The sequence below is a fragment of the Scleropages formosus genome, chromosome 11 (assembly GCF_900964775.1).
Source record: "Scleropages formosus chromosome 11, fSclFor1.1, whole genome shotgun sequence".
NCBI lineage: Eukaryota > Metazoa > Chordata > Actinopteri > Osteoglossiformes > Osteoglossidae > Scleropages > Scleropages formosus.
In genome coordinates this window covers 15,563,971-15,665,677 of record NC_041816.1, presented here as the reverse complement: position 1 = coordinate 15,665,677, position 101,707 = coordinate 15,563,971, and the positions used below count along the sequence as shown (strand labels likewise).

Genomic DNA, 101,707 nt, shown 5'->3' with positions numbered 1-101,707 from the left:
TGTCAGGAGTACGAATCATTGTTTACAGAAGAGTGCTTTTTAAAAATTCTTTAAAAACAGTGTTTCCCGTTTGAAGGTTTTTTGAACGTTTTTATTGTAATTTATACAGTCAGTGTAACTTCATGAATTAGTTAGTATTTCATGAGTAGTGTTATAGACTACAGTCACACACACAGTGCATGATTCTGAAAGTATGGGAACCCTGGGATGCATATTCTTGTGTATATTATTAAGCTATATAATCCAAAATCTTACATTTTAAAGTAAACTTATAAAATGAGTAACGGATTTTGATTTACACACTTGGTTAACCAATGCAGCCTACTTGGGCTTCACTTATTTTTGCACCTGCACTACTTCTTCTGTTTGTCTAGTACACACATGATTTCTTCCAAAGCAGCATAAGGAACTTGTCATTACACATCTAGCGAGGCGAGGAAGACACACACGCACACTGATTAAACAACCATTCTGGGGTAAAACTAAGGGACACAAGGGATTCACATACTCTCGAGCAGCACTGTAGCCGATGTGAATTGAGGATAACTACCCCGATCGAGACTCTACAGCATGTGTGAGATTCAATCCAGGAATCATCTGGCTGAAGATTAATACTCCTATCCCTTACGCTACTCACTGTCTCATTTTTATGCTAAAAAACAACACATAAATCAATCCCCCAAAAGTATTACTGGAATTATCAACTTTAAATGTGTATCAGTTATTCTGTTTTGGAATGAAAAGTGTTTGATAATACAGCAAATTTACATTTATCTAATGCTTTTATCCAAAGCAACTTACAATGTTAAGATTACAATTATTTACCCATTTATACAGCTGGGTAATTTTTTACTGGAGCAATTCAGGGTAACTACTTTGCTCAAGGGTACCACAGCCAGAGGCAAGGCTCCATCCTGCAACCTTTGGGTGCAAAGGCAGTAGCTCGAACCACTACGCTACCAGCTGTCCCCCATCATTGTCTGATCTGCACATCAATTAACCTGAGTAGTAGCACAAAAAGTAAAACCCAAAGCTATTTTTTCAGATGTGGAGCGAAAACCATTCGGGTTTTTAAAAGTTTTTATTTGCAGCTTTTTAAGTATCAGCTGGGCAAGTTTTGTCATAGTGCAATGATAATGTGTCTTAAGTTTTTCCTCTTTGTTTAACAAAGTAAATATGTGATGCAGGTTTCCTTTGAGGTTGAAATCTATTTGCCTGATCCTTACTGAGGACATTTCCTGACAGCATGAACACCCATTTCTCTGAACTGTACACACACTAGTCAAACAAAGGGCAGAATTTCCCAAGACACATATCCCGAAACAGCGGTCACTGCTCACATATAAAGGTCATCGCAAAGCTCACAGCTGTCATCAAGGTGTGATTCGTGCTATCACACTCAAGTGATGTTGTCTGCCAGAAACTGGGAAGCTTCTTTCCGTTTGGGAAAGGGCTCACAAAGACAACTTTATCGCTCTGAATACCACATGCATAAGGTTGTTGAAGACAATTATGTTCCTAAACAAAATCCAGCTATAGATACACCTTACAATGGCTTTAAATAGCACATTTTCAGTGTCAGTGAAATACCTAGTTGTATAAATGAGTAAATTAGAAGCTGCTTTAAATAAAAGACAAGGTTAATGTTACATAAGCACGCGCACACACACATTTTCAGAACCACTTGTCCCATATGGGGTCACGGAGCCAACCCGGTAACACAGGGTGTAAGGCCGGAGCGGGAGGGGACACACCCAGGACAGGACACCAGTCTGTCACAAGGCACCCCAAGCGGGACCCGAACCCCAGACCCACTGGAGAGCAGGACTGTGGTCCAACCCACTGCGCCACTGCACCCCCTTGTCACACACACACACACACACACACACACACACACACACACACACACACACACACACACACACACACACACACACACACACACACACACACACACACACACACACACACACACACACTTTCTGAACCGCTTGTCCCATACAGGGTCACGGGGAACCGGAGCCTAACCCGGCAACACAGGGCGTAAGGCTGGAGGGGGAGGGGACACACCCAGGACGGGACGCCAGTCCATCGCAAGGCACCCCAAGTGGGACTCGAACCCCAGACCCACCGGAGAGCAGGACTGTGGTTCAACCCACTGCGCCACCACACCCCCGTTACATAAGCATTTAATTGAAAATATAGTAGCTGAAGGATTCTGAATTTCAAGAAATATTCAGGGTCACTATATTAATCTTCTTAGATTTAATGCTTTAATACTTAAAACATGTTTTATAAATGCATTGTGAACTGAGCACAAATATGGCGCATGTACCCCTAGTAATTTAGTGTTTTCTCAGATCTTGATGATGTGACAGTCTGCTATTTTTGTTCATTGTCCCTGTTTGATTTGATTGGATTTTCCATTTTATATTAGGAATACTATTACCTTTGCATAGTGGACTTTAGATGTTTAAATTCTTTTTTTGACTGTACATGTGAAGTCATCTTGAGTAGAAACAATAAATGAAACAAGCTATTATTGTTCAACAAGCCCCCCACAAAATATTTGTAACTTCTCTGAGTACTATTGCTAATATTCCTTTGTTCGTCCCATACCTTTTTCAAAAAGACAGCAAAACAGAGTTTTTGTTTAATAAAGTTTTAATACAGAAAATGTCTTAATACATTATAAATATATAAATAAATAAGTATACAAATTAAGTAATAAGGTAAGTCATACATTTGTGACACACACATTGGCTGAAGCCGCTTGTCCCAAGTGGGGTCGCGGTGAGCCGGAGCCTAACCTGGCAACGCAGGGCTCAGGGCTGGAGGGGGAGGGGACACAACCAGGACGGGACACCAGTCCACCGCAAGGCACCCCAGGCAGGACTCAAACCCCAGACCCACCGGAGAGCAGGCCCTGTCCGAACCTGCTGCGCCGCTGCGCCATCGCACCCCCCGCACGTTTGTGACATTACAGACTTAATATAGATGCCAGAGGTACATCACAGTCTCCCAAGGTGTAATCTCTCTTCATTGTTGGCATTTTATTAACAACTTTAAAGCGCACAGACCAGTGGTAAAGATCACCCTCAGAAATTGCATCAAAAAAGAAGTCCTCATTAAAAATAGGATTGCGGCTTTTCCGTATGATGGAGCTTCGTTGCTTCTGAACTTTGCCAGGTAGGAGTGAAATAGTGACGCTGCAGCCGATGGTTTTGGGGTCCACTGACAATGCATACAGCCCATCTGCACTGATCAGGCGCAGCCGCAAACGGTGGTTCTCTGGGCTGTACTCTGCAGAGAGCCTCAAGCTGCCGCCCGTCCCCAAGGGGATAAGGCTCTCCTTTACTACCCTGTCTCTGTAGATTACCAACTCCATTGGGAAGATAGTGGGGGGTGCCAGACCAACGTTACTTGACTGCAACTCCCAGGAACCGTCAGATGACCTCCTAATGACACTGGGGCTGTTGTCCGTAGAACTTCCTTCATCTGTGGATAAGGAGTTGTTCCTGGACAGGCCGGTTCTCTTTACATTCCTGGAGAACAGCTTCTCTCGACTCAGTGCCTTGAACAGAGAAGATTTTGGTGGGGACCTCTGGAGAAGTGGGGAGCCAAAGGGCGAGGAATCTGTGGACGAGGTATTGTCGCCACCAAGCTTGCCGAGCCTATTGAAAGGGCTTTTCCTCGAGGACAGTCCAGAGGTCAGTGTGTTGAGGCTGAAGGCAGAAGGTGAAGACTCAACTCCTGGGTTGGAGATTCTGGTGCTCATTGTATTGAGGCTAAAGGTAGAGGGTGAAGACCCAACTCTGGGGTAGGAGCTGGACCTACTTCTGGGGAAAGCCAAGGGAATGCTGCAAGAGCTGGGATCACTGTGAAACAAAGACTCCTTTCTCCTAGTATGAGGGCTCTCCAGCAAGGTGCAGAAGCCATAGGAGGTCTGAGCTTTGGCAAGGTGAGGCAGTGAGAGTGCAGCCTGACTCTGAGGGTCAGCGTTGGTGCTTTCTTCATCACTATGCCTACTGTCTAAGAGTACCTCGTCCACATTCTCCACCTGGATGACATGAGCCCTGAGCAGGTCGCGTGCTGAGGCGTCCCTCCTTGGGTGGAATATCTCCAAGGGGGGTGCGGTGGGTTTGCTCGCGTTTGTGCTTCTCAGCTCCTGCTGGTATGGGATCTTTGGCGGGATGCAGAACTCCGGGATGGTGTCTGGGGTGATGACGTTTGGACACGGGGAGCTTTTCCTGGTTTTCTCCAGGGACACCTTATCTCTGAACATGATGTCACCAATTCTGAAACTGTAGTCCACTGCAGGGAGTGGGAAGCTGGCGCTTTCGGCAGAGGTGCGAATTTTTTCAATCACCCACATTGAGGCTGGACCAGAGAAAAATCCACATTAGATCACGTAAAGAAAATGACAGTATCAAAACAGAGAGGTGCAGGTGATTACAAAGATGTAATATTCAGATTACAATATTACACAGTCTACAACTGTAAATCTACTGAAAGCGAATAAAAGAACAAAAGTTATAGTTTCTGCTTCACATGTTGCTTACCTGGAGAGCCTTAAACAAATCCACCACTAGATACTTGAAGAAAGGACTCCACAGTAAGGTCAGCTTCCGTAAGGATGATGGGGCTTCCAGCTGATGCTCGCTTTTCAGCAGGTTTAGACTCCTTTACCAGGTCCGACGGATCTGGGAGGCAGTGCAGGAGCTGGCGGCTGTATAAATAGGGCTTGGGATCAGGGCGTGGGCACAGCCTTCGACCGTGCTAAGATCCTCCCCCTCATCTCAGTAGCCTGTTCACATGGAGACGAGCAAACCTCAACAATACGCTGTGAGGCCACAGAGTGGAAACATGGAAAAGGCCAGCATGATAAGCAGGTACGAGGGCAAACTCCCAGGAAGAGGGGACTCAGACAAAGCCATTTGATACAAGGAGATTATTTTCACTCCACTTATTTGTTTTTCCATTCCTGCTCAATTTAAGAAACACGCTGGTCCAGATCAGCAATAATAGAAGGGAACGGTACGAGTGGCACTGGTGGCACGGAGGCATGTACTGGGTCTCCCCAAGGAAGATTCTGAGAGTCAGCATAGAAGGAATTTTGGAATACGTACCAAGAATATACCTCAGTTGCTTGAAATGTTTTGCTGTGTATGCCTAATAAACACAGAGAAATGAAGAAATGTTACTATGCATAAAAATTTCACTGTTTAACATGTTTTTTGCCTGCAGCGGCACCTACAATCGGGCAGGCGCTTGTAGGACTGCAGATGGAGCTGGGTGAATAGAGCTCTCCTCCAAACATCTTACGTCACCAATGAAGCCTGTAGCCCATAAAATCAAAAGAAACAGGTGATTCACAATGCGCACGCACGCACACACACACACACTCACACACACACACACACACTGAAGGAGCTGTCTTCCGGGAGGTGTCCTGTTTCAACGGAGGGATTTAGCAACTGAGCAATCAGACTACATTTTCAGAAAACGAGTAAAACGCAAGAACGTATATTATGCAATTGTTAACATACATTAGCATAAATATTAAGATATTTGCATGGTGTATCCCCCGAGGAAGCTATCTTTGCTGTTCACGTTGTTAATATTAAAATGGAGGTGGACAATGGAAACTGATATCTTGTACAGTCATGAACAAATACTGATGCTGAACGGAGAAGCTGTTCAGTTCTGGTTCTTCACACGTTCATCATTCCTTGACATGCCTCTAAATAAATATTTTCTAAATTAATAGGAAATTAGGTATAAAAGGTACCAGTTGCAAGAGTTGTCAGTCAGAACTGTACCATAATGACAGTCCAGCCAGTTGATCTACAGTACATTGCTTTTAACACATAGTGGATAACACACAGTTATCTGGTGCTTCAGTTTATCGCGGTCACGTTCACAACTGCTGATTTCTGCAATGTTATGCTCACAAATGCACCGTGTTTGGGATCAGTGTTGTAGACCAAAAAAAGAGCCGGCTGATCTGTCCAGGAAAGCACTGTTGGTGCAAAAGTTCAAGAGCTCTGAGGCCACAATCCTGAGTGATGGAGGAATGGAGGTGGAGATCATGGGCTGGCGGAAACGACGAGGCTGTAGCGCCGATCCTGGTGCCCTACCAGTCTTTGACGGTGAAGCAAGGGCTCTGGGACAAAGATCATGGTTTGTAGGACAGTCTACTTTCCTGTCTACACCTGCAGCCACAAGCTGTGAGTAATGGGTGAAAAGATTAGATTAGAGAAAAAGCAGGTGCTTTTGGGCAAAGGCAGCAGGTGCTGTTAGCAGTTAAGGACACTTATTTGTAACCAGAAGGGTGATGGTAAAAGTACCAGGAAAAATTCAGAGAAAGTTACTCTGAACTGTGGGGGTAGCATATGCAGCTGTATACCTTTAAAAGTATTAGTTCAGCAACATAATAATAATAATAATAAGAAGAAGAAGAAGAAGAAAGCTTAAATTGACATCAACCGTAAGTATTGTCCACAGAAAATACTCAGTGAATGCAGGTTTCTCAGACCAGTCTTGCAATGTACAGGTCAGTGTATGTTGCTGTCCTTACCTATGGACACCTGTGGACCTGGACTTTAAACAATGACCGAAAAGGAGGAAGATGAGGGTACGAGACACCAGTGAAGAAAGATAACATTCCCTCAGATCATCCAAGCTTCCTCTCTAACAGACGGGGACAGTGTGATCAGTAGAAGGAAAATACGTCAATGGAAGTTTTTTTTTTTTTTTTTTTTTTAACTTTTTTGTTTGTTTAAAATGTAATTGTTAGTCTTCCCACCGACACACCCACCCTGGCTTAGGGTTAACACAGGAACAGCACAACTCTCACCTTCCTGCTAGTTGGGCATCACACTTCAAATGACAGTATGACTTGTCTTGGTGCTATTTGGTGCATCAGTCTTGCCTTTTTTAAAAGCTTATGGGGCGGCTCTACGATACAGACCTTAAGAATAATACTCGCCCTACATTGCCCCAATCCAGGTGAATCGAATGCTGAAATGATAAATGTCTTCTTAAAAAAAAAAAAAAAAAAAAAGTGATGGCTATCCAAATACCTCCTCGGACCAAAAAGGCACCTATCTTACACTCTACCTTGTTTGTGAGCATAATGCATTTTTCATATCCAATTGTCAAACTGGGATGTAAAAACCATTCAGTTAAATAGGGAAAATAACACGATCTTGAGATCAGTGTCACCTTCTTATCTAAATTTTCCAAATTATAGTCTGATCATGTGACCAAAGATGACACTTCACTGCTTTAGGTGTGTAGGGGGCGCGGTGGCGCAGTGGGTTGGACCACAGTCCTGCTCTCCGGTGGGTCTGTGGTTTGAGTCCCGCTTGGGGTGCCTTGCGACGGACTGGCGTCCCGTCCTGGGTGTGTCCCCTCCCCCTCCGGCCTTACGCCCTGTGTTGCCGGGTAGGCTCCGGTTCCCCGTGACCCCGTATGGGACAAGCGGTTCTGAAAATGTGTGTGTGTGTGTGTGTGTGTGTGTGTTAGTCTTCCCAAAAGCGTTACCATTCATTTAGAACAGACGCACCTCTGCGCACCACTGACGCGCCGCTGTCTCTCATTCCAACAGCGCCCCCGTGTGGCCAGAAATCACAGTTCAGGACATTTTTCTTTCCCGATTACGTTTCTCCTGAAGCAATTCGGGGTGAGAATCGTGGTGTGAGACTCTTGATCAAGGGATCTTCAGTGGCTCTGGGCAGTAGGACTGCAAGGAGCACCCGCAGTTTATGAGTCCATCTTCTTAACCACTAAATTACCTTTAGCAACTGCAACTTCTGCCATGGATCAGCAACTCAGCATATTGTGTTTCTGACTGTCATTTTTGCCTATTGAAAAGCCTTCCTGTAACCATTGATAACTAGGAACCTGAAGATAAAACGTAAGAAGTGACTGAAGAACAAGGGAGGTGCGGTGGCGCGGTGGGTTGGACCGGGTTCAAATCCCGCTTGGGGTGCCTTGCAACAGACTGGCGTCCCGCCCTGGGTGCGTCCCCTCCCTCTCCAGCCTTACGCCTTGTGTTGCTGGGTTAGGCTCCGGCTCCCCACGACAAGCAGTTCAGGCGGTGGGTGGGTGGGTGTGTGTGTGTGTGTGTGTGTGTGTGTGTGTGACTGAAGAACATGTAATACAGGACCAATCTTCAGTTTGGGAAGGAGGAGGGTTGGGCGCCGGGCTAGCGACCCATCCCCATAAAACCCATACTGCTAAAGAAACAACAAATATCTCCTCAGCTACTATTCTTGCGAGCGAATCAGGTCCTTGCCAGATGACGGCGTTGGAGCAAATCAGCGATGGGGTCCAACGCCTGAAGAAGGATGCCATTTTCACAGCAAAAACGACTACTAGACTTGGCACCTGGAACGTTCGCACACTTTACCAAGCCGGCCGGCTTGCCCAACTCCTTCCGGAATTCGACAATTATCATCTCGATGCATTGGGAATTAGCGAGGTACGGTGGATCGGCAGTGGACAATTGGTCAGTGATGATAAGATCATCCTGTTCTCTGGTCCTAAAGAGTGCCATGAACCAGGTGTCGGCATCGTTCTGAGCAAACAAGCGGCTAAATCCCTCATCGGATGGAAACCTGTGAGTGACAGGGTAATCATCGCACGCCTCCAGACCAAGAACATCCGAATTACGATCGTTCAAATCTATGCACTGACTGACAGCGCCAATGATGCTGAAAAGGATGAGTTTTACGGCCAACTACAAGATACTCTCGACGCAATACCTTGTCGTGACTTGAAGATCGTCCTTGGTGATTTCAACACACAGCTGGGTGGTGATTGAAACAGATTTGAGTCTATCGTTGGTCTTTTTGTATCACTGGAACGTCTGAGTGACAACGGCGAGCAGCTGATCTCATTCTGCAACCATAACGACCTTTGTATCGGTAACAGCTTCTTTCAACATTGTCTTATTCACAAGAAGACATGGCGTGCGCCGGACAGCATCACCTTTAATGAGATCGATCACATCCGCATCAGTTGACGATGGCGGACATCTCTCCACGATGCGCGGGTCTATAGGGCGGTGGATGTTGGCTCTGGTCATTATCTAGTCTGGGTGAATCTCAAGCTCAAACTCAAACACCAAAGACAAATTGTGGTCAAGCGTCCGTTTGCCTTAGAAAAGCTTAAAGATCAAGATACCACCAAAGGGTTTGCACTTGACCTCCGAAATCGGTTCGGGACCCTTTCTGATATTGCCGACATCGAAGACAGCTGGACGATGATGAAAACCATCATCCGGAGTTGTGCAGACGAGAAGATTGGGCGCCGACGGGGAAAGATTAAAGAACAATGGATCCAAGACAGGACATGGCAACTGATCGATGAAAGACGAAGAGCAAAACAGCGTAGGGATCAGGCTGACGCTGGGAATGAACGAGCACTCGCAACTACACTATACGCCAACCTCAACCATCGAGTCAAACGATCATGTCGTTGAGACAAGAAAGACTAGCTAATACGAAAGGGGGCAGAGGCCCAGGACGCAGAGGCCCAGGACGCAGAGGCCCAGGACGCGGCGGATCGCGGTGACTCCGGAACGCTTTACCGAATCGTTAGCAAGCTCACGAGATCGCAGAGCTATTCAAACATCCCAATTAAAGATAAACATGGAAAGCTTCTCCTGACCAAAGGCGAACAGGTCAAAAGGTGGATGGAACATTTTCGAGACATCCTCAACCAGCCTGACCCACCTGCCACGTACGATTGCACCGTAGAAGAGGTGCATAACAACCTAGACGTCAACATGGGCGATATTTCGATCGAAGAGACGAAGATGGCCATCAAAGGGCTCAGGAACAGTAAGGCGGCTGGACTCGATGAGATCAACCCAGAGCTCCTGAAAGCGGGTGGTCAGCCCATGGCTGTGCAGCTGACCTGCCTATTCATCATCTGCTGGCACCAGGGGAAAGTCCCTGAGGATTGGAGAAAAGGCATCATCGTTTGGCTCCCCAAGAAAGGCAATGTCACTGACTGCGCAAATTGGCGAGGCATCACGCTCCTTTCGGTTCCAAGGAAGGCTTTCTGCGCTGTTCTTTTATGTCATCTGCGCCGCGCCATCGACCAATGGCTGCGAGAAGAGCAGGCGGGTTTCTGTAATGACCGCTCCTGCTGCGAGCAGATCTTCACCCTACGAAATATCATCGAGCAATGTGTCGAATATCGCCATGCAATTTATATCAACTTTATCGACTTCAAGAAGGTGTTCGACAGTATCCATCGAGACTCGTTGTGGGCGATCCTCTGGGTCTATGGTGTCCCAGAAGCCTTCATCACCGTCTTTAAGGATCTGTATCGTAACTCCTCATGCTGTGTAAGGACCGACGCAGGGCACAGAGCTTTTTTCGAGATCACTACTGGCGTCCATCAGGGCTGCATCCTTTCACGATCCTCTTTCTCGTTGCCCTTGACATCATCATGAAAAAGGCAACTGCGTATGTTGAAGTATGCATCCCTTGGACGGATCAAGATCGCTTGACAAATCTAGATTTTGCCAACGACGTGGCCCTGCTCGCCGAAGACGAAACCCAGCTCCAAAACGCAACCGAGAGACTCAGCCACGAAGCCAGCAAGATTGGCCTGCGTATCAGCTCAGAAAAATCGAAGATCATGAAGACCAGACCCGTAGGCGTGCCAGCCAACATCACTGTTGACGCAACACGACTGGAGACAGTGGAAAAATTCACCTACTTGGGAAGCATTGTTTGTCATGATGGTGACGCCGAGACCGATGTCCGGTGCCGGATTGGGAAAGCTTCGGCCGTGTTCCGTCGCCTCCAGCACATCTGGACGTCAGCTTCAATCTCCCTCAAGATTAAGTTATGACTACACGCCTTGATTGTCATCCCGACCGCAATCTACGCATGCGAAACTTGGAAGCTAACAGCGAACACTGTTCGCAGGATAAACGCATTCCACCAACGATGTCTCCGGCGGATTCTCAAGATCCAGTACATCGACCGCGTTACCAACGAAGAAGTCTTGCGCCGGGGAAATTCCAGCAGCCTTCAAGTTACAATCACGCAATGACGACTCCGGCTAGCTGGGCATATTCTACGAATGCAACGACATCGCATTCCCCGAGTGGCAATGCACTGGTGCCCCCAGGGGGCCAGGCGTGGCCGGGGCCGTCCCCACACCACCTGGTGTTGAACCTTCATCAACGATCTTAAGTTCACTGGCGTATCCTGGAACGAAGCTGAAGCGCTGGCAGAGGACCGACAGCGGTGGAGAGACCTCATTGCCCGATGTGCCCAACAGCACGGGAGCATCTAAGACTAAGAAAAGAATGTGTGAAAATCAAGCCAGTTAAGTGCCTTCCTGAATTAACATGTATGCATTTGGCAAATGCAACAGAGAATTTGAAATACAGAACAACTAAAGACTTGACTGCTCTGATGCAGATGTGGCACAGAAGAAAACAGATACATTTGAAATGAGCAAGGATATGACCTCTATATTTTCTTTGCTTCCAGCTAGGTTGCACTTATTAAAATGTATCATAATTAGTTGTTTCTTAGAAAGCTTGGTCCAGTTACACAGGCCCTAGTTGATACATCACAGTTTATGCAGAACACATCGAGAATCATAAGTGACCACAATACAATGTCACAGCTAGAGGGATTGCACCTAAAGGCCCCATATGAATAAAAGTAAAAAAATTTTTCTGAGACACTGCTTTTCCTCTTGATTTCTTGCATAAATTATTCATTTTCAGTTGGAGATGTTTACATTTACAATGTAAGAGACTATGCAAGGACAGAAACATATAATAGAAACCATACAAAAAAAGAGCACGGTAAAAGTGAAGACTGCAGTCTAGCGGATAAGACTTCAGCTTCAGTTTGTCAAACGCTATTATGCTGCTTGAAAATTGTATACCTTAACATGCCAAGGGAAGTCCAGTCACTTAAGAACTTATTTTGGTCTTATTGGACTATATATTCATAATAAAAGTTAAGTTATTCAAGTTATAATTGAAATAAAAGCTCAGTAACAGGACACAAATTAAACTTTAGTCTAATTGTCTGATTTTGTATAATCACACACACAAAATTAGACCAAGGGAAAAAAGTAAGACAGGTATTTTAATGTAATGTGGTGTTTATAATATGACTATGACATGAGATTCCAGTGATGTCAGGCGGTGCCAATCTGAATGGATACAGTAAATACAGTAATTGATTTGGGTGTCATTACTATTGACACCACAAGAGGGCGCAAGAGAGCAGCCCTTCCAAACCCGTTTCTACATCGATCTTACGTATTGTGCGATTAATAAGAGCTGGAATTCTAAATCAGGTATCAAAATTATACCAGTCTGGACCGAGTTTACAGTCCTTTGCTGTTCACTCGGTTCACTCCGTCCGGCGTGGCCTGTACGTCCACATGCGACAAATACAAGGTTTCTGTCTGACAAATTACAAATATCGGCCACTTCAAAGTTAAGAAAAGAACCATTTTCCTTACAGCTCACATATATTAGCACAGATTGCAGCACGTAAACCCCTAGGCAAGTGTGTGCTCAGCAAGCAACCGTAGCACTTGTCCACGCTCAATAGCCGCACACCACTGAACTACAGGCAGCGCCATGGCGCCTACTTATGACGTATTTCCGGTTTCTCCTGCCCAAGAACCCGCCCCCTTTCCCCTCCCTCAATGGGAGAGTGTGTGGATCTGTCCGATGGGAGGGGTCGGCAACGCTGCAGCTTGCGTTACATCCAACTCCACGGGCTTGCAATGAAGCGCTAGCACGCTCACAGGTAGGATTTACAGCATTTTCTTTTTTATTGTGGGTTTATTCCCCGTGAAACCTCTGCTTTGACGGTTCCTCTAAGACTGTGACACAGACGACGCTTTAGGGGTGCGCGTTGCACGCGTGAAAGCCCGAGGTTGGCGGCCGCCGTATGAATGAAGACCGCCTGGCTCGGAGAGCTCGCCTCGAGACTACTAGTCAGTGAGTGCGCGAGACAACTGTTAGCGGCTCCGCTGGTGGCCCGCACGTTCTCCCTCTTCTTTGAATGGAACCATGCTCGATGGCTGAGTTATCCATTCTCTGAGAAAGAAAAATAACTACAAATATGCATGATTAGATTACTGTGTAACACTGTGTGCTGTGATATATATTCAATATTGCTGTGTGCGCGCGCGAGAAGAGTGCATCATCTGCATGCCATGTCCTCACACGTCCGTGGGAGCCGCGACTCCGATGAAGCCGAATTAACTCCGCTGGAGGCTGGCTGGTACCGAGGGTTGCGGTAGCTCCTGCTGGGGACGGACGGACGGACGGTCGGTCGGTCACTGCTCCTCACCAGCCGGCCGGGCGCTCAAACCACGGAGCAGCCCGCAGCGCGCCTCGGAAACGCATCGCTTTCTATGAATCATGCATTTTTATGAGTTCACATCATGTATACAGATGTAGTGCGAGTCCCGAGCCCCTGTAACGAACTGCTGGAAAGGGGGCGAAATTGGAAGCCGCCATATTTTAATGATACTTCCATCAGTGGTGGGAATGGTGGCCAAGCCGCATATTCCCCCAAAACTTTGTCCTTTTCGCTGAATATTCGCACATTTTGTGAATGCATGCTCTTCCTGGCATCTTCTTTTGCGAGCACGAGGCAGTTGAATAATGTGAGTGTTGTGCGAGGTGCGCTCGTGCCGTTTGTGTGCAACGCAGGGTGTCTTGGCAAAAAAGAGCAAATCGCACAGCAAATATGTAATATCACCGAAATAAAGATGTAGTTAACAAATAATGATCTCAGCAGGATGCACTGCCGCGCTCCGCGCGGACGAGCTGACTGGCGATAATGAATAAATGGTGCGTGTAGCGATGAGTGAGACCTGCTGCTGCCAGTGAGTTGGGCTCGTCGTTGGTTGGTGTGACCGGAACGGTGAGATACTTTGGACCGACACGGACACACAACCGCTCTGGAAGCATCCACAACTTTTCTGTCTCGGATGCCGCTTTGCAACCTTTGCATGCACGAGATCCTACTCGTTTTACCCCAGATTTGCACCGGGTTTACTTGTGCTCCATGGCGTTGGCGTGTAGGGATTGGAGAGGAGCAGGCGGCCGCTGCTGGACATCGCTGGAGAACCCAGAGACCTCGAGCCCTGCTGTTTGATAGTAGGAAGCGCGGTGTGGGAAAAGTAAGGAGTCCAGTAGTGACGAGACCCTGAACGGTTCAGTGCACCGTTAGTACTGGCTGCGTTCACTTCATTTACCGTATTTTCTCCCAGCTGAGCTTTCCATCATCGCCACACCCCTCGCTCGGCACACGGATCGTGTGCGGCGGAGTAAGACGGTTTTGCACCGCTGAGGCGCTCGCTCGCCTTCCTTCAGGGCTGAGACCAAACACAGGTTCCCGACCTCCGCCGCGTCCATCTTTCATTTCTCATTCGACTTAATGATATTCGTTGTGAAAACTCGGCGAGACGCCCGTTGAACCCGCTGACCTGTAGAGAGGTTCAAACGCGAAATGAGCTCGAGCCCGGCCGCTGGAGACAAAATTGACCGGGCCGAGACCGCGTCTCCAATCTGTGACACGCACACCAGCATGGTGTCCGTATTATTTCACCAAGAAATGACTGGTCGATGTGCATAATTCCATATAAACTTCACGTGAAGTATTGCTGTGTGTTTGGGAAGACGGCGGGGGGATTGCTCTCCGGCCCCATGTGGACATGTTAATGTGAAGGAGCTGTGACCTGTGTGAGGGAGGACGGAAAGATGGCGAGTTAGATGGACAGTCCAGCTCTCACTTTGATCACGGAATACATTAGGCTTGTTTTTAATAGTAAGTTTTCGTTCCAAAATGACTGTGCTAGACAGGAAAGTTTGTAGCACTTCAGTGGGTAAGGTAAATTTTAGTAAATATTACACTGTAATTTACAGCGTTTCCCGCAGCTGTGATAGATACAGGCTCTGTGCTAGTGAGCCGTACATCTTTCCAACATTAGTCAGCATTACTTTTTAGCGCGAGTCATTAGTCTAAAACGTCTTGAGTTACACCGTGTCGCTTTTTTTTCTCTCTCCATGGCTCGCTTTTATTTCATTGAGTGGTGCCCTTGTCACAATACACTCGTCTTGGGGAGACGTTCACTGTGTTTGGCGAATTCAGTTCAGCTTTAGTTGAAACGCTTCATGTGAAAATGCCTGGTACTGGTATGAAGGTCGAAGTCTGTTTCCCTCGCGCAGAAATACAGAATTGGCGCGCAATTATTGCTGACGGGACGTGGTGGATTTGGCGGGATCACGGTCAGTAATCGGGGGCGCGTTTCCCCAGAGAGCCGGTGCTCCCGTGGCCCGTCTCGCGCCTCGAACCGCCGAGTAACACCGCAATTGAGCTCGTATCATAGCGCGGAGCCTCCGAGCCCCGGGCTGTCCTGCTGTATTTTTCCTTCTACTTTCCCCAAAGTAGTCCCTGCTTCTCCTGCACGTGTTACTTCCTTACGCAGACGACGCGGTAAATGTGTATGCCGATACTTTTTGTATAATTGAAGGCCTTGTAATAACCTTTGCTTGGCTGATGTAAACAGGCTGCGTATAGAAAGGACGCCTCCTAAAGGATGAATAGTTTTACTTTTGACATATGCTGTAGTGTTAGTCAGTGTAATTTCACGTGATTTGTAGAGAAATGAAACAAACTCCTAACAGGCCTTCTGATACTTTCCCCACCTCATAGTCAAGTGTTAATTTTTCTCCGTTGTATGTTATTGCTGCAAGTTTATGGTATTAATTCAGTCAGATCTTCAAAACCCTTCTTTGACGGTGTATCTTTGGTGCTCCAAAGCCAGCTAGGCCAGCAACACTTGGATAGTCGTGTCTGCTGGGCTAATTTATGGAAGCGGCCTACTGCCAGGAGCATCCTCTGCTGTCCTCAAAGCTCGTCGTGAGGAGACTATGGGCGGGTGAGGCTGGCCGTGGGGTCAACGTAATTGCGGGAGGCACCGTGTAAACACGTAGAGCTGTAGGACGGCGGCGCACACGCCGTTGTCACGTGTCCCCTCGCCTGCGCTAATGGAGCTCAGTCACTGCCGGTGGCCGTTGAAATGACTCCCCACGGGCTGGCCCGTTGAGCGCCGACAAAGAGCGGCTTTGAAATGGGATGGGGCTCTGGGAAGGGAAATTGCACAAGAAGAATGGATAATGAATCTATAAAAGGGAGGCTAATTGCTGGATAAATCAGTGGGGTTTATGTAAAAGTTCCTTAATTTGTCTTTTTCTTCGCTAGACAAACTATTGCAGACACTCTGAAAAGTGAAATTTAACATTTTGGATCAGTACTTAAAAATGAAAGGTTCTTGATTCTTAGGGGGGAAAAAATTACAATTATTCTTTGAAATGTGTTTGGTGATGTTCCTTTCAAGCCTGTGCATGTTTGTTTTTTTGGGGTTTTCCACCGTTATATTTTAATTTCATCAACTGGGTGCTCGAACATATCCGATAGGAAGAAACAGAGAAAAAGCAAAACAATATTAGTCTTTATTCCTTGGAGCATGTCTGAATTTAGCACTATTATTGAATTATCATGCCGTTCTTACAGTAGGTATAACAATGAACGCATACTTGGTATAAAGGTCTTCTGAAAGATTTCAGATATGACATCCTGTTGCTACTACTTTGTGGGCAGCAATAAATTGCCAAATAGTCAGGTCAACTCAAGCACTTCCTGCCCCATACAACAGTCCATTATATTGCAAGGACGATGAAGGGAATGGCAATAGCTTGGTTCTTGACTGCCAAACTTGTGTTCAAAAATAGCTGTCAGAGCAGATGACCAATTTGTTTAAATATATCTTAACATTCTGCTTACACCGTAATAAAAGGCAGTGTCTTAATTTGTGGCTTGAGGGGTATCGTGTTCATAAACATACGTTTACAAACTTGTGCATTTTAAGTTTTTAAGACCAGTCTGATTTGGATTGGGGCGAAATGTGCCGAATGTATCAGAAGCGTAAGTTTGAAGCTCAAATTAAGTCCGTTGCACGTGGTCACCTGTCTGAGAGCAATATCTGCGTGTATCAAAGGACTGTGTGACTCAACCTGGATAATTTGAAACCACAGAGCAGAGATGCTAATGGCATACAGGTGCTTTACTGTAGCAGTCCTGCTGTGCAGAGTGAGCTCAAAACCTTGCCATGAACCTGTGATCTGGATTGAGAAAGTGTGACCTCGGGGCCCCATCCGCTCCTGCGTTCCGCGCAGAATCTCATATGTGCGGTTATAATTAGCAGCAGGCAGCGCACAGCATGCAATTTCCACAGGATTACTTGGAGTCGGTGCTTGCCAACAGCAACTGCAAAAACACTACACCTCAGAAACGGAGAGTATCTCAGAACATGCACGGGATTCCTGCGTGTTTTATCTCACAAAGTAAAAAGCCTGCAAAATGGGGCCTTGCATAGTGACTCCACAAGTGGAGGTGGAATGATGAAGGCGTCCTCTTTCACTGCACGTCAACAAATGGCCTGTTGCCACAGGGTCTTATACTCCTCCTTGGCCAGCTTTTGTAAACTGTTTGTTCAAATGTGCAAGGCGAGGGTCTTGAGCACTCAAGGAAAGCGTACATTATTCTTTTCTCTTCATGTGCCGTAACTAATGAGTGGTGCTTTGGAAATGAACATTCGTGAGTTTTTTTTTTAAATATATTTAAACATCCTAGTTTCAGCTCTGAACAACATGTTCACTGTGAGACAGAAGCTTCTCTTGCATAATTCACAGCTTTCACTGGATTTCAGCTTCGAGCCAGCACTGACTGAAAATTGTACTCATTATAAAATGTGATAAGACGGCTGGATTGAAAGTTGGTTTTCTTCTGGCTTTATTGTAACGCTAAAGCTGTAGGTTCATTTCTTACATGCATGAGAAATTTCAGACAACTTCAGTTCATGGATGTTTGAATTCAGTATAGCTATGATATGCCAATTTGAACAAATACCCTGTTAAATTGTTGTATTGAACACAGTCATATTTTGTATTGTAGTACAAATTGTTTGTTTTCTGGCAAGATCAAATTTTTTTTTTTTTTTTTTTTAATACGCATTAACCTTAAGGTATTTTTTGTTGGTGGCTTTAAAAAGTGCGTTATGGGTATCACTGTGTATTTGTATCCATTTAGGGATTTTTAACAAGTGAAATTCATTAGAATGCCTATGATGCTCTCTTATTGTTGGGCTGATATAGAACAGAGTCAAGGTTATTGTGTTACTATTTCCAGGAATAGAATAGATTTATTTTAAGCAGTTCTTGCATCAAGCTGTGGTAGTCCAAGTGTGCACAGTGTATATGTGCTTGGATGAGTCTTGATTAGGATATAGGGTGGCATTTTTAGACATGACCCCTGCTTTAAAGGCTCCCAAGTGTTTATGGATGTGTCTTGTCAGCATGAAGATGAGAAGCACACTTTTCTTCAAGGGTTAGCCTATGGTCCGGCCCGGCACAGCCCGGCCACTGTTACCCCCTCATCCAGGCTGAAAGGTGAGAGCGTCTGCGGCAGACCGGGGAAGGGTGCCCTGCACTAATAGTTGTGCCCTCCACTGGCACAGGCTCCTGTCTCCCATCAAGCTGCACAGTCACAAGGACACAGATGCTGGCAGGTGTTGTGATGCCAACACAGTGTCAGAGCAGATTCTATAAAATGAGGATGAGACTGGAATACAAAGAATATAGGAGAGCACGTTTTAATATTCGATGGCAACAAGCATTTTCGTGTAGAATCTGGTTTAGTTCCATCAGTTCACCTAAAAGGGAAACTTGTGTGTTTTACTCTGACATTTCGCTCTTGTCCCTCTCATACAAAGTTCCCTGGAAAACTGGTAAAGTAGTGGGTCTGTGCCATGACTTCCTGTGCTCTTCTGTGTATTTATTGGGTTGAACTGTTTGGCACCATGGGGGGTGCGGTGGCGCAGTGGGTTGGACCGCAGTCCTGCTCTCCGGTGGGTCTGGGGTTCAAGTCCCGCTTGGGGTGCCTTGCGGCGGACTGGCGTCCCGTCCTGGGTGTGTCCCCTCCCCCTCCGGCCTTACGCCCTGTGTTACCGGGTAGGCTCCGGTTCCCCGTGACCCCGTAAGGGACAAGCGGTTCTGAAAATGTATGTGTGTGTGTTTGGCACCATTTGTGAACAGGGTATCGCCTAAGAAAGCAAATGTTTTGTCCGTTACCTTGACCGTTAATAACTTTTGGTCTGTGTTTTGAATTTTAATAAGTTTTATGTACTTCCACATCAGGGAGAATGTTTAGAAGCTGAGGTATTTGCTTTCTTCGGTTTCTGACACTTTATAACAAACACCTGGTTTAGAAGAATTGTAAAGAACAGATGCTTTGGTTAATCTAGGATTTTGCCATCTGACGCAGGCATTCATTCATTTTTAACCTGCCAAATATTTGTGAAGTAAAAAGTGATTTGATATGTGATAACATTATCATACTTGTCAACTTAAGTGATTGTTCAAAATGACCATCTCCTGTACTTCTACTCTGTTAGTTTCAGATCAGTTTTTTTGGTGTTGTGATGTCACCTTTGAGTTTATTCTGCTCCATTCATACCTGTTGTGACTGCCTCAGTGGATCTTATATTTGCTTTAAAGGCAGAAAGTTCCCTGTTAGGTAGTGGATATGTACTCTAGTCTATACCAGACTATTAATGGGTACTGCCACTCAGTTCCCAGGTGGACAGTTTGATGTGCATCACGGTATTAGATCTGTGGTTGTGTAGTAAACATTGATTAGTGGTAGCAGTCTGACCAGTGTAAGACTCCATCCCCTGCCAGCCGGCTGCCTAATGAGCTTGTCACCTGCTGCCTTATGAACATGCATTCATAACAAGATTCTTATGGTTGTGTGAACACCGAGGTCATATTCATCAGCTCCTTTAGCTACCTGAGATTAGAGTGGAATTAATGAAACTGTTACTCATTACAGGATGATTGTCTTTTTGCTGTTCCACTTATTAGTAGATCAAGAACAACATGCCTAATGGGAGTTCTCTCATGAATGTTTAGTTGAAAAGACCAGAATCTGTTTTTCCAGGATACAGTGTATCATGTGGGATTATGTGGGTGCTGGGAATAGACCCCACCCTGTGTGCTCAGCTTCTCATTTTGTGTTCCTCACTTAAGAAACTTCTATTCTTGTTTTTCCCTATGGGGTATGTGTATTTTTTTTTTTATGTTCCATGTGTTGCTGTAGCCTTATGAGATCACTGTTCCGCTGGCCAGCTAGCTCTACTCCTCCGTCTGCTCCGAGCAGGGCGAGGTAGGCGGGACAAAATAGCGCAGATTCCTTGCTCAGGGCTGACCGGAGCTCTAGAAGGACGTGGGATATGCAGCGTCAAGTCATCTCTGCCTCTGTGCTCATCTGCTATAGCTGTTGCCTTTAGACTCTGTAGAGAGGAGCATCTGCAAGATTTAAAAACTACATTTTTAATGGCTTAAACATTCTCTGTGGAATGGGGGTGTGGTTAAAATTTATTGAACAGTTCAGGTGTTATTGGTGGCTCTTTCAGGAATTTGCCTTCTCTCTGGATCAGCTTCCTTCAGTTGCTGGTCACCTGCAAGGAAAGCAATCTCTTGCGTTGAGTGATTTGTACATTTTGCCATCACGTCATACTGCATTTTTACCCGGTTCTTCGTACAGGCAATCAGATGAGAGGCTCTTTGATTCTGCTTTAAGAAACAGATGTTTCTAACAAACTTCCAGAGAGGAAGGACCTGAAAGGTGTTTTTCACTAGCAGGCCAGTAATGTGTCAGTCATTAACCAGATTAATAAGGTTTCTTCTGTTGTTCGCAGTTCCATTTTTGGCAAGTTGTCTGCTGGAGCCTGAAGTGAGCATGAAAAATGGCTCTTTGGGGGTGAGGAGTCTCTTAGACCCTGTAAGCCTCCCTTGCCTGGGGCCTCTCCGGTGGAACTTAGATGGCACCCTCCCCTTGTGTCCAAATACACTGATCTCTGATCATAGAACTTGTGCTCCTGTCAGCTGTTTGATCCCTTACCTAACCGTGAGGAACAGGCATTCTTTCTACACCCCACACCTTCGGTTTTGGAGCATATGAAGCAGCTGGTAGTTAACATCTGTCACACTTTGTCGGTCCCCCTCCCCCATTTTTTGGTGTTCTAACTTTTTTTTTTTTTGGTTTCCATTATCCGTTCAGAGAATCGTTCAATATTTCATACTGAATTTCTGTTTCTATCTATCGTAGAATGCCGTGATATGAGAAGCATACATGCATAACCTGCTATTTTCAGCACACGGGTATGTTTTCTTTATATAAATGCTTTTTATGTCTTTAACATACAACAGTGACCAGCTGACCAACACACACGACACAGTAGGCGCTCAGCACCAGAACTGGCCGTCCGAGTGAGTTTGTTCCACCGTTGCGCAACGATGCTCTAAATGCCCACTTGCATCAGCCTGAACTCCTGCATCTGCAGCTTTATCGGAGTCGGTGTCAAGTTCTCCTTGGCAAGCCGTTTTTGATGTCGCCTGTACATCCGTGACAGAGCTATATAAGGGAAAGGCTCTTTGTTTATTGTAGAGGGACAGTGGGTGGGAGAGTGGCCAGGACTTTGAGAAATGGGACCAGCACGGTGGTGAGCTTGCAAACATTCACCGCACACAGACTGAAAAGGGTTTAAAGTGGCTTCATGAGGCCAGCAGCTGGCTTGCATTACGTGTCGACAGGCTGGCGTTAATCAAATGTCCGAAAATAACCTTTTCGTTTGCGCGGCATGCAGCAGCAGATCAGCTCGTGCGGGGGGCTACATGGATACAGCAGCTAAGATTAGTGCTTCTCCACTTGTGTCTAAGTAGCACCGGGGCGCCCTGATAAAGGAATGGGGCACGTGGATGGGGGTTCACTTCCTTGGTATTTGTATTACCACCTTAAATAATGAATGACTGCTAGAAGGCATATTAGAGAAGGCTTGGAGGCCATACTAGAAATGGATGGCAAACAGTCCAGACCACCTGAACATGGCAATGAGCACCAGAGCACTAGGGCCTGGTCATAGGTTAAATGGGATGCTAGGCTGGGCCAGCAGTCACCCTGTGCTATAACCTCATTACATAAACCCGCATTGGGATGCTGCCAAGAGAGTGAGCTAGCTTTTGGGCATCTTTATTTTTTTATATGTGTATCTGGGGTTTGTACTACAGTGTATACTCTGTATCCAATGACCACTTGCTCCTGAGACCTGGCTGTCAGATAACACACCCGTTGGGTAATGTCATATACTGTATTGTTGGTGAGCATGTGTTCCAGATCAACAGGTTTACTCGGTGCCATGGTTTTTGAAGTGTTGGTTGGCATTGATCGGGTAGCTGGTAGCATTGTGGTTAGAGCTGCTACCTTTGTACTCAAAGTTTGCAGGTTTAAGCCTCACTTCCAGGTGTAGTACCCTTGAGCAAGGTACTTACCCCAAAATTGCTCCAGAAAAATTATCCAGCTGTATAAATGGGTAAATAGTTGTAGGTAGATTAACATTGTAAGTTGCTTTGGAGAAAAGTGTCAGCTAAATTTAATAAATGTAAATGGTTGTCATTACCACAAGTGTTTTTTCTTTTTTTTTTTTTTTTTTTTTTTTTTTAAAAAGTGACAAATGTCAAAGGCAGACACGTTTACAAAACTGGAGTTGGTGCTCACACTGCCTGATGCTGCTTTGCACTTTCAGCTCTTTTCAGTTGCTTTTGGGAGTTTCTTGAGTGTCAGAAAAGGAATCTGACAGATAACTGTTGTTTATGGAAGGGCCACTGGATAAAGGGGACCAGCTGTACTTGAAAAATAAGAGGCAAAACAAGGGACACCCCCGTAATTGAGACTGAGGCTTTCCAATGTTTTGTGACCTGTTAATCTGAAGGCTCTAAATGATCGTCTTATTGTTCTTCCTGTTACTGTACTATGGATAACTAGGTTTTACATCACTCCCCTGTAAAGATGAAATCTAGGTGCGTATTCAGATATTTGGGCTGCATCCTTTTGCTCTTGACAGAATCCCGTTGTAGTGTGGAGTTGCTTAAAATTGTAGCAGTTTGCACAGTATCCATCAGTGGTCTTCTGACAAGTGGGATGTTCTTGATAGTAATTACATTAAATGGTATTCAGTGGTAAGTGTTGCACAGGAATCTTGGACATTATACAGCTGCAGAGATACTCTGTATGTAGTGATTCTAACTGGATGTAGCTGGTGCCTCGAAGACCGTTATTTAAATGAAGCAACCCAAACAAATGGTTTCCTAGTAATAGATAACATTTCACTCTTGCATCGTTTCTTTCCCACGCATTTGGGCCGAGTGGGTTGGGATGCCAGCTGGGAGCTGTCCAGCGGGACCATCGCAACCAAGCACACAACTCGCGGCTGCTTTGCCTGCACTCTTTCCCATTGTAATCTTCTGTGTGTGTCATTGGGAATCCATGTGAGCGTGAGTGTAAATTAATATTTCTAACAAAATCGATTTCCAGAAATCAGCAGGGAAAAAAACCTAACATTTTTGACTGAACTTGGGCACAGATATGTAAAATATGACCACTGGATGCACATTACTGGCACTTAAAATCCCAGGCAATCAACTTGCTTGAACAATGTTTATTTTGTGAGCAGTTATTTTTAACTTTTTACAAATTAAATCTGCAATTTTTGCATCATGTTTTACTTCTCAGTGTTTAGTTGTGTAAATGATTCTTAGTGACCTGCTGTGCTGGCCTAGCTGCTCTCCTCATTGCAGTACAGTGCTGATTTCTGGAGCAGGGTGGGGTTTTGGTGTGGGACTGAGATCTGGAGGGCATTGCTGTGCCCCCCCCCTCCCCCCATCTGGAGTCAGTTAGTGGTGATATAGGCTGCTCCTGGGGGCCTGATAGGATTGCCTGTTCAAGCTATTTGGATTATTTGTTGGGTTCTGTCTCCCTCAGCCACAGGAGTTAAGTGGTGGTTGGTGCTGCCATGGTGCACCGCACAGTTCAATATATGGTAGTCCAGGGGTCACGGGCCAATAATAAATAAGTGACAGTATCATGATAGGTCCAAGGCTGCTGTTTTGGGGGGGAGGGATCAGAACTTGTTAATGAATAAATGCATGAAATGTGTGTATTTTTTAAGTTGTATTTTGCTATCGTTGTGTGTTCCTGCAGAAATTAGGATTGATTTTTGAAAGGCCTTTGTTTTGTGGTAAAGGGACATTGATATGGCTTTCAGTTGAGGGCCGTGTTCACTGCCTAGTGTGGAGGTGATTCTGCTCTAAGATAAGCCGCACCGTGCTGACCCAGCAGGAGCCGGGCTGGCCGTGCTGCTCAGCCTCTCAGCGGTGGGGTCAACAATTTGGCTCCAGCATTACAGACAGGAAAAGATACACAGGCTGCCCTGGCTGGCAGTGAATCCTGTAACTTGTGGGAGATATGGTACACCCCTGGCTGAGCGTGGGAGGATGTTCCATTTGTGCTTCCTCACCGTTTCTCTGCCTGGCTCTCTTTCGCAGAGTGTTAAGAATTTTGTATGTGATGTCATCCATTTGGATGTGCCCTGCACCGAAGCCCTCGTGGATCAGACCTTTGTGCTGAATGTCTGGTGCCAGTCGTCCTCTCTCGTCCAGCTGTAGAATTCCCTCACTGAGGTTGGACATGCAGCGAAGATGAGCCTGATGCTCTGGACCTCTGTATTCTGTTAGCTACCCCCGTAAACCGCCCCCTCCTCCCCCCCCCCCCGCTTTTTTTTTTTTTTTTGTCTGCTGTCATCTGTAATTTTATTTCTTAACTTGTTTATGTATAATGCAACTGCTGAGTGTCTCAGTCCGCAATGCACTTGAAGAACATTGCAACGAATTTTAAAATGCTTAGTGATGTAGAGTGTTGGCTGGTGACATTGAAATCATCCTCAAGGCCCCTTCCCTGTGGATCCTTTAAGCATGTTCCAGATTCCTGGGAGGACCAGCAGTCTTCTCAGCACAATGTCTGGGGCAAGTGTTGCAGGGGTTTGTTGCTGATATGTTGCATTGCTTGGTCCATTACACACACAATTCTGCTTCATACCTCCCCGCTTGTAAATAATCAGCATTGTTCCATGTTCATATTTAGTTCTGGTTTTGGTAAAACCTGGAGCTTTTGGCTACTGTCACGTCCACATTTCACAGCACAGCTGTGGTTGGCGTGTCTCTTCTCAATTTCTTGGATGTCCGTGTTGTCAGATAGTGGGTGTAAATGATAAAACGTAGCACTGGCACTTTAACATACTCTCATTGCAGTGTAACATAGTTTATGATAGCAAAACACTGTAGCATGAAGCACCCTTTGAAACAGAGCCCTCATTCTCTGCTTTCTGTTTTCTGAGAGAGAGTGCTGACAGCAGGATGTTCCCCTGGGATAGATTTGGTAGGGCTGTGCATTAGAGGAATTATTTTCTTTGTAACTCATCATAAGAGCATGCCTTCAGTTATGGAAGACTGCCATTACCTACTGCCTGCCACAGTTTTCTCAGTTGTGCTATGTTAGGGATGCATTCTTCCAGAATATCTTTCTTCACCGCTGCCTGGCTTCATGCACTTTTTTTCCCCTTCTTGTGAGTGAGGCAGCCATGCGTTCTTCAAACATGCTTCCAGAATTTGGCATCATGTGATGCTGCCAGTATGTTTCTATGCCTTATAAGCAGAATTTGCAGCACAGGTTTTTTGTTCAGTGCGACTATTGGCATAGAAGAGATGGATCATACAATTGGTGGGTCATCGACATGGTTTTGAGAAGGCATTTGCTTGGCGGATGACAGCTGGAGGGGGTGGTATGCTGCAGACGTGATCGGAGAGGCAGGAAGAGTGGGCACCGTCTGTCACCCCTGCTGCTGGCTGTGGCTTTGTGTTGACAGCCTTTCCTGCATTTCACCTGAACCATTGAAGGTTTTGTCTCTCAGGTACTCTCTCAAGCAAGTCTGTTTTAGACAGTGAGGTTTTCACATCCTTTCAGTTGAATCCACGAGGAAGTGTGTGCATTCTACTTAAAGCATTATCTGTGACACTTGGAAACTGTTTTTATCTAAATGTTAGCTGAACCGTGTGGTGCTGAATGGCCCTCTAAATGCAGCTTTGTCCAGCGTCACTTACCGTGTTATATGAGCAACTTTCCAACTGTTTATACATTTATAAAGCAGAGTATTGTTACTGCATGTATTCAGTTTTAATGCCTTGAACCCAGGTCCTTGGAGTGTGGGGTGGCAGCTCTGACCATACTACCTCCTGTCTCTGGGAGTTACTGTAATACCCCGTATTGAGGTATTGGAAAGCAGAAATGTCTAGGTACTAATGTGTGTATGCAAATAAAGTATATGTACTGTGTGTGTGTGTATATGTATGTACATATTTGATTTCATAGCCTGATCAACCTCCTTAGTATGAGTTCAGAGGTTGTTTTGCTGTGTCAGTGTCCATGAAGGCCAGGCTCTCTTGTATGTGTAGAGAGGGCCAGGTTTAGAAAGGTATTTGACAGTGCTGGTCTCTGCTGGGCCATCCTCATACACCATGGAGTGGCAAATGCCTGCCTGCAAGGGCCTGTATTTGTGTACAATGACCATCTGGCGTATGTCTGTTTTCCTATGGCCCGATTTTTCTGCTGAGCATGTTTTTTTTCTTTCCCCTTCTTTTCCTCCCCAGTTTCCTTTAGGTCTCCCTGCCGGGTAGTCACTTTGACGGCGTTTTAGCGGGTCATATAAAATATGGCCAGACTTGATATTTGTACTTAGCCTCTGAATTTGCATTAATCAAATCATATTTAGTTTCTTCTATATGGAAATGGTGACATAGATGGCGGTAGACAGCGTGCGTCAAGACAGTTTGTTTCCACAGGCACTGTGGGGTGGCCATGTCCTGCAGAGCCACGGAAAGACGTAACAAGATGTGGAAGTCACGTTATCCCAAATGGAAGTCAGAAATGCAATAATACTGGTTTACGGACTTGATTTGTTACAGATTGGTGTATAACTTCAAGACTCTGAATTTAGGATGCTTATGCCTTAAAGATGTGTAATCATGAATATTACTGAAGCAAACTTAATGGCTGTTAAAATTAAACATCAGTGGGCTGTTGATGCTGGACACCTTTATGTGAACAGTTGCAGCTTAACTGATGGCATACTATTTTACTGGTCAGCTAGTTTTTCAACTTAAGCTCGTTGGTTCAAATTTAATTTAAACTTTCCTGACTAGCCAGTGATGTAACAGTAGCATTTATCTTGAACGTGGCTTGAGGAGATCCACCTAGTCCTGAATATGTATAACTTCTTCTTCTCTTTGGCAGCTTTCTGGAATGTGTGTGTGTGTGTGTGTGTGTGTGTGTGTGTGTATATGTTTTTTTTAAATGCTAAGATTTGCATTTCTATTTAATTAACATTTTGTTTTTGTTTTAATTTTTTAAAACATACATAATACAAGAAATCACATTTAATATTTTCTACCGTCAGAAATGCCACAAATGCTGACTCACTGTGTAGGTTTCCCATTGATTTCTGTGTAAGCGCTTTATCCTGTGCGGAAGTAGCTCCCCCCAAGTGCAGCCTCCCGCCTCGTTATTAACGCTCTCCTGCCATGGCTCACAGTGCACATCGCTAGCAAGAGAGCCTCGCCGTGTCAGTGCCCTGGGGCAGTGTGCAAGGTGGAGCCATGCTGTGATGGATGTGACAGGGTTCTGGCCAGGCCCCTGGACGCAGACAAGGAAAGGATGACCGCTGGTCCTGGGAGCCGGGCAGGTGCTTACCAGCTGGAGATGGGGCAGCTAATCGTGTTTACCGCTGCTTATACCTTTCAGCCAATACGATCCTAAATCAATTTACTCCTCCTTACTAGATTAAGATATGAAGGCAGAGGGTGAATGTGTGTGACACTGCAAACAAAAGATTATACTGTTGACCTCTTTCCTCTAGGTGTTCCTCCTCAAGGAGGGATGCACAAACCTGTGTCGGTTTCCTTTGCTCAGAGGGCAAAGCTTCACGTATCTGTTCGGCTGCTTCGCTTCTACAAATGTATGACAATTTTGAACATAAGGAAACATGTCTTCCTTGAAGATAACTTTTGATGTGGGTATTAGGTAGTAATTCTTCCAGGTAACAGCTGTGTGACTGCTGTAAAGTACTTATGGGCTTCTTGGTTATGCTCTTTAAATAACTTAATGTTAATTGCTTACTGAAATATATTGAAGACAGGAGGGGTATGCGTTCTGGTGATTTAATGTGACGGGAAAATGCTGGAGAGTACAACGTTCCACAGAGGCAATCGGATCCCGGCCCTGCGAAGGCATCCGTTCGGAAGTATAACAGGTGTGGGAGCCGGCGTACGAAACGCAAAGTCTGGGGTCTGCTCTCAGTTGCCGTGTGACAACAGATCGTACACAGGCCATCTGCACGCAGCATGTCTGCTTACTGTGCGCTCATACTTGCCCCATTTGGCTGTTCCACAGTCCAGGCAAACACATGCTTCTTTTAGCGCTTTCGATGTGTCTTTGCCCCTTGAAGCTTTATCACCCTGATGGTATGGGTGAGTGAAATTCCTCTTGCTTTTTCCATTCTAAAATATTTATTTCCTATTTATTTTTTTCATTCTTTTTTATTCATTTTATGAAAAAGACACACTTGCCTTAAGATATCTAAATACTCTGAAGGTTTAAAAGTTTTCCAGTAGGTCTTTAAAATGTTAAGTGACCTGTCTCTCTGAGCAATGACACATTTAACAAGCTAAAATATAAAAATCATTTAGACATTTAGCAGTTCATTAAAACACAAATCAGTGAAAATGGAGACTTTGTAGGATAGAGCCAAAAATGAAAATATTAAAAAGAAATTGGAGAATGGAACAAAGGAGTGCCTGTAATAAGACAACGTCTTGTGACTGATTAATTTTACGTGGAAGATGAGCTCTTGGCTCCTGGCTTAGCTCAGGAATGAAGTAAGTGTGATTTTTACAATTAATTTGTGGAAGGTCATAACATGTTGAAATAGCTAGTTTATTTCTCATTCTTCTCAGTTAAATTGACTTACAGGGAGTTACTTGCTGGCATAGTAATTAGGGCTGTTGTGCTCTTAAAGTTGTGGGTTCAAATCCCCATCCTGTTGTAGGTCCCTTGATCAAGGTGTTAACACTGAATGATAGAGTAAGAATATTCTACTGTTTAAATGGGTAAATCACTATAAAAATATTTAACATTGTATGTTGGACAAAATTGTCAAATGATCTTTTCTCAAACTTTTTATGCTCTAACAAGTTAAATAAAAATGCCTACTGCTACTGAACAATAATTTGAAAGATTACTGTTTAAGTCCTGAAGTACTTCTCTGCTGTGAGATCCTGGTTTCCCTGTGCTGTGAGATTGGCACAGATGTGTGTTGATGAGCCTTCTCTAAATCTCTCTGCCACCAGCTCCTTGCCAAGCCTGTGTGCGCGGCATGGATAGACTCGGAGACCCGTGCCGCCTATGTACGGGGACCCCCGCTCCTGCTTGCGGCCCTAATATCCTGAGGGCAGTTGGCAGTCCAATAGGGGGAACTGAGGCAGGGGAATGTTGTTTTAGGCACAGCCCAGAGTATGCTCTTCCACTTATGCTGAGAGCAGGGTGGTAATTCAGCTTGTTTCTTATTGGCTTTGTTCCATCGTGCTTTGGTATTTAGTTTCTTTCAGGGTTGATCCACATTTTATTACCCCTTCTTCTTACCTTTTATAACCTTTTTTCTGAAGAAATTTTTTGTTAGCAACTGTTAAACATGCATGGATTATGTGTGGCATTACAAAAATAATATTATGGATGGGGTAGTGCTTAAAAGCTTGGTGAACAATTAAGTGTTGGAGGCCAATAGGTAGCATAACTTAAGCATGTAGACTTGCGACCTGATGGTTACCAGTTCAATTTCTGTTGCCCTGTACTGCTTTAGGACTATTTAACAAAGCACTAACTTGGAATTCGTGCAGTAAGAATACCCTGCGGTGTAAATGGATAAATTATTGTCATTTTGTATACGTGTCAGCTAAGCAACAAATTCATATTCACTTAAGCTGAGTGAAAACTATGCTGCGCCTATTTTTTCCCCCGTATTCATTTGGGCTGTGCCTAATTTCACACTAAATGAAAGATGTGGTGTGTCTGTGGCCCAGAAATAAATGGTAATAGTAATAAATTAAAATGACAATGTGTGGAGGTGTACTGCTGCACATTTGAGTTCCTCAGAGGACCTCTGTGAGAGACAGAACCACCAGGTCCTCAGAGGGGGGTCTGTGCTGCCAGAATGTCTTTTACTGTGGATTTATGAAGGGGCTTCTTTGACAAGCTTGTCTCCAGATGTATGCAGGTAGAACTATAATCTTCACGACTGTAGTTTTTCTGCTTTCAGGTGATCTTGTAGATCTTATGATGTTTGGAAGCTCAGTTTGTTCTGCCCTATGTTGCATGAAGAAGGAGGGCTGTGGGTCTTGCTGGTTTTGCCAGTGGTTCCACTGCTCCGTGTTTCTGTACGAATGCTCTGTACTCTTTCCCCCAGGTCTCTGACAGGGTTGCCAAGGATCAGACAATACAGTACTGCAGATTTCTTCTTAAAAGCTGCCTTGGGTCTTTGTATACACCCATTGTAGAGTGAGCTCCATGTAGGGCACGGCTCAGTGTAAACCCACACCTCTGAACACACTTGCTCTGATAGGCTGCCGTCAGATGACTGCGTTTCATTCCATTTGTGGCTGTAGTTGAAAGCGGAGCTCTGGGAGTAATTGAATAACAGCCGCACCCCTCCCTGATGGCTTGGGGTCTTTGTTTTCATGAGGTGGGACTGGAGAGAGAAGGGCACGCTCTGTGTAGCCAGCCGACAAGGCTGTGTGCTATCGGCACTTTCATTTTCCACAAATTTTCCATGGCCTGTATTATACAGCATTTCTCCTCAAGCCTTTTGACCTTCTGACCTCGGTGGGGGGGGGGTAGGAAGCAGCTGCTGTGCAGATGTTTTTGAACTGAGTCTAAGACCAGTATTGTATAATCTGTGCTCAACTTTTTTTTTTTTTTTTTCATTTCAAGAATTTTTCAGCCTAGCCTTTCCACCACCCACCTAAAGTATTACTGCTTGACAACATCACATCATTTGAGTAGTGATGTGAAAAGTTCATTTTCTTTGCTTTCATCTTTTCCATTCTTCAGGGATCTCATTTTTAGTCACGTAGTGTACTGTAAGCCTTTCGTGGGGGTGTAATTAAATAATGCTATAAACGCATCCCGGTAAGGTGTAGCCGCTGAAGAAGGTGGGGAGAGGCGTGCGCGCGCATGGCCATGCGTGGTCTGGCTTTTCATGAGGATTGATGACTGGAGCTGCTGGGTTGGTGGCAAATACTGATTTTGTTTTGAGTGTTCTTGATGTTCGTTAAGCGGAGCCTTGCAGGCTGCGGTTTTATGTGGGTCCGCTCATAAATCAATTTTACAGCAACATCTGTAACATCCGCACTAATAAAGTAACTGAGTCGATAGAAAGGGAACACACTGATTTCATTTACTCTTCAGTGATGCTCTCATTGAGTCTGAAGCCAAATTGCGGTGTTGCATTTAAATGGAAAGAACAAAGATTTCCAAGGAAGTGTTTTGTTTTCAATAGCAAATAAAGCTATTTGAATCGGCAGGCCAGGTGTTATGAAGTAAATTTTATGAATGTCCAGAATGCACCTAGATAATGTTTTAAACTAATTTGTGCATGGTGAGACCTGAAAAACATGGACTTTAAAATAACTCCCTTGTCTGGGCATGGTGTGAGGTTGCCTTTTGTTGTTGATGTTTAATGAATTATAGGTTTGAGGCTAAGACAAGAGTGAATCAAACAAGTGTGTAAAAAGCCATTCGGTGAAGATTAACACGTGACAATATGGATTTGTACCGTTTACCACAAAATAAATGTGAAATTGAGCATTGAAGACAAAGTTGATGTTTACCTTTGGGTCATTGTCCCCGTTTATTTCTCCGCCAAGCCATCTTCCACCAATGTGCTTTAGGTGCAGCTGCTGACGGCTAAGCGAGTGTTCCCTTAGCGCTGCGTGTCTTGTCTCGGCGTGGCGCTACCCGAGGCCTGCTGGAATGAGTCGGAAAGGTGCGTTCCTTCAACGCAGCAGTGCATAGAGGCCTTTTCCTTGGCAGATTGCGCTCTGTGGAGCGTGGGGTGCTGCATCTGTTGGCGCTGCCTGTCAGGGATTCCTGCCAGGACTGGCCCAGCGGCCTAGTCTGTGTTCCTGGACCAGACATGGAGGAATGCTGGACTCGCTACAGCGCAGCCTAGTGCTTATGATCCAGTCAGCTGTACCTGTGCATCATTCCATGTGTGGAATACTACAGCCAGAGTTTGATTCAAGCTGGGGACCTTCAGATTGTAAGACAACAGCTATAAGCACTAAACTATTTGTTGGGGTTATACAAATCACTACTAAGTAATAAACCTAAGTCAAGCTCGTTGAAGCGAATACATTAGCGTTTACCACGTGTGACGTGGTCTGTCTAGGGTAGCACAGCAGAGAGACCACATCTGAGACACTAGTCAGTGATCTGTGAAAAGACTGGATTGTTCACATGCCATTTTTACTGTCGCTGTAATTTCACCGTAGTGAAAGAAAAGGGAGGAGAGCGGGTGCATTCGCAAGGGAGCAAAACAAGCTGTTGAGCATCTAAAACAGTGATTTTATTGAGCGTCATTTTACCTTTATCATTGTGATTTTTTTTAAATATATATATATATAGTTACAAATTTGATTGCTTTTGCAGTGCTTTGCTACACTAAAACTTTTTCATATAGTTTCTTAATTTGCTCTGGGACATCCACCTTGGTCTCAAACAATATAAGCCCTTTTTTTAAACACAGTTTATCACCAAGCCTGTGTCTATCCATCTGCTCATCTTCTGTTGCCTGACTAGCTTTGTCACCTTTTGTCTAAAAGGTGGCTTTAAAATTTCTTTCAGATGTCTTGCACTTCCACCATTAAGATGCATATTCTTGGCTGTAGATATTGTGGTGTTTTCCATTGTCCTCCCCATTCTCTGACCTTCCAGTATTTCTCTTATTGTGCATTGTTACTTTAAAATACATGTATGCCTGGCTTATCTGAGTATTTGCAGGGGAGATAGTAGATATACCCCACTCTTACCACATCAAGGTCTTCCTTTCTAGAGGGCCCTCTCTTCCCAGCAATCCCTCACACTGGTTTTTGCCTTGGGCTGAAGTGAGGAATTTGTAGCCACCAGAAACAATACAAGCTGCTCTTAATGCTGTCAGTGTGTATGAATTTATCCGCTGATAACACATTCCTTTATCTCGGGTGGCCTCTGGTGCCTCTTTAAATGGCCATACTGTACAGTTTACCTTCTTAGAAAACAGCACTGCAGCACAAAACCCTTGCAGTTTTTCTTCTGTTTATTATTTATGGGGAAACCCCTCTGCCGTTCAAGTCTTACACCAGAGTTAATTTAAATAATGGATTCTGTCCCCCTCCCCCCAGTCATGCACAAGAATGCAATCACTGCTGTAGTACAATGTGGCCTGCTCAGGGTTTAGAATTGATAGCTAATATGTACTTTTCTCATTTGCAAAACATGCATCTTAAAGATTTCTACTTAGCTGATCATATAGCAAATCAAGCATAATAAATTTGGAGCGATTGAAATACACCAAAGAATTCGGTGAGCCATTGTAGCCTTAAGCATGATGCCTGGATTTACGAATGGGTTTCATGGCAAAAGGATTTGTCATCTTTCATGTAACCTTGGTAGTCAGTACCTTGTGTCTTTATCTGGGATCTGAGAAGAGATGAGCATGCATCTCCAGAGAGCAGCGTAGTGAAAATAATCTGCTTTGTCCCACCTCCCCTTCATACAGCGTTATACGATGCGCGGAAATGCCAGGTTTTGCAAATTCCGAAGTACTGAGGCAATTAAGATGCTCTCATAAAGCACCAAGGGCTAAATGGAGAGGTTATTCTGCTGAAGGGTGAGGGTTTGAATCTCAGCTAATGCACTGCAATCAAGTCATGTTTAACATAAAGCATTGATAATAGCAATAAAGTTGTTAATCAGGTTTCTAGTAAAAATCTTTCAACTTTTCGCCTTGTGTACAATTCATAGACTTTCACCTTCTCTGCAGCAATCATTTTCTAGCACACTGGAAAAGTGTCTGGTTCTGTGTGCTAGTAGAAGTTGGATGTGGTATATTTGGCAAAGGGGGAGGGGGTTAAACACAGACCAAGCAGATACCTGGTAGTCAACATTCTTACATGACACAGTGAGCAGCCCTTCCAGGGTTCAGAATGCATGGCTTCTAGGAGGAATTTAAGTAATTACTGTTTGGTGTTTTAAAAATTAAGCTCAATGTTTGACAAGTGAAGTTAAAGGACTGATCTAATCGGTACTACTGGGTGCAGGTCAACTGGGTTATTTACAGCCATGTCTTTGTTCTCTTTGGGCTCACAGACAGCAAGTTACACACTTCAAGATGTACAAAACAAGGCAATAATGAGACTGTGGAACCAGTCGAAAGTCCTGGTACACCTGGGCAATAATTTTTACTTTCTTTCAAGCTCATCCTGTACAAGTGCCCAATTTCTCAGAACTACTGCTGAAGATCTGGTGAAGACCTATTGGCTTATGTTCCACTGAAACCTTTAAAAACAAACTAGTTTCCCCACAAGTGTGTGTATGTCTGTATATACATACATTAAAAATATTGTGACATGTCTAGTGTGCAACATGGGTTAACAATGGCCTTAGAATTAAGAGTATAAATGAAAGTGAGTAGTAGTGTTGGATACACTTGTGCTTTTCTCTTTCAATTTTGTTAGAACTCGGGTTCCTCAGGGTGCAACTTATTGGCGAAGCTCCCGCAAGATCCTTGCTCTCTGAAAAGGACCATTCTTGCAGCCGTGCCTCATGGGGAATATAGAGGGCAGGGTGATAAAGATAACAATGGAACCGTGTGATGTTCTATGCAGATAGTGTCCTTCAGATCACCGCTGCTGAGAGTGGAACGGGGATGCCAGCTGGTTTTCCCCCCATCGTAATCCTCAGGCTGGTGTGTAAACACACAGTCTCTACTCTGGGTGGCATATTGAAAAGAAAAGCTTTGCACAACTCCTGAAGTTTCTCCACTGTTTCATCACTTTCATCTCTTATGTGCTTGCACACTAGTGTCAGTTTGTATTTATACAATTAAAATGTGCAAGTTTTCATAATTGTGGCACAGCTGATTTCTGGAACCATTGTCAAATCTTGTGCATGTTTAAGTTGCACGCTCTCAGCTTTTCACAGGTAACCCCAGAATTTTTTTCCCCCCTCAAAAGTATGCAGAAATTGATTTTTTGTGTACAGTGCTTCTGAAGACAACCACACATTGATTTATTCATTTAGCTGATGCTTTTCTCCAGAGCCACTTCCAGTGTTGAGTTACCTACAGTTATTCATGCATTTACACAGCTGTGCAATTTTACTGGAGCAGTTTAGGGTAAGTCCCTACTCAAGGGTATCGCAGCTGGAAGTGGTGTTTGAACCTGTGACTTCGAGGTTCAAAGCCAGCAGCTCTAACCCATGCGCTACCAGTTTCCTCACAATTTGAGCTAGTGAGCTACCTCAGCCCTCTGTCATGCTACTCACAGGACCCCCAGATACCCTGTCAGCATCTTGTTCTCCATCAGTCCAAGCATTCTCTGGCATCCCCACACACACACTGACTGACTGAAACCGCTCGTCCCAAGCGGAGTCGCGGCAAACCGTAGCCTAACCTGGCAGCACAGGGCGTAGGGCTGGAAGGGGGAGGGGACACACCCGGGAAGGGCCGCCAGTCCATCACAAGGTACCCCAAGCAGGACTCGAACCCCAGACCCACCAGAGTACGCGTAGGCCAAATCCGCCGCACCTCCGCATCCATTTAAGGTTTTTTTTTTTTTTTTTTTTTTTTTTTTTCTTCCCCCCCCTCCTCTCTTCCCCCTCTTGAATTACACAGTTTAGTATACATGCCTGTATATTTGTCTTTTTGGTACATTTTGTTTTTATGTATTCATAAGCATGATTATTAGATGCACTGTTGTTTTGTGTGGTATCTCCCATAAGGTTTATGTAAACTAGCGATGTTTGGCTTTTTGTGCTGCACTGGTCGTTTTCATCAGAGCCTAGAAATTCTTTATGAGAAGAATGTTAGCGTTAACTAATGTGATTGAGTTTTGTGGTGGTTGCTGTCGTCGTCTTTGTTCATTGCTTTTCCTACACGAGGGTTGCGCTCACGCTGAGCTCTGCTCTCCTGGGATCCCCCTTAGGCAGTGAGCAGCTGATGTGTTGCTGGTGGTCTTTTTTGTGAGAGACCCAGAATGCTGCTGTTCTTTCCTCTGTTGGTGTGTAGGGGCTGTGGGGGCAGTGAAGAGCCTACTTTGATGCTTTTGGAGTCCCCCATCCCCCAGTGCTTTGTAAAACTTCATGCTAGACACCATGTTATCAGACTATTTACAGTCGTAGCAATTTAAGACAAAGCCTGTTTAAGGGTATCATTTTCTGTCTTGTTGCTAATGACTGCTTCTCAGAACTGTTTGTGTTTTTCAGCTGAATGCTTTGAAATCCTAGAGAAGCAGCTCAGAGTGGTGTTCATCTTAAATGCCATCCTTTCTTAACATACGCCTGTTGATATAGGAGTAAGTAGACATGGGAACAAGCTTGTCATTTTGTTGTTCAGGTGATTAGACAGCATTTATCATTGCTCTGGGCAGGAACCACATGGCCGTTTCCCTTCTAGTTACATCCTCTTTACAGCAGTTTATTAAAGATCTGACGAGCTGACACTTGTGGCAAAAGCTATGTGTTTGACATGAAAATCTTTCTGTTGACATAAACCACTCAGTGGCAAGGATGTGCCAGAAGTTGGGACATGGCTTCGATGAAATGTCAAAAGTTATGGTGGGGGGGATTGGAATGAAGGAAAGTTGAGGCCCTCTCCACGCTGGTGTGCTTCTCTGGTTCTCAGCATTAGAAGAATAGGGTTTCATTGGCATCTCCAGTCTTATTTCTAGGTGAATATCTACCTTTTTAATAGTGTGAATAGTTTGAAGTCAAATGGGGAAGTTTAGACTTATCTTGTCTGTCAACAGCAGGTCTGATGGTGGCTTGGAGGAAGCAGTGCAATGGTGGGTCAAGATGGCTAAGGGGGTCTCAGGAATGTTGTACAGATATTGCAGGCAAATGGTTACTGTACTTTGAGGAATGCAGCAACTCACATTTTTCTGCTTCATGTTTCAGTATTTCCAAAACACAATGAACCTATGCTTTATGATAATGTGTGAATGGCTTAAAAGTGGGAGGCATGGTGGCACAGCAAGTAGCACTGCTGTCTCAACACCTGGGTGGTGTGATAGGGCGTGGGTTTGATCCCCACTCAGTCTGGAGTTTGCATGTTCTCCCCGTGTCTGTGTGGGTTTCCTCTGGGTGCTCTAGTTTCCTCCCACAGTCAAAAGACATGCTGTTCAGGTGTCCCCCATAGTGTGTGAGTGACAGAGGGAGAGTGTGTTCCACTGATGTATGGATGAGTGACTCATTGTAAGTAGTATCTAGCAGTGTAAGTCACCACGGTGAATAAGGTGTATCGACTGATAACACTACATAGAGTTCATTGGAAGTCGCTTTGGAGAAAAGCGTCCGCTAAATCAATAAATGTGTGTGGTGTGGTTTAGTGTTTCTTCTGGAAATGCTACCCCAAAAAGTGATAGAGGAGCATTCCATGTGAAGTGTTGTACCTTCCAACCCATGTCCTCTTTATTGATTTGTCATTTATGCTCTGCAGTAGAATCAATCCTACATCAGTTGATAATTGTTGTAGTGTTGGTAATTTCCCCACTTCTGGTAAGATGTTCCTCCATTGTTCTCAGCAGCGTTTGCTTTCTTGATTTGAGAAAGCTTCGCTGAAAGCTGTTTACAGGCAGTGTCCACTGTGACTTAAATGTTCAGGAGGCAGACTTCTGCATGGGGTTACTAAGAGGCTCTCTATCGGGCAAGTGCATTGTCAGCAAAGTTTCATCAAACAACTGATTGCATTTCTGTGATGTTGCTTTTTGGGTATAGGTCATTCCAATTTGCAAAAGATTATGAATCAAAGGGCAGTTTAATGTAAAAATTTTAACTGAATTGGTGTAATTTCCGGTGACTACTGTAGCATATATTCTTCTAGCAAAAGGATTCTATTTAAGAATTTACACTTTTTCTCTAATGAATGGGTCTCCATTGTGGGGTGTGATGTGAAGAAGCTGGTGTGTCAGTATAATGTTAATTCCTTGCATGGGAAGGTGGAGTATATAATGCAACATGCAGGAATGATTTAGACCGGTTTATGCTTTTGCAGTTAAAGTGTAAAGGAAGTAAATGTAGCTCTTAAATGTAGCTCATGGGAGACTGGTTTTCCCATGCTGGAGTCTAGTTTAGTTTCGATCAGTTTGATGTGAAGCTTCTCCAATTGGGTTTAAATACAGGTTATTGTGTTACTGTGCTCAGCTCAGCCATCTTGCAATCTCAACAGCTCAAGTCCTGACAGTAGGTGTTGATCCTTTACATACCCACTGTCACACAGACTGGATGGCTGCAAGAGAACATCTCGCTGTTTTCCATCCTCCAGCCCTGCGACAACATGGCCTGCTCTGTCAGACAGTGCAGGGCACAGAAGTAGAGCTGGCCTTGACAATACTTCCCATTATCCACATGTCTCTGCCGCTGCAGTCCCTGCTGTCACGTGTTGGCAGTGTAAAAATAGGAGTTCTCTCAAAGGCATTCTCTATTCTCCCTTCTGTTCCATCTGTGAAGCAAAATGGATTTCACAAACCGCTCTGGGGAGACAGTTAATGAAAGATGGCTCCTGAGCTACAGCTCTTTTCTGTGGGTATTGGTCTCTTGCTATGAAAATAGTCTTACCTTACCATAATTTTTTGGGTGGAGGATGTCCTGTTTCTCATGTTTCAGATTCTTTAGTTCTTTATTTTTAGTCTGCCGGCAAGCTACTTCATCTCAGGACGTTAGGGTTGTCTTGCTTTCAGTGGACCAAAGTCCCGCCCTCATTGCTGTCACCTTTCATCTGCAGCATGTAGGACTATTAAGTTTTTACAGAACTACTGTAAAGTGTAGAAGTTCAGTGATGAAGTGTCTATCCTGCTTTCCTGTGAACATTAGAGAACCTTGTAATGTTATGGAGCAACACTAATAGGTGCACCATAGTGCAAGCCACAATAGAAAATTATGCTTTTTGGAATGTTGAGTAAAAAAGTAAAAGCTCCCAACTGTTATCTGCTAGAGCGTACCGATTTTAAATTAATTGGCTGTTTTAATGTTTTACTCATAATAGCTGACTGCTCATGAGATGTTGTATACCGGGTGGGTTGGATTGTATTCAGAATGAGTGCTTCTGAACAAAGACTTGTGTGATTTGGGAAATGCAGGGCAAGCACAAATGTTTATGTAGGGGATTTTTAAAAAAAAAAAAAAAAAACACACACAATGGCTGTTGTCATTATACTTTTTACTTTTAGTTCTTGGTTTAGTTGTAAACATTTCTTGTTGTGCATGAATATTTTCAGCTTTTCATTCATGAAGTAGAATGAATGAACAATTACTGCTCTTAAATTTTGCCAAATGCTTTTTCTGATATGGAAAATTCTAGGAAAAAACTTATTGGCCACTTTATACGTTACAAGTAATGAACCTCCCGACTTGAAATACTTCTGAAAGTTTACTTGACAGTAACATCTTCATTTTTGTTCAACAGAAAAACTTTGTGCTGAATTTACTTCCAGCTGGCAGAGTTGCTGTCCAGAGATCAAGCCCATAACCTTTTTGATAATCTCATGTTTGTTTTGGCAGTAGTGGGTATTGAAATATCAAAGTGAAATTTTCATTATATGGTCTGTGTTCACAACATAGCCACTACTGAAACACCATGCTTACACTCACTGTGACACGTTCCAAAGCCTGCTCATGTTAGAAATCGGCCTATGCCCACCATCCACTCGTCTATTGCACTAGTTTTTTCACGCTCTTCTCCTGTGTAACCTATTTTAGCTGTATAAAGTGGCAATGTTTGTTCTAAACTACCAAAAGCTGTATTATGCTACCTGAGAGGGGGGAAAAATGTCTTGATGATGTGCTCTGCCTTTTGGAAGAGTTAAAAAATGATGCGGTCTTTAAGTTGGTTTTACTTTACAAGTTCTTATGATGCTTTTGCACATTTTTGCAGCACCTCCTGTACTTGGCTACTCTAGTAGTTGAAGAGGATTTTTCATCTCGTCAAAGCTTAGCTGGAGCCAGATTTCTTTAGATCAAAGCAGCGTATTGTGTAATGTACATGTAGATGAAGTTTGTTCTGCATCCTTCTAGGGTGGTGTGGTTAGGCACTCTTCCATAGGCTTGTAAGTCAGAGTAGCTCTGTTTCAGTGCCGCAGCTGGGATGTCCAACGTCGACAGCCTCCCTTCCTCCTCCTTAACCCAGCTTTGCATTCCGGGAGTACGCGCTGGCTCTCTGCTCAATTCCCATTGAAACAGAATGCAAGGAAGGGCAGGATCACTGACGTGTTGCTCGGCGGCGGAGGCTCGGCCTCAGTGAGACACTTGGTCATGCGCCAGCTGGATATTTATCTCCATGCCATTCTCGTGTAATATCTCTGCCCTGTTCCTACAAAGCAAGTGCAATTTTAACTTTGTTGGTGCGGCATTTACAGTCAGACCAATTCTGTTTGTTCACGTTTCATTTACTTTGTAGCTTTTTTAAATTTACCTCCATTTTCTAGGAATGGCATCGTGATTACTACTTCAAATTTTCCTCAGCCGTTATTGTTTCGGCGGCATTCTAAATGTCTAAATCACCTTGAGCTTTTTGTTGGGATTATTTGAATGCAGAATAATTCTGGGAATTAGATTTAAGTGAATGTTTCATTGGTATTCATTGAGTGGAGTTTTTATTGTAAAACATTCCTTTTTTTTTTTCCTTTGGGAAATGATTCCTTGTTACAGGCTTATATTAATGCTTCTGTTTCTCTTGAAACGACTCTCCAGATAAACCTGTCTCGCTTTCAAAGTGCAAGAAAATATTCATAAGTCGTTCTGTAATGCAGAAGCATCACCTCGGTGCCCGGAGACGAGGCCTGACTGTCTAAATGAACGGGACTGGAGACAGACGTCTCGCAGGTGTGGTCCGTTCTTTGAGCTCATTATGGGATCATTTATAGAAAGGGTCTTGGGAAATGTACCTCCTCGGGCTGTTTTTCCCACTTCCTCTGATGAGCAGCCTTCTCCTGTTCCGAAACTTGATAGTTGCTCAAATTAGGTGCTCGGCGGGAGGGGGTTCGGCAAGGGTGCTTCTCAAGTCAGAAACTTACCATGGGATGTCCACATTGTTCACTCACACAGACTCCTAGATTCCTATGATGCCGTGTTCAGATGGCATAAATGTGTGCAGCGCTGTGCCATTCCGTCACTGCTGTGCTCTTAATGGCTCATCCGTAATTAATGACACAGCTACAAGAATGCATCATATTCCTCCAAGTATGCCATTGTTTCAACCTTATGAACAAATGAGTGCAGTGTGCTCAGCTTCAAATATGAGCTATGAATTCCTCAGGATTTTTCCCACTCAATGTTCATGCCTTTTCCTAGTGAGTGGTAGCATCATGGAACAGAGATGAGCTCATGTTTTTAGCACCAGAGATATTGGGTTTAAGAAGCTTGTTGTGCTCAGTCTTGGGTTTCCTGAAATTATTCAGCAAATTTGGGGCAGGCACAAGCTGGAGGTTGCAATTTGGTGCCAATGGTGCCATCCAAAAACTGAAGTGGCATGACTTCAATATCCTTTAGTCATAACTGAATGTTTGAATTAATCCCTTTATTCATATAAATCCATGTGGCAGTAAATAATTGATTCTCCAACATCTTTTTATTATGGAAATTGGAGAAAAAGTTAATGTACAAATTTTAAACCAGTGTTAGTCTGCCTGTTAAAAGGGAAAATGCTAAATATGTGCAAGCATCATCATTTGATATTGACTTGTTTACTAACAGGAAGCTCAAACGTATGCCTGCCCGTTCTAAAATAAAAAAAAAAATGCTTTTAAAATGCGATGTGACTGGATTAAATTGAGAGTAGGCAAACTGGTGTAAACCTGGCCTCTTGTTAATATCCCATTTGAATAAACACTTGTATTCATTGTCATTTTGATTCCAGTTAATTTGCTCTACATGTAACTGGTGCTTCACAGAGGTGCACATCGGTTTAATTGCCACTCGATATATGTAGAGTCTGCATATTGTCCTGTGTTGGTGTGTTTTTTCTTCTAAGTGATCTGGTTTCTGGCCTTAGTGTGTGTGTCTGTGTATGGCAACCTTTCCAAGGTCTACCATCCTGTCCAGGGTGTGCACTTAATCATAATGTATGCTGGTAGTCCTGAATGGGACAAGCAGTTATTGATAGTGAGAGGGTTAGTGTTAACAGTAAGGTACTTTTTTTTTTATTATTTTAAGAAATTTGCTATACCTATCGGAATATGTAAGTATCTGATTCTTTGTTAGAAGAAGAGAACCAAAAGCATGACATTGTAGTCTTGCATCCAATGGATCCTGCCGTCTCTCAGGTCCCCCAGTTTGTATTAATTTAATTGACGATGACACTGATTAATTCCAAGTGAGCCTGCGAAAGCTGCACTCGCCGAGGGCTGGGATTACTCCTGCGGTGGTCAGCTGACTCTTTCAGATAACAAATGGTCTTTGTTTGCAGGCACAGGATCAGACACACAAAAGGTTAATTGATTGAATTACAGCATAGATTGGTTGATTGAACTGAGCAAGCTGAGAAGATATTTATGATTTGATGTCTAGATTGCTGACTTTAAGAAGCTGAGTTTTTTTGTGTGTTCTGGCAACATACAGTCATGTTCTTCATAACCCTTTGCAGCGACTGCATATTGCATGATGAATTGAATTTTCTCGCAAAGAGGTATTGAGCACTGTGTTTTTGGCCCATGCTCTGCTTTGTTTCTAACAACTCATTTATTTCATTTCAGCTGTAAATATCTGCGGTGATCATTGACTACATTTGCCCCAGCAGAAAGGTAAGGCCAAGATTCTTTTACAGGAAATGTTTCACCTCTGCAGGAAGGTTATGATGTAGCATGTTTTACTTAATTCTTAAAGGAATTTAAAGGTTTGTTTACATTTAGTACGGTCTGTTTTTGATGTTCAAACATCCAACTTTCCAAGATTATAACATGTTTGGTTAGTTGAGGTGCTTGCCATACTTGACAATGTTCGACAATGTTCAACAATGCCAAGTGGCTGTTCCCTTAAATGATGTCCGTTTTATACATGGGATTGCTTTGCCAAGGAAAGAGCCCTGGAGTGTGACGTGCTGACGGAAGCAAACGATGGCTGAGATTCACCCGCTCTGTGGTTGCCAGGGCAACATGCAGAAGTGGAGCATGAAATACTGAGCTTGGAAAGTGCGAAGAGACGCTGTGGCCTCCTTCACACCCTCCGGCCGCAAGTCTGCACGCACTCAGACATCACGTCCGGCTTGCATAGCCTACGAGTGTAACGTGCCATTTCCTCCATCGCTGTGACACCCGGAGAGGTTCTCTGCTCCGAGAGGGTAGCCGGAGCTTCTGCTTTCGAGTGGCCTCTGCCCTGGAGGACTCTGTGGGGAGGTGTGATGTGCTTCTGGCTCTATATTCACGGGCTGTTGACTCCCTGGATCGGATCTCTTACACAGACTCTTTGCAGTTCGTTCAGATGCCGAGCAAATGATCGGCTGTTATTTCCGGATGTGTCCAGCACTGCAGTTGTGCTCTGCACTCTGTCTGTGTGTGGTCATTAGGACCTTTACTGGGACTAACGCAGACTAAATGATCACCTTGAATCAAATGATTGTATTTATTTTTGGTCGGTAGACAGATGGCGGCAGGAAATCTTGTTTTACAGTAGAAGCTTACAAATGAATCCTCCAGCGGTTTAAAAGAGCTAATGCTGTTGTGTGCAGTTCATAATGAAATTTGTCAGGATAATTCTCGCTGTTTTTTTGTAGAGTCGAAGATTTGGTGGGGTGTTCTGAGAGACCCCCGACAGCAGTCTGCTTTGAAAATGCAGGACTTGGACAAATTCGGTAGCCTAAAAATGATCATCCCAAAGTAATGTAATTATTCAGTTATGTGGGCTCATCTACAATTTGCCTGATTCATAGAATGAAACGTATTTCTTACATCACTAGATTTTACAAGGTAAAACGGTTACATCTTTTAACACCAGTTTGACTGCAGATTGGAGTAATGCTTCATCCCATCCTACATGTCAGTTAACATTGTACAGTGTTGTTGCCTCTGCTTTCAAAGTAGTCAGTATTTCTTATGCCCTATAGCAGCACATTTTGCTTCAGCTTCATCAGCCTTTGTCATCCTGCTGTTAAATCATCTATTCGGCAAGCAGCGTCTGTTCATCTGCTTTTTTTTGCCTTCAGGAACTTTTTTGCACAGTAGAAGCACCTGAAATGTGAACTTAAGGGACTTGCATGGATGGAAGATGAATGTAGAAAGAGACAGTGTTGTGGACTTTCCATGAGCCAACATTGCTGTGCCTGTATCAGTTGTGTAATGCTCTGCATGTCATTACCTAGTTGCACAGCGACCTGTTACTCCCAGGTTGCCCACTCGGGGGAATCAAATAGTCTTAGTTTTTTTACACGCCATGTCTATAAACTAATCATAAAAATTATGTAATTGTTCAGGTGTTGCTCTTGGGCTTTCCAAGCCGTTTCTACTTGAGCAGCGTTTTTTGAGATGCAGGGAAGCGAAGCGGTTTGACATGTCCATGAAGGCCTGTGGGGAAATTCTGCAGTTGCCCATGCTTGTTATCGCTCAGTGTGATTAGGTACCGTAGGAGTGAGATGTTTTGTGTAACGGATCTGTCGGTGGGTTGCCTTGCAACTGCGGCAGAAATCCCTCAAATTGTTTTTCAAAGGGAAAGTCCTTCCTTTTTGCACTGCTCATACCTTTCCCAGCTTATTTAGACGCAGCAAGCTTCTTTCCGTTCCCGTTAAGGAAAGAGCCAAATGGAATATCGGGACTGTTTGTTTTTAAATGGCCATGCTTCTTGTGCACTTTTGCTTCTGACGATTACCTAATTTCCTCTTGCTTTGGATACATAACACTCCGGTATCATTAGAAGAGGGGAAAAAGCTATCGGATTGTGTCTGGGGAGTTTGGCTTGAGTGTTTTATCTCCCTGCTATTATTTCTGTTTTGGTGTGGTTGCTTTCTTCTCGTGCTGTGCCATGTTTTGCTTTGTTTTCTGGCCGAGCTTGTTTCTGAGGCAGCAATTTGCTCGTGGCGCCTGACCCTGGTCAGCGGCAGCGTTTTGGTCCTGGTCTCAGTTCCGTACTGAGCAATGGGAATCTGGGGCCGAGGCCTGGCGTGTCGTGGTTTCACATGACATTAAGGCTCGCTGCTGTGCGAGTTTGGGTACCAGGAGCCGCTGAGCAGGTGGCTGACATTAGATCGACTTTTTAGGTCTCTGACCTTTAGTGCGAAGTTCACTCGTGCCGCATCGCTTAGGCAGTCATCGGTGATGATGACTACTGAAGTACCGCTGCATCATGCTGTCATGGCAAGCACTTTATTAGAAAGAGCAGCTTCTGTTTACTAAAGCTTCAATATGCATTCTTTTATGAAATACATTTTGAAAAGTGTTACTAGCTTTTTACTTGGAGCTTTTCAGTGGATGTTATGTTGTAGCTGTTTCACACTGTAAATGTGTACTTTCTCCAACTGTGCTAGTGATGTTAAACTCAATTTTTATTAAAAAAAAAAAAAAAGTTGTTAAACTTGACTTTCATGTTAATTTGGTAAAGTCCTTTCTTGATCTAATTCTTGATTTCAAATTTTTCTATATAAATGCTACTATCTCCAGACTTGATTTTTGACAGTCAAAACCTGTCTCAGAAATGAGGTTGGCCAGGAAACAATCAGCCAAAGCCTTTCACTGATGCATTTCCAGGTATCTGCTACCCTAATCCATCATTTTCCACATGGAGTCTAAACCTGCCACTATGCAGTAATTAGGCTTTGCATTCCAGATTCTATGCACTGTGGCATATATTAGCTTTATCCCTTTTTGGTTTACCTGTCTTCCACAGCATGTGGAAATTTAGCAAATTTTTGTTGAATACTAGTAGTAAGTTCCAGTAGATCTAAGGAAAAGTGTGTAACGCCTCTGGTCCTAGTAGAGGCTCCGGAAGTTTGAGATTCAGTAACATGCAAGATACTGTGTTTAGCTTTCCGGAGTAATTGTAGTTTACGGTTTCACTCTTTATCAAGGTTAATTTCCTAGCGTTTGTGAAAGATAAACTGGCATCTCATTCTCCCAGCTGTGTTCTCTAAGTAGATAGTGTCATGCTTGATTTTTGAATCTCTGAGCATATTTCAGTTTCGGTGTGTTCATTTTCGCAGCCTTGATAGCATTAGTCCCACATTATTATGTGGGTATGGTAGTCATAGTGACGGGAAGGCTAGGTGGATGATGCCAAAATATTTTGTCAACAGGGGCTCTCATTAGTCTCCTCCCACTCACTACATCTGCAAGTCTGAGGACAGAGTGCAAACTTCAGGTTTTAAAAAAATGGCTGTGATGTGCAGCCTGATGCAGAGTGAAGGAACTTGTATTTTTGATTAAATTATAAATGACATAATACATTAATATGGCATCCTCGCTGCAGAACACCAGTGCTCTAGTTTACATTTATCTGCCTGTTTTCCAAAAAATATTTAAATGCAAAAGATGCATGATGAAAAACATCAGTCATGTTTTTACTGTGTAACGCTATAAAAAGGTTTAAGGGCAATGCAGTCGAGCTTTTTCTTAAATGCGACTCTCTCCTTAGGTCTGTGGATATACAGCTCCCGGAAGGTGTATAAGTTGTTAGGGAGGCAAGTGTTTGGTGAACGGAGGTTATCTACAGGAGTCTTGGCCTGCTGCTTTTAACATAACCATCAACAAAGTGTCACCAAACAAAGACTCCAAAAGCACCCTTTCCTTGGACGGTTAACTTCTCACCGACACCATTGGCCGGAGTAGAGGCTGGGGGCTAAACCAACACTGTGGTGTATAGGTTCCTGGCATTGGAGTCACCAGATCTTCAAGACTTGCTGTGGAGGGGCATTAGGAACCTCGCATACAACCTTGGGCTGACAGCGTGCCAGCAGCTATGAACAAAAACATGATATACACTTCATGGTGTGCTTTGCATTATTGCCACAAAGATTTTTACTGCTGCCATATAAATAGTTAGCAGTGCATTGAAAAGATAGAAAGGGCAGGGGAGCATGCAATAGAAGTAGTGCTTCAATGGCATGTCATACCATATGAGATCGATACACATACCTTCAGCCTCTTATGGTACCTGTGAGCAGCACAGTCACAGCCGCTATTACAAGCATTTAATGATCCTGCAGGTACTGTTTACAAACCATAAGATCAAGTTAAACTAGGTAAGTTCTTATTTTATAATGGTATACCATTATATACCATTGCACACATGCATACACACCTGTAACAGACTGTCAGATGCACGGTTGTGTGCCGTATGGGGATGCTGTGATTGTGGAACCATCCCCACTGCCTCAGGTTCTTAATTATTCATTATCTTGCCAGATGTCTTGTTCATTTTCACAAACTCGTACTTGACACTCCAGCTCTCGTGTCGGACGCATGGTCTGTGGACTTTGTTCCAACTTGATGCGGGGTGACTTGATTCAATAAGACTCTTTTCGTTAAAGTGGTGTAACGGAACTCTCGAGCCAGCGTTTTACAGCGAGCCCGAAAAACTGCTGGACTACAGGCCTCGGGCACGGTAGCACCGCTGCGAAGATGCCATCCGTTCCGTGAATGTGTTCACATGAAGAGCACCGAGTGAGGCCTTTCCCAGAGGGAGAGTGAACGGTCTGTCGCTCCACGTTACTGTGGTATGTAAGGACTGAGAGTGGCATGTGGAGAGGCCACAACCACGGCTGTGAACACCACTGCCTGAGGGTGTAGTAGTGCACCACTCCAACACCCACTGGAACGATGCTTTGTGTGGGTGTCAGAGACCACAGTGATTGTTCTCATCTTTTTAAGAATCCCACAAGCCCTCATTAATCACTATTACATTCAATACCTTGAATTATTTGACCCTGATCCCCACGGCTCAAACGGTTGCTGATCTTTTTCATTTTTTTCCCCCCTCCCTCCCTCCCTTCTTCTGAAGTATTGGGGGGTAATAAAATTCCTTTTATGTTACAAGCCACTGCATTATCTATTTAAATCTTTCTCAATCAGTCAGTGGAATATAACAGAAGAGCAGAAGTTAAAGTTGTCTGTCTTTAATTCCATGTGGTGTGTGCTTTTTCCCTTTTCTTCTGGGGCTGCACTGTCTGATTTTTCTGCTTGTTCCTGAAAGTTGCTGTGCAGATTGATCTAGAGGTAGTTCTTTAAAGGAGACCGGTGGGCTTCCGGATTTTTCTATCCAGCTGTGCTCGCAAGCAGCTGCTCGTAAGTGATGTCTTCAGTCAGAGAAGCTTCGTGAGACCCCTTGCAGATAAACAATGCTTGTGGATATGAGAGGTATTAAAGCAGCTGCTTCCCCTCCTCACTGCTTTGCATTTAATTGAACATTTTTTACTGTTTGACTTCCTTTAAACTGGTTCTAACTGCTTGTGGAACGGGGTGCTATGTGGAATAGGATGTTTTCCCTTTTTCACCATACTGACTAGTCCCCATGCAATTTTTTATGGGGGGCCCAGAAAATAACACGAATGGATCCTTGATCATTTTCTGGCCACATATATATGAAATTTCCCAACCTCCGCCTTCACAGCTGGATGTTAATTCAGCGAATACAGCTGGCTGGGCATGAGGACAGATTAGCTAGGCTGGCCATGTGTACCGAGTGAAGCAGCGCTCTAACTCGGTCAGCATTCCAGGGAGCTCGTGGAAAGGATCTCATTACGCCGCCCCATTTTGCATGATAATCCCCCACAGCCCCTCCCCCCCTTGGGCTGGAGAACATAGGCTGGTGATTAAGTCCAACTCGGTGACCTCATGTGGTACACAGCAAATGCTGGTGGCTGGGATGACCGACTGCTGCTGTCTGATCACCCTTCTGTACTGACCCAAAGGACAGTCTCTCTGTAATCATCTCTACTCTTCTGTGAAGTATTGCATTTATTATTAATAACCTTTACTACTTTGACTCATTTTTCCAAGGTGACCTACAGTATTAGATAATCTGCTTTACAGTGATTTACTCATTCATAAAGCAGGGTTGTGTTACTCTGTTTTCAGATTTAGTGCCTTGTTCAGGGTACTAAAGATGGAGTGGGATTTCAACTGGGAACCTTCAGATTCCAAGGCTACCAGGTTAACCACTGCATTACTTGCTGCCCTTTTTCCTTTTTTGTGTAGCGGTATATGAATGTGACATTTATGCATGGAATTTGTGTCATGAAGAAAGCAATCCAGCAGTTCACTATAATGCTGTACTATTTGGAAAAAGTAGCTTAAGCCTTCACTTCTGTAACAGTAGTAGTAAGCAAGTTGCACTTAATACTGTTTAATACTAACACTGGTGGCCAATTGTTCCTTTTGTGCACTGGCTTCTCAGTTACTGCTATATACAGAGACGTTATGTCGTGTAGCAATAGAAAAGCTCAGCTGTAGCAGCTCAAAGTCCTTGTATTGCATTCCTTGGTAATGAGATGCATGTTGGCAGTACATGTTTGATGAAAGCCTGCAGGGTCAATACTTGGGTTCCCGTTGGCCTGCCAGGGGTGTGACCTCAGAACCCGCAGAGTCTGGGTTACCTGCAGGCTACAGCACTCAGTTCCTGGAACTGCCGCTTGTCTCGAGCACAGGTGTGGTGCAGCAGATGGGCTCCTGGCTCCTGCTGTCTTGACACACAACGGGTTGCTCTCTGACCTTGGGATGCTCTTCGCACAGGTTAAGGTCTCCTGCAGCAGACTGATAGTGTTGTGACTTTGGCCGAGTACCGCATGAGCTGACTCTCATGAATCCTCTAAAAGCAGGCTGAAGTATGAACAGAGGAGATAAGTGCATTGGCCCAGATATATATATTTTTCCTGTTTTCTACAGCACAGATATCTGTAGCAGATTTGTGCACATGACGGGGGTCTCTTGATCATTAAAAATTCTAGGTGGCTAGATCTGCATGTCCTTTAAAGTCATTTGAAAGATTTGCTGTTGTAATACCTGTTAAGCAGGCTGAAAATGAGTTATCTATTTATTACTGATATCTCAGAGGAACCGTGTGAAGCAGTAGTGGAGGATGTTCTATTTTGCAGGGTATTTTTAGCGCAACCTTACCACCCTTTGCAGAGAAGCTTTTTTTTTTTTTTTTTTTTTTTTTTTTTTTTTTTTTTTTCCCCCCCCCCCCCCCCTTGAGAAAGGAGAGGAATCATTACTGCTCCAATTGCCTCTGGTCTCAGTTTTGTACAAGGCACCGAGCGAGGTCCTTGTCTGAACAGGTGCTCCTGTGTGGGCGTCTCAGTGGTTCACCATGGCTCTCATCCACCATGGTCCCTTTCCTGATGATCAGCCTTGCAGTGTTGCAGTAATGGAGAGTTATCTAGAATGATTACCAGGACCTGGGAGGTCAGCAGGCCTTAAATACTAGACAGTGGGTAAAAGCAGTGGGTTTGATATGAACCTGAGGGGTGAAATGAGTCATCTCTCATTAACAGTTGAGTGTGCACACCTGGCCATGGGCCCTGCCATGTTCTCAAAAAGCACAGTATTCAAACTGAGCTGACAATTGCATATGGTATGCAGTACCAGCTTCAAAACACATGTAGGTAATGGCACCTGAAAGCTCCCCTGCCTCTGTTGTAGTCATTAAAAATGTATGCGTTGATAACCCGATATGCCCTTCCTCCCATCCCATCATGCAGCGCGGTATTCCATTGAATTTCCATCGTACAGTTCCTCAGCCCTCATAGATCTTCCAATCAGATGCCTATGCTTTCCTCTCTGCTGCTAAAAGAAAGTAACATGGATTTTGTGAGCAATGTGTTAAAATAGCAAATGTAAGAAAGGAGGACTGTCCAAGGTAACACATTACATTACGTAACTGGAGAAAACTGCAGACAGTTGGATCGGTCATTTCTTGTTTCACGGGGCAGCCCCAATTTGTCCAGCCACCAGTACTTAAGCACTGTGAGGGCATGCGTGCATGTGGAATGCTTTAACTGCCATCATAACACATGTCAATGTTACGACAGGGTCTTTGAAACAATGGAATGCAATGCTGCTGCTGCATTCTTTTCAAGTGGCATGCCTCTGAGTGTTGAAGGGTGGTGAGGAAGGAGCCCTATGTGGCATTTCTGTCTGTTGCGACTTTCTGTACACTTTGTTCACCTTCCAAGACCCTGCACTTCTGGTCCCGCTTGTGGTTTCGCTCATCGGGTGGCACAGTGAGTACTGCTGCTGTCTCTCAGCGCTTGGGTGGTGCGAGAGGACGTGGGTTCAATCCCCGCTCAGTCTCTGTGGAGTTTGCATGTTCTCCCCGTGTCTGCGTGGGTTTCCTTCCGGTGCTCCGGTTTCCTCCCACAATCCAAAGACGTACTGTTCAGGTTCCGAGAGAGAGAGAGAGAGAGAGAGAGAGAGAGAGAGAGAGAGAGAGAGAGAGAGAGAGAGAGAGAGAGAGAGAGAGAGAGAGAGAGAGAGAGAGAGAGAGAGAGAGAGAGAGAGAGAGAGAGAGAGAGAGAGAGAGAGAGAGAGAGAGAGAGAGAGAGAGAGAGAGAGAGAGAGAGAGAGAGAGAGAGAGAGAGAGAGAGAGAGAGAGAGAGAGAGAGAGAGAGAGAGTGTTCCACTGATGGATGGATGAGTGACCCAGTGTAAGTAGTGTATCTAGCAGTGTAAGTCACTGCGGTGAATAAGGTGTGTGGCCTGATAACACTACATAGTATCCACTGGAAGTCGCTTTGGAGAAACGTGTCTGCTAGATAAATATAAATGTGAATATTAAAGGTTTCAAAAAACAATTACAAACATTAGGATTTGAGCAGTCAAGCACTTTGGGTTTGCTGTTCTTTACGGTTCATCTCTGGTTTTTGAGCTGCTGTCATAGGAAATGACAATTTTTGCCTTTTTGTACAAGCTTAATGTAATTGTAACTGAGTTTTATGTCGGAACTGTGGGACTTATTTTTATGTCTAGAATTTTTATGACCATTGTTTTCTGTGCCTAAGCAATAAAGATTTGTGTTAAAGTAGCATATTTGTGGCAGGACACACAAGTGTCTGTAGAAATACTGCCCAGGGATAGCAGCGCGACTCTGTGGGAGGCTGTAAGGGGGTGTGAGTAAGAGGGCTTGAGTAAGGGGGCTGCTGAATGAGTCACTTAAGTAGTGTGGCTGAATCCCAGGCTCCGAGACGCCTGTCTCTTGCACCATGGCAGCCTTCCACACGATTCACTCCTCCATCTGCCCCCTGGAAACATCTTCCAGCTCGAGGTGCTTCGACACCACGAGCAGCAGTCCGTCTCATACTGCCTGCGGTGTGAGTGCCAAGTGGCCACGAGGAGCAGAGCAGCAGGCTGCTGGTGTGTGTGTGCTTGCTCTCTGCCCATCCTACGGTGACCTTGGGATGCGACCCTCTGGCACAGCAGCTTAGCTAAGATATAGCAGCATATTGACCGCAATTCATTCATTCGATGGGCCTCAGGGATGCTGGGCAGAAATACAAAAACAAATGTGGCTTCACAGTGATGGTATCAGCACAGGGAAATGGCAGTATGATCAGCACAGCATGGTAGGAAGGTACAACGTTTCAGAACACTGGAGCCCTCAGTTTGGTTTTGATACCAAATTAATCTCGTCCATCATGGCAGGTGGTCATCAGCTTCAGTCAGCATGGGGTGCTTGTATGATGGCCGTGTGGCCTCCTCAGGTCTTGTCGCTGTGTGATAATGCTCTGTAAAAATAAATTGAATAGAACTTAATCTGCTCAACATCACACACCTCTTAATATGATGATGATGATGATGATGATGATGATACAAAACGTGTAATTCACTCCATCCCCCGTGTATTCATGTGCCGCTTTTGGTGCAAAACACTGTCAGCTATAGAGGAATCATGACCCAGTTGTCGATGTATAGTCTTAAGACTTGGCTCCTGATACTGTTCTTCTGTGCCACTTAAGAGACTGACTGGAATTATGGTGGCTGGTTCAGTAACCTGCCGATGTTCAAAGGCACACTGTTCTCACACTGATTTGACACTTACAGCAGCTCCATACCTGTGGGGAGTTTTTAAAAAAATTTGTATTCAGTTGTTTCAAGAATCAAAAATTATCACAGCTTTTTAACAAGCCAGTGAAACTGGGGACATTTCTGTCACTGAGACCATATTATAGAAGTTGGGTCTAGAATCATGATGGGGACTCGCATGAGATTTCCAGCTCACTCTGAGATTCTCCATGGAGGGCTGGATGATCATGCAAATTCGATGTATTAATTGCGTGTAGTAAAGTTGGAGCCTTTGGTTTGCAATTTCCATCTTCTTTGATTGTTTTGCATCTTTGGAATGCCTGATTATTAATTGAGCCCACTGTAGTAACTTATGTTCTGCAATTGATAACAGCATTGGGATCGGATATCACTGTAGAGTGACATAACAGCCCACGTTCTCAGGACTAGAAGAGATCATTTTGAGGATGAAGCATCCGAAAGGTATGACAGACTGCAGAGCAGAGGGGTGTCATAGGCATGGACTGCTCGCTGGCCTAGTTATTTGGCAGTGCCAGAGACATACCTACACCCTAAAGAAGCTCAAGCATGTGGGCCTTTTGTGGAACTTGGCTCTTTCATCTACTATTAAACCCACCCCATCACCTTCCAAGTCTTTCTCAATCTTATTGGCATTTTTATGTCTCTACATACTTGTTCACATAATTAGGTAGCGACAGCTAAATATTTACCTTAGCCTTAAATGAAAGCGGGGATGAGGAAATTTATGACGGGAGGTGTGTAGCCTCACTGTCCATTGAAGAACTGAAATGCAAATGCACATTAGGATCTCAGTAGGCAGTTAGAGCCAAAAATGAGCAACTGCTTTAGTTTGGAACCCTTGGGGCTACATTCACTTATATGGAAAATGTTTTAGTGTAATTTGATTAGCTGCGAGTTTGCATGCTTCCTCTCTGGTAAACATTAATCTTTATTTTTTCATGAATGTCTTTGGAGTGGGGGAAGTAAGATGTCTACCTGGGACAGAAAATGCAGCGACTGACAACCTGTTCACTTACCCTTTTCCCAGTGTTACACAAGCTCCTATGAGCTGCATTTGGCTGCCTTTAACAAACACTACGAGTCCTCCTTGCCACATCCAGCAGTGACCTCGGACTCTGCACCTTGACCCAAAGGCCATCCTCTGTTGAGGAGACAAGGCCATATTTCAGATTCTCATTTTGCCGCCCGGATAGACAGAAGCGCAGGGTCCGGACTGAGAGGAGTACAGCAAGTGTCCGCTGCAGAGGCCCAACTATTACCTGCTGGGGAGGCTCTGAAGAGCCAGGGGCTGCCCAGCATGAATGTGCCCTCCTGTCTGGAGGAGCTGTGGTAAGAGCTCTCTTAGCACAAGGATCCACAGATGGCCTTATTAGTGTTGTTCAGTATCCTCTGGGCCTTGGGTCATGCTGTCTGGCTCCCATACTTTTATACTACCTGGTAACGATGCATACTGAGCCTCCGAAGGCTTTGTCACTGGTGGACAGATCTCAGTGGTATTGCCACTGCTTCAGCTATTCAACAAAGATATTTTTTATGCGTGTTTAAAACAAAATTAACATCTCCCTTAGTGGCGATTAAAATAAAATACTTAAACTTATATGCGTGCCTTTCTTCTTGAGATTTGTCAGTGGTAACACTCAGCCACCTGTGGGAGTTATTTTGTTTATGCTGTCTTATGAAAATGAATCAATTTTTAGCTATTCAAAAGGGTTGCAAGAGCTGTCACTGTTTTACTGTCTATATATAGTTCAAAGTTTATAGTCGGTGAAGGCTAAGTCTTTCTTGCTTTTTATATTCCAGTTGACTAAGTGGATGCAAGTCAAGGTGTTCATTTCTTTAAAAATGAGAATGTGTATGGGCTCAACTTTGTAGCTCTCCTTTGAAGCAGTTTGGACAGTTGAGCAGCGTGGTGCCTTCTAGGTTGGCAATGGGAGTCAACTTAAGCATGGTTCCTCAGGTTACTACCCTCCCCCGGCACTCATCTTACAGACCCTCCTCTGGCACAGGTCCATCGATATAAGCCCTTTCACACATCGCTCGCACCTCCGTGGTGTCTGTCATCCATACAGCATTCAAAGCACGTCCACTCTGTCAGGAACATGGATCCGGTATCTGTTTAGCCCTGGCACGGTATTACTGCCCTTCACCAAGGAGGTCCTCACGATCTATTGCTGTACGGACACTCTGCTGTTGGATGCTTTCATAAATTCTCAAAGGGGAAAAAACTGGGTAAATCAGTTTCCCCAAAGCACCCTGCAGTCAAGCACTGCTGGGTTGACTGTCAGAGTTTAAAGTAAATGAACATTCAATTTGGTGGATTTACTCAGTGTCCCCAGTTGAGGGATCTCCATTCAGAGGACTGTTAATGCAGCATAATTTTATCTGAAATGAAGTCCTCTGTTTGTATCCTAGTGTTAATCTGTGAAATTTTCTTTAGTTGTTGCTGTAATTTTCTACCGTGCCATCAGTTATTCCTGCTGGACTTAAAGGTTGAGTCTGGTGCTTCATTGAAGAACTTGTTTGCTGTCAGGGTAGATGTGCCTCCAAATGAAATGAATTTTATTTTCACAGATTGACTAATCGTTTTTCTTTTACAAAGAATTTTAAAGAACGTTTCTAATGAATATGCTCTGCAGTTTTTTTGGAGGAGCTGAAAAATTGAAGGTGGTTGTTTGGTTCTCTTGATTCTTCAGGTATAGACAACTGTGCCTCTGTCCACCAGCCAAGATGGTGGCACTCTCGCTGAAGATCTGCGTGCGGCAGTGCAATGTTGTGAAGACGATGCAGTTTGAGCCTTCCACGGCCGTGTACGATGCCTGTAGGATCATCAGGGAGCGGGTCCCTGAAGCCCAGACTGGGCAAGGTGAGAGTTCAGTGCACCAAGGAGTTATGGAAGGCCGGCAAGGGGCTAGGTCTTTCATATTTCTTTGTGCCTTTCTATGTAAGCGATTTTCTTGCATCTCTCCAGTCTTCATGTTCTTGCATGCTTTAGTGTTACCTGTAATTTAGCACCCAATTTACACCAGAAACACTGGGTGAGATGACTTGTTTTACATAGTGACGTTAATAAAGCATGAAAAACTAAGATACCAAATCTGGTGTCAGGAGCTGGAGACTTCCAATATAGTCTCAATTTTCTTTTTAATAAATATGTATGGTACACATTTATGCCGCACATGTATTTGTGTAACATACCCATAGAGAGATGGTAGTTGTACAGTGCACCATGCTGTGTACTCCAGCAGGTTCTCAGCCCCATCAGTCATTGTTATGTGTTGTACTCCTTTCAGTCATCAAGTTTTAAAGACGTATTAGAGGGCTAAGGGGGGAACGAGCGTGCGAAGAGTGCCAAGATGGTTCTGGATTCTTTGACAAAATGTACCTGGTAGCAGAGCATATGAAACAAAACCGGTTACCATGGGGGCCTGCCTGAAGTCAGCAGAAAGTTGTACAGTCAAACATTCATGTTTATTCGGTCTAAACTGTACAGTTTCCATTTTTAACCCTTCAAATGGTCTAACGAGAGTTTTCTGTGTCATGAACATTTAGTCAGTATGAAATGTTGTCTTTGCTCCATTCTCTCAGGGCCTTTACTTCAGCTCCGTACTGTGGCGGAATAAAATGGCTTCTTTGCATGAGTCAAGAAATTCAAACAGCTCCTTCAGCTTTAAACATGAATGGCATCTCTTAATGAGCCTGACATATTGTGCCATGATTTCAACAGTGGATACTTGTATTTGCCTGCATATGCACCAATAAATGGGGATAAAAATCAGATATTACTTTGTTTTGTAACTGAAGGCTTCTAAAAGGCTTTGTCTAGTTATCCAAAATAGTCATATACTGATTTAGAGTTGGTTATGCTGTTGATAAATCTACTTGTTTTAACCAAATGTTTTGTTTTTCAGCTTCTGATTACGGTCTGTTCCTTTCTGATGATGATCCCAGAAAAGGAATCTGGCTAGAATCTGGCAGAACTCTGGACTACTACATGCTTCGTAATGGGGTAAAGCAGAACTGAGTCCCATACTGATCTCTCAGAAAGGCCAGATCCTGTTTCCAATGACCATGTGGTGCAGTTGTGATCATGATGGCATTGGTCTTGAAGTTTTTGCATTTTCACTGTTTTTAAACTCTGTGACATAACTTGTTGAACCTGCCCTTCAGACTTCATACAGATTGACCATACACATCCGTTGAGAGCTTAAGGTCTTTGGAGTTACCACTGAAATGTTTAACTGATTTCCTATGATGTTTAAAAATTTATTGGTTTCTGTCACTATGTCCAGGATATCCTAGAGTATAAGAAGAAACAGAGACCTCAGAAGATCAAAATGCTGGATGGTGCAGTTAAGACCATCATGGTGGACGATTCAAAGACAGTGGGAGAACTGCTCGTAACCATATGCAGTAGAATAGGTGTGTGTCACCCTTGGAGTCATGGCATTTTTGTGATTTTCTGGGGTTTGAAATCCTATACAAAAAGATGATGGAATTACCTGCTTTCAGACATTCATTTGTGGTCTTGCATCTTTTTCTAATCATTTTTATGATAGGGAATGAAAAGTGTAGTGTGTGTACTTCTGAGGTGGTACATATTCTCTTGACTCTGCTGATATAATCAGGACCTTAAACAAATTTCCTGTTCATTGTAGTGAATGCACATACTTTGCTATAGTTTGGAGAGTCTGTAACAAAGAGGTTATCGGGGTCATAAATTTCCATTACCATTTGTTTATCTCTGGTGAAATCAGACAAGGAAAAGTAAAGCTCTTTGCCTGGACTATATGTATATAGGCCACTGTGCATTTAGAGATTTTTTTTCTTATCTCCTGTTGAAGTCTTACTCCACATTCTGGCTGCCGTCCAATATCCTGCCACTGCTCACAGCAGCTGTGAAACTTTTTTTTTTTTTTTTTTTTTTTTTTTAACTTAATAGCAGGTGTGTCTGCCTCAAAATGAGACGACTCCATCTCTGAGCGCTCTCTCACTGCCTTGCAGGAATCACCAACTATGAGGAGTACTCTCTCATCCAGGAGGTACCAGAGGACAAAAGGGACGATGGGACTGGCACCCTGAAGAAGGACAGAACACTGCTGAGGGATGAACGCAAAATGGAGAAACTGAAGGCCAAACTCCATACAGATGACGACTGTATGCTTTACAAGAGTCTCAATAAAAATGAATAATCCTAACAGTTGAATCTTATTCTAATTTCACACCACCTCTTCATTGCAAAATGTTTTGTTAGGGTTGTGTCCAAAGCTTATTTACCCATATATAGAGAGCTTGGTCATTTTTACTGTATCAATTTTATAGTAAGTACCTTGATCAAGTGTATTACAATAAGGGAACAACTCAGATGATATGCTACAGGCTTCCTGCTTCTGTCAGTAGGAGGGTAACAAGGAAATGTGCATTTTCATTATGTAACCCACAACATATATATAATTGTGTGTGTGTGTGTGATCTCTGTTGCCATAGTTGAATAGGGTGGGAGTGGAGTCTTCTGACTTGAAAGTACATCAGTGACTTTGAGCTGTAAACAGACTACTGCAGCCAGGATTTCAGCTTGCTTTATTTTTTCCACCCTTTACCTTTTCATACCCCCATTTCATGTCTGTTCCGCATGTGTTTCCAGTTTCCTCCAAGGCGTTCGGGGATTAAATTTGTGAGGCATCCGGGTTAATGCTGGCCAGCCTGATATCTTCAGTATAGGTCTTTCCAAGTCTTCCCAATTAATTAGTTGTTCTTAGTCCTCTTTAGAGAACCCATATGCAAAAGGAATGTTTATAGTTTAGTATCCCTTAAACCGAATGATTGTGTGGTGTCAGAATGGTCAGTTTATAATGTGTGTAACATTTCGCATTTCACAAAGTCCTCCAAGGAAGGACTGAGGCTTACAAATGCCTTGGGAAGAGTAATCTGTTTTAAGCCACTAATTACGTCAACAATTAGTGTTCATTCTTTGAGTCAAAACAGGCTGGCCCTCGACACATTTCACCGAAGGAGCCAGAAGCCATCCCCTCTCAGTGAGCTCACATAGTGCACACATTTCTACAAATGTGTTAATTATATCAACTCGGAACACTGCATTCTAATTAGCCGAGTTTAAAGAAATTCAAAAGTAGCAAAATGACTCCGAGTTCTAAAACGATCGACCTTGGTATTTGGTGTCTCGGGGATCAATGATCCTGAAATATTTTTTAAAAGGATTGTTTGCCATTGTGTTGAATAATTTGGCAGAATTAGGAAAAATAAAGCATTTTGTTCAATGTGTATAAAATATGAGCACAGGTTAAAAATATGACTAAGGACCTGAAATTGAGAGCCGAAGTCAGTATTTTAATCTTAAGTGGAGCCCTGCTGTTATGCTTTTGTTCCTTGCAGTTTTGCTAGTCTTGTGCTATGGTTTAAAGCAGAGCCGTTGCTGTTGGAAGTCAACTTTGTGGTGGATGGGGTTCAGTGAAGCCTACTATAAAGGGGGGAACAAGGTAGATGACAGTCCATGGGGGTACTGTGCCTGATGGAGTTCTCTGGGAGTGGTCTTTCACATGGTTATCCTTGTGCTCTCTTCACAGTGAACTGGCTTGACCACAGCCGTACCTTCCGTGAACAGGGCGTGGATGAAAGCGAGACCCTGCTTCTCCGCCGCAAATTCTTCTACTCGGACCAGAATGTTGATTCTCGGGACCCGGTCCAGTTGAATCTCCTCTACGTGCAGGTGAGTGTGGACCCCTGTTGCACTGCCATCGTGCAAGGGCTCCCGCTGAAGAAGCCGTGACATCAGGATATCCTCTGCAACGTAATTGTAGGATCTGTCTTACGGTTCCTTTATGAGCTGTTTTTGGTGGGTTGCAAAAAAAAAGTTGTGCCTGAGCACATATTGCTAGCAAGTTGTTATACCACAATACCACAAGGTCTTTTGCACTTGTGAAGGTGTCATGCAGAGGCTTTTTTAATGATCTGTTTAAGCTTTGGCTTGTAGTCGTGAGCGGTCAGGTCTGGACTGGAAGTTTAATCCTTAAAGCAACATCTGTGCAGTCAATGATTTTAGTTTCCACAGCTTAGTCTTTTGTTTGTAAATTAGAATGCATTAAATGCAATATTATAGTAGGAAAAACATTTTTTAAAACGGTACTCCAAAAATGTTGGGAATGTATATGTGTCATTTGCCATAAGTCCACTAGAAGCAGTTTACCAAATTCTGGAAAATCATTTATGGCGCAGGGACATGGGTTCATGTGTGTGGTTTGATCTTCTGTTTTTATGTGTTTTAAACCTGTTCAACCTATCTAGTGCAAATGTGTTCAGATCAGCATTAAGGCCATCACTGGTGTTGACTATATGTTGCAAAGGTAGTGGTGATATTTGTCTTGCCTGGCATGTTTACTGGCAGCCCATCTCTTAAGGAGCAGTCTCTGCTTTAAAGTGGCAACACTCATATCTCAACACCTTAAACCAGTAGCCCTTCCAAAGGTTCAGTCCATCATTACTCAGCTTTTTCTGGGAGCTGTCTGCGTTTAAAGTTTCATGCATTCACAGAGATCTTGTGAACTTATCCAGGTGCCGTGTGCACAGCAACGCTTTTGTGTATGGATAAGCGGTGTGTTTTTCTCTAGCTAAGTTCCTTATAGTTGTGCCCTGATCTTAATGAGTGCTGTTTTATGCACCCTGAAGCTTCCCTCCAAGGAGCTGTGTGTGTGATCGAGTGAGTGAGAGAAAGAGATGTCTGAGCTCCTCAGCCCCCTGTGTTCAATTTGTCTTGCATTGCTGCTGGATATTTTAACTGTATAAGTGAGTGCTCTTGGCAGTTTAGTCATCTTTGCTTTGTAGTTCTGGTCAGGTTTTTCGTTCCAAGGTCAGAGTTGGTGTGTGTCCTTTGTGAGGGGCTTGAGTTGGTTAAGGACAGGGCGTAACATGCAGATGTGTAAAGGTGTTGCACAGGGGGTCCTCTAAAGTCTTTAGTGGTTTTTCTCCTCCCCTGCTGTCCCTGGCCCATCCTCCACCTCTGGGGAATAACATTATTTAATTTTACTGCATTCTCTTCTGCAGAAGTGTTTTTAACTCATGAAGTCAGATATATGAGGTAGCAGCAGTAAACCCAGCACATTATTCACAGGTTTGGGCCCTGTGTGCATTGCTCAAAAATGTGCCGAAATAACCTGCACTGGTTCACTAAATAAATGCATACAATTTTAAGTAGCATTTTTAATGCAATCATGTTTTTGTGGCTTCCCTGCTTCTACAGTGTATCTCTTATGTCCTTGATTCTTTTTGACAGTTTACATGGTCAGCAGCTCTCCAGAACTGCTGTGTCAAAAGTGAGAATTATGGGAGCTTTTGAAGTGTACATCAGCAGCTGAAAGCTTTGGGAAGCCACTGTGAATGTGTAAAGGTGCAAAACACCAGTCTGTTTTTCTTTTCACAAAGCAAGTGCATCTCTCCAAAATGCATATGATGGTCACTAATCTAAAAATGTTAGAAGTGGAGGGTAGTGCCACAAAGAAGAGACCAAACCATTAAAATTATTATATAGAATAAGGGTTTTTCTTTGGTACCAAAGGGATTGTTTCACTGTTCAGGATATTAAATGCATTTTAAAAATGTTGTGCATAAAGGTTTAGTTAATAAAGTGCTCTATATTCCTCCTTTGGAAGATGGTATGTTTGTAAAGTACATTGGGTCATGGTGTTACAAATATTTGAGTCACACATTTTCAAACAAACATTTTTCTGTTTAGTTTTCAGTTGTATTCTCTTCATTCTTTAGAACAGTCATCTGTTTCTGTGTCCAGTCATTATTTGCCAGTAAAAGCTACCCAAGAACATACCAGATCAGTCCAACTCACTTCCACAGTGTTTACAGCTTAGTTCTGTTTAAATCACTGTTTGTTTACAGTATACCCTTTTTGCGTGATAGCTAATGTTTTGAGTTAGGTTATACGTGTTATTGGTTTAGCATGTTAAATGTGCTGTGTGTGCTGGCTCTCAGGCCCGGGACGACATCCTTAATGGCTCGCACCCCGTCTCCTTTGACAAGGCCTGTGAGTTTGCTGGAATTCAAGCTCAGATCCAGTTCGGTCCTCACGTGGAGCATAAGCACAAGCCAGGCTTCCTTGAGTAAGGGCTGTCCTCATGACTCATCTACATACACCCATGCATATATCTGTGTGAACATGTGTGAAGTGTGAACATGAACTGTGCTTATCTGCTTTTTTTTTTTTTTTTTTTTTAATAGCCTGAAGGAGTTTCTTCCTAAAGAGTATATCAAACAGAGGGGAGCTGAAAAGAAAATCTTTCAGGTATCTGTTAGTTTTTTGCTTAATGTGACAGACCAGAAGGATCTTTATAGAAAAATTTATATCACAATGCTGTTTTATTTCACGTGCTTATATACTGGCAAACCCATTTTGTAGAACCTTTCTGTGGAACAGAACCCTGTATTCCTGACGTGAGGAATAAAGTGCTGTGTCTATTATGCTATACTGGCTCATAGCTCCAGTATCTTAGGAACAAGTTTATTGCCTTGTTGACTGACAAAAATGAGTCTGCTTGCACTTGTATTTTTCCTATGTTTTTGGCTGAGCTGCTTATTTGCTTTAGTTCAATTTAAGCTTTTTTTTGTGACTTCCATGCTTAAAGACCTGACAGATTGAGGAAAATACATTTGAATAGCAGTTTCTGCTTTCATATTCTAGTCATGAGCAGTGAACTGTTTTCCTGTTGAAAATTATAAAAATGTAATTATTGCAGGCTGCTTATTATTTGGGTGCTCTAAGCTCATTACGGTGCTCGGATTTAACTCTGACACCATATATGTTTGCAAACCCCAGGATCATAAAAACTGTGGGGAAATGTCAGAGATTGAGGCGAAAGTGAAATATGTGAAGTTGGCGAGATCCCTCCGAACATACGGTGTGTCCTTCTTCCTAGTCAAGGTAAGAACGCAAAAGTAGATCAATCCACCTGGGAAATATCAGTGCAATTTATAAATGGTCTCAGTCCCCCTCCTGGATTAAACTGGAAATCACTGGATTGAAAGCTTTTTAAACCTTGTACAAATGAAAAACAAAGCATACACTTTATGGATCTAAGCTGTTAAAATGTTTCAGCAACACTTGAACAGTTCACAAAACAGTTGATATGAGAAGCAAAGAAGAAAGTGTACTGTAATTTTCATGCATGTGATGAGTGTTTTATCCATCAGCACTTTGGTGTAATGATTCTACATTGAATGTATAATTTTTGAGGATTATGAAATGTGGAAGGGGTTTTATTTAGTTTTTTTTCTATCACATTCTTCTGTTCAACAGTTTCATGACTATACCTTCATTGCTAAGCAACTGATTCACTCCCTTTAAGGAATAAAAATACCAAATTTTAAAAAGCTGTTTGTGTGGCAGATTGCTTCAGAAAAAAATGTTTCCAAAGAAGGTATTATGGCATGTCTTCTGTAGGTATTTTTGTAGTGTGTTGGAAATCGTTTGTTTTAATGAAGAGCTCCAAAACATGTCTATGATGTCTGGAGTTTTTCTATAAATTTCTCTTCCAGGAAAAAATGAAAAGTAAGAATAAGCTAGTCCCACGGTTGCTGGGTATTACCAAAGAGTCCGTCATGCGTGTGGATGAGAAGACCAAAGACGTGGTACAGGAATGGCCCCTGACCACCGTGAAGAGATGGGCTGCATCTCCCAAGAGTTTCACCCTGGTATGCCTGCAAGGGTGGTCATATGGCCTTCACAATGCCAGTGTGCTTCACTGAGCCCACCTTCACACTCGGTCACAATTTTGGGCCTGGTGGTCCTCCATGACTACTGACTAGTAGTCTTTCAGCAAATGTCCTGTTAATTCTCTTAGCTAGCAGTAACCCTGTCTTCAGTAGAAATGTGAGAGAGTTGGGTTTTTTCCCCAATTTATTTCCATGCAGCAGGGAGCTTTTATTAATATATAATGGCATTTAGTTTTTTCATAATTGTCAGTTGCCCAGATGTTTTTCCTTTAGTCCGTTAAGGAAAGAGGACTCTTGAGAGGATGTAGTCATATTTACCATAGTCCTAATTACCATAATGTGTCTTGTAGATATAGCTCATACTATTGTTTTGGATGTGTGTGATGCCTGGGGATTGCTAATTATTTCTTAAAATTAATTATTTGACTTGTAAATTTTACAGGATTTTGGGGAGTACCAGGAAAGCTATTACTCAGTCCAGACCACAGAAGGAGAACAGATCTCACAGCTTATTGCAGGCTATATTGATATTATTCTCAAAAAGGCAAGTACCATTTCTGGGACCTGAAGTGTGTTAATTCCATTACCAACTGTATGCTGTGTACAGTGCATCAGCATTTCTGTAATGAAGATGTTTTTTTTAAAAAAAAAAAATGTATCCTCCTGACTACAGAAACAAAGTAAAGACCGTTTTGGCTTAGAAGGTGATGAAGAGTCCACAATGCTGGAAGAATCAGTCTCTCCAAAGAAGTATGCTTGTGTACTTTATTATTGTATTTATTTTCATTCAAATTTTGAAATTTTTATTTTAAAAATTGATTTTTGGCATTTCAACGTGACCTTTCGTGTTAGTTAATTGTGAGTTTATTGCCCAAAAACTGTGTTGCTCTTTGCACACAGCAGCATTCCACTGTGGAGAATATTAGTTTTTAAAGAATGGAAAAAAGGAAGTACAAGTTGGAAAGTGAAAGGAAAAAACATTTTGACATCCTTAATTACTTATGTATGAAAAATTATCGAAAAGTAATGAAATATATTCAAGGTCAGATTTTCTTGATATTGCTTTCCTTGAGTAAATATTTGCCTTATTGTTTTTATTCTTACTTATTGCAAGCCTTGGGCTCTGTATTTTACAAATTCCAAGTCATCAAGAAAATTGAATCCAAACAAATGTTTCTTTAAACTACCACAGCAGTAGTTTCTGCCCTGTTTCACTGTTATCGCTACTTCCACTCATGGTAAAACCTAGTGGTCAGACATGCTTTGTGGTAGTACTCTTCAATACTGCACATCTGGCTGCTGTACAATGTGTTGCTCACACCACCCCCTCTCTTTCACCCTCACACTTCCCAGGTCCACCATCCTTCAGCAGCAGTTTAATCGCGTGGGTCGAGTGGAGCACGGCTCTGTGGCACTACCCGCAGTCATGCGTTCTGGATCGGTGGGGCCTGAGACCTTCAATATGGGCACCATGCCATCAGCCCAGCAGCAGGTCATGACGGGACAGATGCATCGAGGACACATGCCTCCATTGGTGAGCATCCATGGGCATTCTGCCCAGGAAACGGACTTGCCCTTTGTATTGGGAAAGCTGCACTGTTAAAAGTTTCAAGAAAAAAAATTTAAATCACTTGAATGGTAGCTGTATGAAACTGCCCTGGAATGGAGTGTCTTGGTGACATGTTTTAGGACAGCTGTGTGTCTAATAGCCTGGGTCTGAATTGTGTTCTGATTGACATGTGACTTTTCTATAGACAGCTTCCTGTGTAACCAGTGCCGGCAAAACATGGTGCTATTAGACAAACTTGCTTTGATAACTGTGTTCCTGTATCTAAAGCTCATCATTTGTGAAATGTACTTTTGAGTTGGATGTCACTTCAGAGAAAAGTATCTGATAAACAAATGTAAATGTTAAATTGTAGAGTTCAGCCCAGCAGGCCCTGATGGGCACCATCAACACCAGCATGCAGGCAGTCCAGCAGGCCCAGGTTGATCTTGGGGAGGTGGACACCTTGCCACCTCTGGGACAAGACATGGTGAGCCCTGGATCACAAGCAAGATAATTGTTCTCATTACTCTGTACTCATTTTTTTCTTAGGCCAGTTGGTTGTTTTTATGCAAACAGGATATATACTTTTGGGCTGAGTCTTTTCTGAATAGTTCTTGTGTACTTCTTTAAAAGATCAGTTTAGTATTTTACACTGGACAGTGGAATGCTGCTATGTGCTTAGCATTGGAGTTACTAATTTTCTGCTGAACTCAATGTGGTTTTTATGGAGTAGTTACAGCTTTTTAATAGAAGTGTTACAACTCTGAGGCTTCTGTGTTAGCAGTAGGCTGTAAACCTTAATGTCAGTCTCTAAGATGTGAGAGATGCAGACTTCTCCCTCCTCCTGATAGGCATCCAGGGTCTGGATTCAGAACAAAGTGGATGAGTCCAAACACGAAATCCACTCCCAGGTGGATGCCATTACAGCGGGTACTGCCTCTGTCGTCAACCTCACTGCAGGTGGGTTTCTGGTATGTGACGACAAAGATGTAGCATAATTATGTGGTTAAAACAGCTTGGCCTTCAGTCCTGCTGCTTGGAAAAATTACTTTAACCAAATATCACAGTTTGTACATACACTCACAAGATTTAAAATGTCTTGGTGAATCTTTTGGTCTTTAAGTATTAGACTTTTACAGGAAATACCTTCGTAAGAATTGAAAAGTAAAAGATGTTGAAGGGGGAAGAAAAAGGCTTCATACGTTCATGGCCTGATTGTTGGTTGTGGCCCCAATGTGATAGAATGATCAGTCTCTCAACATTCAAGGTTCCCAAAACACACCTTTCAGTCTCACTTCTTCCCCGATCTTTTACTCAAACATGCACTACGTTATCTATTTGTTCGGGGCGGAGTCTGTATGCAGCTACTTGTTATGTATACTGATTTATACAGTAATGAGACAAAATTGAGTAAAATCAATCTTCATCTAGAACCCTTAATATGTTGGTGTAATGTACTTTTGTACTTTTTTATAAGATAGGAATTGCTTTGAAGAAAAGCATATGCTAAATTAATAAATGTAAATAATTGCTCTGGCTGGCTGGCTTTTCTGTAGTTCACCTAGTAGAGTGCCACCCTTGAATTAACCAGTCATCCACCATCTGGCTAGTGGCAAGGAGTTGCCTGATTAAGCCCTTGCCATGTCCAGCAGTAAACTCCGTAATGGAAAAAAATTACAGATTTCTATTCTTCCTGATGATTCCTCATCCTAACCATGTTCCACGCCTGCCAGATTATTGAATATTGTGTGTTTCTCCATCTTTGTAGATGTGTTGAGGCACTGTATGCAGAACTGACCATGCTGATATGCCATGGAGGTTGGGCATTGGGTGCAACAAGGCGGGGCTTACCATGTATCTCCTCCCAGGTGACCCCACGGACACTGATTATACAGCAGTTGGTTGTGCCATCACAACCATCTCCTCCAACCTGACGGAGATGTCCAAGGGCGTGAAGCTGTTGGCAGCACTGATGGAGGACGAGGTGGGCAGTGGCCAGGACCTGATGCGGGCTGCCAGGACTCTGGCAGGAGCAGTGTCTGACCTGCTGAAGGCCGTGGAACCAGCATCTGGAGAGGTGCAGTGCTTCCCTGTAGCTTTACCTAACTTCAGGAATTTACATTTGAGAGCAGCTGTTTCTCCCACATGACTCCTATACCTCTGTAATAAGTCTGGTGTGATGTATTGTGTGTCCTTGCAGCCACGGCAGACTGTGTTGACCGCAGCAGGCAGCATAGGCCAAGCCAGTGGGGACCTTTTGCGGCAGATTGGAGAGAATGAGACAGACCAGCGTTTCCAGGTTTCTTGTGCTAATGCCTTTTCTTCTCTGCTGTGTTAAATGTTGATATTCGTAACCAAGAAAAGAAACTGATCCACATTTTGCCCATAGGGTTCCATTTACATTTTGTTTTGGCTGTAGAAATGCCTGAGCTACTGCTGATCCTCTATTTATTGTGCTTCAGGATGTTCTAATGAACCTGGCCAAAGCAGTGGCCAATGCTGCAGCCATGCTGGTCCTGAAGGCCAAGAATGTTGCGCAGGTGGCCGAAGATACAGTGCTGCAGAATAGGGTGATTGCTGCTGCCACGCAGTGTGCCCTGTCGACTTCTCAGCTGGTGGCCTGTGCCAAGGTATGGGATCCTGGGCCTACGGGAAGTCGCCTGCTGAGAACTGCATGTGTGGAACTCATGCCAGCAGGCAGCAAATTTCCCTTTCTCTTAATCAGCAGCAATTATCACAGCCTCAGCGGTGCTGAGGGCGTTCTAGTTGTGGGTATCACTTGAAGAGTTGATTTAGTTTGAGTGTTTTGGTAAGGATCAGAATAGGACTAACAGTTGATTTTTCTCAATATTTGTGTGATAAATTTAGTCTGTCATTTTTATTGGTAGTTTTCCTGTGCTACCCCTATATATGTACTTGTTGGCATGTTCATTTGTGCTTCCTTTCTCTCTCTCCTTGTCTCATGTCCTCTAATTTTGTTTCTGGTGCTCTTTGGTAAACCCTTCAGTCCTATGTCGTGCGGCTAGTTGTGACCTATTGGGGGGGGTTGTGTCTGCAGGTTGTAAGCCCCACCATCAGCTCACCTGTATGCCAGGAGCAGCTGATTGAGGCAGGGAAGCTGGTAGACCGCTCAGTGGAGGGCTGTGTGAAGGCATGCCACTCAGCCACAGATGACAGCGAGCTGCTGAAGCAGGTGGGCGCAGCAGCTAGCGTGGTGAGCCAGGCACTAAGCGACCTGCTGCAACACGTGCGCCACTACGCCAGCCGCGGGGAACCCATTGGCCGTTATGACCAGGCCACCGACACCATCATGACTGTCACCGAGAGCATCTTCAGCTCCATGGGAGACGCTGGTGAGCTGGGAGGGGAGTGTGACTCATATATGCAGTTCACCTCCCAACCCCCTTGATGAATCCGATAGTTTCTCAATGATCCAGTCACTTTCAGTATTCCAGTAGTGCACACTCAGTAATAATCCAAATATAGTAACTGGGCCAGCTGTCAAGGTGGATCTCCGGTGTTCTTGCGAAGTGACAGAACTGAAGTCATTCAGAGTAAATCAAAAAATAAAAATGTTTCTGAACATTTGCTTTCAATGCTTAATTTGTTCTTGGACTAGTTCTGAGGATAAGTGCTCCTCAGTTGTTTTGATGTAGTCTTGTAGTGTATTTTAGGGTTGGGTTTTTATTAACTGAAGCTGAAATTACATTTCTGAAGTGTTTTGAAAGTCTGAAGTAATTGTTTTGATACTGCATTGTTAGAATAATTTCAAGCCTGTAGTTGTGGGATTGTTGACATGTCATGAAAAGCCACTGTAGAGAAAACAAAAGGTCAAAAATGAGCAAATTTCATAAGGCTTTGAAGCTAAAATAAAACAGATGGCATGAGCTTTTTTTTTATTTCCCAATATTATTTTAGTAAGCATTTGCTAACAAAAGGTACTTACATTCAGCAAAAGCCAGTATGAAAATATCCTTTATTAATACTGGCAGTTCACATTACTCCTTTGACCTATGGGGGGGCTAACTTAATTTGAAAAATTACAGTATGAACATCTGCGTGAATGTCTTGGGTTAGCCTTTTAAAGTCCTTATTCACTTATGTGACTGTTTGTTTGTACATCTATACTTTTGTATAATGTACAAAGTGTGAATTTCTCAATATAACAATGCCGGTGATGTGAATAGCAGACATGGGAATAAGACAGAATGGGAATGAGTTCAGCTATTTTGAGTTTGATTCTAATAAACTCACCTTTTCCGGACCCATTTCGCTCAAGATCTCTCCAGCTTATGTATGGTATAAATGTTCATGCACTGTAACTTCATGAGCATCCCGAGATAAGCCTTTATACAGCCGCTACTTTGGCATTGTTTGTGTATCTTATTTTTTTAAAAAAAAAATGATAGGTTATCAGGGTTCATCTATCCTGCGTTTTATGTACCTACTCGAGCGATGAACATCGGTGCATCAACTAGAAGGTAACAAGCTAGGTTTACGTAAGAGTCACATGTCTGCAGCCATGTCTTTCTCTTAATGTAATGCACAAATTGTATTTTTGCTGAGATGTACATTGCTTTGGACAAAAGTGTCTGCTAAATGAATAAATGTAAATGTAATTCTACATGTATGTGTTAGCAGGCTGCTCATGCTGCTTTGAAGGGATACGCCACCTAGAGTTGTGCCATGTGATTTCATGTGTTCATTTTCAATAGGAAAAAATGGGGAAATCACAATGACACGTATGTATCTGAACCACTTCACTATCTTATTATATTCCCCACTCTGTCCATCTAATGCAGGTGAAATGGTCCGCCAAGCTAGGGTTTTGGCCCAGGCCACCTCAGACCTGGTGAATGCCATGAGATCGGATGCTGAGGCTGAGATCGATGTGGACAACTCCAAGAAGCTGCTGGCTGCCGCCAAACTGCTGGCCGATGCAACTGCCCGGATGGTAGAGGCTGCAAAGGTACGAAGCTGGGCTCACCTCTGATTAAACTGTAGCTGCTTGTATACTGCATATACTCAGCAGATCCAAAGGAAATATTCTGAAATGCTCAAGTGTTGTATTATCAAGTATTCATTTTGCATGTCAGAAATAATATCCAGTTACAAAAACCAGACTTAATTTATTCATGTCGTTTGGCAGAGGCTCTTATATGGAGCTACTTGCAAATAAGGCAGGGTTTTAAGGTGCATTACACAGCAGTGAATACAGTCTGACGAAAACGGAGAATAAAGCAGAGAATACAGTTTGACAAACTTTTCTCAGTCTACGCTCTGACTTTGATGGGAGCAGTGTTACAGTGGTCGTTGAACTGAGCCCGATAATTGGCTTTCACTGGTGGTGCTGTTGGCACTGGTTTGTCCTCTGAGGAGCGCACTTCTCCTGGATATGGGAGTGCTTCACTGCGGCCATGGTTCTTCTCTCACTTAATTCATGGGGGTACACATGCCTTGGTATTACAGGGTCGTCTGAACCGACTCCAGCAGCCAAGTGACATGAGTCTTACTGTAGTAATGGGCTTGGTGATAGGAAGGTGATCTGGTGTTTCGCAAACAGCTGACTACTAGTTGTGAAGAGTTCCCACGTCTCTATCGATGTGAGGACACCTCATTCCAACTGCTGTGTATGCAATATTCCCACAGTGACGACAGTGTTCGGATAAAGAATTCCAGGCTTTTTCCTTCCATTCATCCATCCGGTTTCAATATCTGTTTGTCCTGAGCAGGGTCACAGTGATCCAGAGCCTGTTCTGGAAATACTGAACACAAGGGTGGGGGGAGTACACCCCGGGCAGCCGTCACTACTCTTTTGCAGGGTACCAGACTTTTGCGTTTTTTAATTTAACTGCGGTAATACGCAGATATCGTCGTCATGTTCCCATAATATTTTTAGTAGATAGTGTAGGCACTAGATATGCTGTTTGTTTATTCATGTCAGTTTTTATATTGTGTGACTAGTTTTGGAACCTGCATTTAAAATTCTGGTGTGGCAGTCTTCAAGCTAGAATGTTGTAGCTTCACTGGGTTTAAGGAAACAATAATATTAGGATGCACAAATTAGGATTCCTAATCAAATCATCATGGACTATGAGTATAAATGAGCCATACTTATTAATGCGAGATGTCCGGCACAAATTAAATGATGGCGGTTGCTTTGGGAGACGCCTCTGATCTGACATATTAATCACTACACCGCTGTCTTTAACAAGGGCAAGTGGGAAGTCTGCACTGATGGTTTCCTTGGCAACTGTCAGAAGAGCAGGCAGTCTGATACTCTGCTGTGCATTCGGTATATGTTGAGGAGCATGCAGCTGTGCTGAGGTTAGTGGCACTGCGCTCTCCGTGAGAGGAAAGCTCGCCCCTCGGTCTTGAAGAAGGGGCGGCACTGGTTTTTACAACATGAATGGAAGCTGATAAGCATTGTCCCCCCTTATTACACTGCTGGTTGCCATTTCACCTCTGTGATGATCTAATGATTTATTTCACAAATGCAGCTGCTAGGAAGTAGTGAGAGTGAACTACTAATACCAGATCAGTATTAAATCTTAATTCTAAAAGGTTTGTTGGGATAAAAGTGTGAATATTTCATACCTCAAAACGTGACATTTTATTAATAGTTATGAGTCGGCCTCTGAAAGAGAGCTTAAAGTAATTCCATAATGATCATGCTGAATACCCTATTAAAAACTATCTGCTGATTAGTGAGGAAGTCTCTCTGTAGCAGAGGAAGGCCAGGACTTCTGGTTGTGTATGAAGCTTTCGTCCCTGCCTCCTGACTTGAGTGCCGCGCACACTGAAAGCACAGCACATTTCATCAGATTCACATGTAACCATAGAAGTAGGTGGCAGGTTAACAGTAGTCTAAGATTTGTATGTTGTATGTAGCCTGTCATTGATGCCTTTCATAATTTACACCCATCCATTATCAATAACCAGTGATGCAATGCAGCATCGCAGTGGTCTAGAACCGATCCCAGTAGCACGGCGCATGAGATGCGGTACATTCTGGAGAGGATGCTAGTCTTGCAAGGATGCCTCATATACACAAAGGACCATTTAGAGTTACTGAAACACAGGTCTTTTAGACTGTGGGAGGACACCGGCTCACCAGAGCAGAGGAAATCCTGACGGGTAGAACATGAACTCCACACAGACTGAGCCAGATTCAAACCCCACACTTACAGCCAAGGAGCTGTGAAAGCACAACCAAAGAAAACATGTGCAACATGCAAGAAATTGATTACTACGCATTAGTGCTTTGATACAGCAGGGTCATTTATATTTCCACAATTTTAACTTTGAGGACAGCTTGGCACATTAGTTTCATTGGTGATGGTTTTTATTTGGACTGAAGAGTACTTTGGCGCGGGAGCGCAGTGGCACAGTGGGTTTGGCCGGGTCCAGCTCTCTGGCAGGTCTGGGGTTCGAGTCCTGCTTGGGGTGCCTTGCAACAGACAGGCGTCCCGTCCTGGGTGTGTCCCCTCCCCCTTCAGCCGTACGTCTTGCGGTGCCGAGTTAGGCTACGGCTCACTGCGACCCTGCTCAGGATAGGCGGTTTCAGCCCGTGTGTGTGTGTGTGTGTGTGTGTGTGTGTGTGTGTGTGAGTACTTTGGCTGCTTAAGAATCTCGCCACATATTTGTTACTCTTAAATGGAAATGAGAGATAGCAGAGGACAGTGATCCTGTTGGTCTGTGTGTGTCAGCCAATGACAAGATGGACCTAGATGGATCTTCACTCCTCAAAGGAGCTGCTAAGTGAGGGTGAAAGGGGAGATGGGTCTGTATGGTGCAGACAAAGGTAAAAGGACAATAGCAGAGTTTTTCCGAAGGCACGTTACCAGGAAACGGGGAAAAACTGATCCAACCGGCTCTTTCTTGGAAATGGTAACATCACAGCTGTAATGTGTAGTCCAGTCACCGTTCGGGGTTGCTTTAATGTCTCCAGTAGGACGAATGTGCCCAGAAGAGGCAACACAGCCAGGTGACAGGCATGTGTGCCTGTTTGTTCATCCATCTGTCTGTGTGCGAAGGGAGCCGCTGCCTACCCGGAGAACGAGGACCAGCAACAGAAGCTGAGGGAGGCAGCCGAGGGCCTCCGTGTGGCCACCAATGCTGCGGCACAGAATGCCATCAAGAAGAAGCTCGTCAACAGGCTTGAGGTACTTTGGAGAACTGCCTTTGGGTTCAGTTGGCTAGAAATTTCTGATGCACTAGTTACCCTTCTGATATCAGCAGAAGGGTTACTCTAGGTCTCAGTGTATATTGAGCTATAACTGCATTTGTATTTGCTTTTCCAAAGGAATGCAGTTTTAGTCACTGCAGCACATGTATAGCTGTTGTCATTTGTGCATTTTGGCGGGAAGGGTGTAAGCCCTTCTCTCTCGTGACAGGACTTGGAGCAACTTGTTTACCTTTTCTATTTTAAAGGTCCTGCAGCCTTTATAACTCTCTCCTCATCTCTTTACAGTGTACCACAGAGTAGTTTGTAAACCATTCCTCACACAGCAGATGTGTGAAGTAACTTGACATGCATTTTTCTAGCTTCTAGTCTGTCAGGTTACTTATTCCAGCTCTGTACGTTTTTTGCCTAAGGCGGAATCGGTCTCGTTTGTGTTCACTTCTGCAGTGCATATGCTGAAACAATTTCTTGTATTTAGTGTAACTGTAAGGAGTGTGCTCTGTACTGCTCCTGTGAATCCTCTCATCCTCAGCGATCCACAGTGTGCTCATTTCCACTGGACAAAGATATTTCTGTTCAGCCTTTTTTTTTTTTTTCCTTCTCCCCTCCTCCTCAGCCCATCCACCCACAGATTATGGAATGTCTTTTCTCCTTTTTCAGAAATATGTTTGTTGTGGTCTGTCAGTTGGATTTGGGGAAATGAAATAAAGCGGTTTTATAGCAGTATTTTACAGAAGTCCTCATGCATTTTGTATTTTGATTACCGTAAATAGGATATTTATGTTGAGCCATTCTCTGCAGGCTGAAAACCAGAGTGTTTGCTCAGTATTGTGAATGTGTTGAGCTGTCATTCAGCTCACAAAGACAAGGCAGTGTTGATCGTGCTGTTCAGCTAAAATAACCTTTTGACCATCATCTCCAGAGCGTTGCTGAGTACAGCCCTTGTTCATCACCTGTGTTGGACGTATTTGTTTTTCAATGTAGAATGCTGCCAAACAGGCTGCAGCCGCTGCCACGCAGACCATCGCAGCTTCCCAGAATGCAGCTGCATCCAACAAGAATACTGCTGCCCACCAGCAGCTAGTGCAGAGCTGCAAGGTACCGTAGGAAAGCATGGCACGTTTTCTTTGTAGGCTCAGCAAATAATGGCACTACTTTTCACATCAGATAAGCACATGTACTAAACTGGGAAGCATAACCTAAGTAACATGATACTTTACCAGAGTGGGCATTAAATTTAGTAAATTTCTGGAGTTTGTCATTGAAGGTCAAGAATGGTTTTAGTACCTTGTGCCAGAGCTGTGTTAACCATGTGTGAACCTACAGGCTGTGGCAGATCACATCCCTCAGCTGGTCCAGGGAGTAAGGGGCAGCCAGGGTCAGCCTGAGGACCTTAGCGCCCAGCTGGCACTCATCATTGCCAGCCAAAACTTCCTGCAGGTGTGCTGCCCACTTCTTTCAAGATATTCTGCTTAGATGTTTTCTTACTGCTTATGCCTGCTCAAGTTTAGGATAATCATTTTTCAAAAAATGATGCATCGGTACTCAGAAATCCCCCCCTTGCCTCCTGCAGCCTGGAAGCAAGATGGTGACCTCGGCAAAGTCAGCTGTTCCCACGGTGACAGACCAGGCTGCAGCCATGCAGCTGGGCCAGTGTGCCAAGAACCTGGCCACGAGCCTGGCTGAGCTCCGAACTGCCACACAGAAGGTATCGGCCTCCTTGCTGAGCATCCAGCCTGTCCCGCCACATGTTACCTTTAAGAAGGGCTTCTGTACATTAGTATGTGTATACAGGTAGACACTGGTATTTATCAAAATGTAAGATATCAGGTTTTTTTAACCTTCCATGTAATTAAAGTATTAGCTTTGTAAACTGAAATCTGTTGCACCAGTTAAAACAAGTGACCTTGAGTGTTATGTTCTTTGTGAAACTACATGTAGCTTTTGCCCAGCTTCATGGTTCAGAGACCAGTGAATGTCTTATGGTTTTGTGCCGTGTAGGCCCATGAAGTCTGTGGTCCGATGGAAATAGACTCTGCACTCACTGCTGTCCAGACACTGAAGAATGAACTTCAGGATGCCAAAATGGCAGCTATTGACGGTCAGCTTAAGCCTCTACCTGGAGAATCGGTAAGTGCCCACAATTTTTCATGTACTTCAAATCTTAGTAAAGTATCTTACTGAAGGGATTTAACTGTGAAGCATGGAACAATTTGTGACAGGTATAAAGTCTAACTTGTATTTCACTTTCTGTTGTTTTTAAATGGTAAGTCTATAACATTGGAAGTACTGCAGTTGTCAACAGCACTGCTGAATTGGGTTAAATTCTTGTTTTCTGTTTGCTGCGTAGCTGGAGAAGTGCGCCCAGGATCTTGGAAGTACATCAAAGGCTGTTGGATCTTCCATGGCCCAACTGCTGACCTGTGCTGCACAGGGAAACGAACACTACACAGGTACAGTTCAGCACAGGGCATATGCTGCGTAGTGCAGTGCAGCGGTAATGCACTACAAGAGGTAAGTAAAAAACCCACTGGCTAATTAAAATGGCAGAGCCAGTTGTCCTACAAACCGTGTGATAGCTGTGCTGGGGTTCACCTAGTGATGGTGGGCTAGAGGAGGGCGGGTGAGTCAGTCCTGTTACTCCCAGCTGCTCGTTTCCTTGGCAGGGTGTACTGAGAGAAGCGCAGGAATGTGTGAGCCTGCTGGCTGAAACACTGCATCTGGGAGTCAGCAGGGGCTTTGTGGCCACAGTGAGAAGGGAGCCAAGGAACAGATCTCTAGATGAGCCTTCTGAAACACTGACATGCTGTTGACTGCTGGTTCATTGCCCACAAAGGATATTAGATTTCATTTTATTATAATAGAAATTTAAACACTAGTACAGTCAACAAAGACTAATTTATGCACATAAATGCATAGATGGATAATGTGGCCCCTTATAGCTGAAATGTATATAAAAAAAAAATCGGTCTGTTTTGCTGGTGTAAAAATTGAACTTTTTCTTTGATCAAATTATTGAAGTATTTCTTGAAACACAGTTCTGATTTCCAGTTCTTAATTCTTATTTCTTTATATTTGTAATTCGCTCAGCTGACCGCATGTTTGAGAGCGGGACCTAATTGTATCACCTTGTGAGGACAGTTGAGGCGGTTTTGTCTTGATCTGTATTGGTTTTCATAGTAATTACTGTTTTTTGAAAAGTCCTGATTTCAGTTACTAATGATTTACTGTTATCTATTTAATAAATATTTCATTAGTCTGACAGCATAATGGGTATCTGTAAATACATAATTTACCTGAGCCTGAGTAGTCATCTATAATTAATCTGCAGTGAACTGTACATGAGAGGAAAGGAAGGACATCAAAGTCTTTACTATTATTATTGTTGTGTAGGTGCATATTTTTGTACAAATCTCATTGCTTTTTCCCCTCTTATATTCTTTCTCCCCGGCAGTTGTTGTATGTCATAACCCTAAGTGAATAGCTGTCTGGATGCTGTATTACACACAGGTGTGGCTGCTAGGGAGACTGCCCAGGCACTGAGGAACCTGGCCCAGGCAGCCCGGGGTGTGGCCGCCTCCACCACAGACCCCCAGTCTGCAGCAGCTATGTTGGATTCTGCCCGGGATGTAATGGAGGGCTCTGCCATGCTGATTCATGAGGCTAAGCAGGCCCTCGTTTCCCCCGGTGATGCTGAAAGCCAGCAGAGGCTGGCACAGGTGAGGAACCACTACCCCCACCTTACACTACTGACACTTTTCTCACTGATCAGCACTGCTGTCAGGGGGCTCAGTGTACTTCCTCAGGCAGGTATTTGCGGTATATGTTGATGTGGTAAGTTGCCAGTGTCTTGTTTAAGAGCCACTTAGGTTTGTTGCTGTTAGAGTGGGTGTCATTCATGCCATATATCCATAGTGACAGGTTTTGGTCTGAATGCTGTCTCTGCAAATGTTTGTTTTTTAGCCCTAATAGTACATTTGAAGGAAGGATGAACCCAGACTTTGTTGTTAAATATTTGCATTTTTTCTGTATGCAGTAAAGCACATGCAGAAGACTGCCTATTTTTTTTCCCCCCCCACATAAGTACACTTTGTGGAATTTGGTTACATTGATCTTTTAGCTGCAGAATATGAGATTGGCCAGCCAGCTTCCAGAGTTTCTGTCACTAGGGGTTGAGTCAGGGAAGTCTCTTTTTCATCCCCCTTTCCTTTATTCCTTTGGAGAACTTCTCTGTTATGATGGTTTCTTTGAGTTAAAATGTCCTGTTGCATCCCATTATCTGCTCAGGTAGTTAGTGTTTTAGTTTTGGTAATGTGAAGTCTTGGGTTGTAGGGCTTCTGAAGGAAGAAACATTGGGTGGCATTTGTGACAACTGTGTAAATATGCGATGTTGCTTGGCTGATTTGTGTTTGTTTTTTTTTTTTTTTTTTTAATTTACATTAGGACAAGAGGTGCTAAAGATCAGACTGACTTTTCATTCCTGTGCACCAGGTGGCTAAGGCCGTGTCTCACTCCTTGAATAACTGCGTGAACTGCCTGCCCGGACAGAAAGATGTGGACATGGCCTTGAAGAGCATTGGCGAGGCCAGCAAGAAGCTCCTGGTGGACACTGTGAGTTCTTCCCTGTGGTCACCATTCCACTGCATCATTTTTGTATCACACTGGAATACAGTCCATCCTTAGAATAGCAGTCTATATGGCTGGTCACAGTGGCTGTTGCTCTGAAAATCCATTGTTCTTGGCATTTACCATGTGACGTGTGTGTGTGTGTGTGTGTGTGTGTGTGTGTGTACATGTTTTATATCAAAATATGTCCCGATGTATCTATGTTCCTGAAAAAAAGCAAGTCAAATTAATAAAACTTAAAACACAATGGGCAAAAGAACATATTCAAAACAAATGCAACCAGCCTGATTTATAAATTTTAAGTGTAGGGCAGTGATCCTGGGTTATGTGCAGGTCTTGTTGTGGTTGGCCGACATATATTTTGAGTTATGATAGGTCAACATGCATATCTCTACTTGAAGGTATCTTTTGGAAATGTTTGGGCATACACACAGGTATCTGCCGTATGTATTTATACATTTTTAATTTTAATGCCTTGTTTTGTTTCATTGTGTTTTAAAAACTTTTAAAAAGTTTTTAAAAAAGGGGGGGAGTTTTGGCTGCTGTTTTGTTGTTCCGGGAATCTCTTCCACTTCCCATTGTTCCATAGATGGATTGTATGAGCCTAAAGTTTTTAAAAATAAGTTTTTTTCCAATTTTTTTATGGCTGCCCAAAATTATCTGTTGTTCTGTGGGTAGACTGTATGAGCCTCAGCATTTCAAATGCTCACTTTTCAAATTGAGCACACCAATAACAGAATGTGAACTTGTTGTCCCCAGCTGCCACCCACCACAAAGTCCTTCCAGGAGGCCCAGAGTGACCTTAACCAGACTGCAGCTGACCTGAATCATTCTGCAGGGGAAGTGGTCCATTCATCTAGGGGCACCAGCAGCCAACTGGCCGTGGCCTCTGGAAAGTTCAGCGAGGACTTTGATGAGTTCCTGGATGCTGGAATTGAGATGGCTGGACACACACAGGTGTCTGCTCACCTGTCCTGTTGAGTCTGAGAAGCCTAGACAGTATTTCACAGTATTCCACAATATTTAACCTCATTTGGCATTTCAGTTGTAAAGTGAAAAGTAACGACTTTGTGTTGGTTTCTAGACTTTCCCCAAGTCCTGGCCCTCATTTTATAATTGTAATTGATACAAATGGTTAAGATTTTTTTTTGCAATGGTAATACTCTTGAAAAATGAAAGACCATTGAGATGAGCATTTGCTTTTATGTTAAGTTTTTGAATTATTAGATACAATTTGACTTTGTTTTTCTGTTAGATCACCAATATTTCTGACATTGTGATAATGTTCTGAATGCTTTGTTAGCGACACTGTTCACATGATTCACCTGCAGAACTGGCAAGGTGCTGAAAGCCATACATCTGACCCTGAGAGAGAGCCTGTCTTCAGCAGTTGCTGCTGGAAAGTGATGTAGCCTGAATATCATTTTGGGGATCTAGAGTAGTGTTATGGTCAGGAGAGAGCCAAATGTCTTTAGTGTACTATTGTAAGTTATAAGGAATCATATTTGCTCCACCTTCTCCCTTGCTTAACTATGCTCTTGCTATTAGATGGGGTTCACATGTGAGGATTGAGTTGTTGGTGTTTGTCTAGCAACAGCAGTGTCTTTATTGTATCTACCTTTCAGTGCAAGGAAGACCAGATCCAGGTCATTGGAAACCTGAAAAACATTTCCATGGCTTCCAGCAAACTGCTCCTGGCTGCCAAGTCCCTCTCGGTAGATCCCGGAGCAGCCAACGCCAAGAACCTGCTGGCGGCTGCAGCAAGGTGGGAGGTTCTGCAATAATGTACCAGGAGTAAGGGAGCAAATCATTCACATGGGTCCATTAAAGTGTGAATCAGTGTAAACGCTGCATTTGTATTGCCCAATTATTGAATGCACACCCTCCTCCAGTGAAACTAATCAGGTTAGTTGTTCTGATTTATGGTTTGACACACTTACACATTCATACCCTGTTGTATGAGCCCTGCAGTGCTTTAGGCCGTCTCCCTGTCAACTGGGTGCACGTTACCCTGCCATTCTGTAGTTGGTGCTGCAGGAACTATGCCAGGCAAGCATCTGCTGGAATAGGAGAGCTGTTTCTGACTTGGCTCACTCTAACTGGACTGGAGGAAAAGAATGATGAACTGGTTCATGAAGCTGCTTCTCAGTGCTGCCTCTTCCTTTTTGTTGTAGAGCAGTGACGGAGAGCATCAACCAGCTCATCACCCTTTGTACCCAGCAGGCTCCAGGGCAGAAAGAGTGTGACAATGCCCTACGAGAACTCGAGGTAAAGATGTGCATATTAAGTAACCGAAGTACTTGAATTTTTTGTACCTTGAATCTTTACATGTTTAAAAAAAAAAAAAGCCTCGCTGTGCAAGTGGGTAAATCATGGCAAATAGCTCAATATACAAAACATAACACTAAGTGGTTTGGAGAAGAACATTGACTAAATGAATAAATGATAAATACAAATTTTATTTTATAAAGAGCACGTTCAAAAATTAACTGAAATACTCTCTTAAAATTCATCTTAAAATCACTGTATATAATTGCTAAGGATGTGCAGTTGGCTTTTTTCCATGCTTCCTTTCGCCATTGGCTAACCTGTTTGCAGTTGTATTGAAAGGGGGGGGAGTCTATATTTATGTAAAGTAGATGCCATGCCACAGTGACTCCTGCATAGCGAGAGAGGATTGTTCGGTTATGTACATATGTGTTGTGCTTTCAAGCATCCTTACGCACCCAGAATAACCTCCTCCCACGTTCTTACTGCTGTGGTTCAACATCAGTGCTTTGTGTGGGCTGTTAGCTTGTTTGAACAATACCTCTTACGTAGAAGTCCTACTAGACCATGGTGAGGCACTAAGCATTATTTCAAATCCAGCATTCTTTTGTTCTTCAAGTCTTGGGCTTTGGCCAAGCGGCTCTAATGGTGCAGACCCTTTTTTCTGGACTCCTGGGTCTGTTGTGATCTCATGCTGGGGATTGAACATATTTGTAATATTTTGTTTGCAAAGAGATTTCATCCAAGAAGCAGTCTTATTTATTTTCAAAATGAACAGTTGTACTGAACTTGGTGAATATGGACATTGTGTCAGAACTAAGATACTACTCTTGTTGGTCTTATGAATGCACTTCCTTACATCTCTTAAGGCTGTCAGAGGAATGCTGGACAATCCAAATGAGCCTGTCAGCGACCTCTCTTACTTTGACTGCATCGAGAGCGTGATGGAGAACTCCAAGGTAGAAATATGAAAAGCTCCCAGCTCTAGACAGCCTGCAGTGCAGCTGGCAATGTGTGGGTGAGGGAGGGTTTGTGAAGAGTTTGCTGTCTATAGCAGGATCTTATCCTGTTCTCTTTGCCCAGGTTCTGGGGGAGGCTATGGCAGGCATCTCTCAGAACTGCAAGATTGGTGATGTGCCTGCATTTGGGGACTGTGTGGGCGTGGCCTCCAAAGCACTGTGTGGCCTGACTGAGGCAGCTGGACAGGTAAGGCCACATCCCTGTGACAGCTGTTGCTGGTTAAGATGTGGTATCAAACACAAACATACACTGTGACCTTTGTCAGCACCTTCATCTTTCCTAGTCTCTGTAGGTTTGTTTTAATATAGTACAAATAGTAGTTATTTAATTTTTTAATTTATTAAAGTGCTTGTTCCGAAACACTACTGGTTTTCCACTTTTCCCGTTTTTAGGCTTCCTACCTGGTGGGTGTTTCAGATCCTAACAGCCAGGCAGGTCATCAGGGTCTGGTCGACCCCATTCAGTTTGCCCGGGCTAATCAGGCCATCCAGATGGCTTGTCAGAACCTGGTGGATCCTGCCAGCAGCCCATCCCAGGTTTACATTTAGTTATTCATCTAGCAGATGCTTTTCTCCAAAGTGATTTACATGTCATAGAAAATAAATATAATGCATTGCATTAGCAAAAAAACTTAGATGCAGATGCATGATTTTAAAGTAGTTTACTTTCCGCCATGAGAACCAATGTACATCACAGGAGTAGCTGCATCAAAATTTATAAGAATATCGACAATTCCTAATCACATTCCTAATTATTGTTTAAATATTGGTGTGTTTGTCACTGAAGATGGGTAATCCAAAACACAAGCAGTCCCTTGTACAGTTTTTCTTTTCAGCCACTAACAGGCATCTAGCTAATGGTGGTGGCCTGTTCCTGCTGTTTGACTGTAGTGTAACTTTCTGCTTCCTTGTTAGGTGCTCTCTGCAGCCACAATTGTAGCTAAGCACACTTCAGCTTTGTGCAATGCCTGCCGTTTGGCTTCCTCCAAAACTTCCAACCCTGTGGCTAAGAGGCACTTTGTCCAGTCAGCCAAGGAAGTCGCCAACAGCACAGCTAATCTTGTCAAAACCATCAAGGTAAGACAGTCGTCAGTGAATATTCTTTACATTTAGCAGATGCTTTTCTTTAAAGCAACATACAACTTAAGAGTAAAAAGTAGGTCTTTATAAAAATAAAGAACTTTTGATGGACACATTATCGAAGCGCAGTTGCATGCTACCAGCATACATTGCACCAGTAGCTGCCTATAGAATTTTGTGAGATAGGGAATGCAAAGTTGATTGAGACAGATGTGATGCAGACCTATAGAGGTGTTGGTAGATCAGGAGAAATATGGCTCCAAAATATGTTTTAAGGCCTTTTTTGGAAGGATCCAGCAGCTCTGAGGGAAGGCTCACTTTTCCATCTTACCACTGTGACATGGTCCCTGGATGTCAAAGTTCATCTTTAAATCAGCCCTTTCAGATGAATTTATAAGGTGTCTTCTATAAGTTATCTAAGATCTATCTTCTGCTCTACTGTTTCCCATTTTAAGAGTTAATCCTACCTACAGTAAGGCATTGACTAGTTTCATGAAGACTGATACCAAATGTGCTGATTCTGTGTGAGTGAAATATTTATAGAAAAGCTCAGCAGTGTGTGTACATGTGTGCTCTCCAGGCCCTGGATGGGGATTTTTCTGAGGAGAATCGGGACAGGTGCCGTGTTGCCACAGGCCCACTGATCCACGCTGTGGAGAACCTGACCACTTTTGCTTCCAACCCTGAGTTTGCCAGCATACCTGCACAGATCAGCAGTGAGGTGGGTTTGCATGACACTCCTCTAGACTTCAGGCTGTTGTAAAACAGTACAATTCCACTCTTTGAAACAAAGCTCTTATTATAGCAGCCGTGCTTTTACTCTTTGTAGACTTTTTGGTTTATTTACACCTGTCTTTGTAATTTTCACAATATGAAATACCAGAAATAGCTCAGTGTTCAAATTATTTTTCTGTTTTTGAAGTAGAATTGGTTTTTTCCTTAACTATACACTGTCGACTCGATATAACGCAGTGGGATCTCATATAACGTGATCAGAGCTCGGAGCCCAAATATCAGTTCTCCTTTCTGTACGTTTCAAATTTGGATGGTTCCCAAAAACATTTCTGAAAGGTAAAGTTATGCAATATAGTGATTAGTACAACATAGACCTACTATTTGTCTGCAGATGTTCTCTTAAAATGTGTAGAGGCATCTGTTTGAGGAAATAATTTGACCCTGCAGCCTTTTCAGCAGCTCAATCAACCTGCTAGGTGGTGCAGTGGCTGTCTCCAGCAGTAACTGATCCCACAACCCCCCACCCCTTCAATCCTAGGGTACTGCAGCCCAGGAACCCATTGTGCAGTCAGCCCGCTCCATGCTGGAGAGCTCCACCCATCTCCTCAAGACTGCCCGCTCACTCATCATCAACCCCAAGGACCCACCCACCTGGTCCGTCTTGGCCAGCCACTCGCGCACTGTGTCCGACTCAATCAAGAGCCTTATCACAGCCATTAGGTCAGTGAAGCACCCCCAACTGGCTGCAGGTTCCTATCTCCAATTTGATTTTACTCTGTTCTGTTTCTGCATGACTGGATGTACACAACATCTCTGCCACATGATCAGTGCTGTTGTTTCTGTCAAACTCCTTCAGCAAACTTTTACTTTCCTGTAAGCCTTATCTATGTCTTGGCATGTTTAACCTACAGGATAAAGTATGGATTGCAGCATTTGAACTTTCAAACCACTTTCTAGATTAAAATATGCAGGAAGTTTTGTTATATGGAGTGGAAGATCAGTTGTGAAACTGGCTTTGAGTAGAGAGCTTTTCAGCCTGTGCTGCAGGAGATAGATGTACACTTTTCACTGTGCCATCATAAAGACTCAAAACTTAGAGGAAGAGTGTCAATGGCAGGTTTTGGATGTGCTCCTCGTGGTGATTCACACTTCTAGTCCTGCTGAAGCTGCTGATGCCTGCCTGGACTGTGTGAGAACAGAGCCCATCTGGCTTCTTTGCTAAAGTATATTCTTTCTGCCTTTTCTTGTTAAATTAGCTATTTTTCTTCTGTGGTTTACTAGTTGAAAGCCATACTACTCAGGTCAAGCAGTTTATCTCTGTATTAACAGGAATCTTTAGTCTTTGAAGCAGAGTCCAAGGATTGATTGAAGGTTCTTTAGATCTGGGATTGATATATTGTGTGGTCCGTTTTCCTGAATTCTCTAATAGCGGCTGGAGCAGTTTAAAGTCAGTATTGGGAGGGGTTGGAAGTTGTTGGGGGCAGTGCAGAACCATATTCTTGCAGGATGCGTGTAACACATACTCTGTTCCTGCTTCAACCACTACCAGGGATAAAGCCCCAGGACAGAGGGAGTGTGACTTCTCCATTGACAATATTAACAAGTGCATCCGGGACATTGAGCAGGCCTCCCTGGCTGCTGTGAACCAGAGCCTCCCCAGCAGGGATGACATCTCCCTAGAGGTAACTCCTGTCTGCATGTGCTTTCACAGAGGAGAGCTGGCTTTTAGTGGCTATGATCGGAAGATTAGGACTCCATTTCATTGCACTGTTACAACTCCAGTCTGTAAGAGCTCATTAATTTTTCTATTGTAAGACATATTCCACCCTTTCTGCTGCTTCAGTGCTGTTGATCAGTCTCTGACTGTTCGAGCCCAGTGTTCATTCTTGTGCACAAATTATCACTGGCCCATTTCTGTGTCCAGTTAGAGAATAACTTTGCAATGCAAAATTCTTGTTCATCCTCAGGCTTTGCAGGATCAGCTTACATCAGCTGTTCAGGAGATTGGGCATCTCATAGACCCCATCTCCACAGCAGCAAGAGGGGAGGCTGCACAGCTGGGACACAAAGTGGGCTTCACCTTCCTCATACTTTCTTTTCATCACTACTCTTTTTTCTTTTTTTTCTTTCTAAGTTCCCTGTGGCTTGTGTAAAAATGACCTAGTGGTGGCTTCCTCTACCCCGCAGGTGACTCAGCTGGCCAGCTACTTTGAGCCACTTATTGTGGCATCAGTGGGTGTGGCCTCCAAGCTCTTGGATCATCAGCAGCAGATGACAGTCCTGGACCAGACCAAGACTTTGGCGGAGTCTGCACTACAGATGTTGTATGCTGCCAAAGAGGGAGGAGGGAACCCCAAGGTGCAGCACTAATGGATGATGCTATATCCTGCTTCATAATAGTTTTTCATATGCAATAGTCTTGCATGGCATTTCTCAGCCTTTTTTGGGTCACTGTAGAGTTTTAGGAAAATGAGACAGAGGTCATGAATACATTATGGAAGGTCTGAAATATTCTTTTGTCCAGAAATTACAGTAGTTCAACTGGTGTTTTGACTCAACTATTACTTTGAGCAGAAACAAAGCCTTACCTGGATGAGAGGTTTGAAATATTTTTCTGTGCATAGTACAGTGTGAGAGTATGGTGTGTGATATATACACACACACACACGGCCAAAATACAGGGTAGTTAAATTATTGTACATCCCTGGATGCCAGAGTCCAGTACCACTGAGTGCTTTGTAGTCCAGTGATAGATAAGAACGAGAAGTGAACATTTTCAAACAAGATGGCAAGTCTTGCGTCAGTACTCAGCTGGCACACAAACCATCTGTTCTCAACCAAACAGCACTGTGTTTGAATAGCTTAGCTTTGTTGTACTGCTGTGTTAGTGTCCGGCCTTTGTCCTATTGTCAGTTGCTGTGTAACCATGCAGACTGACATGCTCTGTCAAGGCACTCTAGGGTAAAGATGTATCTTCCTGCACAGGCGGCACATACCCACGATGCCATTGCTGAGGCAGCCCAGCTGATGAAGGAGGCCGTAGACGACATCATGGTGACTTTGAATGAGGCTGCCAGTGAGGTGGGCATGGTGGGAGGAATGGTGGAGTCCATTGCGGAAGCCATGGGCCGGGTGAGTGTGAAGTACACCAGCTGGCATTTTCGGGTTGTCCAATTACTGATGGTCTCATCCTATTATGAAACATGATTTTCATTTAGCATAGAATCTTTGCTTCAATTCAACAGTCACAGCTGTGCACACAGGAAAAGTGACAGACTGGGGACTGACATGGTAATAATACTAATATAGTAAGAAAATAACACTTGTAAAATGGCGAGTGTATTGAAACAGCTGTATCTTACTGTCTTCAGAGTCCAAAAGTTTGACCAGTTTTTTTTTTTAAATAACCCAATACCTCATTAGTTGTTTCTGTTGCAATGCAGTGGACAGATACATCCCTTGAAGAGCCCTTCAGCAGGAAGATTAATGAGAAATACCCAATCTGAGATATTCTCCTGTCAGTTGTCTATAATTCTGTTTCTCTGGATAAGACATTTAATTGCTAACTATTCCCATGTTAGTTGAGTCCAAGATTTTCTTTCTAGGTCGTTAATCATTCTCTCAGATGTTTTCTGCTGACATCTATCTGATTTGCTGTAGCAGATCAGCTGAATGTTTATCCAGTGTTGTATTTTCTACTGAAAATGAACTGTTTACAGAAATAAGATTTTTTTTAAAAGATGTAAATTATATGGAATTCAGGTAAACCTCATTTATATATGTGTATGATATTATATAAAAGATTTCCTTGAGCCCATTTTAATGCTCTCTAAGTGTTATCTGTTTTGAATATGTGCCGTTGTAGGCTTAGTTCTGTTAACTTCTTGACTCCTCTAGCTGGATGAAGGAACACCCCCAGAACCAGAGGGCTCCTTTGTTGACTACCAAACTACTATGGTGAAATACTCCAAGGCCATTGCTGTCACCGCCCAGGAGATGGTGGGGAGAAATGCCCTTCTCAGAGCTTTTGTTCCTGTTCTTGCACAATAACAGTAATACAGTATATTAAACTTGTGCCATGCTGACAAAATTGTGCCTTCTTCCAGATGACCAAATCTGTGACAAGTCCAGAGGAGCTGGGGGGCTTGGCTTCTCAGGTGACCACAGATTACAGCCAACTAGCCCACCAGAGCCGCCTGGCAGCTGCAACAGCTGAACCTGAGGAGGTTGGTGTCATTCATGCCACATGGCTGTTTTGTACAATGATTCCCTTAGCAGATGGTACGTACTAATACAGCAGTAATATTATATACAATCCTTTGGCACTGCCTCCTGTCTAAAATGTAAAACTCTGAGAGGTGTCGCCTCTGCCTGGTGTACCAAATATTGATGAGACATTTAAATTGTCTAGTAGTCACATGGGCATGATGCTCATTACCCTGTAAAATTATCTTTAACTGGCAGTTGAAAATATAACCTTGAAAGACAGGAGATGGACTATTGTAGATGGCAGGAAGAGTGGTCTGTCTTGTTGACATGTATGAATACTGATAAGGAACAGTACTTCTGTATTGATAGTCTGTAAATGAGGAGAAGGTTGAGATTGCAAACGAGCGCTGTCAAGCCAGTGGCTGTCGATGGCCTTGAGTCCCACAGTCATATTGCTGTACTTGCAGATTGGCTTCCAGATCAAGAGCCGTGTACAGGAGCTGGGCCATGGATGCATCTTCCTGGTGCAGAAGGCTGGCGCCCTGCAGATCAGCCCCACAGACAGCTTCAGCAAGAGGGAGCTTATCGAGTGTGCCCGAGCTGTCACTGAGAAGGTACCATGCTCTCACACACATCTCCCACCTCCTATGTTGGGAAAACTGATGAACAACACAGAGCTCTCCTCTCTGTTCTCTCTCACCCTTCAACTAGGTGTTCATTTTTTTCCCTATTTAAACCTGACTTTTTTGGTACATGTTGGACATACTGAGTAGTTTTGTAAATTAATTTGTATTCTGGGATGTTTTATGTTGTCTCTTTTGGGCTACATTAGTATGAATATTTTATGAACTGGTGCAGTACCCTCTTGGGGTTTGACTGCTTGACCATCAGGTCACAAGTACTTGACCATGATGTCACTTCCCATTGGAAACAGTCTTGTATACCTCGTAATACTGTGTTTTGTCTTGAAAGCTGTCTCTCTCCTCTGTGGACCAAACATCGTTGATGGCACTTCTGGTTCAGCGGCATGATTTGCATTTCAGTCACTTAGTTATACCAATTATTTAATATCTTTCGAGGCTGGTTTCAGCCTTGTGTAATTTGTAGATTTGTATGTAAAGAGTAAAGCACCCTGCAGCTAATTTGAATGTGTTTTTTATTGCCACTAGTCTGCTTGTGAATGATAGCAGGCAGAGTTTCAATGTAGTTCAGTGGGTTTGTCCTAAAACTGCTGGTAATGACTCCTTTGCCACATGTTTGCACAGCTGTCTTGCCCATAGTGGCAGGCTCTCAGTTCCCTTGTGATGAGTCCACTGAATACTGAGACTAATTAGAAGTGTGTTCATGTCATTTTTACAGTTTGCAGTTTGTGTAGATTGACTGAAAACCTGCAAGCAGGATCTGAGGAAAAAGGAAAAGGCAACTCAGTGTGAAGATATGTTTGGTGTAATACTTGCCAAGCATGCAGACCAGCTCTCAAACCCCTGACCAGGTGCTCCTCTCTGCAGGTCTCCTTGGTGCTGTCAGCCCTACAGGCAGGGAACAGGGGCACCCAGGCCTGTATTACAGCTGCCAGCGCTGTCTCTGGGATCATTGCCGACCTGGACACCACTATCATGTTTGCATCCGCCGGCACGCTCAACGCTGAGAACGAGGAGTCCTTTGCTGACCACAGGTGAGGAAAGGGGAGGCGGGGTGCTGCGTGGTGTATTTAGACCTTGGGCTGTCTCTTCCTCTCTGCTCTGGATGCCATTGGCTGCTGCTTTCAGCTGGTGAAAGGAAATGTTTTACTCTATACTGAAATATTTTTTGAGCAAAGGAGGAATTGCACTAGCATGAAAACGGGCTGGTCTGTACCACTGAAGACTGCATTCAGCCCAAAATTCACGTTCTCTATAATCAATGCACGTGGCTTATTTAAAAATAAGAGAAGCTGCCTTTAATTTTCAGCTTCCAGTCATATCATTTAAAAATTGACTTTTTAAACAACTTTATCAGACCATTAAGTTACATACTTGTATCGTTTCCCTTTGCTTAGTTTGGAGTATTGTATGTTGCTAAATGGCTTTATTGATGCAAAATATAAAATTCTCCCCTAGGTTCTGCAATATAGTGTACTGTTACCTTGTATAAGGCCAAGAAATGTTTAACTCCCTCCCTTCAGCTATTAATAAATTAACATTTTTCTACACAAAATACACCACATATTGTGCAAATGTAACTTAAATGAGTCAAAGCATCAGTACGAATATATGCTTCCAACAAATATTTTAATTAGAGAGCTGGTCAGAATTGTTCTTTCATGTTCCTTTGGAGTGGATGCTGATGAGTCTTAAGAATTAATGTTGTGTTACACAGGGAGAACATCCTGAAGACTGCCAAGGCTTTGGTGGAGGACACCAAGATGCTTGTGGCAGGAGCAGCCTCCAGCCAGGAGAAGCTGGCCCAGGCAGCCCAGTCCTCGGCCACCACCATCACTCAGCTCACAGATGTGGTCAAACTTGGGGCAGCCAGCATTGGGTCCGATGACCCTGAAACACAGGTGAACTCCCTAGACTGTTAAACTTGAACATGTTCCTCCCATTTCTTTGATATATGGTATTGATGTACTGTCCTTATCACCAGGTTGTACTGATCAATGCTGTGAAAGATGTAGCCAAGGCCTTGGCTGAGCTGATAGGAGCTACCAAGTGCGCAGCAGGGAAGTCTGCTGATGACCCATCCATGTACCAACTGAAGAGTGCTGCTAAGGTAGGGCAGCAGTATCAGGAAAATTGTTTGGCGTAAGGGTATGAGACACTGCCCTTTTCCAGCTCCTGACTGTGTTCCTTTCCCCAACTTAGGTGTCCATGTCTGAGGTAGACTCCTTTGTTCTTGAATTTGCTGTGCTTCACTGTCATTCCTAGTCTCTGGTGGCCCCAGAGCATTGAAAATACACATGAAAAGTGCTTCGCTGTACTTGCACTGTGCAGCCAGAGCAGCTCCACTGTTCAGAATTTTACCAGCTCCCACACCATAAATTTTCCTTTGACACTGCTCAAACAAGGGTTGTTACTTAGGTTTCTTTACATAAGAACAAAATGAAACAGAACACAATATCAGGTTGTCATTGGTCAGGTTTTCTCCATGGTGTTCAGTAGCTCTCTTCTAATCCCCAGTACTTCTGAATGTGAAGTATTTCAGCTGAGCTTGCTGATATACTGCTGAATTCACAAGAACTAAATAAACTTGCTGGTGTTCTTTTTTGAGAGGGGTGTACAGAGAGATGTAGTATATATTATGTACCCATGTTGTCTTACCGTTGAACATAGTTTTAAATGCTATAATGTGTACCCAGTTATTCCCTAGAAACATGGCAGCAGGACATGGGACTCCTCCTAAAGGCGTCCTGGTGAGCGGCTTGGTGAAGGCATGCAGCGTGTATACTCAAACATCCCCTCAGAACCTTTTCATGCACGGTCTAATCTCATTACACAAGAGTGCCCTAATTTTGCAACGTTCCCCACAGATCTTCCAGGAGACCCATTCCCAAATACACAGCTGCCTTTAACTGACTAATTTCAGCATTGTAAAGTCAGCCATGTAACCTGTTCTGATAGTTTCCATTCTTGGGAAATGCAGTGATGGTCAGACCAAGGCCTGGTTACAATCTTGAAAGATGTTCTTTGGTTGAGCTTTGTGTTTGTCAGACACATCTTGCCTTTGTGATAATGGAAGGACAGTGTTCTTAAGCACAAAAAGCTCAAAGCTCTCGATGCTGGAAGTTTCTGTATTTTCACCCCCACTCTATTAAGCTCTTGGTTTATGTCTACCTTTATGGAAAGGGTGTTTCTCTCCTGCAGACCTTGCAGGAGCCAGTAGGAGGTACCACTCAGTGTTGGGTTCCTTTGCAGGTTATGGTGACGAATGTGACATCCCTTCTGAAGACTGTGAAGGCAGTAGAGGATGAGGCTACACGTGGTACACGGGCACTAGAGGCCACCATTGAGTGCATCAAGCAGGAGCTGACAGTGAGCAGGACAAACCCGAAGGCACCCCATAGCACAGCCTTTTACCAATGAACAAGTCCAGTAACACCAGCACGAGCCAGAACTGCTCACCACAGATACTCAAGTTCTAACAGTGTTCAGTGTTTTTCACTTGATTAGCAAGTGACTACTGACATAGCTTCTGAATCTGTAGGTTTGGTTTCATCCCCTTTCTTTTGTGTGATAGATTACATTTTTGTCTTAACCTCATTTAGTGTTGCTAGCCTCAAGTAATTTCTCAGATGTTGTAAGGGCATTAGTTTCCTGATTCTACTGAACTGCACAGGTGTTCCAGTCCAAGGATGTTCCAGAGAAGTCCACAACACCTGAGGAGTTCATCCGCATGACAAAGGGCATCACCACGGCAACGGCCAAAGCCGTTGCTGCAGGCAATTCTGCTCGCCAAGAGGATGTGATTGCCACTGCAAACCTTAGCCGCAAGGCCATCTCTGACATGCTCACTACCTGCAAGGTGTTCATCAGTGTGGACTTTTTTTCTTCCTCTTAGTTGGAGGTTGTGTGATCAGTACCTGTCCAGTTTTATAAGGTTTTTTGAATTTCAGTTGTAAATTGCATCCTGTGTCTATAATCCAATGTTGTAGGTGGATGAATTCACATTGAATTAACATGTGGTCAACATGTAGTCAGGCTTAATAGTGAATTGTTGACTTCTAGCTATCTGCTGTAAAACGAGGGTTAGCTTACTTAAACTGGCAGATGCAATGTTTTCTCTGTGTCAGTTATACACACAACTAATCTGTTTATAATGCGTAGACTGGAATCTTCTCCATACCAAGGAGAACCACTGGAAACAATGTTTAATGAGGTGTCTGCCTGTGTTGAGTGGTGTGTTTCATGTAATGTGTCGTCATCTGTCCAGCAAGCTGCCTATCACCAGGAGGTGAGTGAGGAGGTGCGCAGCAGAGCCCTACTTTTTGGCACAGAGTGCACTGTTGGCTACATCGAGCTGCTAGAACACGTGCTGCAGGTACGGCTTCTTACCCTTGATTAAGAGACCATTTCAGTGTGTGTCTGGATGGCAGTGTGCACACACTGCTAATCTACGGCTCACCAGTGTGTTCCTCCATGTGTATGTGTAAAAATAGGTTCTTCAGAAACCCACGCCAGAGCAGAAACAGCAGCTCGCCATCTTCTCAAAACGCGTGGCTAGTGCTGTCACAGAGCTCATTCAGACGGCAGAGGCCATGAAAGGTGAGGACTCGTAGAATACCGTATGTTACAGGGGCCCTGCGCTTGCCGACTGTGCTGTCGCAGACCATTTCCATGTTCTCTAAGCAAAGGATGATAACATGAGATGAGCCAGCAGCTCAATACACAGTTGTATATTTAATTTGATTTGGGGTGTATATCCCATAAGCTAAGGGATGCTTTGAGTGCATCAGTAAGTTCAGCGTATCTGTTCGTCAAAGCGCTCATTCTGATTTAGTTTTACCGGAAGACTTCCCAGATGCAGCTTTACATAAAAATAAAGCAAAACAGAATGCAATACATACAGTCGGCTAGTCTCAGCCACAATGAATATATAAGGTACCGCACGCTTTTGTTATTGTTGGCCATTAACACTAATGGTTGAATTCTTCATAAATATCACTGTAGAAATGTGGAGTCTTTTCGGTCCATAGGCCTGTATGGGGGGGGGGATGTCAGTGTTATCGTCATCAATAATTTTGCTTTGAGTATGTTGAAATTCAGCAGTTTTTTTGTGATAGTGTGAGTGTATACATTTTAAGTGTTGTATGCAGTGGCTTTCTCCAGAGTGGGTTTTCAGACAGCTTGTTCAATGAACTGTAGCAGTAATGTAATTTAGGAGTGATGAGGTCAGCAGGAGGTCTGCCAACCGGTGCATGGTCCCTCTCCTCAGTAACAACCCTTGTTTTTCTCTCTTGCCTCAGATGGAGGTAAGTTGAAAATGAGCCTTGTTCATGGGGATCACCTTCTGTGGCTACACAAGGTGTGCAGTGCAGCCCAGATGTTTGTTTTTAAGAGTTTAGCAAAGTGTGTAAAATGCCATTCCATCTGTTCTCAGCTGTTCATGGTGCAGATTATACGCATGCCTTAAAGGACTGGAGATCACACAGAGCAATTCATTTGATTTGTTCTCTTTGTGATCTTGAAGATGAGTGAGGACAACATTCGTTGTGGCCGAGGGAGGCCATTAAGTGAAGTGCATGGTGAATCGTGTGGGTCGCATCATGAAGTACTGTAATTGCGTTGTCTTCATGTTGTAAATGTGTGCTTGTTTGGAAGCATGAACGCTGCGAGAGCTGCCAGCTTGCTGGTTTGACTGCTCACCGTCACTTTGCCTCTTCCAGGCACAGAGTGGGTGGACCCGGAAGACCCCACCGTGATTGCCGAGACAGAGCTGCTGGGGGCGGCAGCGTCCATCGAAGCTGCGGCCAAGAAGCTGGAGCAGCTGAAACCCAGAGCCAAGCCCAAGGTACGAGGCCCATCCGCTCATCGCACCATCCAACTCACTCTGCCCACGTGCCTGCAAAAGGCCTCTTCACCACAGAGAGAGACCGTGCTTTGCTTGCTAGGCACGCCCACTAAACTGCTCTCCAGCTTCAATGGTGTTTTCCACGTTCAGTGCTTCAGCAGCTGATGACACTCCAGTCAAAAGTGTGAGCGGATTGAGAACCTGTCTCAGGAATACCTGTTCCATTTGTTTCTGTTGCTATTATTTGTGGCAATTGTGCGGAGCTGTGCCATCATTTCTTTTGTAATTCATTAAGTCAAGAAAATATTTGCTTGTCCTTTTGCTTGAAATCAGTATTGCTTTAGTCTAATTGGTGAACATGAACTCATATAGCACTGAGGTCTGTAAGCAGTTGGATGGTTTCTCCATAGGATGTTGCAGCTGTCATGAAGGCAGTTCTGTTTAGTCTTGGGACACAAATAGTTACAGGGGTGCAGTATTAAAACTTGCTTTGAGGAGAGCTTTCTCAAACTAATAACTAATAAATATTCTGTTTTCAGAAAGCTTTTTTCCTGATTGTTTCCATAGACAGTGGCAGGGCACAGTTTTCAAAGCACTCTTTGTATATCTGGTTCAGAGTGCGCGCACACACGTGTATGTGCACGTGCACACATGTGGACTGTCTTAACAAGCTAAAGCAGGGGGCACTACCCTGTTCTAGCACTCTGGTGCTCAGATGTTTGTTTACAACTGCCGGTTCAATCCAGCTCCTCACAGGTCCACAGTCATGTCAGTTTACTTCTAGCAGGCTGCTGTAGTTTGTTCAGCCATATTTTCTTTACTAGTGTCCTTTCTAAAAGATTCATAAACCAAGATGTTTTGCAGACTGATCTGATTGGAAAAATTGGGGAGGTTTACTGGTGGCTCAAAGTATTTATTTGTGCTTCTTGGCTGCTTTCAACCTGTAACCAAGGTTGAACCATCTGTGGTTGTGATGTGTATCAGAGTAATGCTGTTGACCTGTACTGGTAGTGCAGTTGGCAAGGCAGGGACGCATCCTTCCTGCACCCCCCCACTTGCCCTCTCCTATCTCCTGCACCTGAGTGCCCCCCATACCCCATTGCCTGTGTCTCAGTAGTCCTAGCATGCCTCTCTGCTGTTCTGTCAAGCCGATTTTAAACCTGAAAGCCTGTTCTGCAGGGCTCTGTCTGATATGTTTGATATATTAGGTTGTTATTCTGTCCAACTATATATCAAACATATTCCTACAGTGTCCCGCTCTGTCTCCAGACACATGCTCTGTGTGTGCTCTTGTCAAGCGTTTTGTCCTGACAGAGGTGAGACAAGAATGCTTAGATATTCTTGCGCCTTAGATGTTGACTCCTGTTCTCAGTTTTTGTTTTGCGTCTCTGCTTTGTGGCGAATTTCAGCGTTTGGCAGATCTAAGGACTTACCCAAGGACGACTTACGAAGTGTACATTTTACAGTAGCTTTGTTCCTCTGAACTCAAGGATCCTGCAGTTCTTTTCACCACCACAAGGTGTCTTCCCTCTGGAGTGCCGTTGAGCCGTGCTCTTCGGTCAGTCGAACTGAGCTCTACAGTAGATGTTGTGGATGCTCCAGTGAATAATCTTTGCAGAAAAGGTTTGCTTAAGAAGATGCATGCCAGAGCAATCTTAATACATACAATCATGCTTCATTTTCAGTAAGATGACTAATTTCATCCGTATGCTAGGTTGTTGCTTGCTCGTTGAGTTTACGTCTCAAAGTGGTACAAACCAAGTATTTGTCTGAATGTTTATATGAATGAACTGGGTAGAATGTAGATGTCGTCTTAGCTTTGGCTCTTCTTAGTGAGAGCGTTGCATGATTTGAACATATGACGCTAAAATGCACTTGATCATAGGACGGCAGAAGGAACCCACAAGTGGTCGTGGAGTTTAGGAGCTACAAGGCGTGTCTGAGTGTGACTGGCTCTGATTGAAATGGCCCTGCACAGCAGGACTTCCCCGGCAACTGTCTCTCTGATCCCTGTCTGCCTGTCAACAGGGGTCCCTCATCTTTTCCACACAAACTGTGGCTCTTTGCTTCTTTCCCAGCATCCTGCTTAATTTTTGTTTTTAGCCTTTTAGATTTACAGTTTTCATTAGAGTCCGTAACAGGGGTTCTCGTTCAAATTCCTGCGTTTATGCTGCTGCTGTTAGTGATGTCTGTGGGTTTCAAAGACCATGCTGGACCTGATCTTTTTTTTTTTTTTCTTCACCTCCAGCAAGCTGACGAGAACCTGGATTTTGAGGAGCAGATCCTGGAGGCAGCGAAGTCCATTGCCGCAGCGACCAGCGCCCTGGTGAAATCTGCATCAGCTGCACAGAGAGAGCTGGTGGCACAAGGCAAGGTGAGCACCATCAGAGGGGTGAGTCTTAATGCTAAGAGTTTGTATGATAACACTAGAGTGAGGAAGGGGTTACGAGTTAGTCTGTCTCTAAATGACTCTCTTCCCAGGTGGGCTCAATCCCTGCCAATGCTGTGGATGATGGCCAGTGGTCCCAGGGACTCATCTCTGCTGTGAGTTGTTCCACCTTGTGTTTATGGCCAGCTGATTAACTGCCTACATCAACCAAATTTATATGAATAGATGTTTATTACAAGCCTTTGCTACAGCCTCTGCTTCTTTAAATGTGATGGATTGTGAAGTGTTATGCCTTGTAATTTTAGTGCTTAGAGCCCAAAACTTGCACCTAAGTTCAAATCCCACTTCCCATTGCACCATTGTTGCTCAAAATACTCGCCCGAAATTTCTCCTCTAAAAATTACCCTGCTGTGTTCAAATTGCGTGCTTGCATCTTCCTTTTTTCTGTAGGCCCGAATGGTGGCAGCTGCAACCAGCAACTTGTGTGAGGCAGCCAATGCCTCTGTGCAGGGCCATGCCAGCGAGGAGAAGCTCATCTCCTCTGCCAAGCAGGTGGCTGCCTCCACTGCCCAGCTGCTGGTGGCCTGTAAGGTGAAGGCAGACCAGGACTCTGAGGCCATGAGGAGGCTACAGGTAGCTTTCCCAAAGGAGAAACATCCAGTTACTCAATTACCAAGAAGCCAGGCCCATACAGTTTAACTTTGACCCACCTGTCTGTTTCCAAAAGGCGGCTGGTAATGCTGTGAAGCGAGCATCTGACAACTTGGTGCGTGCTGCACAGAAGGCAGCCTTTGACAAGGCAGATGATGACAGCGTGGTGGTGAAGACCAAATTTGTGGGTGGAATTGCTCAGGTGGGACTTTACTGTGCTCTTGTGTCTGCAGTGTGGTCTGCTGCATTGTTTATAATTCAACAGCTGGCAGTTACGCCAAGCAGTCGATCGGACAGCTTATCGAGCCTTGACAGATAAAATGCCTTCATGGTTCAGTTGGAGGGATGCAAAACAAAAGCAGCTCACCTGGGGACAAATGAGACATTGACTGAGTTATCTACCATTTCCAGCTGCTTTCTAGGCCTTTAAAAGTATCTTAAATTCCTGTCTAACCAAAGGCTTCATCAGTTCTGTTTTCATCTCTACCCAAACATTGAGGAATGGAAGCCATCCTCTTCCTGTCCCCAGATATGTCACCCTGATGCCCTTGTGCTCGATTTGGGAGTAAGATGGCACCCCCTTCCCAGTTTGTGGGCTCCCCCTGTACATCAGTTTGTAGTTTTCTGCAGGATGTACTTGTTTTACCTTTTCTCCATCTGCAACTACCTTGTGAGGTCCTTATCTGTACATTTTATCAGGACCCCAGAGCATGGGCACATGGAGAATTTCTCTGTACAGTTTGTCTAGCTACAATGTTCATCTATTTTTAGGTTGTCCAGAGATTTCCTTCTCGTTTTGCTTTTTACAAAATGGAACTATTGGAAAACCCAATGGTTTATTGTTAATTTGGAAATTATGCTGCTCTCTAGTGATACATAGGAAAGGTTTTTTTTTTTTTTTTTTTTTTTTTTTTTTTTTTTTTTTTTTTGTACTGGTCTCTGCCAAAACTAACCCAGACTGGAAACATGTCCACAGCCTTGACAAAAACAATAACAATCTTACCCTAGCCTAAATCCAAAGTGAAGCTATATCTGTCCTGCACACCATTAGAAATAATAAATAGTTGTGGAAATGGACAGTTTCATGATTAGAATTCATTGTTTCATAATTAACACTGTTGTTTGCAGATCTGACATTGAAGGTTTCCTTGTAGCAAGGCCTTTAGAAAATATTTAGACATTGAGTTTTTTGTTTCATTGCAGCTATTTTTACAAACAGTTGTTTGGAAACTTAACAAATTTGACTGGCTAACCTAACCAGTCTAAAAAGGTTATGGGTTAACTTTTGATATTTCTTAGTTTAAATATTTTTGATGCATAACTGTTAATTTGATTGATTGAAGTCAGCCTTCGTGTCCCTGCCATACTCACTGTGTGTGGTTATCTGTCTGCTCATTTAGGTAATGGTGGCATTCGAGTGTTTCAGCTGTGCATATGGTTCAGTTCACAAAGCCCATGCCTGAAGTCGAATACAACCAAAACATGTGACCTGCCAGAGAGCAGGTGGCATTGGAGTTGGCTAACTGGATGTGCACAACCTCTCCTCCCATGTGCAGATCATCGCAGCCCAGGAAGAGATGCTAAGGAAGGAGAGGGAGCTGGAGGAGGCACGCAAAAAGCTAGCCCAGATCCGGCAGCAGCAGTACAAGTTCTTGCCCAGTGAGCTGCGGGAGGATGAGAACTAAGCCTGGGCCCTGCCTCTTACACACACTGATAGAAGTGACTCCTGCTGCCCCTGTGGAAAATCTGTGTGTGTGTGTGTGTGTGTGTGTGTGTGTGTGCGCGCGCGCATGTGCTTGTGTTTTATCCTGAGAGTTAGGGACTGAATCTGATCAGAACCAACCTCTATGCTTGACTAGAACAAGCTTCCTTGGAATTCTCTCCTGTGGTTCTTCATCTTAATTCCAGAATGGCACCAGTCTAATTGTGCAAGTTATTGAGCTTCCATCATCCCACATCATCTGCCCCTAAGATCCTTTAGCATCTCCGTTGGTTTTCCTGAGTCCACTCTTAAAGTGGTGAATTCCTTTTTCCTAATGGCAAACAAAATAAGATTGGTCTAGTTTCTAAATGTGCATGTGTATACGCACGCACGCACACACACACACACAAAATGGAAGTTTTTCAGGAGTAAAAAGTCCAAATGTTATAGTTCCAACCGGCAGAGGAATTTACAGCTCAACAGACACACACACACAAAGTATATATATTATGTCTTCATCCTGCAGTCCAAAGACTGACATGTCTTTGTTTTCATGAATGTAATCCTGGGACCTGCTTAAACACACAGACTACAGTTCAGATCTTTGGGTGGCATACAATGAAACAGATTTGGTGCTGCTGGAAAACCATACACGCATCCTCTTAAATGTTATCTCTGTGGACAGATCTGTCCGTGGATATTATCTATAGCAAGGAGACAGCCGAGCGTCACTGGAGGAGAGAGCCCGTACAAGCCCTGCTTGCTTTCTCTCCATGAAAACACAGGCAGCACATAAAATATCTGTATACTTAAGAATATGATATTTTCAAGGTAAACTACTTGTGATCTTGAACCCCTCTGGATGGGTGTTACTGTTAAAATCTTGTTTTTGCTTTTTTGTGTGTGGAAAATCCTGTGAATGTTGTGCTTCTAAAAGTAATGGAGCAAAGATTTTTTTTTTTTTTTTTTTTAAAGGCTTGTGCATTTTTAAAGCAGAGGAGGTCTGGGCAAAGTGTTTTGACAGTGTTCCATTTATGGTCTCACTATGGAGACAGTGGTCGTATTGCTTGCTCCATTTCTGCAATGTATTGTATGCTATGGGCAGTCCGTTCTGTTCCTAGTTTATCTACAGCCTACAATATATATTGAGCCATATATTCTTTACAGTTCCTCGTAAACTGCACAACGCAATACAGTTAATAGGGCACATAGCACCTGGGAGCAGACAAAAAGTAGTCTTAGATTTAAATGTAGTGAAACTCTGCTTTACCGAATCTCTGCAAGCTCAGTCTCGGGCTGCCTTGCATGCACTAGTCAAACAGTAACCAATACAGCACATACCACACTTTCACCACTACCGCTTATTTTAGATAGGTAATAGTGTTAATTATTTAGGAAGCAAAAAATTTACAGAATAGTTCCAGCAGATTGTGTAGAGCTCCTGTAAGTGAACGTGTAAGAGGGCCGTCAGTGCAGTGGTGACTGGGAAGGCCATGTTATATCTTGATGTGCAGCTTCATCTGTAACACCTTCCCCCCCCTACTGTTGAGGCCCTCACATGTGCTGTGCCCCTACTTAAGCAATTCCAGCAGTCTGTTTCTTTGAAGCAAGGATTATGCAAAGTCAACGTGTAGAAATGTGAATCTCACTTATGACACCCTGAAATAGGCTGTTGGGGAAGTGTCTCAAAGTGCTCTCCACAGCCCTGTGAAGTTGTCAGTTTGTCTGGTCCATCTCCACTTCCTTCACCACTGAAGAGGATTCTTGCATCTCCACTCAGCCATGCTCTGTGAGAATATTTACTTTTTCATATTTTTTTTTTGACTGCTGAAAGCTCACAGTTTAAAAAGGGAAAATGTAAGTGTATTACAGTTGAGGTCAAAACAAATAATGGTTTTACGTGCTGAAGAATGTGTTTGTGAGGAGGGAGAGCTGAGCGGACTTCCAGATGAAATTCTGCAGTAGGAATGTTTTAGGCTAATTTTAAGTCTCTTTCTTCCCCCCCCCCCCGCCCCCCAGATTCAAGTCCCTATTCGTAAGTAGGAGCTGTAAAAGTAAAGCCCTTTTGGGAAGCCCAAGGCATGAGATTGAGTTGTTTACATTCTAGATTGGTGGCTTTGTGGAGGAGCAAATCAGACACTGCTTTTTATTTAGCACTGCACACTCTGTAAAATGCACTGATATTTTAAACACTGCAATTAAGTATTATTGTTTCCAGTCATTGTTTTTCCTACATATATTTATGTTCATACCAAGTGCAACAGTTCTAAGTGTTTCCTCATTTTCTTGATATATTCGTGAGTCAAAGAACACTGCTTGCCTTTATAACACTGGGTCATTCTTACATGTGAGTGTGTGTTTCCCGTCCTCCCCGGTGCTCATCTGGTTAGTATAATGTTTTAGTGCCTTAGTCTGTAGGCCGTACAGCGTCTGGTCTGCTATAGCCACAGCTTCTCTCACTGATGGAGGAGGGAGCTCAGCCCTGTTGCCCTTGGTGTGCCTGGATCCTGCAGAGTCTCCCGTGACACCGAACTGCCCTCAAGTACCACTGTTCCTTCTGCTCTGCCTTGCCTGGACAATGGATCGTCTGTCAAACATATAAGATGTGCAAGTGTGCAAAGACTAATGTCCTCATATATATCCACACACTTTACAAATATATACAAGAAATTACATTTTATACTGCATTCCATAAGCATGTATCAAGATGCTATCGAATAATGAGTCTGAGTT

The 101,707-nt window shown here is 43.7% G+C and overlaps 2 protein-coding genes and 1 pseudogene across 4 annotated transcripts; 2 read left to right on the top strand and 1 right to left on the bottom strand.

Annotated features, from left to right (window-relative positions):
* Nucleotides 1-2,980: 2,980 nt before the first annotated feature.
* c2cd4a (C2 calcium dependent domain containing 4A) lies at nucleotides 2,981-4,375 on the bottom strand. Its single transcript, XM_029256500.1, has one exon. The coding sequence runs from the start codon at nucleotides 4,373-4,375 to the stop codon at nucleotides 2,981-2,983; it is 1,395 nt and encodes a 464-aa protein (XP_029112333.1).
* A 3,930-nt stretch (nucleotides 4,376-8,305) lies between these two features.
* LOC108940882 (craniofacial development protein 2-like) lies at nucleotides 8,306-9,490 on the top strand (annotated as a pseudogene).
* A 3,257-nt stretch (nucleotides 9,491-12,747) lies between these two features.
* Nucleotides 12,748-99,472, top strand: tln2b (talin 2b). 3 transcript variants are annotated; one of them, XM_029256173.1, is made up of 59 exons: nucleotides 12,748-12,812; nucleotides 43,079-43,126; nucleotides 56,038-56,207; nucleotides 57,253-57,350; nucleotides 57,634-57,763; nucleotides 58,346-58,498; nucleotides 59,926-60,068; nucleotides 62,339-62,466; nucleotides 62,585-62,648; nucleotides 63,180-63,284; nucleotides 63,899-64,054; nucleotides 64,518-64,619; nucleotides 64,749-64,825; nucleotides 65,429-65,609; nucleotides 65,998-66,111; nucleotides 66,476-66,584; nucleotides 67,493-67,701; nucleotides 67,825-67,923; nucleotides 68,087-68,254; nucleotides 68,683-68,977; nucleotides 70,427-70,593; nucleotides 73,661-73,789; nucleotides 74,794-74,907; nucleotides 75,136-75,249; nucleotides 75,383-75,517; nucleotides 75,811-75,939; nucleotides 76,160-76,262; nucleotides 77,320-77,528; nucleotides 78,301-78,420; nucleotides 79,195-79,392; nucleotides 80,061-80,200; nucleotides 80,610-80,703; nucleotides 81,573-81,662; nucleotides 81,787-81,909; nucleotides 82,116-82,259; nucleotides 82,638-82,799; nucleotides 83,383-83,523; nucleotides 84,076-84,257; nucleotides 85,087-85,219; nucleotides 85,505-85,606; nucleotides 85,725-85,895; nucleotides 86,523-86,669; nucleotides 87,435-87,536; nucleotides 87,644-87,763; nucleotides 88,214-88,360; nucleotides 89,255-89,421; nucleotides 90,105-90,288; nucleotides 90,372-90,497; nucleotides 91,640-91,756; nucleotides 92,061-92,246; nucleotides 92,655-92,762; nucleotides 92,881-92,986; nucleotides 93,688-93,693; nucleotides 94,108-94,232; nucleotides 96,481-96,606; nucleotides 96,714-96,776; nucleotides 97,072-97,254; nucleotides 97,349-97,474; nucleotides 98,829-99,472. In XM_029256173.1, exons 3-59 carry the CDS (start codon nucleotides 56,072-56,074, stop codon nucleotides 98,955-98,957), a joined length of 7,635 nt encoding a protein of 2,544 aa, XP_029112006.1. In that variant the 5' UTR covers nucleotides 12,748-12,812; nucleotides 43,079-43,126; nucleotides 56,038-56,071; the 3' UTR covers nucleotides 98,958-99,472. The 3 variants fall into 3 exon arrangements, with proteins under 3 accessions (XP_029112006.1, XP_018619260.1, XP_018619259.1); XM_018763744.2 differs by lacking the exon at nucleotides 93,688-93,693; XM_018763743.2 differs by lacking the exon at nucleotides 43,079-43,126 and having other exon boundaries at nucleotides 12,762-12,812.
* Nucleotides 99,473-101,707: the final 2,235 nt, after the last annotated feature.

Coding starts and splice junctions, on each gene's coding strand:
- tln2b (XM_029256173.1), top strand. CDS start 56,072: ATGGTGGCACTCTCGCTGAAGATCTGCGTGCGGCAGTGCAATGTTGTG. Junction 67,702..67,824: donor TGGAACCAGCATCTGGAGAG/GTGCAGTGCTTC, acceptor GTGTCCTTGCAG/CCACGGCAGACTGTGTTGAC. Junction 74,908..75,135: donor AGCTAGTGCAGAGCTGCAAG/GTACCGTAGGAA, acceptor GTGAACCTACAG/GCTGTGGCAGATCACATCCC.
- c2cd4a (XM_029256500.1), bottom strand. CDS start 4,375: ATGTGGGTGATTGAAAAAATTCGCACCTCTGCCGAAAGCGCCAGCTTC.